This window comes from Bufo bufo, chromosome 1, assembly GCF_905171765.1.
Source record: "Bufo bufo chromosome 1, aBufBuf1.1, whole genome shotgun sequence".
Lineage (NCBI taxonomy): Eukaryota > Metazoa > Chordata > Amphibia > Anura > Bufonidae > Bufo > Bufo bufo.
The window spans coordinates 645,570,111-645,714,289 of record NC_053389.1 but is presented as its reverse complement, the minus strand read 5'-3'; the positions used below and the strand labels follow the sequence as shown (position 1 = coordinate 645,714,289).

The window sequence follows — 144,179 nt, the reverse complement described above, 5'->3', positions numbered from 1 at the left end:
CGATTCTTATGGACAGAGACATAGCAGCCTCCAGAGACCCAGGGACCTCGTATACCGCCAGCGCGTCTTTTAATTTTTCAGACAACCCCTGGCAGAACTGACTCCTAAGGGCCGAGTCATTCCATAACGTATCAGTAGCCCACCTACGGAATTCGGAACAATATAGTTCAGCAGACCGGTTCTCTTGCCGAAGTCTACGTAGCTTAGACTCAGCCAGTGAGACCCTGTCCGGGTCATCATATACGAGACCCAGGGCTTGTAAAAACTCCTCCACTGATCGTAAGGCCAGAGAGTCTGATGGTAGGGAGAAAGCCCAAGCCTGCGGATCTCCTTGCAGGAGAGAAATTACAATACCCACCCGTTGTTCCTCACCGCCGGAGGATCTAGGGCGTAACCTGAAGAACAATTTGCAAGCTTCTCTGAAGGTTACAAATTGGTCTCTCCCTCCTGAGAACCTATCAGGTAAAGCCACTTTTGGCTCAGGAGTACCTTGGTTTCCCGTAGCAACGGTGGAACCCAAGGATGGCTGCTGCTGCAGCACTGTTGCTTTTAATCCTGCCACTTCAAGGGATAATCCCTGTAATTGTTTCGCCAAAACCGTAACCGGATTCATAGTGGAACAGAAAAATACAAAGCAAAACAGCAAGCAAAAAAAAAAAAAAAAGAAATGGCACTTTTTTTAAAAAATTTTTAAAAGGCCAGATATACTGTCACGACCGCTACCCCAGCAGCAGTCGTGTCGCACCAGACGGAGGGGAAGGGGGACCCTTATCTACGGATGGGAATAGTATGGCCACCCCTGACTAACCCTAAGCTGGCACCTGTCTGCCCTGATACCCTAGACGGGGTGTGAACCCGTGCGGCGAGAAGGATGCCTAAAACCTTCAGTCACCCTAACAAGCCTAGAGTGGGGAAAGGCCGATGGGAGCACTAGTCACCATCACTCATGTCTAGGAGAACAGCAGGGGAAGACAGCAACAAACAATCTACAGCAGAGATAGACTTATCCAGTCACGAGCAGAGAAGGCGATCCCAATCACGACAGTCCACGCCGGACAAGAGCTCCACAGCAACACCATCAAACGATCTCCTTCAAAGGTCAGAATAGAACTGGAAGTAAGGACTATATCTGGCAATGACTGCAAGTGAAAGTGAAACTAATATAGTAGCTGGGAGTGGCAGACAAGACTCACCTGAGAAGGATGCCTACAAACTCCCAGTCAGGACAAAAAGGTTCACAAGGCAAAACCCAGATGACATACCCTGAACCACGGAGCAAACTCACAAGCTATCGCGAGTAGCAAGTCGCTGCGACCTTCTCCTCCCAGACCTGTCTGGATCAGTCACAGTCGTGACAAGATGAGATCCAAAGAGCTGTCACTATCAGTGAAGCAAGCCATCATTAGGCTAAAAAAACAAAAAAAACATCAGAGAGATAGCAAAAACATTAGACATGGCCAAAACAACAGTTTGGAACATTCTTAAAAAGCTCAGCAGCACCAAAAGACCCAGCAACACCAAAAGATCCAGAAGACCACGGAAAACAACTGTGGTGGATGACCGAAGAATTCTTTCCCTGGTGAGGAAAACACCCTTCACAACAGTTGGCCAGATCAAGAACACTCTCCAGGAGGTAGGTGTATGTGTGTCAAAGTCAACAATCAAGAGAAGACTTCACCAGAATGAATACAGAAGGTTCAGCACAAGATGTAAACCATTGGTGAGCCTCAAAAACAGGAAGGCCAGATTAGAGTTTGCCAAACGACATCTAAAAAAGCCTTCACAGTTCTGGAACAACATCCTATGTACAGATGAGACCAAGATCAACTTGTACCAGAGTGATGGGAAGAGAAGAGTATGGAGAAGGAAAGAAACTGCTCATGATCCTAAGCATACCACCTCATCAGTGAAGCATAGTGGTGGTAGTGTCATGGCGTGGGCATGTATGGCTGCCAATGGAACTGGTTCTCTTGTATTTATTGATGATGTGACTGCTGACAAAAGCAGCAGGATGAATTCTGAAGTGTTTCGGGCAATATTATCTGCTCATATTCAGCCAAATGCTTCAGAACTCATTGGACGGCGCTTCACAGTGCAGATGGACAATGACCCAAAGCATACTGCAAAAGCAACCAAAGTTTTTTAAGGGAAAGATTTGGAATGTTATGCAATGGCCAAGTCAATCACCTGACCTGAATCCGATTGAGCATGCCTTTCACTTGCTGAAGACAAAACTGAACGGAAAATGCCCCAAGAACAAGCAGGAACTAAAGACAGTTGCAGTAGAGGCCTGGCAGAGCATCACCAGGGATGAAACCCAGCGTCTGGTGATGTCTATGCGTTCCAGACTTCAGGCTGTAATTGACTGCAAAGGATTTGCAACCAAGTATTAAAAAGTGAAAGTTTGATTTATAATTATTATTCTGTCCCATTACTTTTGGTCCCCTAACAAGTGGGAGGCACATATGCAAACTGTTGTAATTCCTACACCATTCAAATTAAAGCTGACAGTCTGCAGTTAAAGCACATCTTGTTTGTTTCATTTCAAATCCATTGTTGTGGTGTATAAAGCCAAAAATGTTAGAATTGTGTCGATGTCCCAATATTTATGGACCTGACTGTATATTACAATATATATATATATATATATATATATATATATAATGCAGTAACACAGTAATAAACAGTATAAGTTAACCCTTTCAAGAGAAATATGCATTGGGGATATATGCATAGGGGATATAGGCAAATGTCCACAAATGTCCAAATGTCAAAGTACTCCCTGCTCTAGGGCACTACAATGCAATCCTTCCAATAGTCTATCTGAAGTGTCTGAGATTTTCAATGTTTTCTCCCAATAGGTAAGTTTTAGGGGTTGGGTAAGTTTAGCATCTCTAGTCAGAAGGGATTTGTACAGCCCCGATATGGTGTTCCTAGCTTCCACCCCTCCCACCCACTTGTCAAAAGTGTTGTCTATGACTTCCTGCAAATAATCCCTAAGTCGCCTATGACAATAGGTAGAAAGTTGCATCTATTGAAAGTCCTGGGGACCAGAGAAAGCGTATTGTTGAGTTAGCTCTGCAAGGGTTCTTAGGTGAGGTTCTGAACTATGCAGGATATCTCTGAGATGGGGTATGCACAAACGCTTCCATTGCTGAAAAAATGTACTGGTCTAACCAGCCAGGAAGTCTATTAGTCGCCAAAGGGGGAGCTGTTTGGATATTTGATATGATAACCCAAACCATTTCCTCAGGGCCTTCTACGTGGCTATAGTGTCCCTGAGTAAGACCGATCTTTTGGCCAGGAAGGGAGGGGAAGAATATGAGTGATGTAATAAAGCTGTGAGGTCATGTGGAGTGGCTAGTTGTGACTCCAAGTTTGTGTTGGAATAATAATTAGAGTTTTGTAACTAGTCTATCACGTGGGGTCCCAAGCAAGCTAAGTTGTAACCCCTAATGTCAGTGAAGTTCAACCCCCCATTTATCCTCGAGTGTGTTAACTTAAGAAAAGACAAGCAGGGCCTCTTTCCCATCCAGAGGCAGCGTGTGAATGCCGAAGGCCCAGACATAATGATACTTAAGAGAGGAATGGTTTGGAGGGGATAAGGACTCGCCCTGTAAGATATATGGGTAGAGATTCCCATCTCCGTGTTCCTCTTGTATTTTCCTAAATAAGGGGGGGGATTAATTTAAGGTGTACAATATTTTGATTCTGGAGTTCTCCCAATTTTGACCACCAGGTATTTTATATGGATGTTGGCTATGTCTATCCCGGTGTCCTTCAGGCTAGTGGTTTCATTGCCTGAGAAGGGTTGGAGTCCCAACAGCTCACATTTAGACAAATTGATTTTAAAGTTGGAAAAAAAAAATCCAAATTGTTGAATATGATCAAGAACCCTGTCTAGATGACGGGTAGAGTTAGCCATAATGAGAACAATGTCACCCGCAAAGAACATGGATTTAACTAATTTGCTCGCAACTTGTATCCCTGAAAACAGCTCAGAGTCCTCGATACTGCAGGCCAGTGGCTCCAAAGCCAGACAAATAGCAGGGGTGACAAAGGGCACCCCTGGCGTGTTTGGGATCTGAACCCTGTTGTATATATCTGGACAGTCGGGGAGGTGTGGAGAGCCTCCCCCCAGACCAAATCTATCTAGGACCAAGTCCAGCCATTGCCAGCGTACCGAGTCAAAGGCCTTTTCTGCATCAAGCGCCACTAGTGCTACCGTGGACACCGGCGATGTCTGGGACTAACCAATCCAATACAGTAAATTCTTTCCTGATGTAGGTAACTACCACCCTCCCTCTAAAAAACACAACTTTTGGAGGTCCAATTAGTGTTAGGAGGATATAGGACAAACGGTTTGCTAAGATTTTCCCAATCAGATTTGGATCTTGGTTGATCAGGGAAATGGGGCGGTAGGATTCTGGGAGTGTTGGGTCCTTACCGGGTTTTGGTAGCATTTTCAGATAAGACATGTTTGTTGCTAGTGTTAAGGTGGAGCCCATGACATTTTTCATTGATTTGTAGAAATCGGGGGAGTAGCCAGTTGGCTCTGGAGCCTTACCTCCCTTTAGCGATCCTGTGGTTCTAATGCCCTCTTCAGGTGTGATGTCCATATTTAAGAGTTCCAAATCCTCTGGGGGAACAGTGGGAAGATTAGCGGATTGTAAACAGAGTCGACCTGCCTACTCATCTAAGGGTCCTGTGTCTGAGTATAGAGCACAGTAGTATGTAATAAGATTTGGATTCAGTGTGTGCTGCTCCCTTAGAGTCACAGAGGGTAATGATGTGCTTGAAAGGTCTAAGACCTTTTGCAAGGTTAGCCAGCAATTGGGCAGACTTGATACCATTCCAGAATAGCGTAGTCTCATAGTAAGATCGTAGCAGTTGTTCCTTATGCTCTAAAATTAGTTCAAAAGAGTCCCACACAGCTTTCCAAACGGAGAAGGTGTCTGCTGATGTTGTGTATAGGCATCCCTTAGCTTCCAACTAAGTGAATTCAACTGCATCTGTGTACAGCGACAAAGTTGTGATATATAGGAAATAATTTTCCGACAAAACAAAGCTTTTCCTGTTTCCCAGTAAAGGGAGGGATTGTCTGCATTTGCAGAGTTGTGGTCGTCATATTCCGTCAACCATCACTGCAGGTGCTCCACGAATGATTCATCTCTCAGTAAAGAGGAGGGGAATTGCCAGACATAGTCGGTGCCTCTCATTTACCTATCTTTCAATTCCAATATTACAGGGGAGTGGTCAGAGATGATCATTGGGCTAATGTCCAAGGAGATAACTCAGGGAACCAGGGAGTCTGCTAATAACATGTAGTCAATCCTGGACCATGAGTAATCAGAGTGGAAGTAGTGTGTGAACTTCCTGCTGTCAAGTTGTTGAGACCTCTAGAGATGTCTGTGAGGGACAAGTGCACAGTAAAGTCATGTAACACTGTACTAACAGGTCTATGACAATCACTGCGACTTCCCACCTGTCTATTGTTGTTAGATTGGAAGTGAAAAAGCTTTTGTGATCAGTGTTGAGGCTATAAACGTTCTAAATGCTGAGTTTCCCAGCCGGAGTATCCAACAATATGTGTGTAGTCCTCCACGATTAGTCAGAGAAGTATGCTTTAACCAGAAAGGCCACATGTCTGGATAACAGAATAAGGACCCCTGCTCTTTCTGTAGTCAGCGGAAGACCCCAGAACCTCTCCAACCCACAATGTTTTCTTCCTGATTGCATTTGTGTTTCTTGTAATAGTGCAATATCTGCCTTGAGCCGTTTTAAATTAGGTAAAATCATAGTGTGTTTTTGAGGGGACAATAAGCACTTGACATTCCATGAGATTATTCTCATATTAAAGGGGTTGTCCGGGATCACAGTCTTTTTAACTAACATTAGTATTCACCAATAAATGTATCTGTAAGGTCCCCCTGAAGGTTCCCAGTTTTTTTTTTCACTCCTCCGGGTCCCCGAAGCTGCGCTCGGTATTGTTTACATTGCAGCGCTCCCTCTATGTCATTTCCTGCCGCACTGCCTTATGGGGCCTTCAAGGCAGTGCGACTCTGTAGATTGACGTCTCAATCCCAACCATGGGAGGCGTGCCTACAGGACATGGGAGGCGTCCTTACCGAATTCATGCGGTGTACATGCAGATGAGAGGCGTGCACTATGCTAAACAGCAGCGTTCCCTGCCTCCAAATCAACCTCCTTCAGCCCAGAATAACGCCCCTCTGTGCCCGGTGACGTAACCGGCACAGAGGGGCGTTTTGTAGCGATGCCAGTTCCCTCCTACAAAACAGCCTCCTTGAGCACTCCAGAACGCCTCTCTGTGCCGGTGACGTCACCGGGCTCTCTGCTAAGCGGAAGACGAGGCTTAGCACACCAGTAAGGAGCCCGGTACGTCACCAGCTGAACAAAAAATAACACTTCCGGTCCGCAAATCCAGTCTGAGAAATGGGGGCATCAGAATAAAGAAATAAAGGTAGAACCCACATATATGTAGGCTGTTAGTGAAAAGCAGCCTATTTACTAATAATCACCGAACCCAGACAACCCCTTTAAGTAATGTCTGGGGAAAGATATCTGTGTGGTCTGACCATAAGATACAGTAAGGGAATGAATGGGTTAAGGGGGACTAAAACTCCCATAATGATCTCCAATAGTGTCCTTGGAGTGACATAACATAGAACCAAACAGTAGACAACAGAGTGAATCTAAACAAATAAATCCAACATCACTCCACTGGGAGAACATATTCAGAAATGGATTTACTTTTTTCCAACATGCGGGACTCCCGCAACCACCCCATACCTATATATATGTTCCATATAATTGAAAAATTGTGAGCAATAATACATCACCCCATGCACATGTCAGGGTTCTTGAATCTTGAAGGCTCCCTCAGCATGTCTGGGGAAGATTGAGTTGATATTATATATGTTGCTGCCTGAATAAGGGAGTCACGACACAGGCAGCAATATTTCCTATTTGCAAGCTGTTGTTCTGTGTGTCTTGGGTGGTGGTTTCTCCCTTGGTCCCGATTTCCTTTGTGTATCCAGGTTCCTAGGTACAGGAAGCCAACTTTCTCCTGGTGACTCATCCAACGCCATAGGTGACAGTAAAGCCACAAGCTCGATTTCAGCCTCCTGTGGATCAGTATACATCTTTTGAGATCCTCCTGGCGGTATAGCCACAATGTGCTGCATGCATCCGCATTTCCAGTTCACGGCTCCGTACTTCCGGTCCGCGGCTCCGGAAAAAAGAACATGTCCTATTCTTGTCCGCAATAGCAATTTCTATAGGGGTGCCTGCAATTTGCGGATCCGTAATACACTACGGATGTGTGAATGGACCCTTAGGCCTCTTGCACGCACACGATCGTTTTTTTTCCGTTTCCGTTCCGTTTTTTTTCCGTTCCATATAAAGAACCATTCATTTCAATGGATCCGCAAGCCTTCAGTTTCCGTTCCGTTCAAAGATAGAACATGTCCTATTATTGCCCGCATAACGGGCAAGGATAGTACTGTTCTATCAGGGGCCAGCTGGCCTAACTGATCGGAAGGACTGCCGGGTGTCAGACCCCCGCCGATCTGATATTAATGACCTATCCTGATGATAAGTCATCAATAGTGATGAGCGGGAGGTGCCATATTCGATTTCGCGATATTTCGCGAATATTCGATTGAATATTCGTGTTATATTCGTCAAAATCGAATATTCGTAATTATTCCATTTATCGCGAATAATATGCGATTTATTTAATTTTTCTTTTGATAGTATAAGGCAACGTTCCTATGACTAATTGACTATGGCTAGGCTAATATGTGTATTTTACGAATATTCTTAATATTGCTCTAACTTCGTCTTTTAGAATATTCGTAATATTCTAAAAGACGAAGTTAGAGCAATATTACGAATTTTCGTAAAATACACATATAGATTGTAATTTAGCTAATATAGTGCTATAATCCTTTTTAGTCTTTTAGAATATTCGTAATATTCTAAAAGATGGAGTTAGAGCAATATTATGAATATTCTAAAAGACGAAGTTAGAGCAATATTAAGAATATTCGTAAAATACACATATAGATTGTAATTTAGCTAATATACTGCTAAAGTAATTTTTTTAATAGTGTACATATTTTCCAAAACTGAAGTTCAGAAGAGACAAAAAAAATTAGACAAAAAAAACGATTATAGCACTATATTGGCTAAATTACAATCTATGTGTATTTTACGAATATTCTTAATATTGCTCTAACTTCGTCTTTTAGAATATTCGTAATATTCTAAAAGACGAAGTTAGAGCAATATTACGAATATTCTAAAAGACGAAGTTAGAGCAATAATATTCCACTTTGGCATACTGCTCCTCGACAAGCGTCCCCGTCACCATGGGAACGCCTGTGGGTTAGAATATGCCATCGGATCTGAGGTTTTACGATCTCAGGGAAAACTCAGATCCGATGGTATTTTCTAACCCACAGGCGTTCCCATGGTGACGGGGACGCTTGTCGGGGTGTTGTATGCTGAAGTTGATTAAATAACGATTTTGTCATGCGCTCGGGCACACGTATTAACCATTACGATTTTTCTGTTGTAATATTCGTGAACTTAAATATTATAACTGAGATTATTGGTTTAGATTATAATAGGACGAATATTCTAAAATTGAATATACAGCAATATATTCTTTATTTAGAATATTCGTCATATTTGGTCCATCTGAAAATATGATTTCTTCCAGCTTCAATTCAGTTGCTTGTGGGCCAATGGCTCATTGACCCACAAGCAAGAAGCAGGGAGGAATCATATATTTTCAGATGAAAAAAAAAATTAAAAAAAATGAATATTCGATTTCGCGAATATATGGAACTATATTCTAAATATTCACGAAATCTCGAAGTTGCGATATTCGAGATAAAACCATTAACAGATTTATTTAACCAATCACTGGTAACAGAAGTCGTCCCAGAAGATTGGAAATTAGCAAATGTTGTGCCCATTCACAAGAAAGGTAGTAGGGAGGAATCGGGCAACTATAGGCCAGTGAGCCTGACATCAATAGTGGGGAAATTAATGGAAACCATACTTAAGGAGAGGATTGTGGAACATCTAAAATCACATGGATTGAAAGATGAAAAACAGCATGGGTTTACTTCAGGGAGATCATGTCAAACTAATCTTATAGATTTTTTTGATTGGGTGACTAAAATAATAGATGGCGGAGGTGCAGTAGACATTGCTTATCTAGACTTTAGTAAGGCTTTTGATACTGTCCCACATAGAAGGCTTATCAATAAAGTGCAGTCATTGGGCTTGGACTCCCATATTGTTGAATGGATTAAGCAGTGGCTGAGGGACAGACAACAGAGGGTTGTAGTCAATGGAGTATATTCAGACCAAGGTCTTGTTACCAGTGGGGTACCTCAGGGATCTGTTCTGGGACCCATATTGTTTAATATCTTTATCAGCAAAATTGCAGAAGGCCTCGATGGTAAGGTGTGTCTTTTTGCTGATGACACAAAGATTTGTAACAGGGTTGATGTTCCTGGAGGGATACACCAAATGGAAAAGGATTTAGAAAAACTACAGGATTGGCCAAAAATCAGGCAACTAAAATTTTATGTTGATAAGAGCAAGATAATGCACCTGGGGCGTAAAAACACAAGAGCAGAATATAAAATCAGTGATACAGTCCTAATCTCAGTATCTGAGGAAAGGGATTTAGGGGTCATTATTTCAGAAGACCTAAAGGTAGGCAGACAATGTCATAGAGCAGCAGGAAATGCTAGCAGAATGCTTGGGTGTATAGGGAGAGGAATTACCAGTAGAAAGAGGGAGGTGCTCATGCCGCTCTACAGAGCACTAGTGAGACCTCATTTGGAGTATTGTGCTCAGTACTGGAGACCATATCTCCAGAAGGATATTGATACTTTGGAGAGAGTTCAGAGAAGAGCTACTAAACTGGTACATGGATTGCAGGATAAAACTTACCAGGAAAGATTAAAGGACCTTAACATGTATAGCTTGGAAGAAAGACGAGACAGAGGGGATATGATAGAAACTTTTAAATACATAAAGGGAATCAACAAGGTAAAAGAGGAGAGAATATTTAAAAGAAGAAAAAAAACTGCTACAAGAGGACATAGTTTTAAATTAGAGGGGCAAAGGTTTACAAGTAATATCAGAAATTATTACGTTACTGAGAGAGTAGTGGATGCATGGAATAGCCTTCCTGCAGAAGTGGTAGCTGCAAATACAGTGGAGGAGTTTAAGCATGCAGGGGCGTCGTTAGGTCAAAACATTCGGGGCTTGAGCCCCGGATGTTTTGACCAGTGCCCCGAATGTTATGCTGGCAGGGCTGGCTGGCGCTCTGTCTCTCCTGCGCTACACCGGCCCTGCCACTTTAACTAGTAAAAAACTGTAATCCTAATCCGCCTGGCGCCTGCCCTGCAGACTTAACTTTTGACTTGAAATCAGCCGCAGCCGCCCGCTCATCTCTCATTAGATTCATACTGCAGCTCCGGTAACAGCAGGCAGTGAGGGCGGCACTTGCTCACTGACGTCAGGTGCCTGCTTCTCCCACTAGGCGGCACAGGCGCGCGACGTCAGTGAGTGAGCGCCGCCTGCACTGCCTGTTACTGGAGCTGACTAGCTGAGCCTGAGACTGAGTAAGACTAGAGATGAGCGCTGAATCTGATTTATAAAGTTAAAGTTACACTTGCAGGATACGGATGGATTACAGTTTAAAATGTTAATGTAGAGTTGTACACTCCTGTGAGCGGCGGGGAGGGGGATCTGTGGATGGCACTGTTAGGGAGGGGCATCTGTGGTGGATGGCACTGTTATGGGGAGGGGGATCTGTGGTGGATGGCACTGTTATGGGGAGGGGGATCTGTGGTGGATGGCACTGTTATGGGGAGGGGGATCTGTGGTGGATGGCACTGTTATGGGGAGGGGGATCTGTGGTGGATGGCACTGTTATGGGGAGGGGCATCTGTGGTGGATGGCACTGTTATGGGGAGGGGGATCTGTGGTGGATGGCACTGTTATGGGGAGGGGGATCTGTGGTGGATGGCACTGTTATGGGGAGGGGCATCTGTGGTGGATGGCACTGTTATGGGGAGGGGGATCTGTGGTGGATAGCACTGTTATGGGAGGGGGATCTGTGGTGGATGGCACTGTTATGGGGAGGGGGATCTGTGGATGGCACCGTTATGGGGAGGGGGATCTGTGGATGGCACTGTTTTAGGGAGGGGGATCTGTGGATGGCACTGTTATGGATGATCTGTGGGGTTGCCCAGACGGCTAGGCCCTTCACCTTCACTGTAGTTATTAACCCCATTCAGCAGTCCCCTATTCACTGAAGGGGGAACTGCTGAAAGGAGTTAATAAATACTGTGAAGCCCCCCCCCCGGTGGTGATAAGGGCGTGGCTTCATGGGATGGGGGTGTGACTTCCCGTGGGCTCGTGCCCCGGATGTCTTCAGACCCTAGCAACGCCCCTGGGCATAAGGCCATCCTTCATATAAGATAGGGCCAGGGGCTATCCATAGTATTCAGTATATTGGGCAGACTAGATGGGCCAAATGGTTCTCATCTGCCAACACATTCTGTGTTTCTATGTGTTACATTTTTTTTTATTTTTAACCCCACAATGGACCTTTTACTTAGCATTCTGAATTAATGCTATTATTTTCCATTATAACCATGTTATAATGGAAAATAATAAAGTAAAAAGGGTTCCGGGTAACTCATCCCTCGTCTCCTTAGCAACCATGCGTGAAAATCGCACCGCATCCGCACTTGCTTGCGATTTTCACGCATCCCCATTCATTTCTATGGGGCCTGCGTTGACTTGAAAAACGCAGAATATAGTACATGCTGCGATTTTCACACAACGCACAAGTGATGCGTGAAATTTACCGCTCATCTGAACAGCCCCATTGAAGTGAATGGGTCCGGATTCAGTGCGGGTGCAATGTGTTCACCTCACGCGGAATTCTCGCCCCTGTGAAAGGGGCCTTAGGGTACTTTCACACTTGCGTTGTTGGATTCCGAAAATCTGTATGCAAACGGATTCCATTTGTAGACGGATCCGTCTCACAGATGCATTGCAATACCGGATCCATCTCTCTCTGGTTGTCATCCGGAAAAACGGATCCGGTATTTATCTTTTTCACATTTTTAAAAGGTCTGCCCATGCGCAGCCCGCAAAACCGGATCTGTTTTTCCAGAACACTTGGGGCCATATCCGGCTTTAATGCATTTTAATGTAAAATAATGCCATAATGCGTAATGTGTTCCGGAGTTTTGGACGGAGAAAATACCGCAGCATGCTGCGGTATTTTCTCCGGCCAAAAAATGTAAGAGGGACTGAACTGATGTATCCTGAACGGAATCGGCCCCTTATTTAGATCCAGGTCCTGGTTTGAAAACTGTTGAATATTTTCAGTGGGACAAGTGGAAGAAGGGAACTCAGCACCCAGAGATGGGCAATTATTTTTCTTTACCCCTGCCTGCAAAAATAAAAAAGGGTTCCTGATGGTGAAGTGCCCCGTTAGATGGATGACTATAAAGCAGACACATTCCTTGTCAGTGTAAGGTATCTGGTGCAGCAGACAGCGAACCCGGTCACGTGACCAACCGCCAGCAGCCAGTCTCTCGCGGTAGTTCGACCGCTGGTTGCTTAGCAACAGAACGCCGGCGCCTTAATGTACTATCACATTACCTGAAGTCCGTACAATGGCGGAGACCCGGAGATCTGCAGCTGTATCCAGCAAGGTAAGCACAGACTCTGCGCCCAGCTGGCACTTTCCATACGTAGATGATAGATGGGGTCAAGTACCCACTATCGCATCCCAATACTAGTCTTATCTGACAATGGCATTATTTAAGGTAAAGAAAAACAAGGGGGTCGGCGCTCCTGCAGCTGGCACTGTGAAGAAGACCACCACACGAGACAATCTGCTGGCCAAGGAAGAAGAATACAAGTAAGACAGAGTAAATAATGCAGCAGCCAGCAAGATGCTTGTAAGGCTCTGTTCACACAGCGTTTGGGTTGTGTGTGATCTATTTCCTGATGAGTACATCTTAAGAAGGATCCCATAGAGTTCTACTGACGAGGTATAGGAAGAAACGTATAGTATAGCGCGGTATACGGTGGGCTCTGCTCACACCACATCTGGTGCATTCGGTTGAGGCACAGTAATTATTATTATTATTATTATATATTTTTTTTTTTATTCTTTTCCTCCAGAGAAAAAAATGGTTTAAACCTTGTTCACATGAAGGGTTGCCACCTTTCCCAACAAAATCTAGAGGCCAAGTTTATGGGTTTGGGGGTTCAGCACGAGGTGTTATTTGACTCAGTCTAAAGAGTGGCACAAAGTCACCCGAAAGAGGGGGGTGGCCTAAAATGCTCCATTTTGCTCCAAAAAATGGAGGCACAATTCTGGGCTAAAATTCTGTCTCAAAGTAAGCCAGCCAATAGAAAATAATAAAGGAAGGGTCCCGGAGACAAATAATATCCTCTTTCAGCTCTTCTTTATTGATTATGGACATCAACAGACATGACCGTCAGTTCCACGGCAAGATTGACGCGTTTCGGGTGAGTACCCTTAGTCGTAACAAATTGCTGACTGTGGCCCCTCAATATAAAGGGGTTGAAAGCACCCCTCCTCAATGGGGAGGAACCGGTTTCAAGCAACATCCGTTGCACCACACCTAGACACACCTTTTTTGTTTCAGCTTGCATCAATCAGTTTATAATCAGTAGTACACTGTGCGAACCTCTCCCTGACAACTTAACCCCAGGTTGCCCTGTGATTATTTCCACAGAAGTCGCACAGTGTGAATACTTCATTACATAGAAAACATAAATTGTATATATAAAACAACATTTGATACCATCATTACATACTAAAACAGATATAAATACAATGGTCCCATGTGTTCGAGCAGATTCATATTGGCAGCCTAAAACTGACACTCTCATAACAAACTTGTCAGAAAATATGTATAATGACAATAATACACCATTGTATGTCAGTAGTACTATAAAACCACTGTAATCCGATAAAACCAGACATTTTGGATGTGATTGCAAGATAGATCATAACATAAATAAGATGCAACAAGGAAACCTTCAAAAAGATTTTGCCATACTTCTGTATGAATCCATTGAAGATCTTTCCTTGCAACATCCAGAACAAAGCAAGACAGAAGGGTAATAACCGACTGCATAATGTTGGCATTGTAGTGCCAGTGACGAGCAGAGATGCACAGCCTTCATAATAATATGGGCTCTCCCATATAAAATATCATGTTGTGGTCATATGTATCTCATTAATACCCCCAAAATAGCAATGAAGACTTAAGAGATATGTGCCCGCCTACTTATGAATAAGCCCAACATAGAAGTTAATAGTGACACACATCAAAATTCTGCCTCAATTGCAAGATATTTTATTGGTATATATAGATAAGTTCTTTCTTGAGGTTGAGACCCCTTGGCACCCTAGTACCCAGTCTAAAAATCCAGTATGCCTCACGTAACAGGATTTTCTTGCGATGATCTCCACCCCTTTGCGGAGCTAATACACGTTCAATAGCATACGCCTGAAAGAATGACACTTGGCGAGCATGAACGTGTATAAAGTGTTTGGCTATATTTGAAATATTAAGAATATTGGGGTTGGCGATATAGTTAAGATGTTCTAACACTCTGTTTTTGAACTTGCGGACAGTGCTGCCCACATACATAAGATCGCATTTGGTGCATCGGATTACGTAGACAACGCCTTCCGTATTGCAATTTATGTACACACGGATTGGGAAGTTGTCTACATGATCTGCACTATCAAATGTTTTTGTGGGTAGGACATATTCGCAGGTCCTGCAGCGGGCACTGCCACATTTTGTAAATCCTTTGTATATAAGCCAACTAGGCCTGGATTGTGTGCCACTGCCGCTGGCAGTATAGAGAGACGGGGACAGCGAGCTAGACAGGGTGGGAGCCCTTCTGGAGACAATTCTACAACCTGATTTGAGTGCTTCATAAAGGATGGCATCGTCATATAAAATAGGTAAACATTTTTTGATTGCTGAACTAATTATGCTGAACTCATTACTATATGTTAGGGAAAGAGTGGGGACCCTGTCCAGATCACCGTCCACCCGTGTCTCCACACTACCAGCAGAAGTCTGCACACTAGACTTACATTTATGTTTCCCAAATAATATGTCTCTTCTATTTTTCTGGAGGGCTATCTCCCTTCCTCTATTGATCATCCACATTGGGTAATTTCTGTCCCTCAACCTTTTTTCAACTCTGTCAAATTCATCACCCAATTCCTCTGCTACACTACAATTCCTGACTGTGCGGATAAATTCACCCACGGGGATTGCTCTGACGGTATGTACTGGATGATGACTTTTAGCATTGAGTATGGTGTTACCCGCCACCTCTTTTCTATAGGTCATGGTGTGCACTATTTCTCCAGCAGTTCCGCAGAGTGTCAGGTCTAAAAAGTTAATATGGGTTTCATGTGCCAAGCAAGTGAACCTCAAGTTATAGTTGTTATTATTTAGGTATGCCTGGAGGTCTGGGACGGCAGATATACCGCCCGCCCATACCATGAGCAGGTCATCGATATACCTGCCGTACCAGACCAAACCAGGCATGAATGGGTTTTCCAGGTTATAAATGTACTTCTCCTCCCAAAATGACATAGTTAAATTAGCTAGGGATGGAGAAAATCTTGCTCCCATTGAAACTCCGCGGATCTGGAGATAGTGGACACCATCGAATGCAAAATAGTTATGGGTTAGCAGGTATGCTGTAATCTCACACACAAAATCAATATGATTAGTGTTTAATCCAGTATATCGATGGAGATGATATTCCATCGCCATCAGAGCAACCCCGTGGGGAATGGACGGGTACAGGGATACTACATCAGCTGTAATCCAATTAAAATTGGCTTCCCACCTGAAATCATACATGGCTCGCAAAACGTCGCCCGTATCTTTCAAATACCCCGGTATACGTCTGACAAGAGGCTGGAGAAGGTGGTCCAGCCAGCTCCCCAGACGCTCGGTAAGCGAGCCAATGCCGGCAACTATGGGACGAAGGGGGGGGGGGGTGGACACCTTTGTGGACTTTAGGCAAGGCATGTATAATTGGTGTGACAGGCGCATCCACGCACAGATATTTATATTCTCCATCATCAAACATGCCATTATCTCTTCCTTTCATGATTAATGACAAGTAACTATGCATATATTCTTTTAATGGATCATTTGGCAGTTTGCTGTACGTGGATGTGTCTGCCAACATATCCCGTAGCTGCCCGCCATAAGTCTCCTTGTCCATTACGACCACCGCCCCCCCCTTGTCAGCCATCTTGATGACAAGGGAGTCACATTTCTGTAAATCCTGAAGTGCTTGGGCCTGAGAAGCACTAAGATTATTAGATTTATACTGTCTATTACTTTCTATCTCTATGCTCCTAAGCTCCTTTTCCAAAACATCCTGGAAAACATCCATACCACCCGTGCGGGATATAACCGGATAGAATTTGGTATTTTTGGTATGAAATTTTCCAGGGGGTCTGGGAAGCTCCCTCACTCCCTGTTCCTCCTGAAGCCCCACCAAGGAGCACAAGGCAACTTGTTCCCTAAATAGTAAGTTCTTAAATGAGTTTTCTTCAAAATCTGGTGTCTCACTTGGTGGGGTCCCAGCGGGAGATGGAATGTCATGAAAATGTCGTCTGACCGTGATATTGCGTATAAATTTATTGATGTCAAGTAGGGTGGAAAACATATCAAAGTGATTAGTAGGGGCAAAATTCAACCCAAGGGACAATACACATCTCTGCTCGTCACTTAGCACAACGCCAGACAAATTCACAACACTCAACTGATTCATTTCTGTTTCATTTGTAGTCGAGTGGACCTTGGATGCCGCCGACTGGTGTCTCCGTCCACCCCTTGCTCTATGTTTTTTGAGGCTGATACAACCTCTCTTATGCCTTTGTCTAATTTAGTTTTTTTATAATAACATGCAGTGCTGTTAACCTCATCCTGTGAGCAGGGATGTGCGGAGACCTCAGAGCTGGACTCCAAATCACCAGTAACACATGAAAATTCAGAACCCTCAGTATCTGAAGAGAAACTAACTCTAGGTGCCCGTTTAGATGAGCGTTTGTTTTTGCGGTTTTTCAATATTGATCTAGGTGTGGAGTAAGCATTATCTCGCCTCCCCCACTCATACACTTGATCATGATTATAATCATACACATCGCGCAAATATTTTGAATGCTTGTATTGCATAATGGTATCTTCTAATTGGGAAAGAGTTAGTATCATATCTTCATTCATTTTTATAAAGTCCTGATGATTGCTGAACTTCTCCAGAGAATCTCTCGTAGATTGTATATCTCGCTGTAGTAAGCCGAGCTTTTCATTTTCAAACTCGATGATCAATTTCATTAGTTCCATGGAGCAGTCCGTCAGTATGCTATTCCATCTACAAACAAAGACATCCGAAAAAACGGTAGTAGGAACTTTCTTGATTCTCAGACCGCGTGGGATCATGTTTTTTTCCTTATATTTGGTAAGAGTTATACAGTCCCACCACACGCGGGTTTCCTGATTCAATAAGCGCTCCAGGTTAATCATGCCGCTTTTTATGTCCGTGTCACTGGAGCTGTTTATATCCTCTCCTGAGAAAACAGAATCTGCCTTCGATTGTCGGTCAGGTCGAACACAAAAGGCCATATTAAAAGAAGGTATGTCCGTGTAAACTGACTGGAAGCCTGTAATCACTGATAACTTGTCAGAGCTAGAGGTGCATAACAATTCACGGGATGCCAGAGGTGGAGCACGGAAACAACACTTTGGATAATAGAAAAAACTATTCCAGCTCACCTAACTGGTCTGCATGTAATCCCGGCTCCAGAGGCCCTAGGGAAGTGTTCCCATGGCAGGCAGAAAATAATAAAGGAAGGGTCCCGGAGACAAATAATATCCTCTTTCAGCTCTTCTTTATTGATTATGGACATCAACAGACATGACCGTCAGTTCCACGGCAAGATTGCCAGCCAATAGTAAGCTAGATGAAAGCGTCTGCACCACACGTATCCTCCAGCCTGGACCCCTGTGATAAATCTGCTGTCGGCCTACAGAGCGTACGCCATCTATAGGATTAGTAAATCTACCCCTTTTGTTGCTTGTTTTAAATCATCTTTTCTTGTTGTTTTTACTATTAATTTAATTTTAACCTTTTAGTGACCAGCCTGCTTTGGGCCTTAATGACCAAACATTTTTTTTTCTTTTTTTTCATATTCCAAAAGCTATAACTTTTTTTTTTTTTTTTTCTGTCGGTGTAGGCGTATGAGAGCTTTTTTTTTTTTTTGGGGGGGGAGACAAGTTTTAGTTTTTGATTGTACCATTTTGGGGTACACATAATTTACTGATTAACTATACCACCCCCCCCAGTTGGTTAGTATTTGTGACAGGCCTTAACTTTTTCTGGAGGGGGAATGGGGAAAAACAGCAATACTGCTACTTTATAAATTTTGCGGCGTTCATTTTTTTTTAGCATAAATGACCTGATAATTTTATTCTCTGGGTCAGTACATTTACAACAATACCAAATATATCTAGTTTTTTATATTTAAGGGTACTTTCACACTAGCGTTTTTCTTTTCCGGCACTGAGTTCCGTCAAAAGGGCTTAATGCCGGAAAAGAACTGATCAGGCATATCCCCATGCATTCTGAATGAAGAGTAAGGGCTCTTTCACACTTGCGTTGTTGGGTTCCGGCATAGAGTTCCGTCGTCGGGGCTCTATGCCGGAAGAATCCTGATCAGTTTTATCCCAATGCGTTCTGAATGGAGAGAAATCCGTTCAGGATGCATCAGGATGCCTTCAGTTCCGGAACGGAACGTTTTTTGGCCGGAGAAAATACCGCAGCATGCTGCGCTTTTTGCTCCAGTCTAAAATCCTGAACACTTGCCGCAAGGCCGGATCCGGAATTAATGCCCATTGAAAGGCATTAATCCGGATCCGGCCTTAAGCTAAACGTCGTTTTGGCGCATTACCGGATCCGACGTTTAGCTTTTTCTGAATGGTTACCATGGCTTCCAGGACGCTAAAGTCCTGGTTGCCATGGTAAAGTGTAGTGGGGAGCGGGGGAGCAGTATACTTACCGTCCGTGCGGCTCCCCGGGTGCTTCAGAGTGACGTCAGGGCGCCCCACGCTCATGGATGACGTGATCACATGGACACGTCATCCATGCGCATGGGGCGCTCTGACGTCATTCTGGAGCGCCCCGGGAGCCGCACGGACGGTAAGTATACTGCTCCCCCGCTCCCCACTACTACTACGGCAACCAGGACTTTAATAGCGTCCTGGCTGCCATAGTAACACTGAACGCATTTTGAAGACGGATCCGTCTTCAAATGCTTTCAGTTCACTTGCGTTGCGTTGCGGGCACCTCCGGCAAATGGAGTGCACGACGGAAACGGACAACGCAAGTGTGAAAGAGCCCTAATCCGTTCAGGATGTCTTCAGTTCAGTCATTTTGACTGATCAGGCAAAAGATAATACCGCAGCATGCTACGGTTTTATCTCCGGCCACAAAAACTGAAGACTTTCCTGAATGCTGGATCCGTTTTGCAGGATGACACCGGAAAGACGGATCCGGCATTTCAATGCATTTTTCTGACTGATCAGGCATTTTTAAGACTGATCAGGATCCTGATCAGTCTTACAAATGCCATCAGTTGGCATACGTTTTGCCGGATCACTCTGCCGCACGTGTGAATGTAGCCTTACTACTTAAAGGAAAAAAAATGTTTTTGCATCGCCGCATCCCAAGACCCATAACTTTTTAATTTTCCTTCCTATGGAGCTGTCTAAAAGCTTGACTTTTTTGGGATGACCTGTACTTTTCATAGGTATCATTTTGGTACGTAACACTTTTAAAAATGTTTTTTTCCCTGTAAGGGATAAATGACATGATAAGGGGTTAAATGGCCCAGATCAGCGCTTCTGCCCGTCCGGGCCGTTAGAGCAGCTCTCGGCTGCTTGGGAGACCCTGCAGCACTTAGACTGGGGCCGGCGTTTATTCATACATTTCCAGAAATAATGAAAGAGGAACATCACAATGTAAATGCCAAAGAAAGGATGCAACTGAGAAGAAATGTGAGAAGAGGTGACAGCGCCTCCTTAAAGGGAACCTGTCACCTGGATTTTGGGTATAGAGCTGAGGACATGGGTTGCTAGATGGCCGCTAGCACATCCACAATACCCAGTCCCCATAGCTCTGTGTGCTTTTATTGTGTAAAAAACCCGATTTGATATATATGTAAATTAACCTAAGATGAGTCCCGCCCCTGAGATGAGTCCCGCCCCTGAGATGAGTCCCGCCCCTGAGATGAGTCCCGCCCCTGAGATGAGTCCCGCCCCTGAGATGAGTCCCGCCCCTGAGATGAGTCCCGCCCCTGAGATGAGTCCCGCCCCTGAGATGAGTCCCGCCCCTGAGATGAGTCCCGCCCCTGAGATGAGTCCCGTCCCTGAGATGAGTCAGGGCATACAGCCTGTTGCTGGCTGCTTTATGTAGCTTTCCTCATCAGTCTGTGCTTAAGAAATCCTATTCATACAATTTGGTTGATAATCATGGTGTTTTTACAACATTATGGGGTCATTTATCAAACTGGTGTAAAGTAGGACTGGCCTAGTTGCCCATAGCAACCAATCAGATTCCACCTTTCATTTTCCAAAGGAGCTGTGAAAAATGAAAGGTGGAATCTGATTGGTTGCTATCGACGACTAAGGCTACTTTCACATCTGCTTTTTCAATTCCGCTATAGAGATCCGTCATAGGATCTCAATAGCGGAAGAAAACGCTTCCGTTTTGTCACTATTCATTGTCAACGGGGACAAAACTGAACGAAACAGAATGCACCAAAATGCACTCCGTTCCATTTGGCTGCGTCCCCATCGCAGTCAGAATAATGCTGCAAGCAGCGTTTTTCTGTCCGCGATGTGGTGCGGAGCAAGACGGATCCATCCTGACACCTGGTATGGTGGCCGGTGTCAGGTACTAGACTGGTAATGGTATGGTGGTCAGTGTCAGGTATGAGACTGGTAATAGTATGGTGGCCGGTGTCAGGTACTAGACTGGTAATGGTATGGTGGTCAGTGTCAGGTACTAGACTGGTAATGGTATGGTGGCCAGTGTCAGGTACTAGACTGGTAATGGTATGGTGGCCGGTGTCAGGTACTACACTGGTAATGGTATGGTGGCCAGTGTCAGGTATGAGACTGGTAATGGTATGGTGGCCGGTGTCAGGTACTAGACTGGTAATGGTATGGTGGCCGGTGTCAGGTACTAGACTGGTAATGGTACGGTGGTCAGTGTCAGGTACTAGACTGGTAATGGTATGGTGGCCAGTGTCAGGTACTAGACTGGTAATGGTATGGTGGCCGGTGTCAGGTACTAGACTGGTAATGGTATGGTGGCCGGTGTCAGGTATGAGACTGGTAATTGTATGGTGGTCGGTGTCAGGTACTAGCCTGGTAATGGTATGGTGGCCGGTGTCAGGTACTAGACTGGTAATGGTATGGTGGCCGGTGTCAGGTATGAGACTGGTAATGGTATGGTGGCCGGTGTCAGGTACTAGACTGGTAATGGTATGGTGGCCGGTGTCAGGTACTAGACTGGTAATGGTATGGTGGCCGGTGTCAGGTACTAGACTGGTAATGGTATGGTGGCCGGTGTCAGGTACTAGACTGGTAATTGTATGGTGGTCGGTGTCAGGTACTAGACTGGTAATGGTATGGTGGCCGGTGTCAGGTACTAGACTGGTAATGAGTATTGGTGTCGGTGCATCTTGTGTCAGGTGGAATAGATGCAGCACTGTGTGAACACGGTCGTTGCTGTGCAGGGTAACACCCCAGTAGGCTCCTCCACCGTCACTGTGTCATCTCTACACTGACAGTTACTGCTGCCTGCTTTAGACGACTTGTGCCAGCCTGGCTCTGAGCTTTCTCTGAGGTACTGCCATATACATAGCGAGCTGAGGGGGCACAGCTGGAGACACCTGTTCCGTAGACCTGTTCTTCCGATGTACCTGACTGCGTGTACCTGCACGCAGTCTTGTACCTGATTACATGCAGCGTCGGATCATAGTGCGCACACTATGTCCTGACGCTGTACGGGATCAGGACAGTGCAGCGCGGGCCCCATCAAAGAAGACCAGGGGGGTGAGTATCGGAAGCGCTTGCAGCGCTTCATTCCCTACTCCCGGCACCTAAAGCATACTAGTGAGCAGAGTTCAGGCCATTTTACTCTATGGAAAAAGTCTAAGGCGTACCAATACCATGCCATTCATCAGCGCAGTGAGCGATGCTGCTGCTGCCTGAAACAACCAATAACAAGGCTCTTTACAGTAAGGAGCTTTGTGATAGGTCAGTTTGAGCGTGCTGTCGGAGCTTATGGCACACCACTCGGAAGTGAGGAAGGAGGCGCACGATCCTCACTGCTGGGGTAAGTGGCCTTGCTGGGAAATTTAGTGGGGAACTTACCGCCTTGTTTTCTTCTATAATGATGAGTCTGAAGCGCTCAGCCGAGCGCTGTCTCCTCCCTGCTGATCGCGGTACTGAAGACGGCCTCAATAGAAAGTCTAGGGGACCGTCTTCACTACGGTGCTCAGCAGTGAGGAAAAGTGGCTGAGTGCTTCAGACTCCTGCTTATAGAAGTCAGCGGGGGTCTCAGCGCTGGACACGCCAACAGGAGACCTCCATACAACCTCCATAACGGACACCCGTAGACCTCTACCTATGTCGCCTGTCAGCTTTCCTAGGAATCCATCAAGAATAATTCATTGCAGCATGTTCCATCAGACACTGAACTACACCTATTGTTTGCTATAAGGATTTCTTCTGTAATGCGGCGGCACATGGTGCTACAAGGACTGCATGTGGCCATTTACAGCCTCCAGGACATACAGTCCCTCTGCCAAGCCAATAACCACAGCAGTGGTGGCAATTTTGTGGCATTATCTGGTGGCATGAGATAGGGCAACCGAGTCATGGAAGACAAACTCCCCTTTATAGCAAGATCAAGCATAACACAAAATGACAGCCTCTAGATCAGGGATCAGCAACTTCCGGAACTCCAGCTGTGTTGAAACTACAACTCCCAGTATCCTCCTTTCACTTCTTTGGGAGTTACAAGAACAGCTGAGCAAGTGTGCATACTGGGTGTTGTAGTTTCACAGCAGCTGGAGTGCTAAAGCTTGCTGCACCCTAGATCTACAGGCAAGCCTGGTGGTTATCACTGCGTGATGACATCATCCAGATCCACAACATGTGACTGTGGCGGTGCGAGGTATGTGCCCAGGTCTTTCGCTTGTGCCCTTGGCACCAGCATGCACCACCATCCATTGTGCCTTTGTCCTGCTCCGCCAGTGCCTCAGGTCTCTGCAGAGTCTACCAACAGCCCCGGTGGCACCGACATACCCACCTGAGAGCTCATCTACAAGGATGTAACGTTGGTGGGCAGCAATGGCCACGTGATGGATGGCAAACCCCAGTGACCAGCGGCACAGAAACAGCAGCAAAAATTAAAGGGATTGTCCCAAGATCAACACTATTTACCTATCCATGCTTGACCCAGAACACTAGAACATGGTAACCAAGGTGGGACCCCCAGCGATCATGTACTTGAAGGGGACATGTCTGTTTTAGTAACGACCTTGCATTTCCCATGCAATAACAATTTTTGGGAATAAATTCTTGTGACTCTATATTGTACCATTCCTCTATTATTCCTACTAGAACTTATGAACAAATTGCTAGTAGTCTACAATAAAGGTCTAGCTAGGTGTTACCAATTGACAGCACTGATTGAATAATGTCAGGCTGTGCAGGGACACCCCCATCTAGACCTTCACTGCAAACTGCTAGCAAGTCATTCATAAATAATAGCAGGAATAACAGAGGAATGGTGCAACATAGGGTCATAAGAATAGATGCTCCAGGATTGTTATTACATCGGGGTGCAAGTAGTTACCAAAACAGACAAATCAGGAGAGGTGAGGGGTCCTCTTTAACGACAGGTGATAAATATCGATCTTAGTACAAACCCTTTAAACCTCATAAAATCACTGCAACGGTGACCTCGGTGTGCCGACCCCCTCAGAGCAACAGTGACCTCAGTCAAAGGTCACAATAACGCCTGTTCAGGCCATTTTACTCCCTGGAAAAAGTCTAAGGCCTCTTTCACACGGGCGTTGCGGGAAAATGTGCGGGTGCACTCGCGTGAGAAAAATCACCCATGTTTGGTACCCAAACCCGAACTTCTTCACAGAAGTTCGGGCTTGGGATCGGTGTTCTGTAGATTGTATTATTTTCCCTTATAACATGGTTATAAGGGAAAATAATAGCATTCTGAATACAGAATGCAAAGTAAAATAGCGCTGGAGGGGTTAAAAAAAAATAATTAAAAATTAACTCACCTTAGTCCACTTGATAGCGCAGCCGGCATCTCCTTCTGTATTCTTTCTTTAGGACCTGGGTAAAGGACCTTTGATGACGTCACTCCAGTCATCACATGATCCATCACCATGGTAAAAGATCATGTGACGTACCATGTGATGACCGGAGTGACGTCATCAAAGGTCCTGTAACTGTATTTAATGCTCACCACAGGTCCTATTCAACAAAGGAGACACAAGGAGAAGCCGGGCTGCGCAAGCAAGTGGACTAAGGTAAGTTAAATTATAATTATTATTTTTTTAACCCCTCCAGTGCTATTTTACTTTGCATTCTGTATTCAGAATGCTATTATTTTCCCTTATAACCATGTTATAAGGGAAAATAATAATGATCGGGTCTCCATCCCAATCGTCTCCTAGCAACCGTGCGTGAAAATCGCACCGCATCCGCACTTGCTTGCGGATGCTTGCGATTTTCACGCAACCCCATTCACTTCTATGGGGCCTGTGTTGCGTGAAAAACGCAAAATATAGAGCATGCTGCGATTTTCACGCAACGCATAAGTGATGCGTGAAAATCCCTGCTCATCTGAACAGTCCCATAGAAATGAATGGGTCGGTATTCAGTGCGGGTGCAATGCGTTCACCTCACGCATCGCATCCGCGCGGAATACTCGCCCATGTGAAAGGGGCCTAAGGTGTACCGATATGCCTTAGACTTTTCCCTGCCATTCATCAGCGCAGTGAGCGCTGTGATCGGCGCAGGCAGCGTACCGACGCTGCTGCTGCCTGAAACAACCAATAACAAGGCTCCTTACAGTAAGGAATGACTGTAATAAAGAGTCTACTGTTCACATCTATACCGGCAAAAACTGCTGGCACTGGTCTTATGTTTAGTATATGATGTCAGCTAAATTTAAAATGGTCTAAATTTGCTATTTATGCATGGAAGACAGTTCTAGAGTACTAGTAATGGTTTCCCTGCATACATACCAACCCCTTATTGTTATGTAGGTCTTCGTATTAACTATTTGAATTACTGTAACTTTTGTACTCCTCATCGGCTAAAAATACTCCTCAAAAATGGTAAGAGGAGTATTTTTATCATTCCAGAAAAAATGGAGTGCAACCTCTGCTAGTGAGCGCTTTCATAATGGAAGCCCTCACTAGTAGTCACTTTATTGGACGCACAGCCATTTCTTTTGGGGTGTAAAAAAGTGCGTCTTATAAAGCGAAAAATACGGTAGTATTATTATTATTATTATTATTATTTTTATGTTATTTTAATTTTTTTTTATCCCATTCTAAGGCCATTCCCAATAATTTTTCCCTGTTGGACAACTCCTTTAATCGTACAATTTGGGTCATCACAGATATTTTGTTAGAAATTAGGAGAACTTTAGTCTCTATTTCCATGAACCAAGCTCCTGTCCATTTACAATGCATTGCAAACATTTGTGAGCCTAATCGTTTTGTCTTTATTATATATTTTTATTCATTTAGGCGACTAAATGCTGAACTAGAAGCAAAAACAGCTGAGCTGGTCCGCGAGGCTGAAGAAGTGATGGTGAGTAAGCTAGACAGGTGGTGTCTTCTGTAGAACAGCGCGACCAGAACAAACTCCTTAGCTAGCTAGAAAGCAGATTTCGCATGATGTATGTGACTTACTTCTGAAAGCATTGAACATCTGCAGACGAGGAATGATATAGTAGCACTGTTTATTCATCAGAATATGCACCGTTACCATATATGATCCATTAATTAAAGGGTTATTCCTATTTTATAATCCTGAAATTGAAGGGGATGCAGTGTTACATCGGCGCTGTGGCCCCTTCATTCGCCCCCTTATTGATTATAAACTGATGGCATATGCCGTGGCTTTGTAAGATGGGAATAAGCCATCATGTATTGTGTGACTCATTGTGAACTCCACTGAAAAAGATTTATTACTTTTGGGCATAGGCACCATTTTCAATTGCTCCACTGCATCCAAATAAAAATGGAAACCCTAAAAATATCCTCTTGTTTTGTGTATGCAGCTTCTATGCAGATCTGTGTGTTTCTATAGACTACAAACACACCCTGTGTATATTGATCCTGCAGTTATACCCCTTCCATCTCGCCCCTATTTCTTCCTAAACTACTGAATGTAGGGCAATCATTTAAATAAAATCTCTCCTGGAAATATCAGTGCTTCTCGAATTGCAAAGCACCCACTTGTGAGGTGCCCACTAATTGTTGGTGAGGCACAGCCAGGGAGTCAGGCTTGACAGAAGTGATCACATCCAGCACCGGCATTTATATAGTGGCACCAAGTTTTATATAAATCACTGCAGAAGGTGCACCACAATGATATGTAACTGACAATACTGGCTAATCCCTCAGGCTGATGTTAAAGGGGTTGTCCGGGTTCAGAGCTGAACCCGGACATCCCTCCATTTTCACCCCGGCAGTCCCCCTGAAATGAGCATTGGAGCAGTTCATGCTACGATGCTCTCCTTTGCCCTGCGCTAAATTGCGCAGGGCAAAGGCATTTTTAGGAGATCCGGTGACGTACCAGGGCTCTCCATGGGGCTGACAGGAACCTCGGTGACGTCACCGGCACTGATAGGCGGTATTTAGCTCTGCCCTAGCCAGTAAAACGGCTAGGGCAGAGCTAAAGCCCGCCCATCAGAGCCGGTGACGTCACCAAACACACTGCCGGGCGGAAGTTACCGCCCGGCAGTGTGTTATTGAAAACAAAAAAGCCTGTGTCCTTTATCTTGCCTAGGGCGGCAAAAATCCTTGCACCGGCCCTGACCCTCCATTGTATGCATTTTTTGCTGGGGATTACCGTTGGCAACGTATCACATGCGGAGGAATTGCTCCCCCGGTTATAAACCCGCCACAGTGTTTGGGGTTTCTGAGCATTTCCTCCCATTTAGGCCACTTTATTTTAGTGATTTTGCACCAAGTTTTAGCAACATAATTGACTGTGATTGTTTTAAAGGGGCTGACGGGCCGCCTACCGATCACGATAATGATGGACTGGAGCGGTGGTCACACATGTGCACTGCTGCTCTATTCAACACTATGGGGGGTGGTGGAGATAGTGAGTGCTGTACTCTCTGGCAGTCCGATTCAGTAGAATGGCGCAGGAGTGGACATACACTATCACCGCTCCATTCAAAGGAGAAATCACAGGGCGCACAATCTTTTGATCTTCAGGGGCCCCAATGGTCGGACTCCAGCCAGTCAGACACTGATCCCCATCATGTCCTTTCCTGTCGATAGACAATAAGTGTTTGTTGTGGGACAACCCCTTTAATACATTTCTGGGTTCAGAGGTCAACTTTTAAGATAAATTAAGGTCATGTTTATAAATTTTGCCATGGACTTGACCAGTTGTGAGGCCCAAGCATCAACATATGATATATGTGTGTGTGTATGTATTTACAGTTTGTGTGTATATTTATACAGTGTGCGTGTGTATATATTACATCTAAATGTTATCGTTACAACAGAGAGAGCAGCAACAGCTCCTGTCACGGCCAGCACTGTCACGGGTTAAACTTTTTGATGAAGATGAGGACGAAGGTTTAAGGTACTTATTTTCTTTGTACTTAAAGGGTTTCTGTCACCCTGCTAAACTCATTTTTTTTTTTTGGGCTAGTTAGATTGCTCATAGTGCGATATAGCAGAATATAATGGTATTACTTACTTTCATGCAGCCGATTCTTTATAAAACGAACTTTTATGATATGTTAATGAGGGCTCTACCAGCAAGTAGGGCGTCTACTTGCTGGTAGCTGCTGCTGAAATCCGCCCCCTCGCCGTGTTGATTGACAGGGCCAGCCGTGATCTCCTCCTCCGGCCGGCCCTGTCAGTAATTCAAAAATCGCGCGCCTCGCGTCATTCGGCGCAGGCGCTCTGAGATGAGGAGGCTCGTCTCCTCAGCACTCCCTCAGTGCGCCTGCGCCGATGACATCACCGAAAGAGAAGACGTCATCGGCGCAGGCGCAGAATCGGCCGCATGAAAGTAAGTAATACCATTATATTCTGCTATATCTCACTATGAGCAATCTAACTAGCCCAAAAAAAAAAAATGAGTTTAGCAGGGTGACAGAAACCCTTTAAGATGCATCATCTGCATTTTACAGTGCCCTGAATTAGGATAACTTTTTAGTTTAGTGACTAGGTCTGTCACCAGGCTGTCATAGAGAGGCACAGGGCCTCATCTGTACCTCCGTATGCCTCTGATTGTATGTGGAAGCATAAGCAGGTTAGACATATTCCATCGGACTGTATATGTATAGAGGCATTCTCCCCTAGAGGCAAGGGCTTTAGTATAAAACAAGAGGCTTGGTATTATTTCTGAATGCCCGTTGAAAAAAACCTGTTTAATTCTGCCTATTGTTGAGGTTTCTATTGTCTATATGGTTCTTTTAATAGGTGTTTTTTTTTTCTTTTAAATGTTGCCTTTTCTAGGAAACTACTTACCCCAGAAGTACCAACATTAACCCTCTCCCATATCAAGGTAATTAGATTCACCCTGTGTGTGCATTTACACTAATAGGAAACACTTTACAGCTTCACTAGTGCAGATTAAAAGGGTCGTCAGAGGTTTTTACAAAACTGGCTCAGAGTAGGGTGCATAAAATTAAGAAAACACCCTTACTCATCTTTTAAATGTCCCACTGCTCCAACACCATCACTCTGGGCTTGCAGCAGTAACGTGCCATTCATCTTTCATGTGACTGCTTATTAAGGGATAAAAGCGTTTGCATTATTCTTACGGATCCGTCTGTGCAGATACAAGACGGATCCGCACAAAACGCGAGTGCGAAAGTATCCTTAGTAAGTGCCTTGTAATAACTTTCTCTACATGATAAATGCCATTTGCTAAAGTGAGACAGTCCCATAGAAATGAATGGGTCCGGATTCAGTGCGGGTGCAATGAGTTCACCTTACGCATTGGACCCGCGTGGAAAACTCGCCCGTGTGAAAGGGGCCTTAGTAAGTGCCTTGTAATAACTTTCTCTACATGATAAATACCATTTGCTAAAGTGAAACAACCACTTTAAACGTAATCCACTGCCAAAATGATTGTTATGTTAAATTCTACCCTGAAAGTCATGCCTGCACTTCACTGCTTTGGAAGTGCTTTCCAGTTTTATGTAAATAATGAGGAAAAGAAACGCAGAGGGGAGATTTATCAACCTCCTATGCCAGAAAGCTGCTGTAAAAAAGTTGCAGTTGTGCAAATGCCATTTTTACACCACTCTCCGAAAAGGGGTCATGATGTGCTTTGGGCGGGGCTATTAGAACTTCATGCTGCAGACCCAGCTGCTGCAGAAGCTCATAGTCAGACCCAGCTGCTGCAGAAGCTCATAGTGCAGACCCAACTGCTGCAGAAGCTCATAGTGCAGACCCAGCTGCTGAACCTCATGGTGCAGACCCCATCTGCTGCTGAACCTCATGGTGCAGACCCCATCTGCTGCTGAACCTCATGGTGCAGACCCCATCTGTTACTGAACCTCATGGTGCAGACCCCATCTGCTGCTGGACCTCATGGTGCAGACCCCATCTGCTGCTGAACCTCATGGTGCAGACCCCATCTGCTGCTGAACCTCATGGTGCAGACCCCATCTGCTGCTGAACCTCATGGTGCAGACCCCATCTGCTGCTGGATCTCATGGTGCACACCCCATCTGCTGCTGGATCTCATGGTGCACACCCCATCTGCTGCTGGATCTCATGGTGCACACCCCATCTGCTGCTGGACCTCATGGTGCACACCCCATCTGCTGCTGGACCTCATGGTGCACACCCCATCTGCTGCTGGACCTCATGGTGCACACCCCATCTGCTGCTGGACCTCATGGTGCAGACTGCAGACCCCATCTGCTGCTGGACCTCATGGTGCAGACTGCAGACCCCATCTGCTGCTGGACCTCATGGTGCAGACTGCAGACCCCATCTGCTGCTGGACCTCATGGTGCAGACTGCAGACCCCATCTGCTGCTGGACCTTATAATAAAACACAGCTGCTAAACGCTCTCCTTCCGCCGCCTGATCAAATAGAAAGGAGGGAAAAAACATGGTATGGCAGGCCTTTACATCACACTTTGATATAGCATCACTTCATAATGAAAGATTCCAGATATTAGACATAAATGGGGTCATTTATCAAACTGGTGTAAAGTAGAACTGGCTTAGGTGCCCATAGCAACCATCAGATTCCACCTTTAATTTTCCAAAGGAGCTGTCAAAAATGAAAGGTGAAATCTGATTGGATGCTATGGGCAACTAAGCCAGTTCTACTTTACACCAGTTTGATAAATCAGCCCAAAAATCTTTAACTGTACACTTGTATCTAAAATAAAGGTTTTAATTTTACAGACCGATGGTAAAACAGGCACAAAACCTTCGGCACGGAACAGACCACATACTACTGCAACAAATGCAAAAAAACAAATACCAACTGAGAATATATTGACTCGGTAAGTAGTTTATTGATATGACAGCTAGAATATTTGAATTCCTTGCAGTTGATCACTCATGTATTTGCCTGTGTCATATATATGTACTTCTTTTTATAAGGTTTTTAATATGCCCTTTTATTATTTTAAGGCCTCGACCAAAAACAGCCGACACACGTGCTGCCAACGATGTTGCTATCCCAACAGATGTTGCAGACTTTTCCCTGGCAAAAACCATTAGTAAGATTGAAAGCAAACTGAAGGAGGGGGAACTGCCTGAAAATGCTGACGATGACGTAATTCCAGGAATAAACAATGAAATTGGTGCAGGTATTTTACCCCTCAATATTAGCCAGGAGAAATCTTGATTAAATCTTGTAAAATGTTGTATGAACAACAGTCTCAATTAAACGGTACACTCCCGAAGTACAAGATGCATCACAACAAAAAGGGAGTGCGTAACACACCATGTATGAATAATAAAATATAAAGTTTATTAATATCCTTTTAAAATGAACAATGAATCACAATACAAATTAGTGAATGAGCGGGGACAGTAGCACACCACCCGGCTGGTAACCCCAAAGCAGTGAGAATGAGCAACAATTCAACAAATGACCTTAACAGAGTGTTATTGATGAGTCCCGAACCGGGTACAAAAAGAGTCACAGGATTTAAAGTGCAAGTGCCGTGGTAAATATGCCAGATGATAGCCAATGCATAACAAACATAGCTGAAATCGAACAAATGTGCTAGCCATGAGGTGCATATAGCATGAACGGCAACATACCAAGATAGCAGGGGATGACAGCTGGGTGGTGGCGCTCCTCGACGCGCGTTTCGCGTGTGATCGCTTCCTCAGGAAGACAAATTTGATGAAAGCCGTACTTCTATTTAAAGGAGTTTATTTTCTTTATTAACCCTGAATGCAATATAAAAGACCATCCGTTTAGGTCTCATGCACACGACCGTTGTTTGGGTCCGCATCCGAGCCGACCATTTGGCATCCGTGGCTCCCTTCCGTGGCCCCGTTAAAAAAATATAACATGTCCTTTTCTTGTCCGCGCTTTGCGGACAAGAATAGACATTTATATTGCCGGCACCCGTTCCGTTCCGCAAATTGCGGAAGGCAACATGGGCGGCTTCTGTTTTTTGCGGATCCGCGGTTTGCGGACCGCAAAAAAACGGAACGGTCGTGTGCATGAGGCCTTAGTCTTACTGACCTACAGGTGATAAATGTCTGTGAAACTGGTTGTCCCATGAAGAATAATTTTTATAGGTAAAGCCAACCCATTGTTATTAAGATTTTCTGTATTTACACTTATTTAAAAAAATGCTGATATCCCCAGATATTCCAAGAATGTTAGGATAGCGCACCTGCTAATGAACTGTGTTTTGTAATTCAGCTGAGGTGGACACACATCCGCAGTTTTCCTCCTTTGGCACGTGGAAGGATCCCTAATGTAGACTTTTTTTTTATACTGCACACTAAATACTTTGTCAGACTCTAAATTTTAGCATATTTTGCTATATAATGCATGATTAAAGGGGTTAACCTGGAAAAGATAATGATGGCTCATCCTCAGGATTGGTCATCATTATCACATCATGTCCAAGTCCCAGCACCCCTGCCGATCAGCTGTTTTAGGGAGCTGCTGCTCTCAGTGAAGCTCTGGTGAGCGATGCAGGATCCCCGCAGCTTTCCAAGGACAGTGCCGTACATCGTATAGTGGCAGTGTTTGGTATTGCAGCATAGCCCCATTCACTGGCCTAGGAAGAGGCTGCAGCGCTCAAGGCCTCTTCATACAGCTGATCGGCGGGGATCCCGAATGTCCCACCCCTGCAGATCTGATACTGATGACTTATCCTGAGAATAAGGCTACATGCACAAGAACGAGTGCTGTCCGCATCAGTATGTCCGTTTCCGTAGCCCCGCAAAAAAAATAGAACATGTCCTATTGTTTACAATGGATCCGCAAAAAAAGGTTTGGCATACGGATGCCATCCGTTTTTTTTTTTTGCGGATACGCAATTTGCAGACCGCAAAACACATACGGTCGTGTGCATGTAGCCATAGTCATAAATATCTTTTCCTGGATAACCCCTTTAAAGTGTCGCTGCCGTCATAGCGACCTAGCAAAGGTTTTGATTGGTATGGTTGCAAGTGCTTCCAATCACTATAAGGGCTCATGCACATGACTGTATATATTTTGCGGTCCGCAAAAAACGGACCCACAAAAAATACAGATGACGTCCAGTTGCATTCTGTATTTTTGCGGAACGGAACAGCTGGTCACTAACATAACAGTACTATCCTTATCCGTAACGCGGACAATAATAGGACATGTTCTATTTTTTTGAGGATCGGAAATACGGAAACGGTATGCACACAGAGTAACTTCTGTTTTTTTTTTGGGACCCACGGACACAGAAAGAAAATACATTCGTGTGCATGAGCCCTAACAAGGAGGGAGAAGTGCTCACATAGCACACTCTCTGCAGGACGAGAAGGACTCCTAAACTTTATATTGAACCCATCTCCTGCAGCAAGAAGAGACAACGCATTACGTTAGTGCTTCACTCTCCTTTTTTTTAGCAATTGGTGGGAGCTAAGCACTCATCCCCCTGCCAATCAAGACCTTTGATATGTCTCTAAAGTAAAAAAAAAATTTTTCGCTGTGACAAGATATTATCACTACTTTCTAACTTTATTTCTCTTGACGGTCGTTGAAATGTTTAAATTGTGCTCTTTTTGCTTTAATTTGAAATAAATTGGTATAAAGGTCAATGGCGGTAGTAGGATTAGTACACGGAGTAGAAGTGTAAAGGTTTTCCACCACATTGAAGCATAGCCTACGTGGCTGTGAATTGTCTGCGTGAGTCACGTATTTGCTTCATCCAAAGGATGTCTGTCACCTCCACTACTTCTTTGCTCCCTTGATATTGAGCTGCGGCGTCAGCTTTGGGTATGAGCCAGTTAGATGAGACCGTGAACCTCAGACCTAGAGCTGGCAAATGATGCATATAATGCTCTGCTTTTGTGCTGGAACATCGATCAAGGAAATATATTATTAAAAGCATTAATTGATAATTTAAGGTTTTTGAAAGTACTATCAGGTCACGAGATGCTGTCCTATCTAGATCCAGTCTTGGTCTGACTTTCCCGTTGGTTGCTGACAGTGATCCTTTGTTATACAGCGGCTCTGCATACTTGTCACATTTATTCAAGTGTCATATATTTGACACGTTGTACAGGCAGCAGTTGTGAGGGGGGTATAATAAGCACACGTCCACTGTAAGTGCCAGTGAAGGTTGGTGAACAAATCCACCTAAGGTATGTTACTGCATATTAAAAATAGCTCAAGAAACCTATTTGGGAAGTTGTCCTTTTTACTTGTTTTCTGTGGCTTTCCTTTCGCATTGTTGTAAAATATGATTTGAGTAGTTAGTACAGTTTCTACAAATAAGGGCATATCCATTCGAATAAAAATAAATAAATCTAGTACATTTATTTTAAAGGGGTTTTACGATAATCGACATGTATCACCTACCTAGATCTGGAGCTGCACCGTTGGAACCCCACTGATCTTTTAAACAGGGGCTCGGAGCCATCATATCCTCTTCACTGTATTCAAAGTCTGTGGGACTGGCGGAGAGCACGGTGCTTGGCCATGTCTGCTAGTATTATAGACTGAATGGAGCATCAGGCCGTATGCTTGACTAGGGTTGGGCGATATACCAGTATCTACCATATACCCTGATTAAGAAATGGCGACACTGTGATATCATAGTTAATTACAGTGGTATTTTAGTGACGTCATAGGAGTGGTAGCACTTAACAGAGCTGACTGCTTCTAAAATGGGCTCTGTGTAGGCGTATACTGACGTATTATGTGTGCCGACGCACAACACGCTCCGCCCGCAGTGTCTGGCGCACATTATACATCAGTACGCTGCGCGCTCAAGTCAGTACATGTCACAGCGCTTGTTGTACAAGAAGACTGAGGAGCTCAGACTAAGAGCGGTGACACTGGCGCATGAAAGCCCTGTTCACCGCTCACTCTCCGGCCCAGGCCTCATTACATGGTGTGGGAAAATGGGGCCACAGGGAGATACAGTATTACTATAATGTAAGGGGGCAATACGGAGACATTTACTGTATAAGCCTCATACGGCATAATGTCTCCTTGTGGCCCTATACAGTATAATGTCTCCTTGTGTCACCCATACTGACATTACTGTTTGCTGTATGGGGGCAACAAGGAGACAGTACACTGTATGGAGGCAAAAAGTACAGTATGTAAGTACACAAGTATGTCTCCTGCCCCATACAGTTTAATGTCTCCTTGTGGCCCCATGCAGTACAATGTCTCCTTGTGGCCTCATACAGTATAATGTCTCCTTGTTGCCCCTATACAGTATACAGGGAGTGCAGCATTATTAGGAAAATGAGTATTTTGACCACATCATCCTCTTTATGCATGTTGTCTTACTCCAAGCTGTATAGGCTCGAAAGCCTACTACCAATTAAGCATATTAGGTGATGTGCATCTCTGTAATGAGAAGGGGTGTGGTCTAATGACATCAACACCCTATATTAGGTGTGCATAATTATTAGGCAACTTCCTTTCCTTTGGCAAAATGGGTCAAAAGAAGGACTTGACAGGCTCAGAAAAGTCAAAAATAGTGAGATATCTTGCAGAGGGATGCAGCACTCTTAAAATTGCAAAGCTTCTGAAGCGTGATCATCGAACAATCAAGCGTTTCATTCAAAATAGTCAACAGGGTCGCAAGAAGCGTGTGGAAAAACCAAGGCGCAAAATAACTGCCCATGAACTGAGAAAAGTCAAGCGTGCAGCTGCCAAGATGCCACTTGCCACCAGTTTGGCCATATTTAAGAGCTGCAACATCACTGGAGTGCCCAAAAGCACAAGGTGTGCAATACTCAGAGACATGGCCAAGGTAAGAAAGGCTGAAAGACGACCACCACTGAACAAGACACACAAGCTGAAACGTCAAGACTGGGCCAAGAAATATCTCAAGACTGATTTTTCTAAGGTTTTATGGACTGATGAAATGAGAGTGAGTCTTGATGGGCCAGATGGATGGGCCCGTGGCTGGATTGGTAATGGGCAGAGAGCTCCATTCCGACTCAGACGCCAGCAAGGTGGAGGTGGAGTACTGGTTTGGGCTGGTAGCATCAAAGATGAGCTTGTGGGGCCTTTTCGGGTTGAGGATGGAGTCAAGCTCAACTCCCAGTCCTACTGCCAGTTTCTGGAAGACACCTTCTTCAAGCAGTGGAACAGGAAGAAGTCTGCATCCTTCAAGAAAAACATGATTTTCATGCAGGACAATGCTCCATCACACGCGTCCAAGTACTCCACAGCGTGGCTGGCAAGAAAGGGTATAAAAGAAGAAAATCTAATGACATGGCCTCCTTGTTCACCTGATCTGAACCCCATTGAGAACCTGTGGTCCATCATCAAATGTGAGATTTACAAGGAGGGAAAACAGTACACCTCTCTGAACAGTGTCTGGGAGGCTGTGGTTGCTGCACGCAATGTTGATGGTGAACAGATCAAAACACTGACAGAATCCATGGATGGCAGGCTTTTGAGTGTCCTTGCAAAGAAAGGTGGCTATATTGGTCACTGATTTGTTTTTGTTTTGTTTTTGAATGTCAGAAATGTATATTTGTGAATGTTGAGATGTTATATTGGTTTCACTGGTAAAAATAAATAATTGAAATGGGTATATATTTGTTTTTTGTTAAGTTGCCTAATAATTATGCACAGTAATAGTCACCTGCACACACAGATATCCCCCTAAAATAGCTAAAACTAAAAACAAACTAAAAACTACTTCCAAAAATATTCAGCTTTGATATTAATGAGTTTTTTGGGTTCATTGAGAACATGGTTGTTGTTCAATAATAAAATTAATCCTCAAAAATACAACTTGCCTAATAATTCTGCACTCCCTGTAATGTGTCCTTGTGGCCCCATACAGTATACAGCAATATGTCCTTGTGGCCCCTATACTACAAGTTGTAGCCCCAATACAGTATAATGTCTCCTTGTGGCCCTATACATTATAATGTCTCTTTGTTGCCCCCGTACAGTAATATATCCTTGTGGCCCCCATACTTCAAGTTGTAGTCACCATATAGTATAAAGTCTCCTTATTGCCCCCCGTGCAGTTTAATGTCTCCTTGTGGCCCTATACAGTATAATGTCCCTTATTGCCCCCATACAGTATACAGTAATGTTTCTTTGTTGCCCCCATACAACATCATGTGTCCTTATTACCCCCATACAGTATAATTTCTCCTTGTGGCCCTATACATTATAATGTCCCTTATTGCCTCCATACAGTATACAGTAATGTTTCTTTGTTGCCCCCATACAACATCATGTGTCCTTATTACCCCCATACAGTATAATTTCTCCTTGTGGCCCTATACAGTATAATGTCCCTTATTGCCCCCATACAGTATACAGTAATGTTTCTTTGTTGCCCCCATACAACATCATGTGTCCTTATTACCCCCATACAGTATAATTTCTCCTTGTGGCCCTATACATTATAATGTCTCTTTGTTGCCCCCGTACAGTAATATATCCTTGTGGCCCCCATACTTCAAGTTGTAGTCACCATATAGTATAAAGTCTCCTTATTGCCCCCCCATGCAGTTTAATGTCTCCTTGTGGCCCTATACAGTATAATGTCCCTTATTGCCCCCATACAGTATACAGTAATGTCTTTGTTGCCCCCATACAACATCATGTGTCCTTGTTACCCCCATACAGTATAATTTCTCCTTGTGGCCCTATACATTATAATGTCCCTTATTGCCTCCATACAGTATACAGTAATGTCTCCTTGTGGCCCCCATACTACAGGTTATAGCCCCCATACAGTATAATGTCTGTATGTTGCCCCCATACAGTATAATGTCTCATTGTAGCACTCATACATATTTGGCTTTCATTTCTAACTAGTATTTTCCTGCCTCATTGTGTACTCAGATAAAACCGTAAACTAGGAGCCTCTGCACAAAGGACATCCTGTACCCACCACTGTTTTCCTATGAATGCCTATTACACAGTTTCTGTGTGGGCAGCATGGTGCCTTGCAGCGCTGGGGTCCTGGGTTCAAATTCAACTAGGGCCAACATCTGCATGGAGTTTGTATGTTCTCCCCGTGTTTGCCTGGGTTTCCACCGTGTACTCCGGTTTTCCTATGAAATTGACCCTAGTGTGGGTTGCGTGTTGGAGGCGAGCACCTATATGGCAGCTGATTTCCCAGGGAGTCGCCGCAGCCACACCGCTATCCATGCACTTTTACTCTCCGTCAGAAATGCGCATTACAAATATTTGTCATTGTCATATTGTCTTTGTTTTTCAGAGGCTCAGATCAGATTTCTGAAAGCAAAGCTGCGAGTAATGCAGGAAGAGCTGGACAATGTAACTCATCAATACGATAAGAAGGTAAAGACTGAACATAAAGGGGTTATCCCATGACTGATGTAAAAAATGAAAATCAGACATCATATAGCAAATAACAATCTCTTTCTAATAAAGCTAGAACCATTCATTGGGCAAATTGTTCTGCTTCAGACTGCTAGCTCGGGGGACATGTCTGCTGTAGCTCTTCCCCTGTAACAGATGAAGATCTAAATTGAGCATGTGCGACCGCCTCAGTGAGGTGGACAATAAATAAGAAAATAGAAAACAGAAGGTGGCGCTATACAGATACATTTTGTTGAATAGCTCACTGAGAATACAACATTTTTAATTACATGCAATTAGAAAAGTATTTAGTTTCAAGTGCTGGTTTGTGGCACAACCCCTTTAAGCAGCACCCCGGGACTTTTAAATCCACCTTGTCCCCGCACACTTATACATTTTGATGTAATTAACAGGAAGATGACAATCGCGACCTTGCATCTCGTGTAAAGGACCTTGAAGAAGAGCGTGGGAGACTACAGAGAACAGCCAATATACAGCAGACCCAGGCAGACAAATATAAAGCTTTATTTGAAGAGGCTAATAAGAAGAATGATGGACTACAGCATCAGCTGTCCGCTTTAGAGAAGGTGCGTTACATATTCTTGCTTTTTCTTCAAGAATCTCATGTTTTAGAAAGGAAGCTTGTCCTTAAAAATATCTTAACTACTTTTCATCACCAGTGTAACTGAGAAGTCTTCTCATAGCAAGGACCTCCAAGGAGCAGCCATGTTTCTTGAGTCTAGTGTGTTGTCTTTGTGATTTCATCATTGTCATATGAGATTTTGTCATTGTCAGATTATAGCACTACATAACAGCCTTATTTTACTTTTCTTGTCTTGTTAACACCTTCATCTTGAAGGAAGACCCCCCTACCCATGTCTATGGAGCTTGTTGTATTCATTAGTGATCATATATAGTGCCACTGATACATGATCTAGCCCTGCACACCAACCATATCTGCCCTCTCAGCTCAGCTCATTTTAGAACCATTTGTTCTTTTCCTAGAAAGTAAATCCTCTTTAGCGGACATTAGAGCTTTACCTTGTGTCACAAGCTATGACATTAGCCCTCGGAGATGTGGGGTATTATGTTGGATGATTTTGTAATTTATATAATGGTTGTGGTTGTGAGCAGTCGCCTTATAGAAGAGGGAGCTTTTGACATTTTTACCCTTGAGTTAGCTACATTTGGTAGAAAGATTTCTCATAGAGCTCTCTACAAGATGGAAATCAAATCTTCTGGTCCCACGTTGTGTGATGTTACCAACAAAATTTATTGAAGCTTTAAAGATGTAAGACTTTATATATTATATATTGTATGACCTTAGTCAGGGTAGTGAAACTATGTAGCTAGGAACATTTCTGCTTAATTTTTAGAAGCAGACAATATAACTTCCCTATTTATTAGTTTAAATACTATTATTATTATTATTATTATTATTAATAATAATAAAATTGTCAGATAAAGACTTTACTGATTTATATAGCATTATAATGGGTAGATTTCTACATTTTTAAAGGAGAAGTTAAATATATGCAAATAGTCTTATAATAAAAAAAACAAAAAACGAAGCACATAAAAAATACAACTGTACAAATATGGTTTAGAAAATTTGGAAGAATGAGCCCTGTTTATATGAGTTTACAATCTACAGTATAAAGAATATATGTATGTAGCAATGAAAACAGTGCATGAGTAACTATTACAGCCTTTGTCACAGGGGAAGGGGGAGACCATGGGCCAGTGTGGCTAATTTCCAATAAACTACAGGAATGCAATATCATCCATCAAATCCCTACTGGCAGCTTTCAGATACCTCCCCTCCCCACTAAGCTTCTTGTTCCTCTGTATGTCCCGCCATGTATAGAGTGCTGCTGAAGATATTTCTGATATAGTATGCAAGTCCATACAGAGTTATAAAACTTTCCTCACTCACCCTTGACTGTTATCTATATACTATCTGTATGTGCTGTGTGCAGAATCTCCAGTGTATTTCTATTTGATGCAACTTCACACTGCTTTCCCTTTTCTACTGCTAACAGGATGAACTGTATCACAAGCAGGAGTGAGGGAAGGCAGGCTGAAGCTGTATCCCAGAGGATATACTCAGACTCTGAGGCACCCGGCCTGAACTCCCAGGACTGGCGGGGTTAAAAAGCATTATATTGATTTATGATGCTTTGTAACCCTTACAGTTCTGGAATGTATTAGATGACACAAACATAATGCTGTCAGTGTAATCAAATACATTTCAGAACTGTAAGGGTTACATAGCATCATAAATCAATATAATGCTATGTGACCCCGGCAGTGCTGGGAGTTCAGGCTGGGTGCCTCGCTGTGAGTCTGGAGCGTGACACTCGCTCATCTTCAAGGGGCCTTAGGCTGCTATGCGTTTTGGTTACAAGTTTTGAGGATCTCAAAACCTGACCAAAAATGTTCCATTTTGATCAGTATGCATCCGTTCCGTTAGGATGCGGTTGTGTAAAATCGAAACGGAACAAACCGGATCCGTCACTAAATACATTAAAAGTCAATGGGTGACGGATCTGTTTTTTTTAGGATCCTAACAAACCAGATCCGTCACCAATGACTTACATTGATTTTAGTAACGGATCCGGTTTGTTCTGTTTCGATGACCGAACACAAAACCGCAGCTTGCAGCGGTTTTGTGTCCGGTCACAAAACTGAATGCTGACAGAACGGACGGCATCCTGATGCATCCTTTACTGGATCTCAAAACCGGAATGCCAAAATGTATATGTGAAAGTAGCTTTAGAGGACAAAAGTTCTACGTCCCTGATCTGTCACTACTGCCCTTAGTGTGTTGACACTTTGCCCTTTCTGTCTCTGCAAAGCCAGATGTAGGGAAATGTATTACTGTAGGCTATACTTTGCTGATTCTTTATGGAAGGGAATTCCATTTTGCCAAAATTTCTCTGTTAGCCAGAAGTGGTTAAGAAGTTTTTCTAAAAGCCCCTAATAGAATGTCTTCAATGTTTCTGTAAGTGTATGTGCATGGCAAATAGACCCAAGTGAGGCAGACTTTTCCCTATCTTATCCAATGCTAAATTTTGCTTTTTATATTTTTTCCTCTGTATAAAGCCAGGTTGTTCTGTGTATCAGTATGGGTCACCACCTTCCAATCAAGTAACAATGTCTGAGTTACATTTTGTATACCTGTTTCTAATCTCATTCATAATCCTTGTACAATCATTGTACTCAATGGCCCAGATTTACTAATCCTGTAGATGGTGTAAACAGGCTGTCTAAGCTTGCCCCAGCTTTATCACAGTGGGTCAGGATGGGAAAAAATGTGGTGCAGGGGTAGATACTCTGACTCTATGCCAGCTCTTGGTGGGTTTGCTTTGAGACAGATTTTTACTCCGGAATGGCAGCAAAATTGGTACATCTTAGGCCTGCCCCCTTTCCCATGAAGCTCCACATGCTTTCCAATATGTCCCATCCGTTTTTGAGCACGACAGAAAAGAAGTAAAGAAACCCCAGATCTGCCAAATTGTGCCAATTTGAGTCACTAATTTAGACAGATTTCTGGTGCCGATACATTAGTAAATCTGGGCCAATAAAGAAGCATATGTAGAATGATAGAAAGGAAGGAACAGAAAAGGAGGGGAAAGAAAATACCATGGAGCAGGTGGATCGACGACCTTACAAAGCTTTGAGGAATCTGGAATTTGTGGTACAGTTCTGGACACCAGTGAATAGGATGGATGCCCTGGAGTTATAAAAAGAACAAAGAAGGGCAACTAAACTGGACATGGAGGGTCTTAATTATAGATTAAAAGAATTTAATTAATTTAGTCTTGAGAAGAGCCATCTAAGGGGAACATGAGTACCGTATTTTTCACCTTATAAGACGCACCTAGGTTTTAGAGGAGGAAAATAAGAAAAAATATATATATTTTTCATCAGACCTCAGCTCAGACCCCCAATGTTAATTAGACCTCGGCTCAGACTCCCAGTGTTAATTGGAACTCAGATCAGATTCCCATTGTTAATCATTCCTCAGATCAGACAAAAAAAATGTAACTAGCTTTTCCTGTTTTGGACGCCGCTGCTCCTGAAATCCAACATTCTTCCTGCCGTGCTGTGATCTGACATCACACAGGTCAGAGAGCAGGCCTACATCCTCACGCTGTGCACAGATCACAGCACTGTGTGCGGTGCTGGCAGAAGAAGACCAGGGAGCTGTGAGTACAGAACCAGAACAGGGAGCACTGTATTCACCGCTTCCCGGTCCTACTGTACTAATGAGCATTTCCACAATGTACGCGGTCATTAGTATTCACCCTATAAGAAACACTGACATTGTCCCACTTTTCAGGGAAAAAATTGTGTCTTATAGGGCGAAAAATATGGCAACTTACATAAATGACCCATAAGAAAATATGGTGAAAGTCTGTTCCATATAAAATCTCCTCAAAAGGCAAGGGGGCACTGTCTCTGTCTGAGGAAAAAGTGCACTCTCCATAGGTAACCAGGCTTCACCATAACAGCCTGTGAATCTGTGGAGTAGTCTCTCAGGACGTGGTCACAGTAGGGTTGCACCGGGTATCGAATTATCGATACCCAATCGATACTTTTGTACCGGTATCGATTCGATTCCAGGATTTGCCTTTTACCGATACTAGGCTGCTCTACTGTGCAGCCTAGTATCAGAGAACATGGCACGCGCTGCTCTCGGCGTGTGCCATGTTCCCCCAACAGCACAGGGGAGAAGGAAGCAGTGCCTCCCTCCCCCTGTGCTGCTGCTGCCATTGCCACAAATCAGAGGAGAGAGGGCGGAGGAGGGGAAGGGCTGTGGCCACTGCTCCACCAATGAAGATAATTAACGTTTAATACAGATACAGGAGGCAGGTGCCGGCGGCAGAATCACATAGCCGGCACCCGGCCTCTATGACAGGGAGCTGCGATCAGCGGCAGTTAACCCCTTAGTATTAAACGGAACCTGTCAGCGGCAAAAACCATCCCAAACCGCCAGCAGTACCTTCAAGTAGCCGGCAGTGTGTTTCTAATGATGATTTTCTTACTGCATTCTGATGAGGCAGAATTATGAAAAACGTTCTTTTATCCTCCATCCGCGCTATTTTCCAGTCAGGCTTGAAGTCAAGGGGGCAGCGGCCTCCTTGCTTCAAGTCAAGGTAACCACGCCCCCTTCCCTGCCCCTTCTCGTGTGACTGACAGCCGGCTGTCGGGCATAAGCGCGGTCAGTCACAGCGAAGGGGGCCCGGTTACCTTGACTTGAAGCAAGGAGGCCACTGCCCCCTTGACTTCAAGCCTGACTGGAAAATAGCGCTGATGGAGGATAAAATAATGTTTTTCATAATTCTGCCTCATCAGAATGCAGTAAGAAAATCATCATTAGAAACACACTGCCGGCTACTTGAAGGTACTGCTGGCGGTTTGGGATGGTTTTTGCCGCTGACCGGTTCCCTTTAAAAACATTGGTGGTGCAGTGTGCCCCCCCCCAGTATTATAATCATTATTGGTAGTGGCCACAGGGTCCCCTCCGCCCTCTTCATTGGTGGTGCAGTGGAAGTTCTGATCAGAGCCCCAGTCCTGGCTGCCATGGTAAGTTCCCTGCTGCTGTGTGCAAAGCCCAGAGCAGCAGGCACAGTGTAAATTCCTATTCACCCTAATAGAGCTCTTGTTTCAAAGGGTTAACCTTCATATTTCATTTCCAGCACTGATAGCGTCTTATGCTACTGAAGACATTAAATATCACAATACAGATGAAGGTTAAAAGCAAAGCATTCCCTCAGGGATGGGGGTGAGGAGGGATATGAGGTCATTTTCTATTTTCTTCCTTTTGAAATATTCGCTTAGGTAGAACCTTGGAAGAGACTCTGTAGGACTTGCTAATAGGGGATGATGTAATAATGTTCATGATGTTCTTGCAGTACCTCGGAAACCTGAAGCGAATACAAATGGGTGGAAGTAATTTTGTTGGGAGGCGGAAATTATTTGTATATCTCAGAAGTGTCCTTTTTCTTCATTTCTCCATCAGCTTTTGGTTTATTACCCATTATTCACATGGCACCAGCAAATCCCAACTCATGGTATAGAGAAGGCATGCCCTGCAAGGCTTACAATCTTATCCTATCATTTCAAACACTATATGGTCATTTTCATAGGAAACTAATTAACAGCATATTTTTGGGTCTTGAAGGAAAATAAAGTGCCCAAAGGAAGCACAAATGGAGAACATGGAAACTCTACCCCTGGAACAGCAGTAGGGGAAATATTAGTTTTAAATGATTTTTTAATAAATACCAAATATCCTCACTTCTCAGTATGCCATAGAGTCTAATAAAACCCTGATGTTGGGAGCTACTACAAAAGATCAATGTATCTCAACCCCTCTGTAGACAAGACCTTGCACATGGCTCTCAGGACGGAGCTTCTTATATTGATTTTAATAACTGCACTTTTACAACCTAACTGGATCCTGCAAAAGCTCATATTTTTTGAAAGCGTAAAAGAAAAATACATGTGTGTCTTCATATTGCCCTTATTAGATAGGTTGCAGAAAATGCAGCATTCTTTAAATATAAAGGTGCATGCCCCCTGAAGTCCGATCACAGTATAACACAGTATGCATGGCATGGGTCAATAAGTGATCCTACATTGTCACAGGAACTGTGGTGGCTGCCTTCATTACTGAATCAGCCAATAGTTCTGTTTGTTTTGGGTCAGATTGTCGTCACATCTGTTACAGGGGTTGTCACCTAAACTCCTCCAGAATAATGAAGAGCAAATAACCCTGTTTGCCTAACAAATTCCCTGTTCTCGTACTGCTACAGTACATGGATGGGCAGATCTGGAGTTCGAAAGTCTGGTTAAGGTGGCTGACGTACAGCGGATATGCTAATATAAAAATTATTATTTTTTTACTTTGGAAGCAAGCACCTTTTGAATAAGACATATAACAGACTGTGAACAATTACAGATTTCATATAACAAAATATATGGTTGTATTTCTCTTAAGGTAGTTCATCACTTAAAACCCTTTATATTTCATGTGTTTGCTTGTTTTTTTTGTGTGTGTCACTTTTGTGCATTTACTATTAAATCTTAAAACTTTTATAAGCAACCCTTTTAAGAATGCTTAACCTTTTGACTGTGGAGAGCAGTGTGCGTGTTGGCTTGTCCGTCCAGCCCTTAGAGTTTGACAGATGATGGCAGAATGTATCTAGGTTGCATGGACTGTGTTGTGGGTATAATTTATGCCCAATTTGCAGTCTAAGTAGAAGGCGAGTGTAAAATTGGAGTGGAGATGAAAATCTAAATTAAATCGGACATCATATAGTACATGAAAATCTCATTCTAACAAAGCTAGAATCAGCCCTGTACCTCACATGGGTCCAGAGATCTCCCCATTCATTGCTCAGATTGCTCTGCTAGAGTCACAGTGCCTTGCAAAAGTATTCACCCCCCTTGACTTTTTTCGTGTTTTGGTGCCTCACCACCTGGAATTAACATGGATTGTTTGAAGATTTGCATCATTTAATTTACAGAACATGCCCACAACTTTCAAGATGATTTTTAATTTTATTTTTTATTGGGAAGCAAATAACAAATAGGACAAAATAACAGAAAAAGTCAATGTGCATAACTATTCACCCCCCCCCCCCCTAAAATCAATACTTTGTAGAGCCACCTTTTGCGGCAATCACAGCTCCAAGTCGCTTTGGATAAGTCTCTATGAGCTTGCCACATCTTACCACTGGGATTTTTGCCCATTCCTCCTTGCAAAACTGCTCCAGCTCCTTCAAGTTGGATGTTTGCGCTTGAAACAGCAATCTTTAAGTCTGACCACAGATTTTCTATTGGATTGAGATCTGGGCCTTGACTAGGCCATTCCAACACATTTACATGTTTCCCCTTAAACCACTCAAGTGTTGCTTTAGCAGTGTGTTTGGGGTCATTGTCCTGCTGGAAGGTGAATCTCCGTCCTAGCCTCAAATCACACACAGAGTGGTACAGGTTTTGCTCAAGAATTCCCTGTATTTAGCACCATCCATCTTTCCCTCAACTCTGACCAATTTCCCAGTTCCGGCTGCTGAATAACATCCCCACCGCATGTTGCTGCCAACACCATGTTTCACTGTGGGGATGGTGTTCTTCGGGTGATGTGATGTGTTGGGTTTGCGTCAGACATAGCGTTTTCTTTGATGGCCGAAAAGTTAAATTTTAGTCTCATCAGACCAGAGCACCTTCCTCCATACATTTTGGGAGTCTCCCACATGCCTTTTCGCAAACTCACAACGTGCCTTTTTGTTTTTAGCTGAAAGTAATGGCTTTCTTCTGGCCACTCCGCCATAAAGCCCAACTCTATGGAGCGTACGGCTTATTGTCGTCCTATGTACAGATACTCCAGTCTCTGCTGTGGAACTCTGCAGCTCCTCCAGGGTTACCTTAGGTCTCTGTGCTGCCTCTCTGATTAATGCCCTCCTTGCCCAGTCCGTGAGTTTTGGTGGGCGGGCGTCTCTTGGCAGGTTTGCTGTTGTGCCATGTTCTCCCCATTTGGTTATGATAGATTTGATGGTGCTCCTGGGTATCATCAAAGATTTGGATATTTTTTTATAACCTAACCCTGACTTGTACTTCTCAACAACATTGTCCCTTACTTGTTTGGAGAGTTCCTTGGTCTTCATGGCAGTGTTTGGTTAGTGATGCCTATTGCTTAGGTGTTGCAGTCTTTGGGGCCTTTAAAAAATGGTGTGTATATGTAATGACAGATCATGTGACACTTAGATTGCACACAGGTGGACATCATTTCACTAATTATATGACGTCTGAAGGTAATTGGTTGCACCAAAGCTTTTTATGGGCTTCCTAACAAAGGGGGTGAATACATACGCACATGCCAATTTTCTGTTTTCTAGTACTAAACAATTATATATTTTTCCCATTTCACTTCACCAACTTAGACTATTGTGTTCTGATCATCACATAAAATTCAGATTCACAAAACATTGAACTTAAGGCTGTAATGTAACTAAATATGTAAAAAGTCAAGGGGGGTGAATACTTTTGCGCTGTATATCAAGCTGGCAGCTCAAGGGGAGTGCCCTTTCTGCTGCAACTTTCTCCCTATAGCTCAGGAGGCAGTTGATGAATAAAACTGAGCATGTGCGGCCTTCTCAGTAAGTAGAACTAAGAAAAAAAATAAAACAGCAGGTCGCACCATACAGATACATTTTATTGAATAACTTTGTAGCTATATTAATTTCATGTAATTACAAAATAATTCATATCAAGGTGCTGGTTTGAAAACTGTAGAATATTTTTCGTGGAACTACCCCTTTAAGCACTAACATCCACTAAACGATCCCCAAAGCCCTAATTCTCAGTCTAAAGGATTGCATTGCCCAAGTAGAGGGTTAGCTTACTCCTTCAGATAAAAAATGTGCCATTGGGCTAGGCAGGTGATTACTATCAGCCAATGAATTCAATATAGGCTTGTTTTCCTAAGGACTTCAAGACTGTTGCAGACTGTTAAGTGGGTGTTATTAAGTGACCTTATTGATGACTTGGGCTTGTCTTGAAAATGAAGCTTCTTCTTGGATCAGATAGGTTGTCCAGGTTTATAAAAACATGGCTTCTTTCTTAAAAAATAAAACAGCAAACATTTTGTCCACAGGTTGCCATAAATTTCAGACTTGACCCACACCTATCTCCAGAAGGGGTCCCCTGCGCATCTGCCTCCATTCACTTTAATTCCACTTCCAAAATTAGCCAGTATCCTTGGCTATTTTTGAAAGTGTTATTGATGTTTATGAGGAGAGCTGCACATTCGGGACCACCTCTTCATTCCCAGCCTGGCGTGATGGGACCTGGTTCTGAAGATAGGAGCGGGTCCCAGAAATCCTATCGATATGCTTAAATGTCCCAGATGGGAATACCCCTTTAAACACGTATTTTAAGTTTTCTTTAATTTTTATTTTCCTCTGTGAACTGCCCCAAAAAACCTCTTTAAAGCAGCTCCAGAATTTTGCAGTGGTTGACAATATACCCAATGTTAATCAAAGGTTGAGCTTTATGTAATAAAAAAGTGGGACTTCAAAAAAGATCCTCACCACATGTTGAACACCACTGTACATGGGTTTTTCAGTCATAAACCAATTCCAGACTAATATGGAACATATTTTTCTATCTGATTTAGGAACTGGAAAATTTTAAAAGAATACAGAAACAGTCTGCAAGCAATCAAAGTGCTACCGAGGTTCGCCTGAACAGAGCTATGGAGGAAGCAGATAAATACAAAATGGAACTCAATAAACTTAAACAAAGTAACAAGGTATTTTAATTGAATTTGTACTTTTGATTTCCGCACACATGATGGAAATTATTTTCTAGGTAGCATAACGTATTAGAACAATATCTTGACCCACACACCATTTATTAATGAAATAAACAATGCCGCCTTTGTGTTGTATTGATATATATATATATATACAGTGGAGGAAATAATTATTTGACCCCTCACTGATTTTGTAAGTTTGTCCAATGACAAAGAAATGAAAAGTCTCAGAACAGTATCATTTCAATGGTAGGTTTATTGTAACAGTGGCAGATATCACATCAAAAGGAAAATCGAAAAAATAACTTTAAATAAAAGATAGCAACTGATTTGCATTTCATTGAGTGAAATAAGTATTTGAACCCTCTAACAAACAAAGACTTAATACTTGGTGGAAAAACCCTTGTTTGCAAGCACAGAGGTCAAACGTTTCTTGTAATTGATGACCAAGTTTGCGCACATTTTAGGAGGAATGTTGGTCCACTCCTCTTTGCAGATCATCTCTAAATCCCTAAGGTTTCGAGGCTGTCTCTGTGCAACTCTGAGCTTGAGCTCCCTCCATAGGTTTTCGATTGGATTAAGGTCCGGAGACTGACTAGGCCACTCCATGACCTTAATGTGCTTCTTCTTGAGCCACTCCTTTGTTGCCTTTGCTGTATGTTTTGGGTCATTGGCGTGCTGGAACACCCATCCACGACCCATTTTCAGTTTCCTGGCAGAGGGAAGGAGGTTGTCGCTCAGGATTTCACGATACATGGCTCCGTCCATTTTCCCGTTAATGCGAATAAGTTGTCCTGTGCCCTTAGCAGAAAAACACCCCCAAAGCAAAATGTTTCCACCCCCATGCTTGACGGTGGGGACGGTGTTTTGGGGGTCATAGGCAGCATTTTTCTTCCTCCAAACACAGCGAGTTGAGTTAATGCCAAAGAGCTCTATTTTGGTCTCATCAGACCACAGCACCTTCTCCCAGTCACTCTCTGAATCATTCAGGTGTTCATTGGCAAACTTCAGACGGGCCTGCACATGTGCCTTCCTGAGCAGGGGGACCTTGCGAGCCATGCAGGATTTTAATCCATTGCGGTGTAATGTGTTTCCAATGGTTTTCTTGGTGACTGTGGTCCCTGCTAATTTGAGGTCATTAACTAACTCCTCCCGTGTAGTTCTAGGATGCTTTTTCACCTTTCTCAGAACCATTGACACCCCACGAGGTGAGATCTTGCGTGGAGCCCCAGAGCGAGGTCGATTGATGGTCATTTTGTGCTCCTTCCATTTTCGAACAATCGCACCAACAGTTGTCACCTTCTCTCCCAGCTTCTTGCTAATGGTTTTGTAGCCCATTCCAGCCTTGTGCAGGTCTACAATTTTGTCTCTGACATCCTTGGACAGCTCTTTGGTCTTTCCCATGTTGGAGAGTTTGGAGTCTGCTTGATTGATTGATTCTGTGGACAGGTGTCTTTTATACAGGTGACTAGTTAAGACAGGTGTCCTTAATGAGGGTGACTAATTGAGTAGAAGTGTCTAACCACTCTGTGGGAGCCAGAACTCTTAATGGTTGGTAGGGGTTCAAATACTTATTTCACTCAATGAAATGCAAATCAGTTGCTATCTTTTATTTAAAGTTATTTTTTCGATTTTCCTTTTGATGTGCTATCTGCCACTGTTACAATAAACCTACCATTGAAATGATACTGTTCTGAGACTTTTCATTTCTTTGTCATTGGACAAACTTACAAAATCAGTGAGGGGTCAAATAATTATTTCCTCCACTGTATATATATATATATAAATTAGTGAGGAACAGAAGTATTTGAACACCCTGCAATTTTGCAAGTTCTCCCACTTAGAGATCATGGAGGGGTCTGAAATTCAAATTGTAGGTGCATTCCCACTCTGAGAGACAGAATTTTTTTTTTTAATTCAGGAAATCACATTGTATGATTTTTAAAGAATGTATTTGTCTTGCACTGCTGAACATAAGTATTTGAACACCTGAGAAAATCAGTATTAATATTTGGTACAAAAGCCTTTGTTTGCAATTACAGAGGTCAAACGTTTCCTGTAGTTCTTGACCAGGTTTGCACACACTGCAACAGGGATTCTGGCCCACTCCTCCACACAGATCTCCTCTAGATCTGGGCAACACTGAGTTTCAGCTCCCTCCAAAGATGTTCTATTGGATTTAGGTCTGGAGACTGGCTAGGCCACTTCAGAACCTTGATATGCTTCTTACGGAGCCACTCTTTGGTTATCCTGGCTGTGTGCTTCAGGTCGTTGTCATGTTGGAAGACGCAACCACAACCCATCTTCAATGGTCTGACTGAGAGAAGGAGGTTGTTGCTCAAAATCTCACAATAAATGTCCCTATTCATCCGCTCCTTAATACAGTGCAGTCGTCCTGTTCCCTTCGCAGAAAAGCACCCCCAAAGCATGATTTTACCACCCCCATGCTTCACAGTAGGGATGGTGTTCTTGGGATGCAACTCATACTTCTTTTCCTCCAAACACGACGAGTGAAGTTTAGACCAAAAAGTTCTACTTTGTTCTCATCTGACCACATGACTTTCTCCCATGCCTCCTCTGGATCATCCAGATGGTCATTGGCAAACTTCAGACGGGCCTGAACATGTGATGACTTGAGCAGGGGAACCTTCCGTGCAATGCATGATTTCAAACCATGATGGTGTAGTGTTCTACCGACAGTGACCTTTGAAACTGTGGTTCCAGCTCTCTTCATGTCATTGACCAGCACCTCCCTTGTAGTTCTGGGCTGATTCCTCACCTTTCTTATCAGTGATACCCCACGAGGTGAGATCTTGCATGGAGCCCCAGTCCGAGGGAGACTGACAGTCGTCTTTAGCCTCTTCCATTTTCTAATAATTGCTCCAACAGTTGATCTGTTTTCACCAAGCTACTTGGCAATTGCCCTGTAGCCCTTTCCAGCCTTGTAGAGGTCCACAATTTTGTCTCTGGTGTCTTTTCACAGCTCTGTGGTCTTGCCCATGGTAGTAGTTGGCGTCTGACTGATTGTGGGGTGGACAGGTGTCTTTAAAGAGCTCAGACAGGTGCTACTAAGTTAGATGAATGAATGAGTGGAGTAGAGGTGGACTTTTTAAAGGCACAGTAACAGGTCTTTGAGAGCCAGACTTCTTGCAGTTTCTCAGGTGTTCAAATTCTTATGTCCAGCAGCGCAAGACAAATAAATTCTTTAAAAATAATCATACAATGTCTCTCAGAGTGGGAATGCACCTACAATGTGAATTTCAGACCCCTCAATGATTTCTAAATGGGAGAACTTGCAAAATCGCAGGGTGTTCAAATACTTATTTTCCTCACTGTATTGGAAACCAGAAAATTAAAATTTGCGGTTTTGTTATATACCTCTAATATACAAATTACATCCAAAGACTAAAAAAGTACAGCACACAGTTTATGCACGGCACTACACAATATGTTGTCATTAAAGAAGTACATAGTCCTACTTACAGCTGAGAAGTGGATGCAACTTAAAGGAACCTGTCACGTTGAACATGGTATCTGAGCTGCAGGCAGCATGTTATAGAGCAGGAGGAGCTGAGCAGATTGATGTATAGTTTTATGGGAAATGATTCAGTAAAACTTGTATTTCATTCATTTAAATTACTGCTCATTCTGGGCTGTGAAGTCTAGGAGACGGTCCTATCAGTGACTGACATCTGTCTCCGTATACACAGTCATAGAGGGAAGGCTGTCAGTCACTGATGGGACCGTCTCCTAGACTTCACAGCCCAGAATGAACAGAAATTTAAATGAATGATATACGGGTTATACTGAATCATTTCACACAACACTATATATTAATGTGCTCAGCTTCTCCTGCTCTATAACATGCTGCTTGTGGATTATTTAGCATTTTCATGGTGACAGGTTCATGCAAACACTAGGTAGCTCAGGAGAGCAGGACGAACCTACCTTTTGTGGAGCTTTTATCAGCAATGTGAATATGAAGTTTTATTCTGCCGGGCACAGCTCCTGCAAGTGTATTGGTGGCCGAGCTTCACTTTGAAGTGCTCTCTGCATTGAGCTGCTTAGGAGCCCCTCCCCTCAGAGTGACTGGTTGGATGCTACAGCCGCCACTTAAAGCCGAAGGGAGGAGCTGAAGTAGCTGAACGCAGAGAGCACTTCACAGTGAAGCACCACCTCCAGGACACTTGCAGGAGCAGAATCTGGCATCATAAATGTTCTTCGGATGTGGCCTGGGTTTTTACTGAATGCACTAGATGTTAGAAGTAGGGATGTCCCGATACCGATACCAGTATCGGGACAGATACCGGACATTTGCACGAGTACATGTACTCGTGCAAATGTCCCCGATACCACTGCCGATACCTGTGCACCGCTTCTAAATGTGTCTGTGTCCGTCCGCGGCATGCCCCTGCATCTCGCACAGCAAAAACAGCTTCTTCTTGCTCCCAGTCTCCGCCCCTCGCCCTGATTACCAGCGGCCTCCGCTATCCCCGGCTCCACGTATGTTTAAGACTCCGCCCACAGCCATCCGACGTGACCAGTTCTGCATGTGGTGTTGGAAAGAGACTTTTCCCGCTGCTGCTCTGATTCACACTTTCCGCAGCGGCTTCCACCGTCCCCGGCTCCTCCCCCCATGTTCCCGATGACTCCACCCACAGACATCTGATCTCCGAATCGGAGCACAGGAGCAAGCCAGCCGCGGGAAAAGCCTCTCCAGAGTCCAGACACCCTCCGGCCTCCTCAAACAGAGTTCGCCTGCCAGTAGTTTTAAAAGTTATAGGAACCGACCCTAGTAAGTGTATAAAGCTTAGTTAGAAGATTTTAACCAGCCCAAGTGGTCACAGACAGAAAGAAATAAAGGTGTTGTGTCTGTCTTCTATGGCCCTGGTCCTTCCCTTCCTGCCTGCAAGCTGCACATTGATCTCTAAAAGCAGGCATTAGGGCAAGAAGAAATATACATTACTGTATGATGGCCACAAGACTATTATACTGAGGAGGGAGGGGCTTCAAAATTTTTGTCCTGACTCCTTACAGTAGCGTCTCCTTGTGGCTGCCCCCATACAGTATAGTCTCCTTGTGGCTGCCCCCATACAGTATAACGTCTCCTTGTGGCTGTCCCCATACAGGAAGAAAGAAGGGAGACAGCACGTTTTTCACTGCGCCAGCCGTCTCCCCATAGAGCCGATTGGCAGGGGTGCCAGGTGTCGGACCACTGCAGATCTGAGGGTAGATCATCAATAGAAAAAGGCCGGTGAACCACTGTAGATTTATATTGTACTTTGGAATATCTGGAGAGTACAAATTGACATACTTAAATGAACTATTGATTTTATAAAACTGGGGAAATGTTAAGAGAGGTTCCCATAGCCTCTTATTTTTGGTAGGTACTGTGGCAACTGATTGATTTTGTGGGTCCAGCATAAACTTTTATCACAGAGGGAACCACTCAGTAAATGCTCATCTGCCTTAGAAAGAAGCATCATATTTTGTTCATTTAAAGGGGTTGTCCCATCTTGCAGTCTCCGCTGATATTTTAAAGAAGCACACTGGGATTGTTTTGTCTATGACGTGCAGGATAGGCCGAGGCTCTTGTCTATGACTGGTATATACCTGGTTTATTTGATGTCTAACTTGTGGGTTGTCAGCCATCTTGCTTCCTTCTCCCCTCAGATATGGTTTTCCTAATGAATCCTACATTTCCCAACATGCCTGGCTTTGCAGAGACAGAGGGGGCAGAGTCTCACCACACTGTGTAATGGCAGCCATTAGAGCAAGCAATCAGACTTGAGATCACATGACCAGGGTGCCCTAATGAAAAGGTTCAAAATGTATGGATGCAACAAATTACAAAGCTAGAATAATGGTGGCGAGTCAGTAATATATGTAAAATAAAAAAAAAACAGAGTGCTTCCGTATCTGCTGGAGTTACAGAAGTAGAATAGCTTGTTCTGCCATGTTCTTTGCATCGCTCCCCTTCACTACAATGATAATTACAGTACTGGAGCACTGGCCCGCTCTGCTGTTTCTGTAAGCTCGGCCACCTCGGTGTGGCAAAGGCAAGATGGGACTACCCCTTTTACATTAGTGTCTGTGTAATACAAGGATTCCAGTAGCCCTCCGGTGCAAAAGTGACTCCCTGGCCCAGATCGGGGTCCTGACCAGGGACAATCCTCTCCATGACCTTTTTATAGACCCTTATACGGTAGGATTTATCCAAACTGCTTTAGGCCTGATTATCCTTTAGTCTTAAAAGCATTATAGAGAACACTTTCTGATTCTGTACTAGGATACCGCTCACCAAGAGAGGAAAAGAGTTGAAGAACTGAAACTTGAAAATAAGAAGCTGGAGAAGCAGAAAGCAGAGTTGATGGCTGGATTTAGAAAACAGCTCAAGCTCATTGATATTTTAAAAAGACAAAAGGTATGCAATGAGAAACCACACGGAATAGAAAGCAAACATATTGTGGTCATATATACATTCATTCCGTGTCGCAGCCCTTAAATGTGGCCACAATACGGCGGTCTGAAACTGGCCGTTATGTCCGTAATCTCTGTTAATTGTTCTTTACATACAACTTACAATTCTTAAAAAAACAAAACAAAGGAGAAATACTCAACTTTCCCAGGTCCTCCTCCGGTCTTGGGCTTAGGCTACTTTCACACTAGCGTTCGGGTGTCCGCTCGTGAGCTCCGTTTGAAGGGGCTCACGAGCGGCCCTGAACGCATCCGTCCAGCCCTAATGCATTCTCAGTGGAGGCGGATCCACTGAGAATGCATCCGCCTGCCAGCGTTCAGCCTCCGCTCCGCTCAGTGAGCGGACACCTGAACGCTGCTTGCAGCGTTCGGGTGTCCGCCTGGCCGTGCGGAGGCGAGCGGATCCGTCCAGACTTATAATGGAAGTCAATGGGGACGGATCCGCTTGAAGATGACACTATATGGCTCAATCTTCAAGCGGATCCGTTCCCCATTGACTTTCAATGTAAAGTCTGAACGGATCCGCTCAGGCTACTTTCAGACTTAGAAAATATTCTAAGTTATAATGCAGACGGATCCGTTCTGAACGGATGCAAACGTCTGCATTATCGGAGCGGATCCGTCTGATGAAACATCAGACGGATCCGCTCCGAACGCTAGTGTGAAAGTAGCCTTATTCTGTCCAGGGTATAGAGCCATAGTGGTGGTCACTCTCACATTCTTATGGGGGGATGGGTACACATGAATGAAAGGATTGTGATTCCATACATGTAAACATGCTATCCACAATGTATCATTTTCTATGGGGGCATTGAGCCACATATATTATAAAATGTATGCTGACCACCTCCCGCCTCTAGAAATGTACTGTACATTATGTGGGCCCTGAAATACTTACAATGACCTATTTGTCACAGTCCAGTCAGAAGCGTCACAGATTTATTTGGAGAGTTTTATTTGATATGGTTAGCCATTGATTTCCCCCGGAGACCTTTTAAAGCTAAGTAACACCTGCCAGAAATTGGTTTGAAAAAGTCAAGTCCTGTAAAATTTCAGGTGCATTCTGTATGTACTGCCGTCGTCCACTAAAAATATCTTTTACAGACCAGTTGGACCAAGAGGCGTCTTGCTCTCCTAACAAATTCCCAGAGGTCTTGGAAACTTTAAATAACTTTGGTTTTATGCTACTCTATGGCCTGGAATGAATTGAGTTGTAAACTGCATTTTACACAGTATTTTACAGCTCTGCTACTTGTCTGTTTGGTTCATATGAACAAAGGCAGAATTGAGCATTAATAGATGATGGCTTCGGAAAAAAAAATCCCAGACTAAAAAAAAAAGGTTAACCGCTGTCAAACATTTTTTTATTTTGCAGGCCATAAGCCTTGTGTTCAGTTTATCTATTCTATTTTATTGAGTGATATTATGTAAGGTTATTTATCTAATGTTCTCCTTTACTGTCTACAGATGCACATTGAATCAGCCAAGATGCTGTCCTTTACAGAAGAAGAGTTCATGAAGGCACTAGAGTGGGGCGTCTCCTAGACTTGAATTTATATACATATGTGTGAATTGTACATAACATACTTGTTTGATTTTGTAAAGTATTTTATATTAGATGTTGCACACAGTAGTACAGTGTTTCTGTCTTTTAGGCTACATTTACACAGCCGTATATGTTTTGCGGTCTGCAAAAACAACGGATGGCGTCCGTATGGCATCCCTTTTTTTTATTTTTTGCAGATCCATTGTAACAATGCCTATGCTTGTCCCATTGAGATAAATGGGTCCTCATCCTATCCTCAAACAAAAAACAAAAACAAAATACGTTCATGTGAATGTAGCCTAATATTGATTTTATAGTAATGCCACCACTGAATAAAACAAAAGGACCTGTTGTCTGTGCCGTGTCTTTACAAGGGTCAGTTTCCAGTTTTGCCGTTGTTTTAAAGGGGGTTTTAAAGAGTAAAACTGTAATTGTGTTCAAGGGGTTTTCCAAGATTTTTTTTAACTGATGACCTATACTTTGAATAGGTCATTATTAACTGATCGATGGGGGTCTGACACCTGGGACCCCCCCCCCACTGATGAGCTATTTGAGAAGGCACCGGCATGGGCAGTAGAGCTGTAGACATCTTTCAGCTTACCAAGCACAGTGCCATATATTGTACAGTGGCTCTGCTTGGATTGAAGTGAATGGGGCTGAGCTGCTCCTAGGCCATGTGACCAACGAACCTGGTGTCACATGGCCTAGGCGGGACTGCAGTTGCCGGTGCCTTCTCAAACAACTGATCGGCAGGGGTCCCAGGTGTTGGACCCCACCAATCAGATACTGATGACCTATACAGAGGATAGATCTCCAGTCAAAAAAATCTCTGAAAACCCCTTTAAGATTCAACAGGAAAATGGCACCTCTAACTGAGTCCTACCAGTTTTTAAAATCCTTCTTGACTTCTGTGCAGAGAAGTAATTGGTGTACTGATGGTAGGTGATAAATGTCTGATCACTGCACAGCTGTCACAGCCCCTTCACAGTGAGGAGGAGCTTAAATGGAGCTGCCGATCCAGTCTGTAAGACTACCAATGAGAAGCAGAGTAGAGTGCTTGGCCATCTCATTCACATATACCTGAATTTCCGTATGGATTTCTGTGTGTTTCTGCAGCATATCAGATTAGATGCTGTTTTGCCGCAGATCACACCCATCCATTGAAAAGGGTGAAATCTGCAGCTAAATATGCTGACATGCTGCAGATTTGGAAATACACAATGGAGGTCAATTTCCGCATGGCAATAATCTGCAAAGTATACATGAGATTTGTGTAATCTTATCATTGCATCTGATGCCGGCAGACATGCTCCTCTGCAGCGCAGCCGGTTGCTAGGGAGATGGCTGGGTCTCCCTGTGCGGGAGAGCCGGCCAATCAGGGTCGCGCTCATGTCACTGGTCACATGACCAGGAAACATGGCCTATTTAAACAGGTAACCTGCTGACCAAGGGTTGCCGGTGAATGGTTGTACTTTCCTCACTATCGATTTCACTACTAATGTTTTGGAGTTGGATCTCTGACATCTGACCTTGATTTCTGGATTGTTTCTCCTGGTTTGACCTCGGCTTGGTTTTGGATCTGCTTTTACCTGACCTTTACTTGACCACTCATTTTATTTTTTTACCTGGCCTTGGTATTGTATTACTCTGTGTTCTGATTACTTTCTCGTGGTTTTGACCTGGTCCGTCTGACTTCATTTAATCTGGTTCTTTTATTCTTTCCCATGTGCCTGTCTATCGCTACATTTATTGTTTTCGCCTTGGTTTCTCACTCGTACCTCCAGCACTCAGTAAAGCAGGGACTGCTGTCTAGTTGTGGTCCGCTGTTTAGGGCGGTCGTGAAGTAGGTAGGGACAGTGGTGTGGGTGGTTTCTAGGGCTCACTTCTCCCTACCATGACACTTTGCTGGTTCCATACTACACTGCGGTTTTTCCATGGGGGTGGGGGAACGCACATTTCTTGCACATATTCATTGGGGGACACAGGAACCGTGGGTATAGCTATGTCCTCTAGGAGGCGTTGACACTAGTAAAAGCTGTTAGCTCCTCCCCTGGCAGCTATATCCCCTCCAGCCTGGAGTGAGAGCTTCAGTTTTTTCTAGTTTCAATAGGAGGCAAGACCTCCCTGAAGCTCCTGAGGATTTTTTTATTTTATTTTTTCCCCCTTCTTTTTCACATGGGAAAACAGTGGACGTCTTGCCTCCCTGTTCTCCCGGGGTCAGGTTGCGCCAGTGACGGTCACCCGCATTGCTGCCTCCCCCACAGAAGACGAGGTGGACCAGGGCAGCCTCGCTCCCCTGCATCCCGCCAGCACAGGGGTCACCTAGGTCTGCCAAGGAGAAGACCCTCCCTCCATACTAGACTCCTGCCACTCTGGTGCCAGCTGCTGAGGAGGTGACCTTGCGGGAGAAGGTGGCCTTATAGGCCACTTAGGGAGGGTGAAGAGAAGAAGATGAGGTGAGTACATGGGACTAGCCAAGTATGAAGCCCTCTTCCCCCTCCCTCTTTGAAGATCTGGGTCGCCCTAATGACATATCAAGGGTTAATGGCATGGGGACTTTATTTAGCTAAGAAACTAGACCCCTAAGGAGAGATTGGGTTAATCCAGCGGGCGCCATCAACGACACGCACCCCCCCCCCCCCCTCTCACTTCACCTCTAGTCCAGTGGTGGGCAAACTTTTTTGTCAACTGAGCCAAATATCGCCAAAACCACGCTTGAAATTTCTTTTGAGAGCCACACTTTTAAAACCTAAAATATATAGGAAGGAAGCGCATGCTAAAGTGAATGGGTCCATGATGCGGGCTGCACACGGCCGTGTGCAGCCCGCATCATGGACCCATTTACTTCAATGGGTCCAGGATCCGGGATATGACTGCTACAGAGTGCTTCCGTGGTGCTTCTGGCTGTGCCTCCGCACTGCAAAAAAGTAGCGCATGCTGAAGTGAATGGGTCCATGATGCGGGCTGCACACGGCCGTGTGCAGCCTGCATCATGGACCCATTCACTTCAATGGGTCCGGGATATGAGTGCTACAGAGCGCAAAAAAGTAGTGCATGCGCTGTTCAGATTCTGTGGATGACCCACTGCTAAGCATCTGTGGATGACCCACTGTAAAGCTTCTGTGGATGATGCACTGTTATGGGGGATCTGTGGATGACGCTGTTATGTGGGGGATCTGTGGAGGACACTGTTATGGGGGATCTGTGGAGGACACTGTTATGGGGGATCTGTGGAGGACACTTATGGGGGACCTGTGGATGACGCTGTTATGGGCTGGATCTGTGGATGGCACTGTTATAGGCAGGGGATGTGTGCTATGACGCATAGAGCCATGAGGGGGGGCCAGCATAAGACACACATATAGCATCTTATGCTGGTCCCCCTCATGGCCCCATGTGTCCCCTCATGTGTCCTAAACTGCGCACATAACTGGCTTTGTGTGTAAAGTATTTTACTACTGTCTGAAACAATCTCTCTCCTATTAATAAAATGGCCAGCCTCTGTACTTACTTTCACTATGAATGCACGGTAGCGAGCGGGCCGGCCGGTGTTATGCCACTTTTCTATACCTGGACAAAAGTCTATACCCGGAAGTGATGTAGCTGCACCGGAAGTCGCTCGCTGCAGTGCATTCATAGTGAAAGTGAGTACAGAGGCTGGCCATTTTATCAATAGGAGAGAGCTTGTTTCAGAGTTCAGACAGTAGTAAAATACTTTACACACAAAGCCAGTTATGTGTGCGGGGCCCCTCCATATATAATCGCAGCATTTTCAGTTCGGCCAAATCGCATTTGGCGATTATCGCGATTCGATTATTTCGCACCAAAGAGCCGCATAGAAGGGTCTAAAGAGCCGCTTCACTAATTCAGACACTGTCGTGCCCCCGAAGCAGTCTCCCAAGACTGCATCTACGGTGGCTAGCAGTACTGTTGTATGCTTACCCCCTTCCATATGCAGAGTCATTGCACTTCTACGGGATACAGTACTCGCCTTATATATTGTCCCCTTCCTTAGGTGGACTAAGTACGATAACACTGGTTTTCAGTGCCGGATGTATTTTTCCCCCTTCTGTAGGTGGCGGAATTGCATCTTCACTGGGTTCAGTACCTGACGTATGCATTAGCCCCTTCCATAGGTGGCGCGATGACATTATCACTGGTTGCAACGTCTGCTGTAGGCATTACCCCTTACTTAGGTGCAATAATTGCACTCCCACTGGGTACAGGACTCGCCATATGCACTAGTTCCGCTGTAGGCATTGACCCCCCTTCACAGGTGGAGTATTTTCCCTACCACTGGCTTAAGTACTTGCCGTATGCATTCCACCTTCCATAGGTAGGGTAATTTCACTGCCATTGGATTCGGTCCCGAATGTCGCACTATCCCTTCCATAGGCGGAGTGTTGCACATCACCGTGCTTCCTGTTGCATTACCCCCTTCCACTAGTGATCCACTAGCGGGGGAATAATAAGCATCTTGGGATGCCGCAATTCAGCTGAACCATGGCTTCTACGGGATAGTCCCAGGCCTCCCCCTCAGTTTTGCGCTGACGGGGCAAGCGCTGGCTACTACTGTGGGAGTGGTAATTGCTTTACAACTACATACTGGGGTGCTTACTGCACAGCTCCTTTGCAGGTGGCGGATTCTTCTAGTACTGAATTCGGTGACCTCTGCGGGTGGCCCCCTCCTTTGCTGGAGTAGGGGGCTAGCAATACAGTATGACTCCCCTTGCCTGGCTTCCTGGATGCCTTATTTTATTTTGCAAGTGGGGCGTGGCACCAGTCAGTACCCACGGGTGCCCGGTACTCTTCATCTAGTGGCATATGGGTACCATCAGTGGATATGGTGGCTATTCCACATTGTATCCTCTTCTTTTTGGTGCTGGTTTTGGGCATGATTAGAACTTCCTCTGCCTTCAGGGGGTTACCTAGTAACACTTGTGTCCCAGAGACCCCCCCATCTCCATGAGCCTCCACTGTCCCAGTCGGTCATGAATTTGTCCGCATCAATACGTAGTGCACTAATATGGTGCGTGCATTCCGAGTCGGGTGTTTTCACTGACTCTGTATTCTCTATCCACCACTCCTCCTTATTGGGAAAGTGCTTATGCTGGCACTCTGGTTTAGCTACAACAACAAGTTCTCCTCCACAGGGACAGATTTTACGCTAAGGCTCGAGTTCGTGGTCACTGCAGTGAGGCATCCCCCTCAGGTGGGGGTCCTACCCTGGCGTTAGCTTGGCAGTTGCTCCTGTTCAGCGCCCTTCCAGGTAGAGTTTTTAAGGCTCATAGCCACCCCGCAAGCCTTAGTGGCTCCTATGTTACTGCCTTCCCTCATCTGCATTGCACGGGGTATTCGTTGTGGCCTTCCATTCCCCTTTTACAGGGAATCCTTCCCATTGGTCCTGGGTATGCTTACTGTGTCTACACGAAGCTTCCCACCCTTCTATCCCGAGCAAGAGATCCAGAAGCATGTGGCGTAGACTTCCCCCTCCTCTACGTGCTTTCCCCCTCCTATTCAGGGTTCTACGGAAGATCATTGGTCTTCTTGGTCTGGCCCTTAGTTAGCTGGAGTTTTCACTCAGACTCCTGTCCTGAAAGGTAGTTTTTTCTGGTTGCTATCACATCCATTAGATGGGTGTCCGAGTTGGCGGTGTTCTCTTCCAGAGAACCCTTCCTGGTTATTCATAGGGACAAGTGGTTCTCCCTTCTTTTCTTCCGAAGGTGGTCTCTGACTTCCATATTAATGAGGAAATTCCTTCCCTCACTGTGTCCATCTCCTTCACACCCTAAGGAACAGGAGTTACACCATTTGGACGTTGTCAGAGCTCTGAAGATCTATTTAGCAGCCTCCGGTCCCTTCCGCCGTACGGGCTCCCTTTTTTTGTCTTACGGAGGGTCCTCGCAAGGGATTGGCGGCCTCCAAGGTGGAAATCGCACGTTGGATTCGGTCTGCAATTGTTGATGCATACTGCGCCTGGGGCAAAGTTCCGTCCTTAGGTGTCACGGCTCACTCCACCAGAGCGTTGGGCGCATCTTGGGCTCGGAGGAATCACGCTTCGGCTGCACAATCGTGTAAGGCGGCTACTTGTCCTCCTTACACACATTCACAAGATTTTACCAGGTGCATACTTTGCATCGGTGGATGCTGCCTTGGGCCGCGTGGTTTTGCAGGCGGCAGTTTCTTAGCTGCCTGCAGATACGCTTGCTTCCATGGGTCTGTGGTTTTTCCCTCCCTGTGGACTGCTTTCGGACGTCCCACGGTTCCTGTGTCCCCCAATGAATATGGGCGAGAAAAGGAGATTTTTGTATAACTTACCAGTAAAATCTCATTCTCACTCTTCATTGGGGGACACAGCACCCACCCAGTATTGTTGTTCAACCACAGTTGTAGCTGTTGCTAGTTTGAACCCCGTTGGGTCCTTGGCATGGTTGCGTTCCATGTTTTTTCTTGGTTTTACTTGTGCACAAACTGAAGCTCTCTCTCCAGGCTGGAGGGAGTATAGCTGCCAGGGGAGGAGCGAACAGTTTTTACTAGTGTCAACGCCTCCTAGAGGACATAGCTATACCCACGGTTCCTGTGTCCCCCAATGAAGAGCGAGAAAGAGATTTTATTGGCAAGTTATACAAAAATCTCCTTATTCCGCAACATGTGCAAGTGGGCTTAAAGAGTGCGAGAGATAAGGGGATAGATTTACCAATGTTATTTCATCACAATATCCATATTTTCTCCATTATTTGTGACATTTTGTGTTTCTAGTCACTTTTAAAAAGTGGTGAGAAAAGGAGCAAAAATTGTAGCTGCCGCCTCCTAGCTCACATAAATAATATGCTCCAAATTTATTAGGAATGATATAGAAAATGCTACTCCTTTTAAGTCTCCCCCAAGGAGCTTTTATGGTGCTGTCAGCGTTTAGAACAGACAGGACTCAGACTGAACACTAACCCATTAAAGTCAATGGGCCAACGGACATGTCAGACTTTACCAACCATCCATTCTTTCCCTGCCAGCCACAAGCCAATGGGCCAGTGAAAAAAGAACTGACAGCACATGGACGTTGTCTGTTTTTCACTGATGGTTGCTAGAAGACTCGGTGTTACTTCTTCAGGTTGTTTTCACTGACATGAAAGATTAACCTACTGATGCCACAAAAAAATTGATTTGACACTGATGGTAAATTGTCATTTTTTCATGGAAAGAACTCAAGAGGAGTTTCTTACTTCTCTTCTGAATGGGGCCTTAGGGTACGGCGCTATGGTGCGCTGAGCCTGAGAACAGCACGTCCCTTCAAGTCATACTGGTATTCTAGTACCTCATTACAAACTGATTGGGTTTTCAAATGCATTGTTAATGGTCATGTGGTAATCTGGAAACAGGCAATAATAATGCACATCTCCTTATCATCACAGACAGGATTACAATAAACTATAACACCTATATATAGATCACAATAGGTGATAGTCACACCCTCCCTACACAATGACCTGTGCAGAGATCACAGAACATGCCTAGAAAATTCTTCCACAGAAGTCAGCAAGTTGTCTTCAGACTACAGGGTCCAAGCAGTACAGCCTGTCCTATTGCACTCATTAGAATTCCACACAAACTTTCTCTGATTTATTTTCTTGTATCTTGAGAAAGTTACCATTAATATGCGAAAATCCTAAAAAGGACCTACTAAAAAGAAGAAAAAAATGTGTCCTGAACTATATATAGTTAACAAAGGAAACATTTTACTTTATTGTTTTATTGATTTATCATGTTTTAAGAACTCAACAACAAAAACACTTACACTTTAACATATTGTCAGAGTTGTAGGATATTCATGGGGGAGGGGGAGTTCCAGCTGCTGAAAATTATTTAGAACCTGGCTCAGATTGACGTAAAACAATAAAATAAGGAATATTCATCATACTATTCTCCCACTGCTCCTGTTCCAAAGCTTACCCAGTTCTCCGCTGGTCTCCTCTTCCCGATCCTTCTCGACATGCAGGAAGTGCTCTCTCAGCCAATCACTGACTACAACAGTGACCCACCTCAGCCAGTGATTGGCTGAGTAGGTATTTCCTCTATGATGAGATGGATCCAGTAGAGACCTGCTAAGCACCGGAATGGTAAGTTACCTATCCCTTGTTTTATGCCGAACTGAGACTCTTTTTAAAAAGTTTCAGTGCCTGGGCAACCCCCTTTAGTAATATTCAAATCAACTGATGCCAGTATTATACATTTATAAATTAAATATTTCTAGGCTCAAAGTGAGACTGAGTGCCACTTAAAGTAAAACAGCAATTCTCATCATTTAGGAATCCCAGCCCCCTTCAGAGAACATGTCCACGCTCCGTTTCTGAAAAGTTTTCCGAAAATTCTCATCAAACATATTGAGGTCTTCTTGATTTTTAAATATACCCTGGAATTTAAAAACATGGGTAAATATTAAAACAGGAAGATAATATATAAAAGACTGATTACAGATATTAAAGCTATTAATCTCAGATCAGGCTGACACATGAATGTACACTACCATGGATATACTGTATGCAGATTGTGTGTGCATTATACTTTACAGTGGAAAAAAAATTAAAATTGGGGTGCAATTAAATCGCTCTTCGACACAATTAGGCCTCATGCACACGACAGTATTTTTTCACGGTCCGCAAAACGGGGTTCCGTTGTTCCGTTTTTGTTTCAGTGTGTCTTCCTTGATTTTTGGAGGATCACCAGACATGAAAAGTGAAAAAAAAATCTAAGTCAAGTTTGCCTTGCAAATGATAGGAAAAAAACGGACACTGATCACAGACGCGGATGACAATCTTGTGTGCCTCCGTGTTTTTTCACGGACCCATTGACTTGAATGGGTCCACGAACAGTTGTCCGTGAAAAAAATAGGACAGGTCATATTTTTTTGACGGACTGGAAATACGGATCACGGACGCGGATGACAAACGGTGCATTTTCCGAGTTTTCAACGGACCCATTGAAAGTCAATGGGTCCGCTGAAAATCACGGAAAACGGAACAACGGACACGGAACACAACAACGGTCGTGTGCATGAGACCTTAAACTATTATTTTACTACTTTAACTGGTTTGCCTGTTCTCCTGTTCAGAAAAGTAATAAAGAAGCTGTCACAGTCATACGCTTTTATCACTTAGTAATCCATATGTATAACTCTTATTGTAATAAAGAGATTCTATGGGATATTGTACCCTCTAATGTAAAGTATAAGACTATTAGAGGTCACCCAAAGATCTAGGTGGCCACAAGTACAATGCATTTATACAGGTAACAGAATTCCAAGATGAAGTGTAATATTATTTCTAATTTCTAGATGAGGATATAATATGGAATAGTAGTATACCAGCACTAATAACCATTTATTATATGCGTATTCTAAATGGAATATGTTAATTAAAGGGGTTGTTCACCCCAGGGGCCTTTCTGGCAGATCCGCCAGTGTGGCTGGTCCTGTGGAGTGAATCACACTTACCTGATCCCTGCAGCTGGGGTCCGGCTCCTTCATCCTCCCCCCCCACCGTGTCTGCAGATTATCGATCTCCCTGTGACAACATCTACTTTGACGCAGTCAGAGGCCGCTGCAGCCAATGACCACAGCAGTGATGTGTCTCTCATGTGTCATGTCATTTGGTCACGTGACACATGGGGAACACGTCACAGCTGCAGCCAGTCATTGGCTGCAGTGGCCACATGACCTGCATTAAACTGAATGTTAATGTGGGGAGATGGGCAATCTGCAGAGACAGCATGGAGTAGGGCTGCACGATATGGGAATTTTGTGCGATTGCGATTAGGGCCCTAAAAATTGCGATAACGATATGCGATGCGATATTTTAAGGGAATTGTGCTAGAGGTCTATTTGCTTGGATTTTCCCATATGAGCCGCTGACGCGGCTGGGTATGACATAGTTATGGGGGATCTGTGGATGACGCTGTGTTGTGGGGGATCTGTGGATGACGCTGTGTTGTGGGGGATCTGTGGATGACGCTGTGTTGTGGGGGATCTGTGGATGACGCTGTGTTGTGGGGGATCTGTGGATGACGCTGTGTTGTGGGGGATCTGTGGATGACGCTGTGTTGTGGGGGATCTGTGGATGACGCTGTGTTGTGGGGGATCTGTGGATGACGCTGTGTTGTGGGGGGATCTGTGGATGACGCTGTGTTGTGGGGGGATCTGTGGATGACACTGTGTTGTGGGGGGATCTGTGGATGACGCTGTGTTGTGGGGGGATCTGTGGATGACGCTGTGTTGTGGGGGGATCTGTGGATGACGCTGTGTTGTGGGGGGATCTGTGGATGACGCTGTGTTGTGGGGGGGATCTGTGGATGACGCTGTGTTGTGGGGGGGATCTGTGGATGACGCTGTGTTGTGGGGGATCTGTGGATGACGCTGTGTTGTGGGGGATCTGTGGATGACGCTGTGTTGTGGGGGATCTGTGGATGACGCTGTGTTGTGGGGGGATCTGTGGATGACGCTGTGTTGTGGGGGATCTGTGGAGGACGCTGTGTTGTGGGGGATCTGTGGAGGACGCTGTGTTGTGGGGGATCTGTGGAGGACGCTGTGTTGTGGGGGATCTGTGGAGGACGCTGTGTTGTGGGGGATCTGTGGAGGACGCTGTTATGGGGTGCATGTGTGGAGGACGCTGTTATGGGGTGCATCTGTGGAGGACGCTGTTATGGGGTGCATCTGTGGAGGACGCTGTTATGGGGTGGATCTGTGGAGGACGCTGTTATGGGGTGGATCTGTGGAGGACGCTGTTATGGGGTGGATCTGTGGAAGACGCTGTTATGGGGTGGATCTGTGGAAGACGCTGTTATGGGGTGGATCTGTGGAGGACGCTGTTATGGGGTGGATCTGTGGAGGACGCTGTTATGGGGTGGATCTGTGGAGGACGCTGTTATGGGGTGGATCTGTGGAGGACGCTGTTATGGGGTGGATCTGTGGAGGACGCTGTTATGGGGTGGATCTGTGGAGGACGCTGTTATGGGGTGGATCTGTGGAGGACGCTGTTATGGGGTGGATCTGTGGAGGACGCTGTTATGGGGTGGATCTGTGGAGGACGCTGTTATGGGGTGGATCTGTGGAGGACGCTGTTATGGGGTGGATCTGTGGAGGACGCTGTTATGGGGTGGATCTGTGGAGGACGCTGTTATAGGGGATGTGTGCTATGACACATAGGGCCATGAGGGGGGGGGGGCAGCATAAGACATATAGCATCTTATGCTGGTCCCCCTCATGGCCCTATGTGTCCTAAACTGTGCACATAACTGGCTTTGTGTGAAAAGTATTTTGCTAGTGTGTAAAACAAGCTCTCTCCTATTGATAACATGGCCAGCCTCTGTTACTCACTGTCACTATGAATGCACTACAGGAAGCAGGAGCGTTACTAAGTGACGTCAGTCACGCGCCGGCCGGCCCGCTCGCTGCAGTGCATTCATCGTGACAGTGAGTACAGAGGCTGGACCTGTTATCAATAGGAGAGAGATTGTTTCACACACTAGTAAAATACTTTACACACAAAGCCAGTTATGTGCGCGGGGCCCCTTCATATATAATCGCTGCATTTTCGGGTCAGCCAAATCGCCATATCGCATTTGCCGATTATCGCGATTCGATTATTTTTTCGATTTATCGTGCAGCCCTAGCATGGAGCGAAGAAACAGGAACCCATCTGCTCTGATCAGGTAAGTATGATTCCTTCTGCAGGGCTGGCCACGCGGAGCGGTCTGTCAGAAAGGAACCAGGTGAACAACCCCATTAAGGATCAAGGCACAGCTACTGAACTATACCAAGATGTGCCTGGTGTAGTTTGCACCACCTTTCTATTAGAGACCTGACACCATTTAATTAAATAATACACCTTATTGTCTCATTTATATATAAAATTTTAGGGCTTATTCTGTGTTCTCTGCTCTCCTCCCCAAAAAACAGTACAGTATATTAGCAGTCCTTCCTTCTTGCCTCTTCTGTGATCAAATCCTATTTTATTAAAGGAGTTGTCTCATCATTGGGACCCGCACCTATATCGAGAACAGAGCCCCAAAAGTGAAGGAGGGCGCACTGCGCATGCGCAGCAGCCCTCCATTCATTTTCTATGGGGCCGGTGAAAATAGCCGAGCTCTGGCTTGGCTATTTCCGTCGGCCTCATAAGAAATGAATGGGGGCAGGGGCCGCGCATGCGCAGTACGCTTCCATTCACTTCTATGGGTAGCCGGCTTGGTGGCGGCCGGACCGGAGTCCTCCAGCCACCACCTTCAGGGCTCCGTTCTCGATTAAGGTGCGGGTCCCAGCAGTGGGACCCGCACCTATAAGACAATGGGGGCATATCCTAGCGATATGCCCCCAATGTCCATGATGAGACAACCCCTTTAAGAAACTAGCAACAGAACTATCACAGTGGACACGATAAACTAATTCCAGTCCATGTGTGGATGAGCTCTGGTTGTCCATAGATAAATTCCTACTGTAAAATTAAGAGTGGATTCACAGTACACAGGAGGATTTCCCAATGTATACCTCCGAAGGATGCCACCAATGTACACTAATGTAAACGCACACCGTAGCATATACTAGCTACTGGCCCCGTTTTAAAACACATACAATGCGCTACACTTTTTTTGCAGAATGCCTCTGGATAAATAATTATTGTCTAAATGGTATATGTACATTTGAATATCTGTTTTAGAATGAGGTACCTATGGGTGTACAAGATGATGGTCAGTGCATCCACACATAAGAAAGAACATACTAGGTATAGTTTATGTGCCAGAAAAGTACTCACTTTTGGGAGATACCCCAGTAGCCGTGAGGCATGTTCTTTGAGAAGTTTCTGTCTCTCTTCTTCAATGATAGCCCGGCGAAATGCTTCTCTCTTCTCCTCCTCCTCTCTTTCTTGGAGCTCACGTTCCTGCAGACAATTAAGACTGTTAGTATATACTGTTTTTGGAAATGATTAGTTTGTCGTTATCCTTCTTTTTCATCTGTTGCCCATACTGGTATTAGCAAATTGTTAACTGAATGAATGCTTTTTTTTGCCTCCATATTATCCATGCTGGGACACAGGATTACGTGTTAGGAGCTCAACATAATAATAATGACATTACAAATACAATTTAACTGGGAAGCGTACAACAATTTCTAAATGACTTCCATAGAGCAAATAAAAGGAAAACTCCAGTGAAATGTTTTTGCTGACTAAGCAGAATTGGGAGGATTCTATCTGAAATAGATTATGGTACTACTACCTAAAAAGTTCACACGTCTTTAGCCCAGATGGCAGCATAAAAGAAATAGAATTTGCTCACTCTGGGCTTGGGAGTCCAGTAGGCGGTCCCGCTCAGTGACGGACAGCTATCTGTGTATGCACAGTCATATAGGGTAGGCTGTCCATCACTGAATAAGACCAACGATTGGACTCCTAAGCTCAAATATTACTGAACCTTGTCCCACAAAACAATATCCAGATATGTTTAGATCCTCTTGCTCTACAATCTGCTGCCTGTACACACAGCACCAGATTCATTGTGACAGATTTACTTTAACTGCATTTTCCAGCATACTGTCCCGGTCGATCTGGGAGTGGAGAGATGCAACTGCAAGCTGAGCGGGACAGTTGCCAAGGCAACCATTCGACGCCAAGCGGGTATCCCGAATGGTTCCTATTCTAATTAAAAAGACAATGGGGGGAGGGGGGTCATTTACTATGACCACCTGTGCCAGAAACTGGCATAAAAAAGTGACAACCCCAGGTTTGCGACTTTTTAAAGGGAGTCTGTCACCTACCTGACCGGTTTCAAACAGGTGACATTGTTCAGTGGGGCACAAAGACATGACACAGATGTTACCCGTGTTTAGTTCTTCAGATGCTTCAAATCGCCCCAAAAGTTGTTTTTATCATATGCTAATGAGCCGTTGCAAGTGCCCATGGGCGGAGAGTTTTCTGAAAGTGCCCAAGTTCCCCCGCCTCACTCGCGCCTAACTCCGCCCCTCAGTAAGCTCAGGCTAGCCCTGTGGCTCTGCGACATCATATTTCCCTATAGGCTGTTCGCGCATCACTGCTGGGCCCTGTTCTGCCCACTGTGGTCAGATGCACAGAGATATGCAGTGCACATGCGCCAATTTCACGCCAGTAACTGGTGCGCACTCTATATCCCTGTCCCTCTGCCCACAGTGGGCAGAACACTGTGCATGCCCGGGCCCGGCAGTGATGCGCGAACAGCCTATAGGGAGATATGATGTCACAGAGCCACAGGGCTGGCCTGAGCTTACTGAGGGGCGGAGTTAGGCGCGAGTGAGGCGGAGGAACTTGGGCACTTTCAGAAAACTCTCCGCCCCTGGGCACTTGCGACGGCTCATTAGCATATGATAAAAACAACTTTTTGGGCGATTTGAAGCATCTGAAGAACTAAACATCTGTGTCATGTCCTTGACATCTGTGTCATGTCCTTGTGCCCCACTGAACAATGTCACCTGTTTAAAAACGGTCAGGTAGGTGACAGACTCCCTTTAAACGCCACTGTGCCTAAATTTAGGCGCAAGTAGAATATCTATGTCGCCCATGTTGCTTTCTGAAAATGGGAGGTGGCATAAATAATGAATTAATTCTGCTCAGCTCCACCATCTCTGTAACATGATGCTGGCAGATTATTTTCATGGTGACAGGTTCTCTTTAATGACTGATTTACCCACTACATTTGGAGATAAGATAGTTACCAGTGACCACTGGTCAAAAATTTAAAAAAATGGGATCTTGGGGCGTCTAAAAATCACATATATAGCATAGTGGGCCTGTTTTTTTTTTTTTTTAACTATTCAAAAGAAAAACTCACTGCTTCTAGCAACTTTTGCTCTGGAAATTTAAGCTGCATTGTGATTGTTTCCCAATGAAAGTTTTGATAAATGAGGCCCAATATTCTTTAAACAATGAGGATGAACAGTATATGCAATGATCTAATGCAGGATGGAATCAAAGATGTATAATCCTTTCTCACTTTATCGGCAATGAACTGCTTGCGTCGATCCTCCAGTAATTTCTCCACTGCTCGCTTGTGCTCGAGCTGTTTCATCCTCCTCTTCTGAGCATTCATCTGCTCTATCCTATCATCCTCAGCAAACTTTGCAAGCATGGCTCGCCTGAAAGCTTCTTCCTCCTCTTTTGCTGCTTGTTGAACAATTTGCTTAAAACCCATTTGCTCCTCAAAGGTACGCTGCAATTCAAGCCGCTGACGAATTTTCTTCTCCATCTCTGCCTAAAAGTCCAAAAAATAATATAAGAAATATAATAAAACAGTTATGTTTTTACTAAATCAATTATGTAACAAATAGTCAATATAAGCAGATAGATATAGATTTTTGGCAGTGTGTTTTTATGGTGTCAACTTAGTGAGAAGTATTGTAAAGATGGGGTCAGCTGAAGGGGAACCGATCAGGGCATTCCAAACAAAAATACTGGTACTAGCTACAAGAATTAAAGGGGTTAAAATACTTTTCATCAAGTATCCTCCTTGGATATTTTTTTTGTTTTTCTAATTTACCTCATTGGCAGTTTTCTCTTATCTCCCATGCTTGAATCCTACTTCCTGGTTGGTCATGTGACTGCTTGTTCCATCATGCCTTAAGGCAATGAGAGGTGTCCTCACATCACTAACCACACTCCCTGTTCTTACCAATGACCATTCCTACGTCCTACATTGCAAGGCTGCACTACAGGACGTACCCAACAGTAAACTGAATAGGAAAACTGACTTGCCACAGGGCGCAATGGTAGGCTAATAATTTTAGAATAAAGCCTCATTCATACGTCAGTGTTTTGGTCAGCGATTGTGAGCCAAGACCTGGAGTGGAGCCTCCACAGACATAAGGTATAAGGAAAGATCTGCCCCTGTTCTATGTTTAGAGCCGCACCTGGTTTTGTTTCAGAATCCCTGATGGAAATCACTGACCAAACACTGATGTGGGAATGAGGCATAAGGCAGTTTTGATAAATGCATGCAATTAAATTTTAAAAAAGTCTGATCCAAAAGGTGTCCATCGTCTTAAAGTTTTAAACCAGAATGGATCTCATTTATCAACTCTCCCTGAAAAAAAAGCAACCAGAATGTATCTGGTTACAATGGAGCATGTTATTTTTCCTTTCTATTTGACAGTTTTAATACCGTAAATGAGAATTAATTATCTTTATAGTCTGCTTCAAGAGAATGAGTCCATTGTTCCCTGACTCATAAATGAAACACATTATTACATGGCAGATTTTTTTTTGGGGGGGAGGGGGTCGATCATGGACTAATATGAGACAGCTGTTAAAGAGACTCATAATAAGGTTGGGGTACTTCTGCTTGGCATCCTCAGACTGGCGAGATATAGTCGCATCAATCCATAGGGCTCAGAAGCAGTCTTTTTTTTAATAAAGCAATTATATAACATAGAAGAACAGAATCCATAAGGCTGGATATAAAAGACACAGTTCTGAATGTCATACATATAGGTTTGAGCAATTTGCAGAGAAGATCATACGGAGCTACATGAATGTGTTAGAAGGTAAACAAGATGTGGTCTTGTTACTAGGCATTAAAGCAGCAGCTGAACTATCCTCTTAATGTCAGCATTACCTCCCTCAAGGCAAACATCTCTGAACAATAAATGCTTTAATCCCCTATTAGGCCGCACTAATCCCCAAAATCTAAACCTGGTTGTTAACCAGTCAAGTTCTTTATATGTAACAGATTGCTACTACAAAAAAAATAAAAAATAATCAATGCATCGAAATTACATTTGGCCAAATAAATTCAAAGCAGGCTTTTATTCTGGGTCTAATTTTTAAATGAAAGGGGTCGTACATGAAAAATACGGCCTGCTGTCTTCAAGAGACAGCACCACACATGCCCAAAGGTTGAGCTGTACTGGAGCTCAACTCTCTTGGGCCCGAGCTTCAATACCACACACAACCTGCAGACACGTGTGGTGCTGTTTTTGGAAAAAAGTAACCATGTTTTTCTTAATCCTGGATCAGGACAAGTGTGTTTTAGTAACTCCTTGTATCCATTAAAGAATTTTGGAGCATTTTGCTTACAACTCTTTTAATCCTCCTCAATTGACAACTGGGTGTTCCCTGCACAGTCTGATACTGTCAGCACGGATTGGTCAGATTGTGTAAGGGCAGACCCGTACTGGTAACAACCAGTTGTCAACTTATTCAGAAATTTCCAAGAGTAATAACATGTGGGCTTCGAAGAAAAGCGGTTACCCAACTGTTATTATGTGGGGAGCACAAGCCTTTACTAAGACAGACATGCCAGAAGAGTGGACAGCTCATCTTTAACCACTTGTGGATATTGCATTCACTATAGATATCTCGGCACATATCTCTGCATCGTGCAGCCGGGGGCCGAGTAACAGCATGAGCTGCTGAGTCTTAGCAGACCCAGATCAGCTCTGCAGTGAGGCTGAATAACCTTGTACAATGTCTCGGGGGGTGAGGGGTTTATTCCGCCTGTAACTGAGGCTACTATGTCAGCCTCAATAAAATCAGCAATAATTTTTTTTTTATGTTTAATGCACTCCAAAGATCCTGTATGACATTATGGGAGGGGACAAGGTTTAAAAAAATAAAAACAAATTAAAAGATAATGAATAAAAAACACCAGCATACACTACTCCTTAGCTTCTAGCCCTATAACCATAAGGTGCTCAGGGGCGGCGTTTATGCGGCCGGTGTCCATGCCCCACGGCGCTGTTTAAATCAAACCCCTCCTCTTTCGCCCCTCTGGCCCGCCCTAGGTTCTTCAGATTCCATCCTCCCCTCATTGACAAATCCGGCACCTGCGCCGTTCAACATAATCTTCGCGCCTGCGCACCCCATTACCCACTAGGGCAGAGGCAGCAGAGCTTTTAATGCGCATGCGCCGGCCAGTACCTCCCGATCTAGCCGGCGGGAAGTAAACTGCCGCAAGATCGGGATGCACGGGCCGGCGCATGCGCATTAAACGCTCTGCTGCCTCTGCCCATAGTGGGTAATGGAGTGCGCAGGCGCGAGGATTATGTTGAACTGCGCAGGTGCCGGATTTGTCAAAGACGGGAGGATGGAATCTGAAGAACCTATGATGGGCCAGAGGAGTGAAAGGGGAGGGGTTCGATTTGAATAGCGCTGTGGGGCATGGGCACCGGCCGCATAAACACCGCCCCTGGGCACCTGTAGAACCTAATTAGCATATGGAATAAAAGCGTTTTTAAGAGAAAATAGGTGATGGACAGCAATATGAAAGGTAAGATTATAATATGGGGAATGTAATGGATATCATGATGTTTGTGGTGTATAATGGTCATTTTAGGTGAAAGACTCCCTTTAAGGCCTCAAGCACACGGCCGTTGCCCGACCGTGGCCGTATTGCGGCCCGCAAACAGTTGAATGGGTCTCGATCCGTCCCGGCCGCCACACAAACGTTGCCCGTGGATTGGGGACCGCACATTGCGGTCCCCAATGCACGTAACGGCCGCACAAAGGCCGTGTGCATGAGACCTGAAGGGGTTGCCTCATCTGAGACTTTGATGACATATTGCTAGAATATGCCACCAAAATCAGATAGGTATGGGGCCCGCACTTAACTCTAAAACAGGGCCCCTGAAAGTGAAGGAGAGCGCACCGCGCATGCTCTCCATTCATTTCTATTGGAGTATCAAAAAAAGCTGAGCGAGTGCACTTGGTTATTTTCGGAAGTCTCATACAAATGAAGGGTGCCCTCATCTGGAGATAGGTGTGACCCGCACCTATCTTCCATTTGTGGCCTATCCCAGCGATATGACACCAATATCTTAGACAACCCCTTTAAGGGAAAGCTTCTGAAAAATGACACATTTTCCTATTTGAATATTTATTAAAGAGTCCTTCAGCCTGCATAATATTTTTCTGTGCTATGATATAAAGTAGCCCCCATATGTTCAGAGAGTTGTTCAAGAAAGGGTGCCATGTGTTATACTCTCTGCCACTATAGCCCGTGATGCTGAACCAGCTATAGCAGACAGGATTAATAACACGGTAGTATAATATACAGAGAGATACAGAAAAATTACTCGTCACTTACAATTCCCCGTTGTCTGGCCTCCTCTGCTTGTTCTTCCAGGTACAGTTCTTCACGCATCTGCTCAAGTTCTTCTCTCTGTTGCTGTTCTCTCTGGATATGTTCTGCAAGCTAATAGCAAAATGTATTATTTCTATAGAAAATACCCATAAACTACAATAATTTATCTCTTCCTCTATTAAAGCTTTTCTAAAACCACTGGAATGTTTTAAATCAGGGGTGCACAACCTGGTACCCGGGGCCACATGCGGCCTTCGATACCATTCTGTGCGGCCCCCAACCATCTGGTAGGGCTATGTCTTGGGGCTGCTCACATGTGTTTTTCATGTATTCTCCCGTTAGATTGGAGTCCTAGAAGTGTAACTAGACATTTATGGTATATACTGTACGTACAATATGCCATAAGTGCAGTGTTTCAGTTAGTAATGCTGCTTTAAGTTTTATTTTTGGCCCTTGGGATTGGTTCATTCTGACAATGTTGCCCCGAACCAGAAAAGGTTGTGCACTCCTGCTTAAATCAACATAATTAGTTTGGAAACTTCTATGAAGACTGGAGGGAAAACATAGGTAGGCAGGTCAAGTGCTTTAAAGGGCCTATCCCATCTCAAACAGCCACTTTCAGAATGCAGCCCCCAGAGCAATCAGCTGATAGCCCTAGGTCCTGCTCTCAAAACTGTGGCCAGCCAAGCATTTTCTCCACAGCGGCCACTACAGGGGAAATGTAGTATTACATGGCCCTCATTAACATAAATGGCTGTTCCTGTAACACAAGGGCAGCTTCAGTTTGGCTCGTAGAGCGGGGTCTCAAGCAGTTGACCCCTCCTTCCCCCACGCTGTCCAAATACTCTAACAGAGCATATGGACAGGGGTTGCCTTTTTGAGCAAGCCCTTTAAGATGAGATTAAGAAAATACAAATCTAAAACTGAAATACAAATGAAGTTTTATATACATTGCAGAGGCAGCAGTCACACCTCAGCCCTTGTGTCTGAGGAGACCCAAAAGCTTTCTGCCCATCAAGAAGACATCAGTATTATGAATGCCTGACCTGTCACCTGTGCGGCACGTGACCTAGTGACGTGCCACATGGGTGACAAGTGACTGGCTGCAGCAGTCACATGCAGCCTGTAAACAGTATGTCGCAAAAACCCAGGAACTGCAGAGGCGGCTGTGGAACGATGGAGACGGTATACAGCGCGGGCACCAGGTAAGCATGAACCCCACTGGGGATTCAGCCACTCTGAAGGGAGTCTATTAAAAATAGTTTAAAGTTGGATAGCCCCTTTAAGCTAGAAATGATAATGACTAGCTCTTTAGAAGTTTCCTGAAGGGGTGGCTCAGTGCACAATGTGAAATACAGTACACTATGCAGTATGTACATAAAGGGCTTCATCAACTAGCATCCTCTAAGGACTCATGCCCAAGACCGTATCCGTTTTGCAGTCTACAAATCGCAGATTCTGGCTGTGTGTATGCCACCATGTTTTTCAAATTCCTGTAAAAATATTCTATCTTTGTCCACAAAATGGACAAGAATAGGACAAGTTCTATATATTTTTTTAAATTAATGGTTCCACATCCGATCCAATGTGGATCAAATGTGGACTGAAAATAGGGTGCATGAGGCTTAAACTTTATTAAACCTTTAGTTTTGGGAATTTATTTTGAAAGGTGAGTAAATGGAGGAGGAATTAAAAATGGTTTTACAAAATGTACATTAATGTTCCCTCCATTATTTGCATCTTCTGTATTTTATGAATTCTACTGAACGGTTAGGATTCTATTCCAGTTTGGACCATTTCAGATTATCTCAGTGATCAGTACCATGTCCTGAAGAGCCTTTTTCTTCTCATCGCGCTCTCTAACTTGGGCCATGCGGTCCTCCTCTCTCCTCTGCTGCATATTAGCAAAAGTCAAGATCCTTCTGTTCTCTTCCTCCATCTTCTCCTTCTCCATTCTTCTCCAGGTGTCCTGCTGCTCTTTAAATTCCTCTACGTATCTCCTTGTGGCATTCAATTTTTCTAGTTTTAACTGTCTTTCTCTATAAAACGAATATATAAAAAGTAACACTCATTATTGAATGGTTTCAAGTTTGCATTCATGACTGCAAAAGAAATGACACAGTGTACCTCAAATTCATTGACAACTACAACCCTGTAAATTGAATGAATATGAAAAATATTTGAATTATAGACAGTTGAGTTCAAGAGTGCAGCCATTTAAAGGGGTTTACCCAGATCTTCTGAAAATAATCATATACAGTAGGTCATTTAAACCAATTTTTAGAGAATGCACCATTACAACTTTATTGAATCACCTGTGCGGTGTGTCGCTAGGTTATTTATTGGTCACACATGCACGGTACTATACATTTTTCCCTTTAATCTCTCTGCAACATTCTGCACCTACTCACTCTTCTGGCATGCACAGATACGGCATTCTTTCTTTAAAAAACATCCACTTTTCTGGAATAAAACGTGGCAGAACATGAATTGCATGAGGACCTGAAAGTTGCTAAAATAGTACTTTATATTAAAAATTGTTCCCTGGATTCCAGGGTGGTCATAACCCCAGGATATGAGCAGTGTATAATGTGATGGATAAATGAATCAAGCCAGGAAAATAAGCAATACAGACAATCCCTTTAAGAAGACTGACTGGTTACATGCCTATAGGATAAATGCCATATGCTGAAGTAAGACAACCCCTTTAAGCAGGGTACAATATTTACAGACCTACCTCCACTATCCAAGGTATAATATTTTCCATATTCACTTATTAATTCTACTACTACCACTAGTGATGTACTGATTTTATTATGTCTCATCATTTGGATATGTTCTTTTTTAAAGTGCGGCAAGTATGAACGAGCAAGATGAATTGAGGTCATCACAAAGGACCTGAAAACCTGTATTGTATGATGAATTATGCTAGATATGCACATATTTAGAGCATGGAGGGATTTTACACTGACATTGCTTTTACTATGTAGGCTCATCCAATCAGTATCTTGCATGGTAAGAGAACCATTACTTAGACGCTGAAGAGTTAGCTCCAGGATACACTGGTGTGGAGGACTTGTATTTGTGTGTATGTTGCTGCCATCTGTTGGTCTCCTGTGAATCTTTCTTAAGCAGACGAAAGCAGGGAATTCAGTGCTAACATCTAGCCAAACAGGGGGTGGGATCTGGAGAGTCCTCCCAAACCGGTTGTTAAAGTTTGGGAAACCAGAGAAAGGAGGATCATGACCTCTTAATTCAATTATCGGCACTTAGGTCACAAGTGAATAAGAAGTGAGAGCTGTACAGCTAGATGACCTGAACTTGAACAGGTTAATTGAAACAAGAAAGAGAGTGAGCACTCACAACATCTAGGTCATATGGCAATAGAATATTTTACTTTTAAGATAGGACCTGTACGGTCAAAAGGGTAAAACAATTACACACCATTCACAATATAAAATACATTAAACATAAAATAAAATGTTTGCAAATTGGTACCAATATCTATCAACTGATGTCGGGGTAAAATCCTGTTGCCACAGTCTGTGTGGGTGTTAGTGTTCAAGGAGAGCTCTATTCATGGGGTGAACTCTCTATGGCAATTTATATGTAGCAGTGTCCGGTCACTACCACTGCCTCCTATATCACACACTGCACATCAAATAGGGAGGTCCTGAAGATTCCTCAGATAGAGCACTTATAATAACTTGTCTCCAGTGCCATAGTAAACTTTCTTTCACCAGACGCGTTTCGGCACGTCTACACCCCTTCCTCAGTGGTCCTGAGGAAGGGGTGTAGACGCCCTGAAACGCGTCTGGTGAAAGAAAGGAAAAAGCGCCCACCTAATCTACTGGACCCTCTTACAGATTGCATGGCCATGCGAGAATAGATTTCCAGTGAACAACTACAGACCCAGTTTGGAGAAGCGGACATTATCCTTGCCTGTTGAATCCCACGATAATGTGACGTCATCGGCCTGAGACGTGCGACGCAAGACGCCTGAATAGCCGGCATCGCTCGTCTCGTGGAAGGACCGTAAGATGCCACACAGCGGGATATACTATCAGGAACCAGGTAGGAACTGCCAAACTGTTGTTCTGGACACGGTCCACGCCATTATTTACTTGGTTGAATTAAGCACCCTCGGAGGGACTGTTTACTATGGTGATTGTTTGCACTGGAGACAAGTTATTATAAGTGCTCTATCTGAGGAATCTTCAGGACGTCCCTATTTGATGTGCAGTGTGTGATATAGGAGGCAGTGGTAGTGACCGGACACTGCTACATATAAATTGCCATAGAGAGTTCACCCCATGAATAGAGCTCTCCTTGAACACTAACACCCACACAGACTGTGGCAACAGGATTTTACCCCGACATCAGTTGATAGATATTGGTACCAATTTGCAAACATTTTATTTTATGTTTAATGTATTTTATATTGTGAATGGTGTGTAATTGTTTTACCCTTTTGACCGTACAGGTCCTATCTTAAAAGTAAAATATTCTATTGCCATATGACCTAGATGTTGTGAGTGCTCACTCTCTTTCTTGTTTCAATTTCTTAATCACCTTGGGTCCGGGCACCCAATTCTGAGTTAGTAGCACCCACCATAGCCACCAGGTGAGAGCCACCCACTTATATATATATATATATATATATATATATTGAACAGGTTAATATCATCAGGGGGCACCGTGTATATTATTATTTATTTCAGGGGCACAATGTATATTATTCATTTTAGGGGCACAGTGTGTGGGAACTAGACCCTGAAAAAACATAAATCACAAATACATGTAATCCATCTCTCTCTCTAAGGGTGGCGGGTGGGTATTTGGGTTAAAAAAAAAAAATAAAGAAAAGAAAAAAAGTTATTATAATATTTATTAATTTGTAATATTGTTGTGATGTGTATATGTCTTCACAAAATTTTTATAAAAATTAAAAATCCATTGCGCACACACAGCCATGTCTACAAGGTGCTCCCCAAACCATCATAAGCAGTTTAGGATAGATATTACAGACAAAGCACTTTGGGAGAGATTTACCAAAACTGGTGTAAAGGAAAACTGGCTTAGTTGTCCATGGCAACCAATCAGATTCCACCTTTCATTTTCCTAAGGAAATCTGAAAAATGAAAAGCAGAATCGGATTGGTTGCTATGGGCATCTAAGACAGTTTTCCTTTACACCAGTTTTGATAAATCTCTGCCTCTCTCTTTTTCCTATTCCTCCCCTATCTTCGGCTACAGGATGGCTGGGTGAACTAGCCTGAGATCACACACACACACTCACTAAACAGGACGTTCACGAGAGGGGCGGGGCTTAACCATGCAGAAGCGCAGAGAGGTGGTGAAGGACCTGTAAGGACCTGACTGATGTCATGATGTGGGCTGAGCTCCTGTGCTGTGTTTGAGAGGTTAGCATTTCTTTCTATAATCTTCAGCAGATGCCACGGTATGAGATCCGTCTAAAGCATCCATTTAATATGTACATCATTTCTATGCGTTAAAAGTAGGACAAAAATGTAATGTGAACACAGCCTTACACGCTTGAGTAATAACGACTATCACTAGAAAAGAAGATCTGATAGATATCTGACAGATTGGGAAAGTTTCCATCAGAACAGGCATTTTCTCTGACTGTCGCTACAAACTATTGTTATGTTTGTATATATTTAAGAGGGGAGGTTGATTTAGCTTAGTTGGCAGATTTATATGTAGGCTATTACAGCTTCACACAGTGGTAACCCAGCTTTCCCAGGATCCCGAAAGGCAAATCTGCCTCGCTATGGCACTATTTAGGAATAGGGAGGGGGATTTATCTTGGTAGATTTAGTATTCTGTAGTCTATTACAGCTCCAAATCTATTTCGCACTGTTACTAACTAGAAGATTCCTTCCAACAAAATGTGTGTACACAAGAGTTATCCACACTAAACCCAGTCTCCTCCTCCAACTTTCTGGCTTATGTGCACTACCTTGAGAAGGGGAGAAGGAGGGGTAGTGGACATGGCTGCAGCCTGAAACAACAATTCATTGTTTTTCTAGTTTATTTTTCATGGTCTGCAACTGATATCTGATGAAACAAGAACAAATAACAAAGGCATATAAGGAGATTATGTTACGTTTTGTTGGTTATTCTTTTTTGTGCGTTTGGCTTCTGGCTTTAGTTCCCCTTAAAAAATGTGAATCTCACTCTGAGACAGCTTATTTCTGAAAGCTTGAGAATCGGTATAGTTTTTCCTAGTGTTGCCAAGTACAAAGTCCAGATTCTATCTGTAAATTGTGTAATCATCATTTATTGTCAAGGAAGCCATTGACAAGAAACAATCCTTTCACTCATAGCTATCATGTCAGGTCTGTCAATGACAGTTTGGATCAACAGAGTAGAGTGGACATCTAGAAGCCAGACACTGCTACTGTTACACTGAGAAACACAATGACAAATCCATCCTGTTGAATTATTGTCTTTTCAGATGGCATGTGTCAGCCATTGCCCTATGGAAATTAGACAGTGAGCAGATCCCATCAAAACGGTCTATAATATATGGCTAGCTTTATTAAAATAGTAACGTAGTTTATAAGGCTGAAAAAAAGACATCTGTCCATCCAGTTCGGCCTGTTATCCTGAAAGTTGATCCAGAGGAAGGCAAAAAAAACCTGTGAGATAGAAGCCAATTTTACTACTTTTATTTTAAAGGAAAAAATTCCTTCTGGACTCCAGGCAGTCAGAATAACTCCTTGGATCAATGGCCTCTCCAGAAATCTAGTAACTATAACCTGTAATATTATTACACTCCAGAAATACATCCAGGCCCCTCCTGAACTCCTCCAGTGAGTCTATCACCACTACCCCTTCCCCTTCTCACTGCTCTTACAGTAAAGAATCCTCTTCTAGGTTTGTGTAGGAACCTTCTTTCCTCCAGACGCAGAGGATGTCCCCTCGTCACAGTCACAGTCCTGGGGATAAATAGATGATGGGATAGATCTCTGTACTGCCCCCTGATATATTTATACATAGTTATTAGAGCTCCCCTCAGTCGTCTTTTTTCTAAATTGAATAACCCTAATTTTGACAGTAAGGCCTCTTGCACACGAACGATACGGATTAGGTCCAGATGCGTTTAGGGTGCGTTCAGGAAAACTCGCACCATTTCGCAAGCAAGTTCAGTCAGTTTTGTTTGCGATTGCGTTCAGTTGTTCACTTTTTATCTCGCGGGTGAAATGCGCATTGATGCGTTTTTCACTCGCATGATTGTAAGCATTTAGTTTTCTAACAAACATCTCTTAGCTACCATCAGTGAAAAACGCATCGCCTCTGCACTTGCTTGCGGAGGCGGTGTGTTTTTCAAGCAGCCCCATTCACTTCTACGCTGGATATAGAACATGCTGCGATTTTCACGCAACGCACAAGTGATGTGTGAAAAACGCTCATGTACACAGACCCATTGAGATGAATGGGTCCAGATTCAGTGCGGACGCAATGTGTTCGCATCACGCATTGCACCCATGCGGGAAAACTTGCTCGTCTGAAAGGGGCCTAACAGTCCTTTAAGTGCAGATGCAAAGGAGTTAAGGCTATATACTGTCTTGCTATGTCACTCAGGTAGTGATATGCACACTACACCTGCTTAAGTATGCAACCACCTATCTTTTCTAGAGGCACTCATCTAAACAGACCCATATAGAAGCTATTCCCCCCCATCCTGCAGAGACATGACGACCTGGTGCTTTGAATACTGTATCCCAAGACAGCAGAATGGTACGAAGGAAAAAAATATGGATGCAAACATTGAATGACTTTAGGTGTACTTGGGGAAAGTGAGATGTAGGGTTGCATTATGCTTACCTTGGTGGGTTGTGTTATAGGACATAACTCCTTACTTAAAGGGAACCTGTCACCTCAAAAACGCATATAAAACCAATCAATTGAGGAGGAGGATCAGGGAGCCTGTACTATCTATTGAATCAGCCAAGGATGTGGAGGATTTGACACAATTACAGACCTTGGCAAGACATTTTAAAGAATAACACAGCTCTGAGGGATCTTTCCTGCGGTTTAGGGGCATCGATCAGGTTATAATCTCCCCTAGAAGAGGAAACTGGAGAAAAATACTTGGTCAAAAAGAGACAAAGTGGATCTGTACCCTAAATACGGTTACACCGTTGGGTTTAAACAAGGGCAATAGCTTTGCCCCATTCCTCTAAGTGTAATGGATTTGTGACCAAATCGTGCCTCAGTATTGCTCGGTGGTGGCCCTCTGACCCGGGCCAAAGTTCGACGTATTTTATTTTAACATTAGTGGTTTTATTTGTGTATCTTCCCGTCTAACTACTTTGGCTATGTTTCAGACACTCAGCTTTTGGTTGTCCTCCTGTACCTTTGAGATATTGACCTTGGGTCATCTGCGACAGGCTAGGAGTATCCTGGCATTCAAGAACGTCAGCAAAGATGGATAGCTTTTGAATATGTTGAGATGGAACTTGGATTATGGGTAACAATGGGACTTATGCTTCCTTAAATAGCTCTGTGTATATAATATAGGATTATACTACCTACATTAGGATAAGTTTTTGTTTGTCTTGCACTTTTCACTGCACTCACTGTTTTTATTAATTATTGTGTAATCACATTTGTATTTATCAATTTTATTATTTTATTTATTAGTGTGAATATTGCAGTTTGGTGACAGATTCTACTACAATATATTTTTACTTGTGTCATTTTATATTCACAATCAATAAGATTGTTATTTGCACATTATATGAAATCTAAATATATGTTATATATTATATATTTTATACTCCTTATATATTATTATGACTTAGTGTGGAACTATGATTCATAGTACACTCAACTATGCACTTCGGCACTATATATATTTTTTTGGATAGGAATGTATTTTTCCTATATGATGATTGCAAGGGCAAAGGTGCCCTGACCTGACACTATCAATATTCTATACACTTTTGAGGTTGATATAGGGTTAATAAACGGATCAAATTGCTGCTAATAATATTCCCTAATTCAGCTTGAATTTGTGATCCAATTGATTAAACCTCCATTAAGATGGTCCCAAAAATATCCCCAAACCTAGTCTGTGATCTAAATATAACATACATATCCTACTAAATGGCGATATGGGCAAGTTGCCCTTTACCATAATGGCGTGAGTGTTAACATGTGGCTGTCTGACCTTGAGCTATTGATGTCATAGATTGCTGGCCTCTTAGGCTGGAGGGAGGCTCTATTGTGGGCGGTTTGGAACTCATCCACCCCTTTCCTTAAGCGTAGAGCAACGGCCCCTACAGCCGCATGTGGTTTTGGTATTGCGAGTTACATGATCAGACGGATCACGTGATCGCGAATTATCCCGCGATATTTGGTGGCAATGTTTGTGAATGTGGCGCTGCTGGCCGCGGTTGGGACTCCTCCTCCCTCTTTGCAGATGAGTGTTGCTAAGATCTGGAATGGGAGGGATTGACCACATTAAGATGGGGTATAAATAGTAGGTGTTTTGGACGGTAGGGTACGCCCCCAAGAGGAAGCTAGGCGAAACACGCGTCAGGGTTGTTGTTCCTTCCCAGGCTCCTGGTCTGTATTTGTCTTCTTTACTGGGGAGAAACTAAGTGCTCAGTGAAAAGAAGAAAAGGCAGACCATGGGGCGCTTTCTAATGAGGTAGAGCTTGATAAAAGTAAATATGAAGGCTATGCAACCCAGCTTTTCTGCATCCAGGCAACCTAGTCATACAACTTGGATGCAAACCAAACCAAGCTAATTAATCTGTAGAGGATAGCCATCAGGTGTACTTTTCTACTACCTCAGGGAGCACCCTATGCTTCTCTTTTACTTCTTTTCAGCAGGTGTGGAATTTCTTCTCATAAAGGAATACATACTTCTCCCATTCTGAAAGAGTATATAGCATATTACAGTATCAATTGTCTTCTCCAGAGATGGCCAACCTGTGGCCCTCCAGCTATTGCAAAAATACAACTCCCAACATGCCCTGATAGCTGTAGGCTGTCCAGGCATTCTGGGACTACTCTAAATCTCTACATACATGTTATTCAGAGAGAATTGCAAACAAGCTTACGTTTGATCTTCTTCATAAATCTTTCTCACAATTTCATCAACCAGGATCTTCTCCCTTAGGAATTCTTGATAAGCCTCCTGCCTCTTCGTCTCTTTATCTTCAAGCTGTGTTTCTAGCTCTCTCTGGTAACGCAGCTTCTCCTGGTAACGTCTTGTTTCCTTGGCCAGCTCTTCTTCTGAAGCTCTTTCATGTTCCTCCTTCATTTTGTGAGCTATTTCAGATTCTCGTTTCTGTCAAGAAATGGTGAAAGTCACAAAAAGTGGAAAGAGCCCCAACATATCAGTACAACTTTATAACTCTGGGTAAAATGCAAAGCATGTTCCAGTCAATAAAGAAGAGGGTCAAGTATAACTTATGGGATCTTCTGTGAAAACATACAAGTGCTGACAAAATCTAAAAATGTATAATTATGGCACTGTGAATGAACCTGAAGGATAACGTTTCAGCAGATGTTGCTGGAGAGGCAATTCTATAATATGTCATATCAAATGAACTACCACTACACCAAATTTCTCCCAAATTATTGCATCTTACCCAACTCTTGATAAATCTCCTCTGATATGTCAGGTTCTCTAGATAAATTTCCATAAAGACAGCACCTACCTATAAATCTACAGGGAAAAAGTTCCTTACCATTCTCTCATAATTAAGAAGTTCTTTTTCAGCAACCTGTGCAGCCCTTTCCCTTGCAAGATAGGCAGACTTCAGTTTTTGCTCCAATTCTCGGAGCTCCAGGCTGCGGGAAAAGGGAAATCAGAGACATCAAGACAATACAGAAATACAGTAACGTAAAATATACTGCATTTTATGTGTAACAATACATTTTGTTTCACTAGTTTATTCCTTTCTTCCCTAAACTCCTTTTTTCTCTCCACGAAATGTAAACATATTAACGCATATATATGTTCCTACAATCAAAGCCACCATTTAGACGCTGGTGTAGATGGTGATTTGAATCCACACAATACTGCTCTTGATAGAAATCAACAGGAGGGGCCTGTAGATTTGAGTAATTATATATAAGATGTCTGTAATATAATGAAAGGGTCTGTTATAAAGTAACGTTATATATTGATTATTAAAGCAATAGTCATGGTGATGGATGTCACCAGAAAGGTAGATTATGTCCTACAGGAAAAAGTGGCCTGAAACGGTCACCTGAGACTGTTCTATACACCAGACCATACATCATGCTGAATACAATGTCAAATGGAACTCGAGTCCAGGAAACAGAGTTCCTCTCCAATATGCAATATACTCTTATAGTAGTGTTTGAGTCTCTCATTACTGGTAATGTCTGCTTAGTCTTTTGTTTTTTTGCCTTGAGAAAGTCCTCCGTGCAGTTCAGGCATATCCGTTTCTGGATTATCAAATGCCAGACTGAGGGTCCATCTGCTTTCACATAGTCCACACCCGGTGTCTGACTCATTCAACCCAGCAATCAAATGTGGTTGGCACACTTCCACCTACTAAATCATCGACCCTGCCTCCCCGCAATAGACTGAAAGCTCTAGACAGCAAGACCTTCAACATTTGGATCTTACTGTTTGTGGGAAGTTAAATGGTCTACAACGTCTGTAGTTTCATACCCTTTGTAATGAGCTGTACATACAGTCATGTGAAAAAATTAGGACACCCTTTGAAAGCATGTGTTTTTTTGTAACATTTTTAATAAATGGTTATTTCATCTCTGTTTCAACAATACAGAGAGATTAAAGTAATCCAACTAAACAAAGAAAACTGAAGAAAAGTCTTTTCAAGATCTTCTGTAAATGTCATTCTACAAAAATGCCTATTCTAACTGAGGAAAAAGATAGGACACCCTTGCCCCTAATAGCGAGTGTTACCTCCTTTGGCTGAAATAACTGCAGTGAGACGGTTCTTGTAGCCATCTACCAGTCTTCGACATCGGTCTGAGGAAATTTTACCCCACTCCTCAATGCAGAACTTTTTCAGCTGTGAGATGTTTGAGGGGTTTCTTGCACGTACAGCCCTTTTCAAGTCACCCCACAGCATCTCAATGGGATTCAAATCTGGACTTTGACTTGGCCATTCCAGGACTCTCCATTTCTTCTTTTTCAGCCAATCTTTGGTTGATTTACTAGTATGTTTTGGGTCATTGTCATGTTGCATGGTCCAGTTCCGCTTCAGCTTTAATTTTCTAACTGATGGTCTCACATGTTCTTCAAGCACCTTCTGATACACAGTAGAATTCATCGTGGATTCTATGATGGTGAGCTGACCAGGTCCTGCTGCAGCAAAGCAGCCCCAAACCATGACACTTCCACCTCCATGCTTCACAGTTGGTATGAGGTTCTTTTCTTGGAATGCTGTGTTTGGTTTACGCCAAACATGTCCTCTGCTGTTGTGTCCAAATAATTCAATTTTGGACTCATCTGTCCAAAGAACATTATTCCAGAAGTCCTGGTCTTTGTCAACTTTATCTCTGGCAAATGTCAGTCTGGCCTCGATGTTTCTCTTGGAAAGCAAAGGTTTCCTCCTTGCACACCTCCCATGCAAGTTAAACTTGTACAGTCTCTTTCTGATTGTAGAGGCATGTACTTCTACATCAACAGTAGCCAGAGCCTGCTGTAGTTCTCGAGATGACACTTTAAGGTTTTTGGAGACCTCTTTTAGCATCTTGCGGTCTGCTCTTGGGGTGAACTTGCTGGGGCGACCAGTCCTGGGCATGTTGGCAGTTGTTTTGAAAGCCCTCCACTTGTAGACTATCTTCCGGACAGTGGAATGGCTGATTTCAAAATCTTTTGAGATCTTTTTAAATCCCTTCCCAGACTCATAGGCTGCTACAATCTTTTTTCTGAAGTCCTCTGACAGCTCTTTTGCTCTCACCATGGTGCTCACTCTCACTTCAACAGTCAGGAGCACACCAAACTAAATGTCTGAGGTTTAAATAGGGCAAGCCTCATTCAACATGCAGAGTAACGATCTACTAATTATGTGCACCTGGTGTGAGATCTGAGCCAATTTAAGAGGGAATACATGTGAGGGTGTCCTATCTTTTTCCTCAGTTAGAATAGGCATTTTTGTAGAATGACATTTACAGAAGATCTTGAAAAGACTTTTCTTCAGTTTTCTTTGTTTAGTTGGATTACTTTAATCTCTCTGTATTGTTGAAACGGAGATGAAATAACCATTTATTAAAAATGTTACAAAAAACCACATGCTTTCAAAGGGTGTCCTAATTTTTTCACATGACTGTATATTGGCGGCGAGTATGTTATTATTACCTGTTCTCTCGTATTTGTTGCCTCATTTTCTCATCTTTCAGTTGCTCGTGCTTTATTCTCGCCAGCTCCTGTGCCATTCTCTCTTCTTGTTCTAGCTGTAACTCCTTAAGACGTTTCGTTTCCTCAGCCTATTTTATAATTGAAACAAAGGAAACGGGTGAAGTAATTTTATGCTAAGTAACAATTGTTTTCTGGGGATTTTCTATGACAGATCATACCCGAACTTCCTGGCCGCAGCTCCGCAAAAAAATAGAACATGTCCTATTCTTGTCCGCAATTGCGGACAAGAATAGGCAGTTCTATGGGGGGTGCATTGGCTATCCGCAATACACTACGGACGTGTAAATGGATCCTAAAACATAGTTTACTTAGTAGAAAGAGGAGAGTGGTGATTCAAAATAAGCTAGAAAATAGGGCTGCATGCAACACTATTTTTTCAGTAAAAAGACAGACACCATGGTGGAACTTGAAAGACCCCATTATAGGGTGATGGGTTTTTTAGGCACTGTTGGAGTCGGACCTGTGATGGATTCATCACACCATGCACATATGAATTATTGTCACTGGTAGGATTATCTTCAAAACCTCTATGGCCAGATCTTATTATTTTATTTTTTTTAAACAAAGTCTTTTTTATTGACAAGAATAATGTACAAATTCACATTGGACATAAAAGGTCATCTAAAAATAAACCTCTGTGGCCATTTCTAGGGCTACTACTCCTAACTTGCAGGTGCTACTACTCCTATGCATGGGTTTGGGGGTCAGGAGGATTAGCTGTTGGCCGAACAAGCTATCTAGGGCCTCATGCACACGGCCATCTCCATATTGCAGTCCTCAAACCATGGATCTGCAAAATACAGATACCTTCCATGTGCAATCCCCATTTTTATCACTTCCATCACTAGTAATGACAATTCTTGTCTGCAACATGGACAAAAATAGGACATGTTCTATAATTTACGGAACAGACATACAGCTACAGACAGCACACGGATGACATCCATATGCTATCTGTTTGTTTTTTTGGTACCTGCCTAAAACAGCCTAGGGCGGAACCATACACCGCCCATCTGTGTCGGTGACGGCACTGGGCTCACTGCTAGGCGGAAGTCTCCACCTAGAATAGTATCGGCAATAAACAGACCTTATATTCCGCAATGCAGCGCAAGGCAAGGGGGAGAATGCGAGCTAGGAGATGCTCAGATGCTTCACTTATAAAGCGTTAATGAGTAAAGAGGTTATAAACGGGTTCAGCTCAGAACACAGATAACCCCTTTAAGTGAATTTTTTTTTATTGGAGACCTAGAATTAGTTTCCTGACATAAGGCGATTATTCATGACACGCCACAATATCATGTTAGCTTGCCAGGATTGGGCACTTCAATCATGTAAGGTGATGATACAGTGGACAACACTTAACTAAAGTCTATTGTAAACCCAACCACACGGAGGCCAAGGAGCAGCGGTGGAGGAATGTCGCATATCACAAATTGTTTGTTTGTTTTTGTACATTACTATAGGGTCTTTCAGTAATCAGACTAAATGCAGAAAGAACATTAAAGTACAAATTCAGAAGCATTTTTTTATTATTACATTTTACTCATTTTGAGCTAAAATAGGATTTTTTGTGCTTACCTGTAAAATCCTTTTCTCGCTGAGTTCATTGGGGGACACAGCTTCCAAGGTCTTCTGTGTTCCCCAATGAATTCAGCGAGAAAAGGATTTTACAGGTAAGCACAAAAACTCCTATTTTCTTTGAATCCCGTCGTCTGACAGGTCATATGTAGCTCTTATATCTGATCTCCTGACATCCTAAACACTTACTTAAGCTATATTCTTATCAGTTTGATACGAATATGGCTATAATAAGTGTTTATGAGGTCAGGAGATCAGAGCTACACATGAGCCATCAGATGATGAGATACAAAGAAAACAGAAAATGACAGCTTGGAAACAGACTGATTCTTAACCCCTGTAACTCTGATTGGCTGAAAATTTTAAAAAAAGACCAATAAAAAATATTTTTAGTCCAAAGTGAGTAAAATGCAACTATATAAAAAAAATTGCCCAGAAGGTGTCCACAGCATACAACATACATATGAACTTCTGCAATAGTTATTCAAAGTACTAGGGCTTGCTCACATCTGTGTCAAAGGCTCAGTTCAGGGCCTTCACCGCAGAGTCTGCCAAAAAGAGTGGACAAAAAAGGACTGTTTTTTTCCAGTTAAAAAGAGGACTCTCAAATGAACCTCCATTATAGTCAATGGGGTCTGTTTGGGTCCATGCCGTTCAGTTATATGTTGAATCTGGCACTTCTGTTATTTTCATTGATCTGCTCCTCTAATGGAAATGATTAAACGGGTTCTGCACTTTGTTTTAACTGATGATCTATCCTCTGGACCCCCGCCGATCAGCTGTTTGAAAAGGCAGCGGCGCTCAAGGAGCGCCGCAGCCTTCTCACTGTTTACCGCTGGCCCAGTGACGTCACGACTAGTACCAACTAGCGTGGGCGGGGCTAAGCTCTGTTCACTTGAATGGAGCTTAGCCCCGCCCAGGCGATACTAGTCATGACGTCACTGGGTCAGCGGTAAACAGTGAGAAGGCCACGGCGCTGCTGGAGCGACGCTGCCTTCTCAAACAGCTGATCGGCGGGGGTCCCGGGTGTCGAACCCCCGCCGATCAGATGCTGATGATCTATCCAGAGGATAGATCATCAGTTACAACAAACTGTAGAACCCTTTTAATGTTGGTGTGAACATGACCTAAGCCACTGTGGTTTCTTTTCGATAGAAAGCCACAAAACTAGATTTCTAGAACTGAAAAAAGAAACCACATCATTTTATGACCCTGAGACCAGCAAAGACCTCAACAACTCTTACCTGCTGGAGAGTTTCCTCCACCATTCTCTCCTGTTCTTCATCCTGCAGTCTCCTTAGAAAGCGCTTCTTTTCCACACGTTCCTCACTCTTTAAGGAAGCTTCCATTTGCTGTTCTTGGTTCAGTTTCTTAATTTGGTCCTCCCGAATAAATTCTTGGCGCCTAGCTTCTGCCATCATCTTCTCCCTCTGACCGTAGGTCACGCCTCTCTTTGAAACCTCATAAGGAAAGCATATGGAGATCACTTAGTAACGGTATGTATTCTGTGCCTCCATGATCATAACAATGGCAAACACTCCCTAGGATTATCTTTATTTTAAAGGGACGGTGTAGTATTATGTATTTGTAAAGAGACTGTCCCAGCTATAGGCCATCAATGTGTAATCAGTGGGGAGACAACCTTTGAGGCTAGTGATTGGCTGCAGTAGTCACGTGTTGTCGAAGTGCCGTCGCCTGAGGCCTCTTGCACACAAACTTATTTTCTTTCCGTGTATGTTCCGTTTTTTTTTTTTTTTGCGAACCGTATGCGGAACCATTCATTTCCGTTTCCGTATTTCCGTTCCGCAAAAAAATATAACATGTCCTATTATTGTCCGCATCATCACAAACAATGTTCCGTATTTTTTGCGGATCCGTTTGTTGTGGACCGCAAAATACATACAGTCGTGTGCAAGGGGCCTGAAAGCAGACAACCCGATTAAACAGCAGGTGCCGGCAGCAATGCTGTGCAGGAGAAATGACAAAGAAACCTTCATCCTTTGTAATCTAGATCAGCCAGGGGCCCAGCAGTCGGACCCCCAGTGAACAAATATATCATAACAATATCAACCCCTGTTTCTGGGGTTTTTTCCTACAGATACTGTACTTATGTCACATCAATAGGCTATGCCATTCATGTCGGATCAGCACTGGAATCGCACTGATCTTGATATCTGGTGTTCTCCGATGCGATGGCCATTTGTGGTGCATCCCATTTATATCACATTAAAAAATAAACATTTGATTTGTCACAGTGACATATAAAAAGTTTTGAAATAGACAATATTCAGAGCAGCACACAAATACCGCAGAGGACTCTTTCTCACTGGAATGCAACAGCCCATCAGCGGCCCCCGATCCACAGCGGCCAATTGGTCAGCATATAGACAGACTTGACGGCAGCAACTCCGGACATAGTGGGACAATGTGCAACATAGTCAAATAAAACAAAGACGTTTCGACTACGTGGTAGTCTTTATCAAGCATGGTGGTAGTAGCAAATATTCAAACGAGATCATGTTCTGTGTGTGAGCGGGATCCTCCGTTCTGGACTTACAGAAGCGCAGGGCATTGTACTGACTTATAATGCTTATAAAGACTACCACGTAGTCCAAACGTCGCTTTTTTTTTTTACTATGTTGCACATTGTCCCACTATGAATAAAGATACATGTCCGGAGATGCTGCCGTCAAGACAGTCTATATATGAAAAGTTTTGATCAGTGAGGGTCCAAGTGCTGAGACCCCCACCGATCTTTAGAACGAGGACAGAGGAACGCTCATATAGCGAGTTCTCTCGCCTTGCTGCTTGTAGACTTTCTACTGAGCTTGTCTTCAGCGGCGAGGAGAGAGAGCGTGCTATGCGAGAGCCTCCTCTCTCCTCCTTCTAGCGATCGGTGGGGATCTCAGCACTCAGACCCCCTCCAATCAAAACCGTTAGTATGTCGCTATGACAAATCAAAAGTTTTTTTTAAAGTAGACAGACACATTAAAGGGGTTGTTTAGGATCAGAAAAACATGGCTGCCTTCTTCTAAATACGCACATTGTTAACTAGTGATAATAACAAAATTAAAATGCTAAATAGGAGATTCACATTTTCATTCCAATATAGCCCTACGTCAGAGGTAATTAAAAACGTAATTAGTATCCCATACTGGCTAAGATAGCCCCCAAAATGAGGGTAGCAAGTGGTTAAATACTTTACCAAGTGGTAATTACCGCTGTGGACAGTGTGGCTTCTGTAGAAATCTATACTGCAGACGACATTCTCTTCAAGGTAATGATGTCATGACATGTAATATGTGGACAGGTGTGGCACGGTTTTTAAAGGGAACCAGCAATGTTTTTGTAATCCTGAGCAATCTTTTAAAATTACGATGACAAAACATCTGATCAGTGATGGTCTGTGGGAGTCGAAGTGACTAAAAACAGCTATTCAAAACCCCCACTGATCTGTAGAAGAAGGAGCACATTGCACTCTCATCACTGCAGGAGATGGAATAGAGATGAGCCCATAGTCTTTCTAGTGAGCACGTATCACGTCCTCTCCTACATGGAGCTTTTTTTCCTGATGCCCCTTGAACACGTGATGTCTTAGCCCCCCCCCCAATCTAACCATCCAGATGCTGCAATCGCCAATGGCAACTGGAGAGTTAGAGCTGTTTCACACGAGCGAGTCCACTGCGGGAATCATGTTCTGTGTGTGAGCGGGATCCTCCGTTCTGGACTTACAGAAGCGCAGGGCATTGTACTGACTTATAATGCTGTGTGCCTCTGCTTGGCTTTACTTCTATAGGATCATACTGACAGCTTTATGTCACTGTGATTCTGTAGAAGTAAGGTCAAGCACAGCATTATAAATCAGTATACGGGCTCATGAACATGAACGTGCAGTGTTTTGCGGTCCTCAAATTGTGGATCCGCAAAACACAGACGCCGCCCGTGTGCCTTCCGCAATTTGCAGAACGGAAAGGGCGGCCCATTATCCGCACAACGGACAAGAATATGACATGATCTATCATTTTAGCGGGGCCACGGAACGGAGCAACAGATGCGGACAGCACACGGAGTGAATGCGGCTCGGATGCGGAACCAAACCATGTTCGTGTGAACGCGCCCTAATGCTGTGCGCTCCTGCAAGTCCAGAACAAAGGATCACGCACACACAAAGAGCGCGATTCCCACAATGGACCCACTCATGTGAAACAGCCCTTCAACGGTCAGAACCCCGGACGTTGCCAGTGGGTGTGAGCTGCATAACAGAGTGGGCTAAGCTCTTAAAGGGAACCTGTCACCGGGATTTTGTGTATAGAGCTGAGGACATGGGTTGCTAGATGGCCGCTAGCACATCTGCAATACCCAGTCCCCATAGCTCTGTGTGCTTTTATTGTGTCAAAAAACGATTTGATACATATGCAAATTAACCTGAGATGAGTCCTGTCCCTGAGAGGAGTCCAGCTTGAAGGAGCACAGCACCGCTCCGCATCCTCCGAATCTCCTCCTTGCTCCCCAACGTCAGAAAGCTAGAGCGCCGTAATCTCGCGATGCGCGAGCTAGTGCATGTGCAGTTCATTCCCTGAAGCTGATGCCTGCACAGGGAAGGAACACTATGCCGACACTGCACGTGCGCTAGCTCGCGAGATTACGGCGCTCTAGATTTCTGACGTTGGGGAGCAAGGAGGAGATTCGGAGGATGTGGGGCGGTGCTGGGCTCCTTCACGCTGGACTCATCTCAGGTTAATTTGCATATGTATCAAATCGTTTTTTTTACACAATAAAAGCACACAGAGCTATGGCGACTGGATATTGCAGATGTGCTAGCGGCGATCTAGCAACCCATGTCCTCAGCTCTATACACAAAATCACAGTGACAGGTTCCCTTTAAGCATGCCCCATACACTCCCCACACGTGATGGCACTTAGGGGTTAAATGGGTTGTCCATGATTTAAAAATAAATAAATAAATAAAAAATATATATAAAAAATGGTTAAAAAGGCGCACTGCTAAAAGGATAAAAGAAACTAAGGGGTCATTCATGAAACTGGTGTACAGTAGAACTGGCTTAGTTGCCCATAGCAACCAATCAGATTCCACCTTTCATTTTTGACAGCTCCTTTGGAAAATGAAAGGTGGAATCTGATTGGATGGTATGGGCAAGTAAACCAGTTCTACTTTACACCAGTTTCATAAATGACCTCCTAATTGTTATATTGGTACAACTGCAATGTGTTTCAAAGGTCATCTTCTTTCTCAGCCAAGTACCATATTGGTAAAGGTAAGAAAATTTGCATTTTTGAGGTGGGTACAGAATATGACATCAGACAATGTAAAAAGGAGAAAAGAGGGGGTGATACACAATGGAAAATTGTTACCAAATAAACCTATGATTAAAAAAAAAATCAAATACAAAAATAAAAATGACACAAAATACTGAGGTGAAAACCCTGAGTTAAAAAAGGAGTGATTTTTACCCCAGCATTTATGGTAATTTGTATTTGACATTTTTTATCATATGCTTATACATTTTTTCAGTTGTGTATCCCTCCCCCTTTTTTTCGCCAAGTTTTTATATTATCTGACGTCATATCCTGTATCTGCCTAAAAATTTCTAATTTCTTTGCCTTTAGGGCTCATGCACACAAACGTAAGGGCTCCGTGCCCGTATTGTGGACTGCAAACGGCGGGTCCGCAATATATGGGCACTGGCCATGTGCAATCCGTGCTGTGAACCAATTGACTTGAATGGGTCCACAATCCGCAAAATATGGTCAAGGATACGACATGTCCTGTCTTCTGCAAAGCGGAGGCATGGATCGGAAGACCACGGAAGACCTTCATAGTATTTCGGGTATGTACCTGAGCACCACAAAAGATAAGACATGTCCTGCCTTTTGCTGTATCTTATGGATCGGGGACCCATTCAAGTCAATGAGTCTGCATCCGGTGCCCATACATTGCAGCCACTATTTGCGGTCTGCAGCACAGGCACGTAGCCCTTACATTTGTCTGCATGAACCCTAACCAATATGGTATTTGCATAAGGAATGCGGCAGGTCTTTGAAACGCGTTGTAGTTGCACCAATAAAATATTCAGTTTCTTTTCGGCCTCTTTCACACGGGCGTCCCGGATTTTCTCTGGATGTATCGCGTGTGCATTGCGGGAAACCGCGATTGCGTTGTGCAGTTTTTATTGCGCGGATGCAATGCGTTTTGCACGTGCGTGATAAAAAACTGAATGTGGTACCCAGACCCGAACCCGGACTTCTTCACTGAAGTTTGGGTTAGGTGTTCTGTAGATTTTATTATTTTCCCTTATAACATGCTTATAAGGGAAAATAATAGCATTCTTAATACAGAATGCATACTAAAGTGTCGATTGAGGGGTTAAAAAAAAAAATATAAATTTACTCACCTTATCCACTTGTTTGCGCAGCCGGCATTGTTTTCTTTTTTTTCTTTGAGGACCTGCAAAAGGACCTTTGATGACGTATTCGTGCTCACCACGTGGTGAGTGCGGTGACGTCAGTGCAGGTCCTGCTGATTGAAGATAGAAGATTACGTCACGAAAGGTCCTTTTGCAGGTCCTGAAAGAAGAAGAAAGAAGACGATGCCGGCTGCGCAAACAACAAGATGAGGTGAGTTAATTTTTTTTATTTTTTAACCCCTCAATCCACATTTTAGTAAGCATTCTGTATTAAGAATGCTATTATTTTCCTTTATAACCATGTTATAAGGAAAAATAATACAGTGAATACGCTATAATGGGGTCCGGGGTTGCTTTCATCTCCTAGCAACCATGCGTGAAAATCGCACCGCATCCGATTTTCACGCAGACCCATTCATTTCTATGGGGCCTGCGTTGCGTGAAAAACACAGAATATAGAACATGCTGCGATTTTCACACAATGCACAAGTGATGCGTAAAAATCACTGCTCGTGTGCACAGCCCCTTTGAAGTGAATGGGTCCGGATTCAGTGCGGGTGCAATGCGTTCACCTCACGCATCGCATCCGCGCGGAAAACTCGCCCGTGTGAAAGGGGCCTTAGGGTATGGCTACACAGGTCACGACAAGGACCGCAGGACCATTGCTGTGTAGAGGTGATCGCATAAAAATGGATTGGGTCATAGCGCCAGTCGTACGAGTGCCGCGACTGAGACCCCCTGAGTCACAAAAAATCCAGCACAGTTGGTTTTTGTTTGTGATTCAGGGGTCGCAGTTGTGGTCCATGTGTAACTCATGCCGTGACCCCATTCATTTCTATAGGATCACCGCTACACTGCGGTGCCCCTGCAATCCTGGCTGGGACCAGTGTCACCATGTAGCTATACCTTAATACTTTTTGCACCTTAAAGGGAACCTGTCATCAACTTTATGCAGCCCGTACTAAAGGCAGAATAAGGTAGAGACAGGTGAGTTGATTTCAGCGGTCTGTCATTTATAAGTTAAAAGTAAGTGGTTGCCGAGAACCAACATCACAATCATTGCAGACTGGGCCTGGAAAAGAGTCCCGGCCACCTGAGAAGAGTCCTGGTTATTCATGAAGTCCTGCTCTCCTGCCCACCTGCTGATGGCTGACAGGCTTCTACCTGGTTTTCTCCCTTTCTATCTAGGAGAGAACTGCCAGTCATCAGCAGATGGGTGAGAGCAGGAGATTAGGAATAACCAGGACTCTTCTCAGGTAGATGTGACTCTTTACAAGGCCTGAGCTGCAATGATTATGATGCTGGTTCTCAGCAACCACTTACTTTTAGCTCATCAGTGACACACCGCTGACATCAGCATTTCTGTCACTATTTTATCCTGCCCTCAGTGAGGTCAGCATAAAGTTGATGACAGGTTCCCTTTAAACCCCCTTTTTGATCTTATTATTTGCGGGACCCTCAGTGGAGGGAGCAGCTGTCCATCTCACGTGGTTACTAGACTGGATCAAGTTCAAGGCTACATACAGGAGGGTCTCTAGAAAGCACAGCTGCCCTGGGGGGGGGGGGGGGGGGGGTACGCTCAGATATCCAGGGGTAATACACCAGGAGCGCCTTCTCTGCTCCTTTTTTTCTTTTAAACATGATTTTTCTATATTTCTTCCATACCTGTCCATAGGATGTGACCCTGCACCTCTGTCCTGTTCATCCCAGTTGAGCTGACCTGCAATACCAGACACAACCCATGGACAGGTGTGGCGCTGTTTCTAGTGACCCCAGACAAGCCCTTTAAGCTTGTAATGGCCGCGGTGTCGCTTTATATCCTGCCTAGGATACCTGATGGGGTATAGACAGACTCTGTACACCCTCCATGTTACATTACACATATTACCGCCACTACACCGTTCCCCTCCATGGGTAAAATCTAACACATCCCCCGTGATGTCGTTGTCGCAGAATTTTCCTTTCTTACCATCATCGCTGCGACGGCTCCGAACCCGCCACTTCTTCCTGACCCTCCGCTCCTGTTTGACCACGTTACTCAGGTAACCAAATCTCCACGGATGCTCCCCGCCCCTTTTCTCACACGTGACCGTCTAACTACTTGCCCGAAAACTGTCGCCGCAAAGCGAGTGATGTCGCCATGTTTTTGGTTCCCCAGCGACAGTGTCAGAGATCAATCTACGTCAGAAAAATTGTATTATTATTTACTAGCGCCATCTAGTGAGCGCCGTGTGTTATACACAGTCTCGCTGTTACGCGGGACGCCTGAGCCTATGAAAAGGTAGATGACGTAGATGGGCGTGCCTACCCTCGTATAGGCGAACGGTTCCATCCCGGCATGCATCTGTGTGAGCAAAGTTTATAATCGTGTGCGTTTTTTCCCCCCCTGCAGCTTGTGCCTTGATGGTATGTAATGTGAATGTGGGCCCATCTATGGGACATCTGTATGTTGTGAAGCTAACGGGAATGACGGGGTTTCAAATAAATCTTTAACATTTGGGCGGTGCTTTTATTGCTATGGTGTCAGTCAGGATCCCGTGTACTGCAGAATGCTATATGTAGTGCTGACACTCCTGGCCATTGCGCCTCTACTCCAGCATCTGAATGAGAGCTTATAGGCCATCACTAGCTGAGCAGTGGGTGCCCAGGACTGGCAGCAGGGGTGTAGCCATAGGGGCTGCAGAGGTAGCAGTCGCTACCTGGCCCAGGAGCCTGAAGGGACCCAAAGACATTTGTGCCGCATAAGAAGACACACAAAGCACTGAGGGAAGGGGGGCCCATGAGCCTTTAGTTACGCTCCTGACTGGCAGTACACAGGGACAACTGTGCAGGCGCTGGAGCTGCACTCCAACAGCTGGTCAGCAAGGTGCTGGACCCCACAGATCAGCTAGTCATGGCCTATCCAGTAATAGCTGGACAAACCCTCTAAAGAGAACCAGCGGATTCTCCTCCCCAAAAACCTAGGTGCGTCTTATGGGCCGCTCCGGCCCATAAGACGCACCTAGGTTTTTGGGGAGGAAAATAAGAAAAAAAATGTTTTTAACCAAAAGGTGTGCTTTTGGTGGGTTTGGAACTAATGGTGGTCTGTGGATGACGGACACTGTTATGGGGGGGATCTGTGGATGACGGACACTGTTATGGGGGGATCTGTGGATGACGGACACTGTTATGGGGGGGATCTGTGGATGACGGACACTGTTATGGGGGGGATCTGTGGATGACGGACACTGTTAGGGGGGGGATCTGTGGATGACGGACACTGTTATGGGGGGATCTGTGGATGACGGACACTGTTATGGGGGGATCTGTGGATGACGGACACTGTTATGGGGGGATCTGTGGATGACGGACACTGTTATGGGAGGATCTGTGGATGACGGACACTTATGGGGGGATCTGTGGATGACGGACACTTATGGGGGGATCTGTGGATGACGGACACTTATGGGGGGATCTGTGGATGACGGACACTTATGGGGGGATCTGTGGATGACGGACACTTATGGGGGGATCTGTGGATGACGGACACTGTTATGGGGGGATCTGTTGATGACGGACACTGTTATGGGGGGGATCTGTGGATGACGGACACTGTTATGGGGGGGATCTGTGGATGACGGACACTGTTAGGGGGGGGATCTGTGGATGACGGACACTGTTATGGGAGGATCTGTGGATGACGGACACTTATGGGGGGATCTGTGGATGACGGACACTTATGGGGGGATCTGTGGATGACGGACACTTATGGGGGGATCTGTGGATGACGGACACTTATGGGGGGATCTGTGGATGACGGACACTTATGGGGGGATCTGTGGATGACGGACACTGTTATGGGGGGATCTGTTGATGACGGACACTGTTATGGGGGGGATCTGTGGATGACGGACACTGTTATGGGGGGGATCTGTGGATGACGGACACTGTTAGGGGGGGGATCTGTGGATGACGGACACTGTTATGGGGGGGATCTGTGGATGACGGACACTGTTATAGGGGGATCTGTTGATGACGGACACTGTTATGGGGGGATCTGTGGATGACGGACACTTATGGGGGGATCTGTGGATGACGGACACTTATGGGGGGATCTGTGGATGACGGACACTTATGGGGGGATCTGTGGATGACGGACACTTATGGGGGGATCTGTGGATGACGGACACTGTTATATATGTGCCATCCACAGACCCCCCACCCCATAACAGTGCCATCCACAGACCCCCCCAGCCCATAACAAAGCCATCCACAGACCACCACCCCTTAACTGTGCCATCCACAGATTCCGTGTGCCCCCCCCGCCCCCCCAGTATACAAATATAAAATGTATTATTGAATTAAGTTATTAAACATGCCCCCCTCACTCCTAATAGTACCGTATATCCTAATTGCTTCTGTATAATGCCGGCAGGCGGGCCGGGCGGCCGGCGCGTCACTCACTGACGTCACTTGCCTGCGCCGCCTGCTTCATTCATAAAGGAGGCGGCGCAGGCACGTGACATCAGTGAGTTACGCTGCCACCCGCCCGGCCTGCCTGCCGGCATTATACAGAAGCAATTAGGATATACGGTACTATTAGGGGGCATGTTTAATAACTTTTAATTCAATAATACATTTTATATTAGAATGGTGGGGCGGGGCTATAGTACAGTGACCGCACCGGCCCCCAGCTCCTCCTCCCAGTCCCTCCCCCGGCCCCCGCTCCGTACATTGCATCCAGCGATGTTAAAACTGTCAGCATTCGCCCCATAAGACGCAGGGGCATTTTCCTCCCATTTTTGGGAGGAAAAAGTGCGTCTTATGGGGCAAAAAATACGGTACTAGAGGTGAGTGAAGTTAGCCAAGAAATTACATTTGTCGTGTTAATTTGTCGCAAATCGCTATAAATCAGGTATACCCAGGACACTCTGCCTTAGGGTACGGCCACACAGAGCGGCCGTGCTGCGGTAAAGAACCGTGAGGCAAATTAGTCCACAGCTGAATTTCATTTAATAATGAAGACCGCACTATATGGTCCTTCTTCATGGTTAATAGTCGTGTGGCACCTTTAATGGACCTTTAAACAGAGGCCGTTGCTGGTATGGGGTTTGGCTGGTTTGATTGGGTGGACAATATGCATATTATTGCTGTTCTCGCCTGCAATCTCCTGCAGGTTATTTTATAGTAAACCCAGAATATTAATCAGCTCTGACCTACCTACTTCTCCAACCCCAGCGCTCCCCTGCCCTACAGGTGGGAGCTCTTCTGCCATCTGCTTTTCCTCCTTTTCCACATCATCTAATATCGATGAGAATATGTCATCAGGAACATCCAGCACCTCCTCTCTCTGCATCTTGTTGACTTGTCTAGGACATGAAGACTTGGATGGGTGATTTAGAAGAAGTAAAGCCAGCAAAAGATGAGGACTGTCATCATTACTAAGTGCATCTGAGATATTCAGCAGATAATCAGGAGGTAATCTGGAGGTGGATACAATCTAAAAAAGTAACATTTATTTGTTTAAAATCTTCCCCCTCTTTAAAATGGCAGACCTGGTTCTGTGCAGGAATTGTTGTGCTTTTATTTCAGGTTCCACTCTTCGGAGGTTTGGATGCTGTCTGATCTGTAGACAGCTCTCCGTAATGCAGCAGGAAATTGCATTTTTGAAATCTGAGATTTTTTAATTAACTGTTAATCAAACTCAGGCTGGGAACGTTGCAATGCCACTGCCACAGAGGCCCCCTAGAAATGGAAGATGGGTTACTGCAGGTTCTGGTACACTTAGAGTTGTTGATAGAAGACATGTCCCACAGTCTGTGGCTCTCCATAATTCCTTTGCAGCACTTTCAGAGCGCAAGAGCAACATGGAGGATTGTTCCTCACCCACTGTGCCTGAGCTATCATCTCCTATGCCTAAAGTATGCAAGACTGCAGCCAAAGACAAAAAGGATAAGGTGAGGACTGATAGTAAGCAGCTGTTGGTGGGCGATTCTATCATAAGAGGTGTGAAGTTTGAGGAAAATGGTTTTGTGAGATGTCTCCCTGGTGCTACCGCTAGCAGGGACAGACGACGCATCCTTAATATTGTTAGGCAAGCAAAGCAGGAAAGGGAGGTGGATGTTATTGTCCATCTTGGGACAAATGATCTGGCTTGCAATCAGGTTTCAAAGGTGAAGGAAGCTTTTCACACACTTGGTAATGATATACGGGAGGTTGCATCGACTTTTTCATTCTTTGCAGTTATGCCTGTGCATAACCTTCAGCATGACAGGAAGATGCGCATTAAGGAATTCAATGCATGGCTTGGTGAATGGTGTCTGAACAAAGGGTTTGGCTTTGTATCTCATGTTAGCTCTCGTTGGAATGGAAAAGAACTGTACAAAAAAGATGGTTTGCATCTTTCTCTCAAGGGATTGAATGTCCTCAGTGAACAGTTCAAAGTATTTGCTAAGGAGCATTTCAACTAAGAAAGGGGGGCAAAAGAGTGATAATCCAGCAGTCCGACTGCCCCCCGGATCAATGCCAGAAGATGCCAGTAGCACATAGGTTAAGAAATGACAAGCTCAGAGTCTTGTCTACAAATGCTCGCAGTTTAGGGAAAAAGATCAATGAACTTGAGTCTATAATGGCATCTGAGAATATAGATTTAGTGGCTGTTACTGAAACATGGTTCAATGGGAATAATGACTGGGATATAACAATACCAGGGTTCTCTCTATATAGGAAAGACAGAGAAGGCAAGAAAGGGGGAAGGGTGGCCCTGTATGTGAAAGATAGTATAAAATCTAATTTAATACAAGTTAGCAAGACCAATTTAGAGTCAGTTTGGGTTACGTTGCAGCTTGATAATCATAAGGTAACTCGTGTAGGTGTGATATATAGACCACCTAGCCAAGTCAAAGAATTAGATTATCTACTAGTTGAGGAAATAGCTAAAAGGACATTGAAAGGGGGCGTTATCATTATGGGAGACTTTGCTCTTCCTGATGTAAACTGGAAAACCAAAATAGCTAGTTCTGCCAGGAGTACAGATATTCTAAATTTCCTACTGGGATTATCTCTACAGCAAGTAGTGGAGGAGCCAACCCGGAAGGAGGCCATTTTAGATTTAGTATTCACAAATGGGAATTTGGTATCTGATATTACTGTAGGGGAAAGCTTGGGATCTAGTGATCACCAGTCTGTGTGGTTTACTATAAGTACAGTGACTGAGTCACACCACACAAAAACAAAAGTTTTAGATTTTAGAAAAACTGACTTTTTTCTAAAATTAGATTAGAGGTATATGAGTCCCTATCAGATTGGAACAGTTTCAATAGAGTCCAGGAGAAATGGGACTACTCAAAAGTGGCACTATTGAAGGCAACAGATAATTGCATTAGGCTTGTCGGTAAAAGCAAGAAAAGAAAGAGACCACTATGGTACTCAGTAGAAGTGGCCAAAATCATTAAAAAAAAAATAGCATTTAGTAATTATAAAAAAAAAAAAAAGAGGATGACAGGCAAATTTATAAGATTAGGCAGAGAGAGGGCAAGCAAGTTATAAGAGCTTCTAAAGCACAGGCAGAAGAGAAATTAGCTCAGTCAGTGAAAAAAGGCGATAAGACCTTCTTCAGATACATAAATGAAAAAAGGAAACTAAAACAAGGAATTACCAAATTAAAAACAAAAGAAGGAAGGTATATGGAAGAAGATAAAGAACTAGCTGGCTGCTTCAATGAATACTTCTGTTCAGTTTTTACAAAGGAAACTGAAGGAAAAGGACCTCAGTTAGGAAGGAAGACTAATGAATCTTTTGATGCATGTGTCTTTACAGAGGAAGAGGTTCTAAGTCAGCTGTTTAAAATCAATACAAATAAGTCACAGGGGCCTGATGGGATACACCCAAAGCTATTAAAAGAGCTTAGTGGTGAACTAGCAAAACCATTAAGAGATTTATTTAACGAATCACTGGTAACAGCAGTCGTCCCAAAAGATTGGAAATTAGCAAATGTTGTGCCCATTCACAAGAAAGGTAGTAAAGAGGAATCGGGCAACTATAGGCCAGCAGTTTTTTGGGGGGGCGTGGCTTGCTCATGGCGGAGTGAGACGCACGGTGGAACAGCTCTCCCACCTTCCCTGCCATATCTCGCTATCCTTTGTGCAATTTGCCTTACTGACCGTCCAGATGGGTCGGAAAACAGCGAAGGGTCCGGTGGAAACCGAACCCCAACCTGAGAACACCGGCATTCAGAAGTTCTTCGGCTCCCAGACGGGTGCTGCCGGGCATCAAGCTACGCCTAAGATGGCTGCCGCTTCCTCCCATTCCAGCGCTGAATGCAGCGCACGCTCCTCGCCTCCTGAAATTGAATCTCGGAGCCCCTCATCATGCGCTTCTGACAGCGGTTGGGATCTCCGTGCCCAGCTGCAGGCGTTACCCAACAAAGAAGACATAGAGAATTCGGTCTTCAGACTGGAGAGAACATACAAGGCCGAGATGGAGGTACTGAAGGCGGAAATCAAACACCTAGGCCATCGGGTGGAGGCCTCTGATAAGGCGCAGGAGACCATAATGGGGCATCTGGAAGATCACCATAAGGTGTTGGAAGCCCACTCCCAGCATATTTCACAGCTTCTATCCCACTTAGATGACATCGATAACCGCCATCGCCGAAATAATCTAAGGATCAGAGGGGTCTCGGAATCGGTACAACCCTGTGACCTAGAGCATATCATACAATCACTCTTTGGCTCTCTATTGAATGGTTCGGTCACACTACCTATCGAGCTCGATCGTATACACAGAGCTCTGGGGCCTAAATAGATAGATCCGGCCAGGCCACGCGACGTATGTCGTGTCCACTTTTACAAAATTAAAGAAGCCATCTTGAATGCTGCTCGTCAGGCAAAGTGGAGATTGAACGGTCTCAGATCCAAATTTATGCCTGACCTCTCCAGAAGAACGCTTCAACTTCGCAGAGCGGTGCGGCCTATCCTTATCCTGCTAAAAGACAAGGACATTACCTACAGATGGGGTTTCCCATTTCAGCTCCATACAAAGAAGGATGGAAGATCGGCGACATTCCGTGATCCGGCGGACCTTTCTAAGTTTCTAGAGACTTTCTCACTACCTCAGGTCTCCCTTCCGGACTGGCCGACAGTCCCATCTTCGTTGCACATGCCAGATAGGGAGCAATGGTCCAAGGTGTCCCCAAGATCATCAAAACAGAGGAAGACATCTTGATGGACTCCTTGTTTATTAACCTACATTCGCATCTAATGCGTCTATACAAGGGGCCTGACATTGTTCCCTCCCGCAGAGCACTCATTGTGCTCCTTACTGTTTGCAATGTTGGTAGGAAGTTTATAATTCCCATATGCTTCAATTATTTCATTTGAGGTTTATACCTTTTAGGTTGGTTAATGTATGCTATTGATGGATAGTTTTGGTGGGGGGGTGGGTTGGGCGCGTTATGCTTTGTCTGGGCCTCCACTCTCCCTCCCTTTACATACATATTCAGGGTTACCCATAATTTCCAAGTTATCGGAGTTGTGTGTTTAAGCAGATGGCTCACAGGAGCTGTTTGACCTATTTGTCTTGTCCCCCTGTTTTGTTTTGTCTAACCTCTCGTTTTCCCAATCTTTCCCAATCCTTCCCTTGCATTGTGAGGTACAAAGATGTTCATCTTTATACTGATATATGGCTACTATTAAGATCTGTTCTTATAATGTTAATGGTCTAAATGACCCTTCTAAGAGAAATCAAATTCTGTATACCCTTCATAAGCAGAGGGTCTCTATAGCTCTCCTGCAAGAAACCCACTTTAAATCTGGGCATGTACCTACCTGCAAAAATAGATATTTCTCGGAATGGGTTCATAGCACATTCCCGGAGTCCAAATCCAGAGGGGTGTCTATAGCTATACACAAGTCGACCCCTTGTAATATTTTAAGTTCTGAAATAGATAAGTTGGGTCGATATCTCTTCCTTAAGTTGTCTGTGCATGCTAAAACGTTGGTAATAGCGAATGTCTATTTTCCTAACACAGGTCAATCCCGTTTCTCCCCTGCGATATTTGCTGCTCTAGAGGAATTTGCTGGAGACCTATCGATTATTTTTGGTGGTGACCTGAATTTCCCCTTGGACGCCTCTGTTGATGTTTCTTCAGGTAGGTCTTCTGCTCCTGCTGGGGTGGCCCGTGGATTTAAGAGACACCTACAACACCTTAAACTTGTAGACATATGGCAAATTCTCTACCCTACAGTTAGAGATTACACTTTCTTCTCTTCCTCTCACAACAACTACTATCGTCTTGACTATCTTCTCCTTTCTCACTCCCTCCTGGATGCTCGCCCCTTCTGCTGGTATTGAACCGGTTCTTTTCTCTGACCACTCCCTTATCTGGGTGACCTTGGAAATTGGGGACCATACCCGCTCCCAGGGTTCTTCGAAACTTAATGATAACATACTTAAAGACCCGGTTTGTGTGGCTGATGTTAAAGCTGCTATTTCAGACTTTGTGGAGGTTCATAAAACCGATCCCTCAAGTCCAACCATTCAGTGGGAGGCCTTAAAGTGTGTAGTACGTGGTAAACTCCTTATGCATGCCTCTAGATTAAAGAAAATGAGAGTTGAGCAGATACGGTCTTTACTGCAGAAACTGGCTGTTCTGGCACAGAGTCATAAGGGCTCTCTCTTTTCAGTGGTGTATCAAGAGTTATGTGACACACATTTGGCTCTTAAAGGGTTTCTACCACCACATTTTGACCTAATTAGCTGTCAGATACTAGCGATCTGCTAGTGTCTGCTCTACCTAACCATGCTATTGTAATTCCTTTCTCTGCAGCGGTTACCCTAAAAAACGTAGTTTTATTGGTATGCAAATGAGCCTCTAGGTGCTATGGGGGCATCTTTTCAGCACCTAGAGGCTCCGTCCACTAACCATTTCTGCCGCCCAGCGCGCTCCAGCCCCTCTCCTCTAGATTGACAGCCTACTCGCGCCTTCGCCGTGTGCTTCTGTATCCGGCGCAGGCGCAGTGAAGATACCAGTTCACGAGGTACAGTGCAACATTAAAAGATTAGTGGTCCGGAAATGCCCTGGCCCAGATGGCTTCACTCCCCGTGTTTTTTTTTTTTTTTTTTTTTTAAACTCGTTTTATTGAAGTTTAACAAGTAAGGCAAGTTACATCAGGACAAAGCAGGGGTAAATCCCACGCAGGGGATACATTGATATCATATTATAACTCAAGAATCTTGCATCGGGTCTGAAGAAGAATCTATTCTCGGTCAAAGATAGGAAAACAGCAGAAATAATGAGGCATTAATCTAGAGCCCGGAATCCACACATTATCATACAGCAGGCATATGAATGATATCGGCCATAGAATACATACATGCACTGTGTAATGTCAAAGGAGATTAACACCACTCTCCCCACACCTTGTGAAACTTTTGTGGGCATTTTCTGTGAATAAATACAATTTTTTTCCATACTCACAGCGTGATTGACCAGTGATTTCCATTGACCTAGTGTGGGTGTTCTATCAGCCATCCACCTCAGAGCAATGGCTTTTCTAGCAAAGAATAGAGTCTCACTCAAGAATACCCTGTGGTAATGCCCCCAGATTTCTTCATCTAATATACCCAAAACACAGACTTTTGGGCATAACGGCACTGCAGTGGGAACCATAGTTGTCAACATCTGTTACTGCTCTCCAGAAGCCTTTTAAGTACGCGCAGTCCCACATGAGGTGCCAAAAATTAGCACCATCCTGCGAGCATCTGTGGCATCTATTGTGTGATATCCTGCCCATTTTGTGTAGTCTATGTAACTTCTGTGCAAAATAAACAGCTGAATCAGCCTGTTATTAATTGATGGAGAGACCCTTACTGGAGCCATCAGGGCTTCATTCCAGTCATCAGTCGTTAGAGAAGGTATTGAGTTTCTCCACTTTCCCTCAACAGCAAGAGGGTTCATCAGCATTCGGTTGTTGAGCAGATGCGTATAAAGCACAGAGATAATACCCTTCGGACCCTGTGACCTTAGAACACTTATTAAAGGGTATTTTCAAATTTTCCGGTCTCCTACCCCGAATTGAACTGTTAACGCGGGGGCTCAGCTGCAGATATCTAAAGAAAAAGTTGCGAGATAGCCTAAATTTCTCCTGCATCTGCGAAAAGGAGCATAGAATGCCCCCAGCATGTAGGTCTCTCAGGGTAAGAACCCGTGGGCCTTCCACAGATTCACTCCCTCCAAATCTTTCAGATGGGCAAACATAGGGTTATCCCATACCGGTATATCATCCGGGAGATCCTTAAATGATTGCATCTTGGCAGCACTCCATACCTGGTGAGCCAATTTGTGTATAGGGAGCAAGCGCGCAGAGACAAAACGTGATCCTTCCAGCACTGGCCACAGGGAGGACATGCTTAAATATTCCCTGAGATAATATTCCGCATTTGGCAATTCTGACGTTAGGATCCAGGGGGTTAAGAATTTCAACTGACCAGCTAGATAGTATAGGAAGAAATCAGGCAGGGCGGCTCCACCCTCTAGCTTGGATCTCTGCAGAACATTAAGGGAAAGTTTCCGTGTAGACTCCCCCCAAATGAAGTTAGCTACTAGTGAATGAATGCGACCAAAGAATCCCTGTGATACCAGTGTGCATGCTTGCGCTAGGAGGTATAGCCCTTTAGGTAAGAGAATCATTTTGACCAGATTTAATCTCCCCATGGTTGATAATGGCAGGGATTTCCATGTTCCAAATTTATCAGTGAACAGGGGTTCCAGGGGTGCTATATTTAAGGAATACGGTGATCACAATTCCCAGGTACTTGAAGTGGTCTACAACCGGCAAGTTACAGTATTGCGAGGGCCATGTATGTGTCCATAGGGGCATAATTGCTGATTTCATCCAATTTATGTGTAAACCCGAGTATTCCCCCGAACCTTTCTATTATGTCAATTGCTCTTGGGAGCATAGTTTCAGGTTCCTCCATAAAGAGAAGGAGATCATCCGCGTATAATCCAACTTTATCTGTTCTATCTCCCATGCACACCCTTTTAAAGGGAACCTGTCATGTGGATATTTGATTATAATCGAACTAATTATATACAATCATTAACTACTAAAAAGTACCTTAGATGTATTCACTTACTGGTGTGACAGATGGTTACCTCATAATATACACACAAAGATGCCGCATGCTAATGAGCTGATTTGAGTCCGGCGTGATGTCATTGAGTCCAGCGTATATTTAATTCAGAGATATAGCCACTCCCCTGCCCACCTGCTGCTGATTCATATGGAAAATAACTGTCATTCAGCAGCAGGTGGGCGGGGAGAGTCAGGAGCTCATGAATATTCATGACTCATCACTATCAGCTGGAGCTTTTCAATACAAGATGTTGGCAGATTGACTGGATCAATTAAAGAAAGTGACCCAGCATTGTGCTAAGAGAATCAGTCACTTATTTATGTTGCCCTTAGTTAGGACACCATAAAACTGGTGACAGGTTCCCTTTAAAGACCTGGTCCTGCCTGATTCTTAAGGCAAGATGTTCTATCGCTATGGCGAACAATAGCGGCGACAGGGGCATCCTTGCCTAGTGCCTCTGTGGAGTTTAAAGGACTCTGAAAGCGACCCATTCACCAGTATGTTAGCTTTGGGAAGTTGGTATAGTATCTCCACCCACTTAATGAACTTAAGGCCAAATCCAAAGCTTTGTAACACTTCTATTAAGTACATCCACTCCACTGAGTCAAAAGCTTTGGCTGTGTCCAGCGATGCCAGGGCCCAGTGCTTATCTCTTGCCACACCTATCTGCGCGATGGCCTGCGCTCTCCTAATGTTATCAGATGTCGACCTACCCGGTATAAATCCTGACTGATCTTTATGTACTATAGTGGTGATTACCTTGTTTAATCTAGTAGCCTAAGTAGTCTTGTGAGTATTTTTATATTCTAGGTTCAGGAGCGGGATCGGTCTGTAAGACCCACACTCCAAAGGGTCTTTGTCTGGCTTCAGGATCACCACTATAGTAGCATCATACATAGATTCTGATAGCCAATGTCTTTGCTGAGTAGCAAGATATAGTTTAAGAAGTTCGGGCCCCAATACATCAGCATATTTAGTATACACTTCTACCGGAATCCCGTCCGGGCCTGGTGCTTTGCCCGCTGGCAGCTCCTTTATTGTCATTTGAATTTCGTCTAGTGAAATGTCAGGCTCTAATAGGCTCCTGTCCTCATCACTAAGCTGGGGGTGTGCTACCTGTGCTAAATAGAGCCCCAACTCTTGAGTGGTGTAATGAGCCGCAGACTTATAAAGATCTTGGTAGAACCCCTTAAAGCATTCCAGTATATCGCCAACTGATTCAACCACCGAGCCCTCAGTTCTTTATTCTAATGACCGGAGGGGACATACTATTACTATGTACAATGTGAGCAAGCAATTTACCCGCCTGATTACCCGACTCAAAGGATTTTAAAAATAAAATAAAATTACGCTCACTCTTTACCCTAAGGTGCATCATATAGAGCCTACCTTTTAAGCATCCAATCCTGCCTATTCACCTCAGAGGGACTAGACCTGAACGAATTCTCTGCCTCCTTACAATTAGCATGTAGTTCCAGTTCTTTGCGTGCTGAATCTCTTTTAATATAGGATATAGATGACTTGAGTCATCCCCCTCAAGTAGGCTTTCAATGTCTCCCAGAGTAACAAACCATTCGTCATCTCATCCTGCACTTCCAGAAATAGCTGAAGCTGATCAGGAATTCTATCATTCGTGGTCATAAGAGACAACCAAAATGGATGAACACGCATTTTGACACTCTGTTTGACACCACCATGAAATCTAAGTTGAGCAAAAAACGGTGCATGGTCCGAGGGCCCCTGTGATCCATATCTAATATCTTTGAGATCTGTGTATACTGCGGCACTGCCAAGAAGATAATCGATTCTGGACAGTGCGCCCCTGGCTGGAGTGAAGCAGGAGTACTCCCTCTGAAGTGGATGCTTCAGTCTCCTCATATCTAGCCATCCAAGTTCTTTAATCATTCTAGATAGGTTAGTGGCATGCTGAGTGTAGCCACCCTCTCTCCCCACTGAGTGAAATCTATCCATGTCTTCATGCATCACTAAATTAAAATCCCCCATGCAAAGAAGTTTAGCATTGGGGTATTGCGCAGCGAAGCTCATCACCACCTGGAATATGGTTATAGTGGCAGGGTTGGGGGGATTATATATATTGACCACAACATATGGAGCACAATTGATGAATGCATACACAAGAATATACTGCCCTTCAGGATCCACCACCGATTGCTGGACTTCCCATCTAATGTTCTTATGAACAAGTATAGCTACCCCTCTGGAGTGCGTTGATCCGTACGCTTTCAGATACCACTGAACCCATGGCTTCTTAATTCTATTCCCTGTCTCTGGCGTCAGGTGGGTTTCCTGCAGTCCCAAGATGTGGGGATTGTACTGTCGGAGATGAGAGAATACAGCAATCCTTTTCCTAGGACTGCCCAATCCTCTTACATTCCAAGAGACAACATTTAAATCTGCCATTTGTATTTCAGCAGCTTATTCTCCAGGCAGATCAACACCCCATCTTCAGGAAGATAAGGACCCTTTTCCTCAGACCCTCTCTACATACCCTCTGCGCTGAAATATTGTGATTAGTGTACCATGCCTTTAACAGAATAAACAGTATATAACTTAACTGTAGAGTAACAGATAATTGAATGAACCAGTAAATGATGACATCACTGCCATCCTGTAATATGGCTGAGTTACCGGAGACCTGCATAGTGCAATATGATGTTAAGTCTATGCAGGTGTCTGCTCAGCCCCGTAACAATGGGATAATACTGCATAGTGCATGCACATATAACGATTATAGAAAGGAAATAGAGGAGGGAGGGAGAAGGGATGAGGCAATGAGGGGGAGGATAAAAGAAAAGAAAGGGGTAATGGCGTCTCCACCAACATAGCAACGTGAAGTACTGCAAGCTCAATCACGTCACCAGTATAAGATGAGGGAATTCCTCCCTAGTCCCGGACAATGATGTTAAAAGTCAGCGGAACGCATCTAGCAGGCAAGTGTATCAGTGTGTCCTGACGCTCTGTTCTCAAGGTCATCGCACTTTTGCTGCCATAAGTTCACAGACCTCTCCACATCATGCACTCTGCTTGCAAGTGGCCTAGTAAGATCTTCTAGAGCCGAGACCCTGTCTTCTGTATGACGCACTCGCTCCCTGAGCTGCTGCACATCTTGCCTCAGCAGGCCCAAATCCACCTTCACTTCCTCTATTTTGCAGGTAAGCAATGTCTGGCAGGTGGAGATTGCTGTCAGGAGCTGGTAAGAGACAGTTTTTAGGGTTACCTCTGGCTCCCCCGAGCCCTCTGCCTCTGTCTGCTGCGCTGCTTGTCCTCGCATGACCGCAGCTCGCGGTGTAGTAGGAGCGGCAGCGCCATATTGGGCCTCTTGCCTCACATATTCTTTCAGCTGCTGATTGCGCCTTGCTGGGGCCCATCATCGACTTCCCAGGTCTTCTCCTCCTCTTCTGCACTTGCCACTCGATGTTTGGAGCGGCCAGTATGTCAGGATGCTGCAGGATTCAGTACGGGGCACGGAGCAGACTTCAAGTGCGCGCGCTCATGTCGGCAGTTAGCCAGGCCCCCCCCACTCCCCGTTTTTATAAGAAATTCCTCGAGGACATCTCCAGCCCCTTTACCAAAATGTGTAATTCCCTGGCAGAGGGATCTTCTTCAACTCCTCAGGCCCTGACTGCTCACATTTGTGTTATCCCTAAGCAGGGGAAGGACCCTTTGGTCTGTAGCAATTACCATCCAATTTCCTTAATAAACGTCGATGTGAAAATTTATGCTAGAATTTTAGCGGATAGACTGAAACCTTACTTACCCTCTTTGATTCACGAAGATCAGACGGGTTTTTGTCCCAGGTCGTGAATCCAGAGACAACACCATCTGCTCTCTGGCCCTGATAGCTCGAGTCAACGCAACCAAATCTCCTCTTTGCCTTCTCTCGGTTGATGCAGAGAAGGCGTTTGATCGTGTCGATTGGACCTTTCTGGGTGAATCTCTGAGGGCCTTTGGTCTAGGCCCAAATATGATTTGTAGAATTCTTGCTCTTTATCATGACCCCAGAGCTCAAGTTCGGGTTAACGGCTCTCTTTCAGCCCCTTTCCAGATACATAACGGTACAAGACAGGGATGCCCACTTTCCCCCCTGCTGTACGTTATGGTCATGGAATTCCTGGATAGAGCTCTCGGGGCTAATGAATCCATCAAGGGCCTTCAGATGGGGGATATGGAGTCCAAAATCGCAATCTATGCAGATGACCTACTCATATATTGCTCTGACCCAATAGTTAGCTTTCCCAATATTTTAGGGAGTTTTTGGCCTTCCGCGATCTTAGCAACTTTAAGGTCAACCTTCACAAGTCTGAGATACTTGACGTAACGCTTCCATCTAATTTGGTACATACCTTACAGTCCTCATTCCCCTTTCGTTGGTCACCCAGACACATTTCCTACCTTGGAACAGATATCCCCTCTAAGATTTCTGACGTCTTCCCTCAAAATTTTGCCCCACTTTTGGATGAAATAAGAAAGGATCTGGTGGCTTGGAAGAACCTTCCGTTGTCATGGTTTGGGAGAATTCATACATTAAAAATGAATGTCCTACCGCGGATACTGTATCTCTTCCGCACTATCCCCATCCCTCTCCTGTGCACTTTCTTCTGGGCTCTTAGATCACTGTTCCTGAAGTTCATCTGGGCGGGCTCCTCCCCCAGACTAGGTTGGTGCTATTTAGTCCGGCATAAGTCGATGGGTGGCGTGGGGGTCCCAGACCTTCAAAAATACCATAGAGCGGCAATCCTCTCTTATGTTTTGGATTGGTTTCATAGCGGTTTATCCAAATGCTGGATTCAGTTTGAGAGGAGAGAGGTGGGCTATCCTGCCCAGAATTTGCTTTGGATACCTAAGGCTAAAAGACCCCTGCGCTTCCCCTCGATAACATCGGGTATACTGCAGGTGTGGGACAGAATAGCTGTACCTTTTGGGTCTCTCCTCGTTCCCTGGCCCTATGACCCCTATATTTAACAATCCTGACTTCCCACTGGGAGTAAGAAGGCGTATGTTGTTAGGTCTCCAGAGTGAGGAGAATACGCGGTTGTCTCAGCTAATTGTGAATAAAACCATATGCCCACTGGATTCTTTCCTGGAGGGTCATTCCCAGGGTGCCTGGTTCAGCTATACTAGCTTGGTAAATTTCATATCTAAGTTGGGCCCCATGGAAGTACTTGCTAGGGACTTCACTCTTTTTGAATCTCTATGTCTCCAATCTTCGCCACCTACACACTTAGTTTCTCTGGTCTACGGGCTGCTCCAGGAGGGAGTAGGGCCCCCTTCTTCCTTGCCTTATGTGAGAGCGTGGAAGAGGAAATTGGGTAAATCCTTTTTCACTGAACAATGGGGAAAGGCATTCGCTCTATCACATAAATCGTCCATTAGCTGCAACTTACAAGAGAAGAATTTTAAGATCATGTGTAGGTGGTATAGGACTCCTGATCTCTTGCACTCTTTTTACCCGTCCTGTCCAAGCACCTGTTGGCGCTGTGAGCAAGAGACAGGTACCATAGCCCATATCTGGTGGCAATGCAGTCGATTGATTCCTTTTTTTGGAAGACCTTAAATGATCTGTATGACCGGGTTAGTGGCACCCCTGCACAATGGACTCTGGAAGGGTCGTTGCTATCTATGCTCCCTGGTTCTATATCTACCCTGAAAAAGGGTCTCTTACGTTTTTTCGTGCAGGCCGCTCGCTTGGTCATACCTAGCTATTGGAAGACTACAACCACCCCACACTTCAGGGATTGGCTCAGTACCTTTGAAAAAATCCATAGAATGGAGGAGCTCGTGGCGGAGGACGAAGGGAATGTTGCTAAATACCTCAAAGTATGGACCCCTTGGATTCTATATAAGGATTCTAGTGACTATCAGTTGTGGTTGAGCAGATTAGATGCCACTTTCTAAACTGTTTCTGGTTTATGTCAGCGCAGGATTACAGCTCCCCCCCCCCCCTCCCTTGTCTTTGTCTTGGTGTTTTGTCATTTATATGTCTTAGTATCCTCCAGGGCTGGGCGTTCCTCTCTACTTGGGTGGCTTTTTGTTGTCATCTTCCTGGCTGCCTTATTGGCACATCTCATCCATTTTGAGTTTATGATTATCTATTGTATATGTGGTGCGTGATGCTTTTTTATTATATCCAAGACACTTCATTGTACCATCTGTGTCCTTCTCTTTTTGCTCTTTAATAAAAGATAATAGGCCAGTAAGCCTGACATCAATAGTGGGAAAATTAATGGAAACCATACTTAAGGAGAGGATTGTGGAACATCTAAAATCCCATGGATTGAAAGATGAAAAACAGCATGGGGTTACTTCAGGGAGATCATGTCAAACTAATCTTATAATTTTTTTTTGATTGGGTGACTAAAATAATAGATGGCGGAGGTGCAGTAGACATCGCTTATCTAGACTTTAGTAAGGCTTTTGATACTGTCCCACATAGAAGGCTTATCAATAAATTACAGTCTTTGTGCTTGGACTCCCATATTGTTGAATGGATTAGGCAGTGGCTGAGGGACAGACAACAGAGGGTAGTAGTCAATGGAATATATTCAGACCATGGTCTTGTTACCAGTGGGGTACCTCAGGAATCTGTTCTGGGACCCATATTGATTAATATCTTTATCAGCGAAATTGCAGAAGGCCTCGATGGTAAGGTGTGTCTTTTTGCTGATGACCCAAAAATTTGTAACAGGGTTGATGTTCCTGGAGGGATACACCAAATGGAAAAGGATTTAGGAAAACTAGAGGAATGGTCAAAAATCTGGCAACTAAAATTTAATGTTGATAAGTGCAAGATAATGCACCTGGGGCGTAAAAACCCAAGAGCAGAATATAAAATCAGTGATACAGTCCTAACCTCAGTATCTGAGGAAAGGGATTTAGGGGTCATTATTTCAGAAGACCTAAAGGTAGGCAGACAATGTCATAGAGTAGCAGGAAATGCTAGCAGAATGCTTGGGTGTATAGGGAGAGGCATTACCAGTAGAAAGAGGGAGGTGCTCATGCCGCTCTACAGAGCACTAGTGAGACCTCATTTGGAGTATTGTAGTACTGGAGACCATATCTCCAGAAGGATATTGATACTTTGGAGTAGGGGTGGGCGGTATAGGCGATATGCAATATAAATTTGGGCCACGATATGGATTTTCGCCACCATTTTCTCGCACCATTTTCTCCTGATGAGCCGGCCGGCACAGTGGAGACTGGAGAAGGAGGGAGTCCCTCCCTCCCCACTGTGCGCGGCTGCCGCTGAACACCAATGAGGACAGAGTAGGAGGAGGAGGGGAGGGACTGTGGCCACTGCACCACCAATGAATGTGCCGGCCATATCCCACAGGGTCCCGCTCCCCCCCCCATCATTAGTGGCAGTGGGCAGTTCCGATCGGAGTCCCAGCAGTGTAATGCTGGGGCTCCGATCGGTTACCATGGCAGCCAGGAGTCACGCTACTGAAGTCCTGGCTGCGATGGTATGTTAGTGAGCAGCATTATACTCACGTGCGCCGGCGCTCCTTCTTCTGTCTGTGCGGCGGATTGCTAATGCTTATAGCATTAGCAATGCACCGCACAGACCTATGAGAAGGAGCGCCCGGCGGCCACTGCGCACGTGAGTATAATGCTGCTCACTAACATACCATCGCTGCCAGGACTTCAGTAGCGTCCTGGCTGCCATGGTAACCGATCGGAGCCCCAGCATTACACTGCTGGGACTCCGATCGGAACTGCCCACTGCCACCAATGATGGGGGGGAGGGGGACCCTGTGGCCACTGCCACCAATGATGGGGGGGGGACCCTGTGGCCACTGCCAACAATAATTAATACTGGGGAGGGAGGGGAGTGGGTTTGAGTTACCAGAGGGAGCAGATCAGAGGCTGGGGGGGGGGCACATGAGAGGCTGGGGGGGGGCACATGAGAGGCTGGGGGGGGCACATGAGAGGCTGGGGGGGCACATCAGAGGCTGGGGGGGCACATCAGATGCTGGGGGGGGGCACATCAGAGGCTGGCTGCCATGGTCAGCTCCCTGCTGTTGTGTGCACAAAGCACAGGGCAGCAGGGAGAGTGTAAAGTCCTATTCACCCTAATAGAGCTCTATTAGGGTGAATATGACAAGGGTTCTAGCCCTTAAGGAGGCTAATAGTTATTAAATAAAAAGTAAAAAAAAAAAAAAAAGTTTACCCCCCCAATATAGAAAACAATATATTGCAATATATATCGCATATCGCACATGCTTAAAATTATATCGCAATATAGATTTTAGGCCATATCGCCCACCCCTACTTTGGAGAGAGTTCAGAGAAGAGCTACTAAACTAGTACGTGGATTGCAGGATAAAACTTACCAGGAAAGATTAAAGGACCTTAACATGTATAGCTTGGAAGAAAGACGAGACAGAGGGATATGATAGAAACTTTTAAATACATAAAGGGAATCAGCAAGGTAAAAGAGGAGAGAATATTTAAAAGAAGAAAAACTGCTACAAGATCATCCTTCATATAAGATAGGGCCAGAGGCTATTCATAGTATTCAGTATATTGGGCAGACTAGATGGGCCAAATGGTTCTTATCTGCCAACACATTCTGTTTCTATTAAAGGGAACCTGTCATGCTCAACATGTTGTCTAAGCTGCAGGCAGCAGATTATGGAGCAGGAGGAGCTGAGCAGATTTACCGTATTTATAGTTTTATGGGAAAAGATTCAGTAAAACTTGTAATCTATTTAAATTCCTGCTCATTCTGGGCTTTGAAGTCCCGGAGGTGGTCCTATCAGTAATGACAGCCTTCCCTCTATGACTGTTTATACACAGATAGCTGTCAATTAGAGATGAGCGAATTTCATGTTATGAAATTCATTCACGCTTCGTTTGGTGGTAAAAGCAGAATTGCGTTATGGATTCCGTTACCGCGGACCATAACGCAATTCTATGAGGGAATGCATAATGGAATGCCTTTTAGAGGTATTCCGTCATAATAGAATTATATGGCCTGCATAACGGATCCGTCCCATTTCAGTTATGCAGGAGAGGACTCCCCTGCATAACTGAAATGGAATGGATCCGTTTTGCAGCCCATAGACTTATATTATGACGGAATGAGTAACGGAATGCCTCTAAAGGCATCAGTGCTCCAGACTAAAAAAAATACCTAGTAGCCATTGGCTCCTGAACTGAAAATATTAGGAGGCAAATTTAAATTTTTTGTTGCCAAATCGAAACCGAATCAAAATTTTTGTATCATGACAACACTACGCCGATCAGATCGGCGTAGGGTTGTTTCGATACCAAAATTTTGATTCGCTTTCGTCAGCAAAAGTATTGCGATACTCAATAACGCGCAAAAAATAAATTTAAAAAAAACAACAAAAAAAGCCATGTGCATTTCGCATTTTATGAAACGTTCGGCCCATAATAGAACAGTCCTATCCTATTTTTTGGGGTGACAAGGTGACTAAAAAATGGCGAATGCTCACCGCATAGGAGATATTTTTTAATAATTTAATAGTTTGGACTTTTCGGACACAGCGCTATGTAATATGTTTATTTATTGTTTATATCTTTTATATGTAAAATTGGGAAAGGGGGGATTTAAACGTAATATTTTAGGGTACTTTCACACTAGCGTTTTTCTTTTCCGGCATAGAGTTCCGTCACAGGGGCTCTATACCGGAAAAGAACTGATCAGGCATATCCCCATGCATTCTGAATGGAGAGTAATCCGTTCAGGATGCATCAGGATTTCTTCAGTTCAGTCATTTTGACTGATCAGGCAAAAGATAAAACCGCAGCATGCTGCGGTTTTATCTCCGGCGAAAAAAACTGAAGACTTGCCTGAATGCCGGATCCGGCATTTTTCCCCATAGGAATGTATTAGTGCCAGATTCAGCATTCAAAATACCGGAATGCCGGATCCACCCTTCCGGTCTACGCATGCGCAGATCGGTAAAAATGTGTAAAAAGATACAAGACGGATCCGTCTGTCCGCATGACAAGCGGAGAGATGGATTCGTTCTCGTTCTTGCAATGCATTTGTGAGACTGATCCGCATCCGGATGCATCTCGCAAATGCTTTCAGTCACATCCAGATCGGCGGATCCGGCAGGCAGTTCCAACGACGGAACTGCTTGCCGGATCACACTGCCGCAAGTGTGAAAGTAGCCTTAGTGTTTTGTTTTTTTTTGTTTGTTTTTTTACTTACTATTAGCCCCCTTAGGGGCTGAAACTCTTGTCCTATTCACCCTTAGGCCCCTTTCACATGGGCGAGATTTCTGCGCGGGAGCAATGCGTGAGGTGAACGCATTGCACCCGCACTGAATCCGGACCCATTCACTTCTATGGGGCTGTGCACATGAGCGGTGATTTTCACGCATCACTTGTGCGTTGCGTGAAAATCGCAGCATGCTCTATGTTTTTCACGCAACTCAGGCCCCATAGAAGTTAATGGGGCTGCGTGAAAATCGCAAGCATCCGCAAGCAAGTGCGAATGCGGTGCGATTTTCACACATGGTTGCTAGGATGAAAGTCTATTCACTGTATTATTTTCCCTTATATCATGGTTATAAGGGAAAATAATAGCATTCTTTAATACAGAATGCTCAGTAGAAGGTCAATATAATAAACATTATATACACCCCAGTATAATAAACATTGGTGGCGCAGTGCGCCCCCCCAACACCCCAGTATAATAAACATTGGTGGCGCAGTGCGCCCCACCCCAGTATATTAAACATTGGTGGCGCAGGGCGCCCCCCCAACACCCCAGTATAATAACCATTGGTGGCGCCGTGGGCAGTGCCAATGAGGGTTAAAAAATAAATAAAAAAATTAACTCACCTCCTCCAATTGATCTCGTAGCAGCCGGTCTCCTGTTCTTTCTTCAGGACCTGTCAAAGGACCTGTGGTGACATCACTGTGCTCATCACATGGTACATCACATGATCCATCACCATGGTAATGGACCATGTGATGAGCTCAGTGACGTCACCATAGGTCCTTAAGAAAGAACAGGAGACCGGCAGCTACGCGATCAATTGGAGGAGGTGAGTAAATTTATTTTTATTTTTTTAACCCTCATTGGCACTGCCCACTGCGCCACCAATGTTTATTATACTGGGGGGGGGGGGGGGGGGCGCACTGCACCACCAATGTTTATTATACTGGGGGGGGGGACCAATGTTAATTATATTGGGGGGGGGGGGGGGGGTTTGCCACCAATGAAGATAACTGACCTGTTATTACAAATACAGGAGGCGGGTGCCGGAATCAAATAGCCGACACCCGACCTCTATGACAGGGAGCTGCGATCAGCGGTAGTTAACCCCTCAGGTACCGCACCTGAGGGGTTAACTGCAGCTGATCGCAGCTCCCTGACATAGAGAACGGGTGTCGGCTATTTGATTCCGGCACCCGCCTCCTGTTTGTATTAACAGGTCAGTTATCTTCATTGGTGGCGCAGTGGCCACAGCCCCTCCTCCCGTCTCTCTTATTATTGGCGGCGGCAGCCTCCTCCTCCTCCACTGCGCTGCTAAGAACATCAGCGGCGGGGCAGAGAACGATCATGAGCTGCAGCGGCGGGACTAGTCGCAAATGGCGACAAGACTAAAAAGACTTGTCGCCATTTGTAAATTATAAGTCGCATTGGCGACCATTTTGGTCGCCATCTGGAGCACTGGGCATTCTGTTATGCATTCCGTCATAGAATTGCGTTATAGTCCGTGGTAACGGAATCCATAACACAATTCTGCTTTTACCACCAAACAAAGAGTGAAAGAATTTCAAAATATGAAATTCGCTCATCTCTACTGTCAATCCCTGATAGGACCACCTCCTGGACTTTAAAGCTTAGAATGTGCTCATGGTAGATGTAAGGTGGATGCCCAAAAGTTTGACATGGGTCTCTCTCCTTTGAAACGGATATTGGGAAGTTGGTCGGGCTCGGAGTTCGACAGGTAGCTCTATATTCAGAATGTGAGATTTAGTTTCATTGATTTTATAATATGAAACCCAACCAAACATCTCCAATGAGGAAATCGCAGACGGCAAGGAAATTTCAGGATTCGTAATGGCAAGTGTTCGGTGTATAAGCCAATCTTATGGTGTTTTTTTTATAGGGGACACAAACAAATTATAATTATGGGCTGGATTTAACTAGAAACAATATTTTTGGGGGACAACCCCTTTAATAAACCATGTAAGCCTAGCCCACCCATCATCCATTCTGTAATGAATGTAATAGTGTACTGGGGTGTATAACACCAATGAGCCTGCTCAGAATAAAAAATGAAATAAGTAAATGTGTCTACAGAAGACCTTATTTGGAGCTGTTGGCATGGCTAGAGTCATATGTGGTATTCCTTGATAGGATTTTTTTTCTGAGTTTGATAGACACATGGATTTTAATCATACCTATTAAAAGTTGTGTTTTAGGGTTTCTCTTTTTCTGTGATTAATAATGGGGAAAACAACAGTTCTTGTATCTGGAGTGGGTCCCACTCCCCCTTAGGCCCCTTTATAGCTGGATTGGCTGTATACCCCTATACTGTATCCTGCACCCTCTGTACAAGGAGTGTGTGTATGACTTTGATGCATGTGTTAGCTCCTAATTATTGCATGTATTAGGATATTAAAAAAGTGTTTGATATATTCCTTATGTTTGTTTCTCAGAACACAAATCTAGTGACTACATAACTACTCACCACACATGTCCAGCCTATTATCATGGAGAGTCAGCCTCATTCTTCTACGTCTGATGAACCAACGGAGGATAGTAACACATCTGCTGAAACAGCCCAAGGAAATGTAAGCCATGAACACAAGAAAAAATTAGGTGCCAGTAGTAGACCCCACAAACATAGAAAAAAAGACAAGATACAGGAACGTATCCAAGAGAAGAAGCTGATGACCTGCAAGGAATGCGGAAAGCGGTTTTCTGAAGGCTCATACTTAGGGCAGCATCAGAAAATACACCTTGGAGTGACCCCTTTTACCTGCTATGAATGTGGGAAAAAGTTCTTGCACAGAAGTCACTTGACAAGGCACCAAGACACTCATCTACGCCAAAAATACTATGGTGTCAAATCAACATTAATAAGACAGAAAAACAGAAATTGTCTGGAGTCATGGCGTGAGGACATCCTATAAAACAAAGAACAGTTCACAACTGAAGCATGTTTCCAGAGAAACTGGAAATGAAAAGCCGACGATATACTAAAACCAAGAGTTTGTTCAAAAATGGCGTAAGTTTATCATTACCGCTTTGTTGCAGGACAAATTTAATGCCCTCCTGTCTTCTTTCATTCATACCACTTGATACTATAGTGAAGATTTGAGAGGGGCTCTGGGATCTTTGAAGCAGACCATTGGAGCCAGGGGAAATGGAGCAGTGCAGAAAGGGGAAAGTGGCAACATGATGACACCATAACTACACTGCCCTTGGTGTAGGGGTGTTGGAGTTCTATTATTGTTGGCCTTTTCTGTTATTTACTGTCTATTTCATACTGTTCGTTTGTATGATACTCTTTGACTCTTTGCTGTAATTGTTTTATTTGAATAAAGGACTTCAAAATGTAAAAAAGTTCTTTTTTTATTTATTTTTTTACAATAAAAAAAAACTGTAAGAACATTATCTTAAAGGGCTTCTACCACCAGAAATACTGCTATGTAGCTGACTGACATTAGTGATGCGCTAATGTCAGCATTACATAACAGTATGTTTCTAACATTAGTCCTTGCAGCCGTTTTTGTTAAAAAAAAGCACTTTTATTATATGCTAATGAGCCTCTAGGTGCTATGTGGGCGTAAAATCAGCACCTAGAGGCTCCGTCCACTCACCTATTATCCCGCCCAGGTCTAGTGTTCTGCCCGCCCAGCTCCTCTTGATTGATGCCACTGTTCCCTGCATCGTTGGCGAAATCCAGCGCCTGCGCCTTTCACTTCTGTCTTCGGCGCAGGCGCAGTGAGTGAATGATGCGATCCTGGTGCCGGATTCCTCACTGCGCCTGCACCGACTACGTCACAGTGAGGAAGCCGGCATCAGGAGAGCGGCCTTCACTCACTGCGCCTGCGCCTTAGACAGAAGTGAACAGCGCAGGCGCGGGATTTTGGCAGCGATGCGGCTGACCGTGCCATCAATCAAGAGGAGGGGCGGGCAGAACAGAGGACCTGGGCGGGATATTGGGTGAGTGGACGGAACCTCTAGGTGCTGATTTTACGCCCACATAGCACCTAGAGGCTCATTAGCATATAATAAAAGTGCTTTTTTAACAAAAACGGCTGCATGGACTAATGTTAGAAACATACTGTTATGTAGTGCTGACATTAGCGCATCACTAATGTCAGTCAGCTACATAGCAGTATTTCTGGTGGTAGAAACCCTTTAAAGGGTTATTCCAACATTAAACTTTTTTTATTCTGTGTTTGCCACAATAACACACCCTGCAAATGTTAAAATCCCTTTTTATAAAAAATTTCCTACCAGGGCTGAGCTCAGCAACTTGGTCACATGGTGCCCTCCCAAGAACACGTGCTGTTCATTGTGCACGTGATCCTGGAGCTTCAGCACCACCTACCATGAACGTGTCAATCAAGCACTAATGACACGTTCATGGACTGCCCCCTGCTCTCCATCCACAGTGCACCAGGGAATGTAAGCGCAAGTGCACTGCAGCAGTGTCATACCCCCTTCCCCAAGCCAGGGGCATTTAGCTTGTGAATGGCCAAGCCGGCTGCCCCACTCCACACCCTTCCTCAATCTCCTGGATGGCAGAGCGCCCCATACCCGCCCCCATTTAGCTTCTGTATAGCCAAGCGTCCGACATCTCTTCTGTCCATGCAGTGTATTGTACAGCCATCAGACCCACTGGATCTGCAAGAACCAAGTGGGTTTGTGTAAAAAAAAAAAAATTCCCTTTACCCATGATGGCACCATTGAGAGATGGATCCGCCCCAGAGCAATCAAAAAGGGAATACCCACTTCCTTGTTCAGTGTGGTTTCCAGAGGAGCATGCAGCCTTCAGGGCTGTGAAACAAGGAACACCTTTTGAACTTAGGTTATACAGCGAATATTTGTGTTGTGTGGTTGGTATGAATCTGTCTGGTACTTTTAGCATGATTGATATGTTTGAATATTTGGAGCCCGGCCGCCTGCCTCGTGGCTTCAGAGCCCGGCCGACTGCCTCGTGGCTTCAGGGCCTGGCCGCCTGCCTCGTGGCTTCAGGGCCTGGCCGCCTGCCTCGTGGCTTCAGGGCCTGGCCGCCTGCCTCGTGGCTTCAGGGCCTGGCCGCCTGCCTCGTGGCTTCAGGGCCTGGCCGCCTGCCTCGTGGCTTCAGGGCCTGGTCGCCTGCCTCTTGGTTTTTGAGGTCTGATAGCTTTGGGCCTGGTTGGTTGCCTATTAGCTTCAGGTTGAATGCCTTTGATCTTATGTTGGTTTCATTCAATTCCACTGCTGTGTGTATGCTTGCCTGTCTGGCTGAACTTTTTTGCATCTATGCCGGCTTTGTTGAAAGCTGACAGCCTTGGGGTCTTTGCCTTGTCAGCTGGCTGCCTGTGATTCTCTGCCTTTCTGTTTAGCTGTCTGCCTGTGAGTCTCTGCCTGTCTGTTTAGCTGGCTGCCTGTGAGTCTCTGCCTGTCTGTTTAGCTGTCTGCCTGTGAGTCTCTGCCTGTCTGTTTAGCTGGCTGCCTGTGAGTCTCTGCCTGTCTGTTTAGCTGGCTGCCTGTGATTCTCTGCCTTTCTGTTTAGCTGGCTGCCTGTGATTCTCTGCCTTTCTGTTTAGCTGGCTGCCTGTGAGTCTCTGCCTGTCTGTTTAGCTGGCTGCCTGTGAGTCTCTGCCTGTCTGTTTAGCTGGCTGCCTGTGAGTCTCTGCCTGTCTGTTTAGCTGGCTGCCTGTGAGTCTCTGCCTGTCTGTTTAGCTGGCTGACTGCCCTTGAGTATATGCCTGGCTGGTTACCCCTTTGAGTCCATGCTTAAAAAATGATGGCTGCCTGGGAGCCTGGGACTTTCTGGTTCACTGCCTTGAGCCTGTGGTAATAAAAAAAAAAAAGTCAGTCTCTGTGGCAGGGTGGCTTTTTTCATTGCCTCATGTTCCTATAGAGCTGATTGCTTCTATGTTATGCTTGTCTGGGATGACTGCTCCTCCAGCTTTGTGCTTGGGCCGTGTCTGCATGTTTAGTGGCTTCTGCGGCTCTGTCTGCTGTTGGGATATTTATAGGCCCGAAATGAATCAAACATGAATTGCTATGTTAAATAGTGTGGCTTATGGCATTTTGTGATATGTCCACAATTTTGTGTGAGCTTATGGAAAGGCCACACGTTCCTAAAGTGTATTGTTATATTTTTCTCTATAATTATACCAGTTCGAGGAAGTACTTGATTCCTTACAGATTATGTTTAAAGACGAGACATTTATCCATATATCCTAGTTATAGTGGATTTGATTATATACATATATGTATCTATAAAAGGCCATATTCTTATTTATTCAAAGATGGATGAAAGTTCAGTATGTATAAGGTTCATACTGAATACAGAGAGCATTGTTCATTAAAAGTTATTACCACAGATGTAGGTTTATCTGAAGGGAGTGATCTTACCTCATTACAGGGCTATAAGGGAGGTAGCACTGTTTCATGAGAGACATCTGGTGTGTATGTTTATTCATATAATCGAAAGTATGACGTTTGTATACATATAGTGGATTTATTTCGTTTTAGCATAGACGAATTGATAAATCAAATAATCTATATTGGCACGTTATAACAAGGTATTGATATTTATATACTTGACGCCATGTGTATCCCACTAAAAGAAAATGTACTCTGAGTATATATGGAAGGCATTTACGTTGGTTTTCTGCTAATGGGATTTACTCAGAGGGACTGATATTATTCTAACCTAATGAATCAGTCGTTTGGACAGTTATAATATACTAACCCACAGTGCGAGTGTAAGTTGTATTTCCCATTGTATTTCTTATTAAACCCATAACTTCAAGAGTCTGGGAAACTCATGATGGTCCCACTAAGTCTGGGAAAATAGTTTCAGGTTGTCAAAGAAGTATCCCTCCTCATTGATATAGGTTGCAGAGGTCAAAGGTATAATATGTAGCATAATTCTGATGTTTATATGTTACACTACAGTGCCATCTGGAGACAGGTGGATATCCTGACACCATTCACAACAATATCGCATTCTGGGTAAATATGATCTCATAGGATCATTACCATATGAGCACACCCATCCGATGTGATTGGAAAACCCTAATCTGGAAGGGTGTGATCATTTGATAAGTTTTTGAATAAGAAAGCACACATTAGAGAGAGGAAATAAAGAGGGGTCTATCAAGATGAAAGCCACGGCGAGACATGCGATGATGGACCACTCAACTTTCCTAGGAGCAGAAGTGAGATTCCTACTAGGACTTGGTAAGAGACACAAAGATGATGATGATTAGGGCCTCGATGCGCTTAGCTGGCTGATTCAACAAGGGAGGAAAAAGAAGGCATGACACTTTGCCATGGGCCGCAAAGCCCTAGAGAATAAGGCACCTATTCCAGAGACCAATTTCCTAGCACTTATCAAATGGAGAATCAAGAAAAAGGGAAGGAAGGTAGGGGGATCTCAAGGTTCAAAGGGTTCGGACGAGATATAGAGAATGTGAAGAGAACAAAATTAATAAACGTGAGGAAAAGGTATCTTTAAAATAGAAGGGACATTACCAACCGTGAATTTATAGACTAAGATTTAGGAAAACCCCCAAAATTATATGAACCAAAAATAAGTGTTACATAGGAAGATCAAACGCCTGTTTGAAAAGTAAGGTTTTCAGTGCACATCTGAATGAGAGAAGACTGGGAATCATTTTCAGGGCCAGAGGTAGGTGGTTCCAAAATCTGGCCCCTTGAGACGAAAAGGATCTACCTCCACGTCTGATCTTATTAACTTGTGGGATGTTAAAATTCGCACAGATATTTAATTTTATTAAGACTAATTGGATAGTGTGGGTGAAATTATACCATCTAGATTGGCAAATAAATAAATTCATTAATCATCTTCATATTGAGATGTAATCTTAGGATATTGTGAGGCTTCATTCTACCTGCAGAAGAATCAAGACTCATAATTTATCAGAGCATTAAATGATTGCCTATATACTGTGTGGCGGTCAGCTCAATAGTAGTAGGCACAGCAGTCAGACAGTGACACAATGGCACAGTTCACACAGGAGTTTGCCTGTTTTTAAAATCCAGGCCCGACAACACCATTTACCAAAGTCCTCAGCAAACTATGTTTTGCTAAGGCAAACCATCTTTTCCTGGATTTCTGATATCTCACCCAGGTTTCCTAGTTGAGATATCCACCTCCTGTAGTGTAGTACATGGTATATGAAAGAAACCTAGGCGAAATATAATGATTCTCTACTACTTTTCCAGTCACTCTCTGATGAGGCTGATGAGCTCTACAATCGATTCAGAAGCAGGGGTTATCCACGTAAATGTCTTAAAAAGGCATTTAATCGTGCTAAAGGTGTCAATAGGGAAGATCTGATATCTCATAATTATGGGAAAGAAAAGAAAATTGAGGAAAAAAGGATTAGATGCATAGGTACCTATGATTGCAACAATCAACAGGTGATGAAAATCCTGAACAAATATTGGAAGATACTCACCAGTGACGAGGAGTTGAGATCCGTGCTACCATCATATCCCAGCGTGACATATAGGAGGGGACAAAACTTAAAAGATAAGCTTGTTCATAGTTTCTTACCTGTAAAAGAAACAATAAATACAACCTGGTTAAAATCTAGCATTACTGGTTCTTTTCCTTGCGGTAATTGCACTTTTTGTAAATATCTACCCAGAGTCAAAAAATTCAAAAACCCCATAGATGGACGTGAGAACATTTTAACTGCCGAAGCAGTGGGATCATCTATATCGCTTCCTGCAATTGCCCTAAATTATATGTGGGCAAAACCATACAGGAGTTGAGGCGAAGAATTTCTGGACACGTGAGTGCCATAAACACAGGTAAAGACACGTCACTCTATAGACATATTACATATGTACATTGGGGAGATCTTGAAGTTTTAAAATTCTGGGGATTGACGAAAAAAACTCTGGGATCTAGAAGTGGCAATTTAGACGTGAAACTTTTGCAAGAAGAGGCCAGGTGGATACACAAACTGCAGACCCTAAGTCCAGGAGGCCTAAATGAAGGCTTTTCGTATACAGCCTTTATCTAATTAGCATATAAAATATTAAAAAGAGTGTAGAAAGAAAAATAATATGACAAAATAAAAAATAAAAAGGAGGAAAAATTAATAAAGAGACCCCAATATATTCCCAAAGTAGCCTAACCCCCTGAATACATGGGAGCTATCCCATGTCAAATAAATAAATAAAAAACCAGTCATAATATAATATAATCCTTGTAGATCTCAATGCGTCATGTGCAACCTGCAGATGGTGATTTTAAAATAAAAACAGTAACCCTAGTTAGTATTATATGTATCACATGCAATCCTGTAATCTCTATAAGATTAATAACATTTTATCTATAAGAGCGTACATGATATATTATAAACATACAGTGTGGAATAGTGGGTATAGACAGATAAAATTTATGTCATATAAATGAATTGGAGCATAATTATAGATGTATCCCTAAACATGAGAGTAGAATATCAGCCAATTGTATATGCATCCGTCTATTGATAAAAAAGTGACATGATTACAATGACTATGATCGAATGACAGATTGATCGTCATGTAAGAGATCTGTCACTGATGGGGGAGCAATATATATTTCTTATTGACAGACTGGTATAAATATAATGTAAATAAAACTAGGTAGTGATTACCTCATGTCATCTGTGATTGCCCCCTTTCTTATGGACATATTGCTATGAATATGATATAAGCCAAATCGGGTACTGAATACCTCATGTCATCTGCGATCATCAGTGATCGCTTTTCTTATTGAGAGACTGATATGAATATCATGTAAACAAAATTGGGTACTGATCACCTCATATTATCTGCGATCATCGGTGATCGCCCTTACTATTAACATACTGATATAAATATCATTCAAGCAAAACGGGGTATTGATTACCTCACGTCATCTACGATGGCACGGAATCGCTGTTAATATACTGATACTATTATATAAACTAAACTGGGTACTGAGTACCTCACATCATCTGCGATGGGACGGAACAAGAGAGCGCATAGGATGTGACCCATGCACTGACCAGAGGATGTACGTCAGTGGACACACGCACTGACCGAAGCGAACGGTCAGTGATTGGCTGGGAGAGACAGGAGGGAGGGACGTTGACAAATATAAAGGGAGGTCTTTACGAGCGCGCGCGCCTATTCATACCCCACATCCCCTGACGAAGCCACAATCTGTGGCGAAACATCTCGGGAGGGGTGGTATAGTGCGATTCATTTTAGACAGTTACAGAGAAAGTGAGAAAAGTCTAGTGGATGCCTCATGAGTAGCGTGGGGAGTCGGAGTTGAATACAGTGAGGGATCAAATACAGAGTGGCGTCACGCTGACCCCTAGTGCTCCAACATTAGCATAATGAGACAGAGCCGCATATAATAAGGGATTGGATACAGAGTGGCGACCTCCATAAACACAAATGGAGGTAACAGTATAACCGCATAAGCAAAGTGTGTCCATCTGCAGATTGCTACAATAGTGTCAGCCCTAAGGGGTGGCAACACTGTCAACAAATTGCCCTTAGTATAGGGGCTGGACAGTGGCAACTCTCTGCATTTCTGACACAATTACTATGGGGTTGTGACTCTGTGAATAGGATACGCCATAGTGCATAAATGCAATCACAACACTTGTGGTTACATTAATTAAAGGACGAGTTGGATGGAATACACCAACCTGTGACCCTCACAGAATAAAAGTGAATATATCACGACTAAATATGGAATAAATATCCCCATGCACTCTGCATTCCACTGACATCAATATGCAAGTATTGGTTGTAGACAGCAACCAGTAGCAATAATAATCACCTCACAATTTACTGTTAACTGAAAATTTTAATTGTGTTCTTTTTTCCCCCATATATATTTTTTGTATGATGTTCTGAAGTGAACCAATAAAGATTAGATTTTAAATATTAGTTAGGGACCCCTAAAGGGATTTATGGTCCCACAGACCATTACAGTATAATTAAACGATATCCCGAGGGTCTCTAAAAGGGACCTTGATAATAACTATATGGAAGGCATTTACGTTGGTTTTCTGCTAATGGGATTTACTCAGAGGGACTGATATTCTAACCTAATGAATCAATCGTTTGGACAGTTATAATATACTAACCCACAGTGCGAGGGTAAGGCCCATTGTATTTCTTATTAAACCCATAACTTCAAGAGTCTGGGAAACTCATGATGGTCCCACTAAGTCTGGGAAAATAGTTTCAGGTTGTCAAAGAAGTATCCCTCCTCATTGATATAGGTTGCAGAGGTCAAAGGTATAATGTGTAGCATAATTCTGATGTTTATATGTTACACTACAGTGCCATCTGGAGACAGGTGGATATCCTGAAAAATAAATATGATCTCATAGGATCATTACCATATGAGCACACCCATCCGATGTGATTGGAAAACCCTAATCTGGAAGGGTGTGATCATTTGATAAGTTTTTGAATAAGAAAGCACACATTAGAGAGAGGAAATAAAGAGGGGTCTTTCAAGATGAAAGCCATGGCGAGACATGCGATGATGGACCACTCAGCTTTCCTAGGAGCAGAAGTGAGATTCCTACTAGGACTTGGTAAGAGACACAAAGATGATGATGATGATTAGGGCCTCGATGCGCTTAGCTGGCTGATTCAACAAGGGAGGAAAAAGAAGGCATGACACTTTGCCATGGGCCGCAAAGCCCTAGAGAATAAGGCACCTATTCCAGAGACCAATTTCCTATCACTTATCAAATGGAGAATCATGAAAAAGGGAAGGAAGGTAGGGGGATCTCAAGGTGCAAAGGGTTCGGACGAGATATAGAGAATGTGAAGAGAACAAAATTAATAAACGTGAGGAAAAGGTATCTTTAAAATAGAAGGGACATTACCAACCGTGAATTTATAGACTAAGATTTAGGAAAACCCCCAAAATTATATGAACCAAAAATAAGTGTTATATAGGAAGATCAAACGCCTGTTTGAAAAGTAAGGTTTTCAGTGCACGTCTGAATGAGAGAAGACTGGGAATCATTTTCAGGGCCACATACCCTCTCTCACATACCCGCCCCCTTTGTTCGAACCTGTGGGGCCGAACACTTTTACTCACCAAACAGTGTGTTCTGGATAGGGCATCGGCATTTCCTTGCAGTTTGCCTGACCTGTGCTCAACCAAAAATTTTAAGTTTTGTAAAGTCAGAAACCACCTTGTGACTCTCGTGTTTTTCTCCTTGGCCTGACTCATCCATGTAAGGGGGGAATGATCTGTCACCAACCTGAACTGTCGACCCACCAAGTAATATCTTAGAGTCTCTAGAGCCCATTTAATTGCCAGACATTCCCGTTCGACAATACTATAATTCTGTGCTCCATTTTACCATGGCCGACTTGCTTCTCTTGGTGAGGTCTGTCAAGGGTACTGCTAGATTAGCAAAGTTTGGGATAAATCTACGGTAATACCCTACAATTCCCAAAAAGGCTCTCACTTGTTTTTTGGTTATGGGCCGGGGCCAATCTTGGATGGCTTCTACCTTATTCACTTGAGGTTTTATTACACCTCTCCCAATTATATACACTAGATAACGTGCTTCCTCAAGACCTAAAGCACACTTCTTAGGGTTTGCTGTTAACCCGGCTGCCCGGAGGGAATCCAACACCGCCTGCACTTTTGGTAAATGACTTTCCCAGTCATCACTAAAAATGATGATATCATCTAGATAAGCAGAAGCATATCTATGATGGGGTTTAAGGATGACATCCATTAACCTTTGGAAGGTTGCTGGAGCCCCATGTAACCTGAAGGGCATGGTGACATACTGAAAAAGGCCTTCTGGAACGACAAAAGCAGTTTTTTCTTTAGCACTGTCAGTAAGGGGCACTTGCCAGTACCCCTTGGTTAGGTCAAGGGTAGAGAAATACCTTGCATGGCCAAGTCTCTCAATTAATTCATCCACTCTCAGCATTGGGTATGCGTCAAACTTTGACACTTCATTTAATTTTCGGAAATCATTACAGAATCTCACTGTACCATCTTGCTTTGGGATTAGGACTACAGGGAGTGCAGAATTATTAGGCAAATGAGTATTTTGACCACATCATCCTCTTTATGCATGTTGTCTTACTCCAAGCTGTATAGGCTCGAAAGCCTACTACCAATTAAGGTGATGTGCATCTCTGTAATGAGAAGGGGTGTGGTCTAATGACATCAACACCCTATATTAGGTGTGCATAATTATTAGGCAACTTCCTTTCCTTTGGCAAAATGGGTCAAAAGAAGGACTTGACAGGCTCAGAAAAGTCAAAAATAGTGAGATATCTTGCAGAGGGATGCAGCACTCTTAAAATTGCAAAGCTTCTGAAGCGTGATCATCGAACAATCAAGCGTTTCATTCAAAATAGTCAACAGGGTCGCAAGACGCGTGTGGAAAAACCAAGGCGCAAAATAACTGCCCATGAACTGAGAAAAGTCAAGCGTGCAGCTGCCAAGATGCCACTTGCCACCAGTTTGGCCATATTTCAGAGCTGCAACATCACTGGAGTGCCCAAAAGCACAAGGTGTGCAATACTCAGAGACATGGCCAAGGTAAGAAAGGCTGAAAGACGACCACCACTGAACAAGACACACAAGCTGAAACGTCAAGACTGGGCCAAGAAATATCTCAAAACTGATTTTTCTAAGGTTTTATGGACTGATGAAATGAGAGTGAGTCTTGATGGGCCAGATGGATGGGCCCGTGGCTGGATTGGTAAAGGGCAGAGAGCTCCAGTCCGACTCAGACGCCAGCAAGGTGGAGGTGGAGTACTGGTTTGGGCTGGTATCATCAAAGATGAGCTTGTGGGGCCTTTTCGGGTTGAGGATGGAGTCAAGCTCAACTCCCAGTCCTACTGCCAGTTTCTGGAAGACACCTTCTTCAAGCAGTGGTACAGGAAGAAGTCTGCATCCTTCAAGAAAAACATGATTTTCATGCAGGACAATGCTCCATCACACGCGTCCAAGTACTCCACAGCGTGGCTGGCAAGAAAGGGTATAAATGAAGAAAATCTAATGACATGGCCTCCTTGTTCACCTGATCTGAACCCCATTGAGAACCTGTGGTCCATCATCAAATGTGAGATTTACAAGGAGGGAAAACAGTACACCTCTCTGAACAGTGTCTGGGAGGCTGTGGTTGCTGCTGCACGCAATGTTGATGGTGAACAGATCAAAACACTGACAGAATCCATGGATGGCAGGCTTTTGAGTGTCCTTGCAAAGAAAGGTGGCTATATTGGTCACTGATTTGTTTTTGTTTTGTTTTTGAATGTCAGAAATGTATATTTGTGAATGTTGAGATGTTATATTGGTTTCACTGGTAAAAAAAAATAATTGAAATGGGTATATATTTGTTTTTTGTTAAGTTGCCTAATAATTATGCACAGTAATAGTCACCTGCACACACAGATATCCCCCTAAAATAGCTAAAACTAAAAACAAACTAAAAACTACTTCCAAAAATATTCAGCTTTGATTTTGAGTTTTTTGGGTTCATTGAGAACATGGTTGTTGTTCAATAATAAAATTAATCCTCAAAAATACAACTTGCCTAATAATTCTGCACTCCCTGTATAGGATTGGACCACTCACTTTGCGACTCTTCAATCACCCCAAGTTCTAACATCTTTTTTACTTCTTCAGATATAGCTTGTCTCCGAGCTTCAGGTACCCTATATGGTTTCAAGTGAACTCGTACCTGCGGCTCAGTGACTATGTCATGTTTGATAACTGAAGTGCGCCCAGGCAAATCTGAGAACACATCAGTGTTTCTTGAGACAAATTCTTTTGTCTCCTGCATTTGAAACTTGGACAAGGACTCTAAAATATGCACACCTACAGTATTATTACAAGGGTTGTTTATCTTATTTGCCGACAACTCTGGGGCAACACTGCCAGGGGAACTCACTGCTGACAGAGTCTCTCTGTCCTTCCAGGGTTTGAGCAAATTTATATAATACAACTGTTCAGGCTTTCTTTTACCAGGCTGGTAAACTTTATAATTTACCTCTCCCACTTTTTCTATTACCTCGTATGGCCCTTGCCACTTAGCCAGGAATTTACTTTCTAGCACTAGCACCAACACTCTGTCACCGGGGTTAAAGGTTCTAACTTTAGCTGACCGGTTGTAGACACAACTTTGTGCCTCTTGAGCCTGCTCTAAGTGTTCTTTGACTATGGGCATGACACCAGCTATTCTGTCTTGCATGAGAGCAATATGCTCTATTACACTTCGGTAAGGGGTGGGTTCCTGTTCCCAAGTTTCCTTAGCAATGTCAAGGAGACCACGTGGGTGTCTGCCATATAAGAGCTCAAATGGGAAGAAACTTGTTGAGGACTGCGGTACTTCCCGAACTGCAAACATCAAATAAGGTAATAAACAATCCCAGTCCTTTCCATCCTTGCTAACCACTTTTTTTTAACATGCCCTTCAGTGTCTTGTTAAATCTTTCAGACTTTACAACAGGGCCTACCAAATACATGGCCACCCTTTCAAATGGTACTTCTATAATGGGCAAGGGTACCAAAGGACTTCTAAAATGTGACACAGGAGAGGTTAGTTGACACTCTGGGCAGGATTCACAAAACCTCTGTACCTCAGAAAAAATCCCTGGCCAAAAGAAAACGCTGGAGGATGCATTCTCTGGTCTTTTCAGACCCCAGGTGACCCCCCAGCACATGCTTTTGTGCTAGATCCAATACCAGTCTGCGATACGGTTGAGGCACCACCAGTTGCTCAACAATTACCCCACGTATCTTATCTACCCGGTATAATAGATCCTGGTTAACAGCCATATGGGGAAACTCACAATCAGCACCTGGATACTTTGGTACACCATTCAACACCTTCACATTTTCCCTTGATCGTGTCAAAGTGGGGTCTCTGAGCTGAGCAGTCCCAAAATTGTCACGAGATACCTCTAAATTAGGCATATCAGGAACATCCCCCACATCTTCAGTATCGCCAGCTAGAACGGCTAGAGGAAAATTATCAACTTCGTCAGTGGTCACCCCTACTGCGGGAACCTCAGAATCTGGGTCATATGGTTCAGGGGTAACCTCAGTACACACATTATCAGTCAGATTTTCTCCACAGGTTACATTTCTGCTCTTCTATAAGTCCCAGAATAGGAAAAAGTCTCTTCCCAGTATCACACTATGCATTAGTGATTTAACCACACCACTTCATGACATGATACACCACATGGAGTTTCTATTGTGACCCGAGCAGTTGGGTACTCTCTGGTTTCTCCATGTATGCATAGTACCCTAACAGTATGTCCCAGGGTTTACCAGAGAGCCGTGTACCAAGGTCACCAAGCTCCCAGAGTCCAACAGCGCCTCAGCTGTACAACCTCCTATGGACACAGTACACATTTGAGGTTCTAACTTAGACACAGTAACTGCAGAATACACGGGTTGTGCAAACAGAGAGGTGCATCTGGACATATTGCAATCCATTGGCTCAGTTGTGAGGGGGCAATTAGCAACCACATGTCCAAATTCATGACACCGCCAGCACTGTACACGGCACTGTTCCCCATTTTGGGACCCTGGCCTGGACCTCCAGGTCCCAGCGGAACGTGGCCCAGCTGGCTCCCCCTTTGAGCCATCTCCCCTTAAAGCATTTCTCACCTCTCTAGCAATTGGTACAGTCTTACCAGTAGACTTCGGTGACCTGCTGTCCCTGGGGCTGGCATACCTGGAAGATGCTTGGAGTAGGTCCTCTGTTGCACTGTACTGCCCCACGAGACTCACCAATTGGTCAGCAGTTGTAGGTCCTCCTTGTCCAACCCAGCGCTGGATCTTGGGGGTACTGACCTGATGAACTTATCCAAGACAACTTTCTCTACAATTTGACCTGGGGTACTTTCCTCAGGCTGCAGCCATATCCTCACAAGATGGATCAGATCGTGCATCTGTGAACGGGGTGGCAAGCTCTCAGAGAAAGTCCAGTTGTGCACACGGCCTGCACGCACATGCATGTTTACTCCAAGTCGAGCAAGTATCTCACCCTTAAGTTCTCGCATCTGGCTCACCCAAATCATAGTAGGCCTTCTGCGGTTCCCCATTTAAGAGAGGCCCCACCACATATGCCCACTGGTCGACTGGTAACTTTTCACGCTCTGCTACTCTCTCAAAGACAATGAGATAGGCTTCCACGTCATCTGTGGGCGTCATCTTTTGGAGTGAACTTTGTACCGCAGCCCGTGTTGTTGGTAACGCTCCCCGGTTTCCTGACACGGCAGCATTTTCACCGCCATTGCCTCACTCAGCACCGCCATTTTCTCCATTAATTGGCGATTCATCTCATCCTGCCTGACCTGTGCCTGGTGCTGTCGTTTGTTAGCCTGTGCAAAGGTTTGCTGCTGCTGCAAAATCAGCTGTTGTTGTTGAAGAATGGCTTGTCCAAATTGTTTGCCAAAGTCCTCCATTACACCAGCCATGAAGTGAACTGGCAGGTCTGTGCAACAAACTTTTTAGGTGTCTGTCTCTTTAAGACTGCATTTTTGGATCCAACTGCCCGCATCCGACACCATATGTGGGGGTCAGCTCAATAGTAGTAGGCACAGCAGTCCGAGACAGTGACACAATGGCAAAGTTCACACAGGGGTTTGCCTGTTTTCTTTATTCTCATCCACAACAAAATATAAGGCCTTTACATTCAGGCAAAGATACAAAATAAATTCCTGCTCGGCTGAGCACTAACTAAACATAAAATTACCCTTTCTATACGGGCGGCCTACTACCAGCCACACGACACAATTCAAAATAAACTCAGTGTCCTTTTTGTTGCTTTAGCAGATTTCAGCAGCAATGGTGAAAGCCAGTCAGTTCAACCAGTCCCCACCCAGACATGCTCATAGTGCAAACCTTTATAGCCCAGAAATGAGCTGAGCTCCATCACCTGGCTGAGAGCTCTATATGAAAACCTGTTCTGGACAGGAAGGGAATGAGGAGCCCCGCTACCAACCTGCATCCTCATTCCATTAAAGGGCTTCTGTCACTCCACTAAAGTCTTTTTTTTGGGGCTACTTATAATCCCTAAACTGCAATATATCAATACATAATGTTATTAATCATTTTGGTTCAGTAGTTAATAAAAAAAACTGACTTTTATCATATGCAAATTACCTGTCTACCAGCAAGTAGGGCGGCTACTGGCTGGTAGCAGCCGCATCCTCCTTTCATGATGACGCCCCCTCCTCATGTTGATTGACAGGGCCAGCGAATGCGCTCATCCTCTGAATGGCCCTGTCTGCGTTTTAAATCTCACGCCTTCGCCGTACCGGTCTTCAGTCGGCGCAGGCGCACTGAGTGGAGGATGTTCGCTCGGCCGCTCCTTCCTCAATGCGCCTGCGCCGATGACGTCACATCTACACCCAGCACAGGCGCATTGAGGATGGAGCGGCCGAGCGAGCGTCCTCCCCTCAGTGCGCCTGCGCCGACTGAAGACAGGTACGGCGCAGGCGCCAGATTTTGAATGCAGACAGGGCCAGCCAGAGAACGAGCGCATTCGCTGGCCCTGTCAATCAACATGAGGAGGGGGCGTCTTTATGAAAGGAGGATGCGGCTGCTACCAGCAAGTAGCCGCCCTACTTGCTGGTAGACAGGTAATTTGCATATGATAAAAGTCTGTTTTTTGAATTAACTACTGAACCAAAATGATTAATAACATTATGTATTGATATATCGCAGTATAGGGATTATAAGTAGCCAAAAAAAAAAAGACTTTAGTGGAGTGACAGAAGCCCTTTAAAATCCAGGCCCGACAACACCATTTACCAAAGTCCTTAGCAAACTGTTTTGCTAAGGCAGACCATCTTTTCCTGGATTTCTGATATCTCACCCAGGTTTCCTAATTGAGATATCCACCTCCTGTAGCGTAGTACATGGTATATGAAAGAAACCTAGGCGAAATATAACGATTCTCTACTACTTTTCCAGTCACTCTCTCACAACTGTATATTGATAGTAATATTCTTCGCCAAGCTAAGTAATGGATTCCCATAGGAAAGACTTGTTTCAAGTCCTTCCCCTTTAAGATATGGTCTAGCAAAGATCCTAGATCTCTGTTATTTGTCTTGATAGTCTTACCAAAGTTATATATGTGAAAATAGTCCAGGGTGAGTGTTAAGGGGGATATTATTTATTGATATTTATGCAAATCTCAATAATTAATATTCATAAATAGGCGTGAGTCGTCTTATGATAGCTCCGCCTATTTATGCCTTACTTAACAACAAATCGCTACTGATTGCCTTACACTAATCACTAAACTAGCTGCATGCGCCTTACTAACTACCGCTAGTAACCACACGTTACACAATAGGTATAAATATTACAGTATTTATTAATCCTTACAGAGCATAATATACGTAATACACTAATAATACAGTACCAACAATACACTATAACTATTGCTGCCGCACCTTACTACTACAAGGGAATATTTATGTTTATAACTATATATATCTATATCAAGGGAATAGATATATATAGTTATGGCAACACAAGCAATGTAAGTACACACACTATAACACACTAATAATACAGTTCTGTCTACGCTAACACAATGCCAATTCCTCCCCAGTATCTAACTATAATACACATACATTCACTTTATCCGGAGTCCACCCAAACCCAACCGTATACTATCCCTACGGGGAAATTACAAGGGGTAAATACAGACACTGCTACAGTGGGGGTAAATAGAGCAGCCGGAAGGGGTATCCGGGGTAATACCAGGCTAGCGGGGTATATGGGGGATCCTGGGGGGACACAGGGGGATTAGATACCAAGGGTACAGGGGTAAGGGTGAGCAGGGCTATAGGGGTACACAATAGGGGAATCAGGGATCCGGGGAGTATATATATATATATAGCAGGGGAATATATATAGAGCAGGGGGGGTATATATAGAGCAGGGGGGTATATATAGAGCAGGGGGGTATATGGAGCAGGGGGGTATATAGAGCAGGGGATAATATAGAGAGCAGGGGATAATATAGAGAGCAGGGGATAATATAGAGAGCAGGGGATAATATAGAGCAGGGGATAGCAGGGGATAATATATATAGCAGGGGATAGTATATATAGTTATATATATATATATATATATATATATATATCGTTGGTGGAATATATATATATATATATATATATAAATCGTTGGTGGTACAGGGAGGGTATACTCAGCGGTTATAATGCTCGTTGTCCAGGGGATGCCTCGCTTGCTGGGTGACTTACCTGACTGCAGAGCGGAGCGCCGCTGGTCTATTTAAACTTCACGGCGCCCGCTCGCAGTCCTCCTCTTGGCGCCGTGCGCATGCGCACCGCCGGCCTCAACCCGTGGGCCGGCGTGGTGATGTGACGTCACCGCGCCGGCCCGAGGATCTCGGAGCGCGCTTCCAGGGGGGGGATCCTTTGATCCTCCCGCCTGTGAAGCGGACGCTTACCTCCGGCGCTGTAATTACAGCGCCGGAGGTCAGCCACTCACAGGGGCATGGGAACTCTTTGTTCCCATGTCTCTGTTAGGCGCACCATCTCCGGCGCGGCCTCCACCCACCTCCACCTCCACCCACCTGGCAGGCGCACCTCGGCGGGATTCCGGCATATATGCCTATAGATGCTTGGGGCACATCTATACGCATATATGAACGGACATTATATTAACATAGGGGCAGGAATAAGCCCTCCTATATTATAGGGGCCCATATACATCCATAGATGTCTGGGCCACATCTATAGATATATATGTACCCATATGGCTTACATACATAGAGATGCATGCTGCCCAGGGGGCACACATACATCTCTATATATGTAACACATCCCAACTGGACGGGCCCAGAAGAAGGGCATATATATATATATATATATATATATACATATACATATGCATATATGTCAGGGCATATATACATATGTATATCTGAATATGTCACTTCCCTCAACAATCCCCCTGTTGTCGGGAACACGACAATAAACATTTTGGGGGAAGGGTTGGGATGTATTAGTCTCCTCTCAATCGCCCTCTAGGTGACGATTCAGGAAGGACTGAAGTAATATGACCCTTAGGTACCTAGACATCACCTATAATGACCAACATCTCCGACCTGCCCTTCACCAAACGCTTCCACCCACCGAATACACCGTCTTCTCTTTGGATAACTTCCTTGGCCTCTTACATTATGATTCTCAGGTGTCAGCCACTCCCTATGTAGTCTATTTCTGACTCTGGAATGGCTTCACCCTCACTGTCTTTAAATCACTCCACTCAGTGACCGTGTTCTCTCTTTGCCAGTGTTGTTCTTCTGGCGTCCGTTACCCCCCAATGTTAGTGCCGGTAATTAATGTAGCACCTCCTTATGGGGTACGGACGGCCGTAGGCTGACCTTTTAACACCAGTATGACTTTCATCTTAAGTGAAGACTCAGTTGTTGGAGAGGTTCTCCCATGGACAGATACATAGGTTTTTACAAGGCAGGTCAGATTTTCAGGTGAGAGGTGATGTCATAGTACCTAAATCCTACCTGCGGGAAGGAACCCTGCACTACCATCATTCAGTCCAACCCTTACAAAAAGTCACCATTGTCGATATTGAAGCGGCAAATACCTTAGTGATGAGGGGCCTGACCCTAGGGAATCTACCCTACCCCACTCATACAAACATGTCACATCCCTCCCGATACAGCCCAATTCAATTCAGTGTGTACCCATAGAGACTCATACGACCTGGCCTTACTCTCTATTCCTCCCAAGACACTGGTAGTTAACAGACCCTTGTGTCATTGGGGACATGACTATAGGATGCAAGTGTGCGTCCAGCCATATTGTAGTATGGCTGTCGCCCATTTGCACCTAGAGTGTCCATGGGTACATGAGGAACTCACATGCAAATAATCAATGTAAATCTATACACAATATGATGAGGTCACAGGGTGGCCTATGATTATACCCCGAACCTTCTTACGAAAATCTACTCCAATACAATATTTATATACACCCACCCCACCCACAATACTATGAGGTCACAGGATGGCTTTTGGATTTTCATCCCAACCCTCATAGGAAACAGTATGTCTATGCGATCTCTGGCTCCAGGACTTTGTTGGAGCTAAGTCCTGAGCCTCCTACGATTAACTTCGTGAAGTTCTGTCTGGTTCTGGTTTAGTTGGTCCGCAAGTCTCTTGACCCTCCTGTAGATTAGACACAGTCCCGTGTACATGACGATTACCAGAACCAGAAGAACTATCACCGGATGAATCAATAGGTTGAAGAAGGATGTTGCCTTTGGACTGTAGCCGAACAGACTTTCCCACCAGGAGATCTTGGAGTCTTTGTCCAACGCGGTTGTGATTGCAGTTATTTTATTCTTGTCGTGCGTCAGTTGGATGGTGGCCTGTTTCTCTGTTTCTCGAAGATTCTTAATTATTTCGTCTTCTTGGCTGAAGTCTAGCAGGAGATGTTTGAGTTCTATCCCAAAGCCAAGAGGGATCTTCTGGAGTCTCACGGGTACATCAGGGCGGATGTCGAGTCTCTTCTCCGGGGTGATTGGTGTCCTTCCTTGCAACTCTGCGACATCTAAACCTAGGACGGGACTAAGGGTGCAATACGCTCCAGGGAGGAGTTCTCCTCTCTCAGCGCAGTTAGTTCCATAGATTGTATAAGACAGGTTTTGCCTTTGGTACCAGCACCAATACCCCTGTCCCAAGTATTTAAGGGAGGAGGGTATTGGGCTGGCCTTCATCTCACAGGACCCCTCGGTGCTCCAACATTGGTGTCTTAACACCCGATCCTGACTACCTTGACAGAGGATAACATCCTCTTTCTTCCAACATCCCTCTGTGTCTAACAGATAAGGATGGCCTCTCTCATAGGTTAGAACGCCCGGGGGGAGCTGTGGATGAAGCACCGTCTGGTTATTTATGACAATCCCTAAGTTAATTGCACTGTACCCCTGTCTAAGATTGCCAGATACAGGAGCCAATGACGAAGCAGTGCAAGTGAGATTCCTACAGCCGTGCCACTGGACTACCCACCAGTTGGTGTGATTGGCTGCAAAAGGAGATATAAGAGGACTTACCCGTTGGCGGAGGTTAAATGGGAAGTGGCCGCCGTACAATGATGATACAATATGTTTAAGGTTGCCTGAGAGTTCACTCTGGACTTGCGTACACGCCAGAGCGAGCTGAGCTCTATCCTGTTCTTCCAAGAGACCCACAACTAACCTTCTAAACTTCTCTCGTAAAGCAGAAGATAGAGAGGTAGTGGCATCTATGTGCGAATGCTGCAAACCCTCTAAGACGTGGTTTACATCAAGCTGGGTCTCGAATCCTTCTCCGGCGTGTCGCGCAACATCCCCAAGTTTACCTCTCAGGACTTCCATATCCATAGTGTTCAGGGCGCCCACTCCCAATGCACCTCCGCCTAGTCCCATGGCTATCAGATCTCTTCTTCCCCTGTGATTTCTGTGTAT

General features: G+C 44.2%; 2 protein-coding genes and 1 long non-coding RNA gene across 4 annotated transcripts; 2 read left to right on the top strand and 1 right to left on the bottom strand.

Moving 5' to 3' along the window:
• The first annotated feature begins 12,738 nt into the window (after window positions 1-12,738).
• TEX9 (testis expressed 9) lies at window positions 12,739-56,926 on the top strand. 2 transcript variants are annotated; one of them, XM_040413910.1, is made up of 12 exons: window positions 12,739-12,785; window positions 12,900-12,994; window positions 26,015-26,078; window positions 28,015-28,094; window positions 28,979-29,027; window positions 30,893-30,993; window positions 31,124-31,302; window positions 38,380-38,462; window positions 38,897-39,070; window positions 48,673-48,807; window positions 55,100-55,234; window positions 56,755-56,926. In XM_040413910.1, exons 1-12 carry the CDS (start codon window positions 12,747-12,749, stop codon window positions 56,830-56,832), a joined length of 1,212 nt encoding a protein of 403 aa, XP_040269844.1. In that variant the 5' UTR covers window positions 12,739-12,746; the 3' UTR covers window positions 56,833-56,926. The 2 variants fall into 2 exon arrangements, with proteins under 2 accessions (XP_040269844.1, XP_040269845.1); XM_040413911.1 differs by lacking the exons at window positions 12,739-12,785; window positions 12,900-12,994; window positions 26,015-26,078; ... (2 more) ...; window positions 30,893-30,993; window positions 31,124-31,302 and adding an exon at window positions 34,251-34,306.
• Window positions 56,927-64,575: 7,649 nt separating this feature from the next.
• On the bottom strand, window positions 64,576-99,475 carry MNS1 (meiosis specific nuclear structural 1). Its single transcript, XM_040413909.1, has 10 exons — window positions 99,302-99,475; window positions 92,152-92,367; window positions 89,270-89,397; window positions 86,655-86,757; window positions 86,022-86,251; window positions 77,745-77,961; window positions 75,926-76,033; window positions 71,840-72,097; window positions 69,631-69,756; window positions 64,576-65,240 (listed from the first exon to the last, which is right to left on the bottom strand). Exons 1-10 carry the CDS (start codon window positions 99,305-99,307, stop codon window positions 65,133-65,135), a joined length of 1,500 nt encoding a protein of 499 aa, XP_040269843.1. The 5' UTR covers window positions 99,308-99,475; the 3' UTR covers window positions 64,576-65,132.
• A 160-nt stretch (window positions 99,476-99,635) lies between these two features.
• On the top strand, window positions 99,636-124,022 carry LOC120985773. Its single transcript, XR_005775578.1, has 3 exons — window positions 99,636-99,738; window positions 107,342-107,461; window positions 123,121-124,022. It is a non-coding gene; the product is annotated as an uncharacterized LOC120985773 (long non-coding RNA).
• Window positions 124,023-144,179: the final 20,157 nt, after the last annotated feature.

Excerpts from the sequence above, each read along its gene's own strand:
- TEX9 (XM_040413910.1), top strand. The coding sequence starts at position 12,747 with ATGGCGGAGACCCGGAGATCTGCAGCTGTATCCAGCAAG. Across the intron at positions 12,995-26,014 it reads GCCAAGGAAGAAGAATACAA|GCGACTAAATGCTGAACTAG; the intron begins GTAAGACAGAGT and ends TTATTCATTTAG. Across the intron at positions 30,994-31,123 it reads ACTGAGAATATATTGACTCG|GCCTCGACCAAAAACAGCCG; the intron begins GTAAGTAGTTTA and ends TATTATTTTAAG.
- MNS1 (XM_040413909.1), bottom strand. Across the intron at positions 86,758-89,269 it reads CAACAAATACGAGAGAACAG|CCTGGAGCTCCGAGAATTGG; the intron begins GTAATAATAACA and ends CTTTTCCCGCAG. Across the intron at positions 86,252-86,654 it reads TTCTTAATTATGAGAGAATG|AAACGAGAATCTGAAATAGC; the intron begins GTAAGGAACTTT and ends ATTTCTTGACAG.